The sequence below is a fragment of the Pinus tabuliformis genome, chromosome 9, assembly GCF_031772625.1.
Source record: "Pinus tabuliformis cultivar Carrire ecotype Pingquan chromosome 9, CPIR1, whole genome shotgun sequence".
Lineage (NCBI taxonomy): Eukaryota > Viridiplantae > Streptophyta > Pinopsida > Pinales > Pinaceae > Pinus > Pinus tabuliformis.
Genome location: NC_142307.1, coordinates 997,821,150 through 997,965,328, shown reverse-complemented (window position 1 = coordinate 997,965,328; position 144,179 = coordinate 997,821,150). Strand labels below are relative to the sequence as shown.

Genomic DNA, 144,179 nt, shown 5'->3' with positions numbered 1-144,179 from the left:
AAACAAATTTACAGTCCTGAATCAAAAAGGTTTGCCAAGTCCTGTGGGAGATAATGATTGTCTGATGAAGCACAAGGACTATATACACAAATTAAATGCATTTTATGTTAATCAAGCTAGTGCATCTTCAAGTACTTCAACAGAAAAAGCACTTCCATCTAGCCAGTCCCTTTATGACAGCCTGGAAAATATTTTTTACATAGAGCATGAGGTGAAGCATCTGTTCACCATCCCACCTAATTTCTTTAGGTACACTGAGACTGACGAGACTTTAAGGAAGCTGCAGAGACACAAAATACCAGGGCCAGAGTGGTGGCAAAGCATGTTATAAATCTTGTGAATTTATCTTTGGTTAAATGCAAAATTGTGCACCATCTGTTATAATGCGCAGAACAGCAATAAATCGCAGTCACGCAGGTCAAAGCGCATCATATCAGAGTTAAGGAAGTCAGGCCAAAGCAGAAAGATCAACACAGAGGATCTGTAGAAAAACAACTAGGAATTGGCTTACAGCACCTACCTCTAGTACTTCTCATAAAGACGGATAAACCAGCACAGCACGAATTCATTACATCTATTTATTGTCTCCCTGTTTTCGAGACTGTCTGTCTCTATCTATATAAAAGAAATATTTATTGTCACTAGATATTTATTTCTATCAGATATTTTTCATAATATCTTGACATTTTTGTATAAATACCCCCCCAGACGAAGTATTTGGGGTTGGTTAATGGTGGATGTTCATAGCTTTGACTGTAATATTGAACCATTTTTGCAATAAAAGGCTATTGGAACCATTTGTCTTGCTCACTGGATGAAGAATTTATGCTAAGGACCATGTTGCAGAATTCTTGAATCATTTCATGGATCAATAAGTCCCTTCTAACTCGTGTTTTATAGTTTTTGTGTTTATTAAATCATCTATGTTTCATGATCTAAATAATAGAGAAAAAGAATAACTCAGAATTTGCTTGTTTGCACTCTGCGTTCAATCTCTGTTATTATTAATGTTTTCTTCAAAATTAGCATAAACATTGAATTCTTAATTGCTCCTGTTTCCCCTGATTCTTTCATTTTGAATATTAGCTGAGGAATTCTTAATTGCTCCTTGGCAATAATCATTCATTTTCCCTCTGTCAAACATGATGAAGGATTCTTAATTTCCCTTCACCCATTGACTCCATTCCATAAGATTTCAGCCTAAAGATTGTTCCATATTTGAGTAACTTGCTCTGTGATAAATCCTCCAATAAGAAACCTAACCCAGGAAGCCATCCTTCTTTGACTCCATCATGCCCAATGGACTGAAATGCTTTAGCTTTACCTCACTGTCCTATTGACTCCCCATCCTTCCAACCAAAACTCAAAACAAACCTTTGCACTTCATAACTAGCCTAATATACATCAAAACAAAGTGAAATCATAAAGAGAGAACCCTCTCTAGATGCAGATTGGCTAGAATCTGTATCTAAGAGATTGGTCTGTGGTTACCTAGGCCGTATTCCCTTTCTTACAACTTTTGGGAACAACCTAAGTGATAACATCATTGGCGAGTCCACTGGGGACCGAATAACTGTTTGCTACTCTTGTTTATTTTTTAAAGCTACAGATGGAGCCTGAAGTTAGCCAGGTAGCCTTTGAAACTGCTTTTTCTATGCAATTACAGGAGTAAATAAAAGCTGCTTCAGTCTATCTCCAGTCTAGTTTTAGGCTTTGAACAATTGTCTCAAATACTTGATCAGTTCCCTGTTTCAATAGATCTTTAGGAAAATTCAAAACTCCCATATTTTAAAAACTTCCTAGAAAGATACTATCAAAAGTTGTATCCTTCAAATATTTCAAGAAAAACCAAAAAATATTCAGAAGCTGGCTCCAAAGAAGAAAATTCGTTACACCAGATCAAATCCAGATCCAAATCCTCCACCTATGTTTCAAAATCCTAATCTGATTCCTAAGAACCTTAGAAGCCAACAGAACCTTATCCAATCTGAGCTTACTCCTGGAAAAGCACCAGTCCTTTCTGCCATTACTGTTGCTTCTCCTAGTTCACCATCAGCACTTCAAACCATCTTTTCCACTCCCCCATCCATAGCACATATCTCAACTGGAATCCCTGCTCTTCCAGCTGTTACATTTATCTCTGCAAATATGGCAAACCGATATGCTCCCCTGCAATTACCTACAAATCCAGGGGCTATGCCTCAATATTATCAAAGCAAAATCACCTATTTTGATGGTACTAGCACTTACACAGCTCAACAACACACCAAGAAAAAGATGGATTATTTTGAAAACTATGAGATTGATGATGATGATGTAAGAATGAAAGTTTTTGTCCAAAGCTTAACTGGAGATGTTAGATCCTGGTTTAGAGCACTCCCTGCAAACACTATCAATGATCCTGAAGCTCTTTATCAGACTTTCATGAACATATGGGAAAAGAGAAAAGATCCTCTACACATTTTATTAGAATATGAAAACTTAAAGAGAGGTCAACAAGAAATTGTTCAAGATTACTGCACCAGATTTAACAATGTTTACAATGCTATCCCTCAGAATCTTAAGCCTCCACCAGACTTGGCCTTGATCAAATTTCCTGATGCATTTTACTCTGATATGGCATGCCAGCTTAGGGAAAGAGCTCCTCGAAGCCTAGAAGACATGCAAAGTATATCTGTCAATGTTGAGGCCAACCTGATTTCCAAACGAGCTCGGGCCAGAGCTAAAAGGAGGATACCCATCAAGGAAGAACCTTCTGCATTTGAACAAAAATTAGATGCTATCATTAAAGGCATGGACAGACTTGGTGATAGAGTAGAAACAATTGAGAGGAAGTCCCCTTGGGATGGTCAACCGAACAACACTGCAAGGAACCCAAATTTCAGAAAAAATCAGAATCCCAATACTCGGAAGGCTGGCCCTAATCAAAACATTAGACCTCCATTCCAATAAAACTATGCTGAAGCTTCAACTTCTAGTGAACCAACAGAAGACACTCAAATTAACTTAATGGGGCTCAGTAGTGAACAACAAATTTTCTTAACCCAAGAAGACCAAGAAGCTCATACTCTTAATCAGTTCCAAATCCAATCAGGGGAATCATTTGATTTTAGGGAAGGATATGACACAACCATCTATGAAGTCCACAAGTAATATAATCTGAGAAGCAGGAGAATAGATGTCCCTGATGACAATAAATAGAAAGAAACTAAACAATCTAGCAGACCTAAAATCAAGAACCCTCCTATACAAACTCCTCCTAAAGTAACTCCCAACCCAAACAATCCAACAGTCGAAGATGTTTCAGATAATCAACAACCTAATAAACAGTCTTCAACTTCTATTCCTTCCAAAGAAATTGCAGGAGAACCTACAAAAATTGACATACAAGCAACCTCAGCCCATAACACTACTCCTGATAAAGGGAAAAGCATTGAAAAAACAGCAGAAGAAGAAAACATCACTGCCCGAAATGAAAAAATTCAAGTAGAAAAACCTTTCAACCTTGAGACTAAAATAGGCAAGTTAAAAATAGTAATTCCATTATCGGAATTGGCTAAGCATGATATCTATAGAGAACAAATCAGCAGATCACTTCGAATTTCAGAAAACAGAGATGCAGTGAATGTCCTTGATGACCAACCAGAATTAATTTTTGGTCCTGAAGTAAACGGTAAATCAGTAGATGGAGGGGTTCCTCCTTTCTATGTAAGTCTGAATATTCATGACAAAATACTGCACAATGCAATGTTTGATTCTGGAGCTTCCCATAAATTAATGCCCAAATATGTAATGGAAAAGTTGGACCTAGATATCACCAGGCAATACAAAGACTTGTTCTCTTTTGATTCAAGCCAGGTCAAATGTGTAGGATTGATCAAAGATTTATGTGTATCACTAGTTCAATTCCCTGCCAAGACAATTTTAATGGATGTAGTGGTAGTTGATATTCCACCAAAGTATGGCATGTTGTTGTCCAGATCTTGGGGTGCAAAGCTCCAGGGATCTTTACAATTGGACATGTCCTATGCCACCATTTCAGTATTTGGCCAGCCAAAGAGATTGTACCGAGAAACCTTGATGAAATACATGGTCAGCAGCCAAGAGAAACCCCAGAATTTTCCCATCTATTCCATGCATTCTGATATGGACTCCTTCATCCTATACAATGCTGAAATTTACCCTCCAACTGATGACAAGGCTTTAGCATTAACACAAGAAGAAATCACAAATGTAAAATCTAGTGGTCAGATTCAGGAAATTTCTGTGATTAATGATATAATAGACATACAAGGGAAACCACATGAAACTGAAAATCCAAATCTCCCTAGTAAGCAAATTTCTAAGACCCCTGATACTAGTTGTAATCAAGAAACCCTATGGTATTTAGAATTTGATGGATCTGTCAATAAACTGGGGGTCGGAGCAGGAATTTGGATACATAATATGGAAAATGATCATGCTGAAGGACATGCATACAGGTTGAATTTTAGATGCACTAATAACATGGCTGAATATGAAGCCCTCTTGCTAGGACTTAAACTGATCAAAAGTCTAGGGGCAGTTAGGGTATCAATTTTGGGAGACTCTGATTTAGTTATTCAACAAATGAAAGGAAACTTCCTCACAAATGATCTCAGATTAAGGTCTTATAGAGGGGCAGCAATTGAAATACTCAATACCTTTCTAGAAACACAGCTTGCCAAAATTCCAAGGAAACACAATTTGCATGCTCACAGTTTGGCAACATTTGCCAGCACTTGTAAACTGCCATTTGAGCCTAATCATCATTTTACAGCTGAAATTAAACACAGGCCAACTGTACCTGACAATGTAAAAAACTGGCAAGTGTTTGACAATGACACTCAGATTAATAATTTCCTGACCTTAAAAGAAGAATTTTCCAGCACTAATATAGACACAGGCACCGTTTGTGAAGTTGATCAAATAGACAAAGTTGAAACATGCATTTCAGCTGAAACAGCAACTCAAATACTACATCCAACAAAATTTACCAGCAAAGAGTTGCAAGAGCTCAAGGAAATAGACATTGATGAAACTACTGGAAGAGAATCTGAAGTTATTGATTTAAAGGACAATTACTTACCCACAGGCTTAAGTCCTCTGGAAGACATTTTTTATTCTAATGATATCCCAAGGAAACCAAAAATGCAGCCTTTAAATGCAGAAATTGAGAACTGTAACATAGGGACCGAAGAGAATCCTAAAATGATAAAATTGTCCAAAACTTTGCCTCCTAACCAAAAGCTGAAATTTATTGAACTGTTCAAGGAATTCCAGGACGTTTTTGCATGGAGCTATGAAGACCTCCAATCCTATGACACCTCTGTGATTCAGCATACAATACCCCTCAAAGAAAATCAAAAACCTTTCAAGCAAAAACTCAGAAGGGTCAACCCTATACTCCTCCCTTTAATTGAAAAAGAAGTCAAAAGAATGTATGAAGCTGGGATAATTGCACCTATTAGATTCTCATAATTGGTCTCCAATTTAGTGCCCACTAGAAAGAAAACAGGCGAAATCAGACTGTGTGTTGATTTAAGAAATCTGAATAAAGTTTCTTTGAAAGACCATTACCCCTTACCTAAGATGGACCACATTTTACAAAGGGTAGTAGGTGCCTCTAGAATTTCACTGCTAGATGGGTTTTCAGGCTTCAACCAGATTTTAGTTCACCCTGATGATCAAGAAAAAACTGCTTTTACAACTCCATGGGGAACTTTCAAATATGTGAAAATGCCATTTGGACTCAAGAATGCAAGGGCAACCTTCCAACGTGAAATGGACAAAGCTTTTGCCAAAGAAATTCATGATTTTCTAGTCATATACCTAGATGATCTTACTGTGTTTTCCAAATCAGATCAGCAGCACCTAGATCATCTGAGACAAGTGTTTTTAACCTGCAGAAAATATGGTATATCACTGAATCCAAAGAAGTCATTATTTGGCCTAGAAGAGGGCAAACTGTTGGGTCACATAATCTCAAGAGATGGCATCAAAATTGACCCTGACAGAATACAAGCCATCTTACAAATACCTCATCCCAGAAATGTCAAAGAACTCCAAGCTTTCCTAGGGAAAATCAATTTTCTAAGAAGATTCATACCCAACTTGGCTGAACTAATAAGATTGTTGAATAATATGCTGAAGAAAGATTCCAAAGTCAAATGGACATTAGAAGCCAAATAGGCATTTGAAGAAATGAAGATAGCTTTAACCAAAACACGAGTCCTTACAAGCCCAAAATTTTATAGAGACTTCATTATATTTTCATTTGCATCTGAACAAATTATTGTTGTTGTTTTTCTACAGAAACATGACCAAGGATGTGAAAAACCCATAGCCTTCTTTAGGAAAGCACTGAGGGATGCACCTCTGAAATACCCAATCATGGAAAAACAGGCTTATGCACTTGTGAAAGCCATCAAAGATTTCAGAGTCTATGTACTATAATCTCATATAATAGCTTATGTGCCAAGCACTATTGTCAAAGATATCCTAACCCAAGAGGGGATTGAAGGCAAGAGAGGTAAATGGATTGCTACAATATTAGAGTATGATATTGAGATAAAACCTACAAATCTCATAAAAGGACAGGGATTGGCTAAACTCTTGACTGAAACCAATTGCCAGGCCCTAGATATCAATGAACTGGATAACAAACAGGAGATGGCGACTCCACAAATCAGCCAGGCCTTCCTAGAATCACCTTGGTATGCTAATATCTGTTATGTATTATTAAACCAGCAGGCTCCTCCCGGGTTATCCAGAACAAAGAAAAGGTTTATAAAAATGAAAGCTTTAAAGTTTTGTATTTTTGATGGTGCTCTCTTTTGGAAAAAATCATAAAGGTGTTCTATTAAATTGTCTGATAAAAGATGAAATTGACAAGGTGCTCAAAGAATTTCATGCAGGGGACTGTGGTGGACATTTGTACTGGAAATCAACTGCTGATAAAATCCTAAGGGCTAGACTTTACTGGCCCACTTTGTTTGTTGATTTCAAAAAGTTTGTTACCACTTGTCATAAATGTCAAATCTTTGAGGGCAAGAGGAAACTGTTGCCTCTACCCCTTAGACCAATTTCCGCTGAAAGACCATTTCAACAATGGGGTTTAGATTTCCATTTCAACAATGGGGTTTAGATTTCATTGGGGAGATTCACCCTCCCTCTTTTGGCCAGCATAAATGGATTTTGACTGCTACAGATTATTCCACCAAGTGGATAGAGGCCATCCCTTGTAGACAGGCCAATGACTCAGTGATCATGCAATTTTTAGAAACCAACATCCTCTCTAGATTTGGTTGTCCTGAAAAAATTATAACAGACAATGCTACTGCTTTTAAATCCAAGAGAATGATTAATTTCTGTCACAAATACCACATTACCTTATGCCACTCCACAACCTATTACCCCCAAGGTAATGGTCTAGTTGAGTCATCCAATAAAAGCCTAATGAATATCATTAAGAAAGTATTGGAAGAAAACAAGAAAAATTGGCATAAGAAGCTTATAAATGCATTATGGGCAGACAGATTAACTACCAAGAGATCCATTGGAACTAGACCATATGAGCTTGTATATGGTATAGAGGTTGTATTTCCTTCCTCCTTAGGAATACCTGTAATGAAATTATTGCAAGAAGTCCAATTTCAGCCCAATGACATCCAGAGAAGAATAAATCACACTATACATTTGCAGTAGACTAGAGAAGAGGTATATCAAAGATCTCAAGTGCTACAAGAAAAACTCAAGAAGACATTTGATAACCGGACTAAGGCAGAGGATTTTTTCATAGGAGACAAAGTACTGAAATGGGATTCCAGAAGAGAAGATAAAGGAAAACATGGGAAGATTGACTTCCTATGGAAGGGACCTTTTGTTATTCATGCCTCACGAGGAAACAATACCTACTTTTTGAAAATCCTGGATGGTATAAAAGCAGGAGATGGACCAGTTAATGGTCGGATGCTGAAACACTATTTTGTTCCAGTTTGTTGATATGGCAGGTCTCTAAATTGTACATAACGGTGCTTAGTTTCTGTAGTTTATTACAGCAATAAAAATTAAAAGGAATATGTAGGAAATTTTGAGAAACAGTCAAGGAACTTTACCACCTTTTTGTATTACCTTTTTTGGTTTAAACAAAAGCTGAAGAAGAAGACTTGGGAGTTGAAAACATAAGAACACGCATTCAAACAAAGTATCCAAAACAGAGGTGTAATTGTTTGGATGAGATCATGAAAGATGGGTCTATTTTACATGGTCCTCTGTACAGCTTGTCTACTTACAGCAAAGGAAGATTCAGAATGCAGTAAGAATTGTACATAAGGCCATCTGACTTGCTGTTCTTGACTTTTCACCAAGAAAAGCCATCCCAAAGTGGAGCCAGTGTTATGCTCCTATACCAATAGGTGTCATATTTCATGATTGACTGGTAAAATCCCAAATATGTTCATCCTTTCCGTGCTGCAAAGGTTCCATATTTTGAAAAAATCAAAAAATTAAAAAATAAAAAGAGGGTATGCCCTAAAAGAAAGATCAAAGGGCAAAAGCAATGAAATGGTCAAGAGAAAAAAGCAAAGAAATGAACCCCAAAAAAGAAGACCAGGAAAGTGTGCTAGTCCAAAATGCCACTACTATTCTATTTTTGCAAAGAATCTTATTATGTGCAATTGGTCGACTCTTGCCACAGTTGATGGATGGCCAAACAACGTAATCTTGGCTAATTCATGTTTAAATTTCTTGTTTTAGAGATAGAGAATAAAATCTGTCCAAACAGTTCAATCTTAACAGATAGGTAGCTAGGTAGAGAAGCAAAGGTGCTCAACAGTTAAACCTGAGCCCTTGGAAGAAATAAGGGCAGACTTAGATAGGATTCCCATGAAAAGAAAAGAAAATTTGTAAGGGTTTTCTAGTCCAAGTGCACCCATGCAAGAAGAAGAAAAATGTTAAGTATAATAGTCTGGGTAGGTAGTTTTTGGTGCTGCAGAAGCATGCTTATGATTAATTTATGTCTCTCTAAGATGCTCACCTTATTGATATCATAAGTACAATGGAAACTGCTTGGTTACAAATCAAGTGATGCATGTCTAACTTCCCCTCACACTTATCCCAAAAGCACTTACTAACCTCCCCCCCCAAGGATATTGAGATCTGCTCAATACTCCTAAATTACCCCGTTTCATGAAAAACGTCTGAGTAAAATAACATTCTTGCCTTAGGCAAAGAAACCACATTTCTTGTGTAAAACCTCTGTTTTCTCCTAAGCCTAAGTTGTTGAACTTTATAACTTGGCGCTCACCCTTCATAGATCCATTGTGACCATTAACATTACTATATAAATCCCTATATTCCTCCCCCCCCCCCTCGTATTATGTAAACATATGAAAAACCCAAAAAAATTTAATATCCCGCCCCTGGTTAATATATAACCATAACACTATATAAACGAGGGTTTAATGGTTCAGCTGGAATGCATTAAAAACCTCCGTCGTGCAAATATTCAAAAGTTAATTAACACCTGGTTAATTAACAGTTTAATCCCCCGACAGCCAATAGCAATCGCCCCGATATATTTTAAAAACATTGTTTATTACATGGGTCCCGCGCCATAGCCCTGACCCATCTCCGACATACCGCCAACCGTTGGATCCGGTCCTGTTGATCGGACGGCTCCAGATCATATCGCGCACTCCCCATCATCCGTAGTTTACCGCCCGGGGAGCCGGCGGTATTCCCACTGTACTTGGGACACGCGGCGCCCTCCCAGCATGCTTGTGGCCCCTCCACCCGAAACCACCTTAGCACATAAGCGGTGCGGGTCGATACCGTTTACCTCCCTCCCGCTGACCCCGCCCACTGACGTCATCGCCACGTCACCTCCAAGTCAGCATCCGTACCCGCATCATGACAAAATGTCACATCCCGATGATGTCATCCAACCGAAAAGCACCAAAAAACCCTGCAAAGCCAATTTTTGTTAAAAAACCCGTAAAATTGTCATTTTCTTTCATTTTCATTCAATGTTTTCGCGAGACTGTTACATGCAAATTAACGTCCAAGCAGCTGTGCAAGCTCCAGTCTACCACCTGGCCAAACAAAGACCAGCATTCTGCTCTGCAGCTCATCAGTCAACCTGTCAATTTCACTCGTTCGCCTCCAAAAACACAGGTATTTACCCCGTATCACCTCCCAAACCTGTGTTTTTGGTTTTCCTCTGCAAAATTGTACCTATAAGAGGCAAATTCAAGCCGAAACAATCCATAAATGCCATACCAGCCCATTTAGAACTGCTTTTTTGTCATTTTTTCCACAGAAATTCAGCCTCCAGTTCAAAAACACAGAGAATTGAACAATGGAAGCCCCTGTAGCCCTCAATGTCGCACCTCTCAATGCACCTCATACAGGCCAGCATCATTTACCCTTGGCCGACAAAGATTGCCAAATAAAAGACCCAATTGGTTTCCAAAATAATCTTCATACTTTCTACTTAATCAGAAATAGTCATTTGGACAATTCTGATATCTATGGAATATGGGAATCCAATCTCCCCAGGTATTACCTTCCCTCAGTCAATATATTCCCAGATATTATTCGCCACTGCTGTGCCAATTATGACCCTGTCAGTAAAGCAGTTATGACTCCATCACAAACTGTGCTCTTTTACATAACTGCTGAGTCTATCAATGAAATGTTGCACTTCCTTCCAGCTCAGCCTCTTGCTCCTCTTTCCATGGGATATTTGCTGGAGCAAGGCTCTCAATTGTCCAGTGCAGAAATAGCCTGGATTGCTAAGTTATTCATGAGACCAGATTGCCAGCCCCAAGGCCCACCTCCTTATTTATATGTCTCCTTCAATGAGACTGGAAGAATTATTCTTGACATGATATCAATGATCTTGGGATTTAGGTCCAGTGAATTTGTGGATGAAATTGTCCTACTTCTGTTATCCACCTTTACTCCAGGACAGCCCCCTGCTATTAAGTATGACTATGCCTCTTTCATTGCTAACAAAATCCATGCTCAATTCATCAATCTAGAAAGAGGAGTGTTTAAATACATAACTTTCATATACCACATGTTGTTGTATTACCACCGAGACATTTTTATATTTCCCATCAGAAAATTGGATTCCAAAGGAGAGAGGAGGTGTGTGATCTTTTGGACCTCGGTCTTCCACAGAATTATTGAATCCCCTTATACCTACTATGAATTCATTGACCTGTTTATACATCTAGCCTCCACTCTATTGATAGGAGCTCCTCCTCCTAGGCTCTCTGGTGACATAAGGAAGATTTTACAGCTCTCCAAGAACTACAGGATAGGTGACTGGTATTTCTACCAGGATCACACTGAAATCAGGATATATGGCTGTGAGTTGTGCCCTTATAAGCTACCCAAATATGTGCCCATGATACTATTTGTACTGGAGTATTTCAGGAAACTTATTAATGTAGATTTAACTCACTTTTGCAATGTGAATAAAAAAGCTCATGTGAGGATAAGAAACCAATTAGGCCCCTTTATCATTAACAAAAGGGAAGCATGGGAAGATGCTGATAAAATATTAGGGGAAGACCTTAAATTGAAGAAAAGCTTCTGGTGGGTACCATATGACCCAAATGGCTTTATAAGTGAAAGGAAAGTAAAAAACTGGTTGTCAGCTTACACACATCATAGGATTCCGGAAGTAGAACAATATGCTAATCAGGATGAGTGGATAGAGGGTACATTAGTAGAAGAACTTAGTAAGAAAAAATGGAACAAGCTATGAAAGATTTAGAAAAGACCCTTGACCTGGACTCTTTTGGACAGGTATCTTTCAAGCTGCCTCAGCAAGCCGGAGTGGGTACATCTTCTGCTGGGACTTCACAGCAACCTATACAAGGGGCTAGCACACCAGTTTCAGGTTCTTCAAAGGGCAAGGAAGTGGCAAGCACAGAACAACAAGAAATGACTGATCAGCAGGAGCAAATTCCTCCAGTACAGACCAAAGCACCAGAGATACCAGCACTACAGACTCCTCTAAATGAGGAAAAAGGCAAGAAAAGGGACAGAGAAGAGGCCACACCCATCAGTGGACCTACAGAACAGCCAGGTGCAAAAAGGCAAAGACTGAATCCTCTATCTGAAGAGGAAATCATTGAAGAGACAATAGAAAGCCTAAGAGGTGAGAGGGAAACTAGCCCATAGACATCCCCAGTAATAGACACATCAACCAGCTCACACAAGCAGGAGCTAGAAAGGCAGCATAGTGTGGAAGTTTCATCCACAAGGCCACCAAGCAAGCAGACCTCTGATGTCAAAAGAACATTCACAGAGATAAAGGCTAGAAATGATCCATTGAGGCTGCAAATTTATGACCAATATCTTAAGATGGCCCCCACAAAAAAGCAAAGACTAATGTCAGCATATGACATTAAAGAAGGGAAAATGATCATGAGCTATTTCAAGCCCAAGGTGTAGCAACCACAATCGGCAGCTGATTATATCTGGACAAATCTGGAAGTCTTGGCCAAAGACATTCATCCAATAGACCAGATTGAGCTGCACAAACGGACTGGAGAAATGGTGTATTCCACGCTAGCTGATAAAGCAATGTTGGCTCATAAATTTCAAAACTCATTGGAGAACACCTCTACTCAGCTAGATTTAGAGAAAGCTTCTTCTCTGGCAAAGGACAACAGGATAAAGTCTTTGGAGGATATTATCATTGAACTAGGACATGATCCCAAAGATGTCAAAGGCATAAAAGCACTAATGATAAAAAAGGAAGAGGACATTGCTGCCCTCAGAAAACAACTCAAAATGCCTCCTTCTATGCATCCACAAACAGCAGATGTTGTATAGCAGAAGTCCAAAGAAGACATGATGGACCTGCTCATGAGGTTGAATGAAAGATTGAGTGAGACGGAGCAGGCATTGGAGAAAGCATTACAAGAAAAGTAGGGAGAGTCAGCCTCCCAGCCACCTGAAGTAGCTCCAACAGTCACAACTGCCCCTCCCACAGTTATAACAGCAGTGCCTTCCATTGTCCCAGCATCAACAGCAACAGCACCAGGCAGCAGCACTACTATGACCACAAAGCAATTAATTAAAGCCATGGAGGAGTTGAAACTCCAAGTATCTGAATTGAAGCAAGTCAAAGAAAAACTAGCAAAGATTGAGCAAAGCTATGATAAATCTAAAATGAATGTGGCAGAGAAAACAAGGGAAGTCAAAGCATTGGAAAATAAGGTAAGAGCCTTAGAAAAAGATCTCTCTCTGCATAAGCCTCTAGTAGAAATCAGAGGAATTTTGTGGACCAACATCATTCAATCACTTAGTGGTGTATGGAGGTCTATTCAGACCATTTATGAACAGATTGATTTGATAAAAGTAGCCCAAGTAGAAATTCAAAAAACAAGAGCCGTATTGGGGCAAATGCCTGAGCAAGCTAACAGGCTAATCCATTTTTTGAATACCAAGACCAGTGAAGAACTAGAAGCACTGGACATTAGAGACAGAACAGGTACCATTTTGGACATCAAGAGAGTTCTAACCATGAGAACTCTAATGCAAAACTTGGACAGAAGATGCCAGGACATGCAGGTGGAAATTGATTCTTTCACAGACAAATTTACAGTCCTGAATCAAAAAGGTTTACCAAGTCCTATGGGAGATAATGATCATCTGATGAAGCACAAGGACTATATACACAAATTAAATACATTTTCTGTCAATCAAGCTAGTGCATCTTCAAGTACTTCAATAGAAAAAGCACTTCCATCTAGCCAATCCCTTTATGACAGCCTGGAAAATCTTTTTTACATAGAGCATGAGGTGAAGCATCTGTTCACCATCCCACCTAATTTCTTCAGTTACACAGAGACTGAAGAGACTTTAAGGAAGCTGCAGAGACATAAAATACCAGGGCCAGAGTGGTGGAAAAGCATGTTAGAAATCTTGTGAATTTATCTTTGGTTAAATGCAAAATTGTGCACCATCTGTTATAATGTGCAGAATAGCAATAAATCGCAGTCACGCGGGTCAGAGAGCATCATATCAGAGTTAAGGGAGTCAGACCAAAGCAAAAAAATCAGCACAGAGGATCTATAGAAAAACAGCTGGGAACTGACTTACAGCACCTACCTCTAGTACTTCTCATAAAGACGGATAAACCAACACAGCACGAATTCATTACATCTACTTATTGTCTCCCTGTTTTCAAGACTGTCTGTCTCTATCTATGTAAAAGAAACATTAATTGTCAGCAGATATTTATTTCTATCAGATATTTTGCATAATATATTGACATTTTTGTATAAATACCCCCCCCCCAGATGAAGTATTTGGGGTTGGTTAATGGTGGATGTTCATAGCTTTGGTTGTAATATTGAACCATTTTTGGAATAAAAGGTTGTTGGAACCATTTGTCTTGCTCACTGGATGAAGAATTTATGCTAAGGACCATGTTGCAGAATTCTTGAATCATTTCATGGATCAATAAGTCCCTTCTAACTCGTGTTTACAGTTTCTGTGTTTATTAAATCATCTATGTTTCATGATCTAAATAATAGAGAAAAAGAATAACTCAGAATTTGCTTGTTTGCACTCTGCGTTCAATCTCTGTTATTATTAATGTTTTCTTCAAAATTAGCATAAACAGTGAATTCTTAATTGCTCATGTTTCCCCTGGTTCTTTCATCTTGAATATTAGCTGAGGAATTCTTAATTTCTCCTTGGCAGTAATCATTCATTTTCCCTCTATCAAACATGATGAAGGATTCTTAATTTCCCTTCACCCATTGACTCCATTCCATAAGATTTCAGCCTATAGATTGTTCCATATTTGAGTACCTTGCTCTCTGATAAATCCTTCGATAAGAAACCTAACCCAGGAATCCATCCTTCTTTGACTCCATCATGCCCAATGGACTGAAATGCTTCAACTTTACCTCACTGTCCTATTGATTCCCCGTCCTTCCAACCAAAACTCAAAACCAACCTTTGCACTTCATAACTAGCCCAATATACATCAACAAAGCTAAATCATAAAGAGAGAGCCCTCTCTAGATGCAGATTGACTAGAATCTGTATCTAAAAGATTGGTTTGTGGTTACCTCGGTCGTATTCCCTTTCTTACATCTTTTGGGAACAACCTGAGTGATAACATCTTACACTCTTTGTGGTTGCATGTCTATGAAGAATTTCATATGGTACAACTGATAGATATTGGAGGAAGAATTGGCACATTGAAAGGGGTAACGAATATCGCTTGGTGTTAAGATATTTATGAATCATTATATTTATTTTCTTTATATTAATCATATTTGTAAAAAAATTTACTGTTATAATATTTATTTTGCAAACTAATTTCACGTGATCGTTTGTAATTATTACAAGGTCAAGGTGGCCCCCTAGGTACTGAGATACAAATGCACCAAGTAGTAGTACTAGAAATGATTTGTTATACAAGTTGAGGAACATGGAGCGAATATTGAAGATCAAAATAATGATACTATGGAAGAAGATGGAAATAATAACATAGTTCAAAATGATGGAACAATTCAACTGATCCAAGACTTGTTCAACAATGAGAGCAATGATAATATTTATGATGGACCTGTGCTATAGAAGGCAGGGAACCACTTTATGAAGGCTCAAGAGGAAATATTCTGTCTAGTACATTATTATTGGTGAACTTAAAAGTGTTGAATGGGTTTTCAAACATTTGTATGACATTGATCCTAAGGTATAATGTAATATGTTTCATCGCATGAAAGGTTGAATTTTTTTTCCTTTTTTTAGTGTTGATTAACATGGAAAATAAGAATGCAATATTTATGAGTAATATTCTTTACACTAGCTAGTGATTTTTTATGTTGTAATAGATTGTTAGGTGAATTTTTGTTACCATATTCAAATAATTTACCTCACACATACTGATATTTATATGTTGTTACGAAAGAAATTAGAATGGAGTACAAATCTATAGATGCATGTCCTAATGATTATATTATATATTATGGACAACATGCAGCAAAAAAATAATCCTTACAATGTAAGAGTAGTATATATCGAAGAAATCAACTAACAAAAAGAGTGCCTCAAAAGGTTCTTTGCCATATTCCCATAATTCCACATTTGCAGCGATTGTTCAAGTGTGAAAGAATAGCATATGTTATTTATTACCATGCACATAAGAGAAGTGGAGATGGTTTTCTTCAAATTACTGTGGATGGTTATGCATTTAGGCAAATTGAGGAAAAATGGACACATTTTAAAGATGAACCTCCTAATGTTAGGGTTTCATTGGTAGCAGACGGTGTTAATCCATTTGGAGAGTTGTGGCCAATTTTTGCTATCAACAATAACTTCCCTCCTTGGATGTAAATAAAGAGGGAGAACATTATGATGAAAATTATTGTTCCAGGTATTTGTTTACATTAATTGTTTAAATATTGTAACATTTGTGTTTGTCTTGTTTGTTGCATAATGTGTTATATTTATTTATTTACTTATATGTACATATCATAGTAGTAATTATGTGTAATTTCAAACAATTAGGTAAGTACCAAGTTAAAGATATGAATATATATATATATATATATCCTCTTGTCGATGAGTTAATGAAGTTATGGGCCTACATTACTATGTATAACATTTGTAAACCAATACAATAGAAGAAATTGTGATTCCACGAAATACTTGTATGGACAATTCATGATGCCATGAGACTAACACAATTTGTGGTATGTAACATTCCATTGCACTATAATAGTATATAATTATTTCAATTATATCATATCATACATTTTTTTTTTAAATTCGTTCCTTTATAATTGACATTATCCATCTCGTATATGCCTTCAAATAAAGGGTAAATTTGCATGTCCAGTTTATGGTCCTAAGATGAAATCTTGTCATTCAATAAGTTTAGGAAAGGAGGTTTTTGATGAGTATAGGAACTTCCTCTCTAAGAACCATAGGTATTGTGCTACTGAAAAACATATTTTCAATGGGAAAGAAGAGACTGAATTAAAAGCATCAAGAATGACACCTCACATATGCAAGTTGGAATATAACAAAAATCGTCGTGAAGGACATGATGGGCTTCCACGTGGAATTGAAATTTATCCTTCTCAATTCATGAGGTTTCCATAATATGAGCACCTAAGAATATCTGATTTGTTTGATACAATGCATATCAGGAAGAATGTGATAGAAACTTTTTGGTGGATCATAAATGGTAGGAGTGATAAAGAAAAAAATCCTCAAAATTTGTAATGGAATTGTGGAAGTCAATCATGTGATGGAGACCAAAATAACCTTCCATGGTTATTCACAGAGAAGCAAAGTGATGATCTAAAAGATATCATTCAAATAATTAAATTTCCCATAGGATTTTCTTCAAACATTAATAATATCTTTAGAAAGAAAGGTGAATTTGGTGGGGTAGAAACACATGATTGGCATACCTTCATTAAGGTAATTATTTTGGTATATATGTTTATATTGGTATATATATATAGTTATTGTTTCTCTTTGTCTACATTAGATAAAAAAAAAAAATAATAACAATTCATTTTTATTGTTACAGTATGTTTTACCTCTATCTCTCCCAGACGACTTCGACAACAACATCAAACAAGTTATATATGATCTTAGCAAATACATGAGGTAAGTAGTGGTTTATATGCCGAGTGTTTTTTCAATTATTTGTTCAACTTAATGACATGTTTTACTTGTAATATAATATATTATGTTTTGATAAAAATGTTATTTTCTTGCATCATTTGTAGATGGTTTTCAGTGAAATAAATACATAAAGATGATATAAAGAAATTGAAGAGAGAAATTCCTTGGCTAATGTGTAAAATTAAAAATGATCTACCTCCAGCATTTTTCAATGCACAAGAATGCTACCTCATAGAACACCAAGCTGAGGAGATCGAATTTTGTGGACCTATACACACAAGGTCGATGTGGATAGTGGAGAGGCACTTGAAATCATTGAAGGCTTTGGTTAGAAAAAGAGCAGGTCCTGAGGGTTCTATGGTGGAGGGATGTATGGAATATCAATCCATCATGTATATTAGCCAATGTATTCCTATATTAGCATTAAATATGTGTGTGGACCGCACTTAAGATGTGAAATTCATCAAAACATTTAAAGGGGAGCACCTAATGGGGAAAGGTAGAATGACGAAAGTGAGAGGTAACTAAATAATATATATAATATATATATATATATATTATATATATGGCTTTTCATTTTTGTGTATATCATACTTATTTATTTTTTATTCCTTCATCAATTATTAATGTTGACCATCGTAACTAATATTTATTCATGAATTATGACTTTCTAATAGAGTTTCTCAAGAGTGGGATGCACTACATTTATGCATTACAAACAATCTTGGTTGGATAAAGCCATGGATTGAAATATGTGAACAATGTTATCGTACATTATCATGTGGAGGGGTGTCTGAAGTGGTTATAGAAGCTCATTGTTTCCGAGATGCCAATCTTACGCGGATGGAAATTGATTTAGCAATTAATAGTTTGAAAGATAAGCAAGTAAGCATGCTGCATTTTCACCGTGCAATATTTTATGAAGTTTGATAAATATATTATTAATGTACTACTAAATGTAGGTGTTTTTTTTTCAGATACTTTCCAAGTCATATGAATATGTTTATTAATTGATAATGTCTTTTTCACGTGTTTGGCATATTACAGTTGAAACACCACAATGTTATGTGGTACAATGGTTGTAAATTTCACATCAAAAAGTTGGATGAAAAGAGGAAAACTTCTAATTATGGGATAACTATAGGGTGAATGCATGAATATGGGTTACACTTTTGGGCCAAATGTCGCGATGAAATTTCAAGTTTTTCCTCTTTTATCAAATTGAAGCCCTCAAAATTCATATAAGCATTGTGAATTTTGATTTGGAGCAAAAAATAAATTGTGTAGAATTATGTTGTTATCGTAATGATATTTTTTGCAAAGAAATTTAGTATCATATAATGTGTCAATTTTCCATTAAATGATATGCTTTTCCTTGCAAATTTTCACACATATTAAGAGGTATGTGTGTGTCTATATATCATAAACGTATTCTAAAATATATATATATATATATATATATATATATATATATATATTATATATATATATATATATATATATATATAAGCATGATATACACAGAGAAAGCGAAGTTTTCATATTAAAAAGCATTTTTTCATGCAAAATTATATTTTTTATTATTTTTCGAAGTTGGAAAAGTAATATTTCAATTGCATTTTGCAGACACATTTGTTTGCTTAAGGTTTCTTCCAAATATTTAAATAAATTGAAAAACCATGAGTATTCCTTTTAAGAGGACTCGTAAACGAAAATAGTGGTATTTTTTTAAAAATTTTCGTTGTGTACATTTTACGATATTGATTTTTTATTCAACCTCTTTAAAATTATGCAAAACAATTCCAAGCATTATGTTTCAATGAAATTAGATGAAAAATATCATATGAATTCGAAAATGTCAAACTCGTATGCCATTGGATAGAGGATTCCTTCATGAATACAAGATGATCAACTCCACCACTTAAGGACAAATTTTTCCCTAAGTCCACTAGGGTACAAATGGTGTTGTAAGAAATTTTCTAAAAGGGGTGCTGAAATTGTCGATTTTACGACTTCAGAGGATCGATTAAGTGCTTAAAGTGCTCGATCGAGCGTTTAAATTTAAAATCCAAATAGATCTATCGATGGTTTTGTAAACCCTCAAGTGAGCCATTTACGTGGTTAGCAGGGGCTCGATTGAGCTATTATGCTCAATTGGGCCCTTTTATATATATATATATATATAAATTTATATATAAATGAATCCATAATTTAGATTTTAGAATCAATAAATATCTAAAACAAGTTTTTACCATTTTTAAAATTCAAATTTAATTATAATTTTTGTTATCATGTCATTTAGAAACCTTATTTAATTTAATATTATAATATTAATATTAAATTATTATTAAATTAAATTATGAAATACGATATTAATATAAAAAGATTAAAATTAATATATTTCAATGTTAATACTAAATTTATTAATTTTGGACTAATATAATTTTATTAACTTAATATATATATATATATATATATATATATATACTAGCACAACCACATTAATAAATGTGTTTGATATACGTCATAGAATCAGCAAAAGTGTCATTAACACAAAAAGAGTCATACAAGCTTACTCAATATGTTAATTTTATTTAACCTATTTTTTTTATAAATCTAACATAATAAAATATATAATATTTTTAAAATTCTTGAAGTAATCATAACCTAAAGCTACCTAAAGAAATAAAACCTAAACAGTTTCAATTGGAAGACATGAAGTGCTCTATGTATCTCTGATGGAGGTAGCTGGAACATTAATATTTTGGAAAATTTTAGATAATATTTCCATGGAAAATTATCATTTTCCCTCCATGTGAATGTAAAACACATATTTGAAATCTTGCATTTTAAATTTGTATTATATAAAAAATTTAAATTTTTGTACGACATAAAAAAAAATAAATAAATATATATATATATATTTAAACATAATATTTTAATTGTCAACGAATTTTATTTTTTTTCAATATACAGGAGAGAGAGTGGGAAAGAATGGAAAGATAGAGAGGGGGACACAAATATGGAGAGAGGGAGAGGAGGAGAGAGTCTATGAGAAAGAGAGGGAGAGGAGGAGAGAGTCTATGAGAAAGAGAGGGAGCTCGAGAGATGGAGTTGGAGGAAAAGATGGGGAAGGAAGAAGTCCAAGACATATAGAGAGAGAAAGTTGGAGAGAGAGAGAGAGAGATGGAGTGAAAAGGGAGAGATTGAGAGAGAGTGTGTATGTTTGGGGGTAAGATAGAAATACAAAGAAGTAGAGATGGAGAGAATGGGGAGAGAGAATGAGAGAGGGAGGGAAATAATCAACAGAGTTGTAGGATGAAGCTTGAGAGAGCGAGAGAGTGAGTGAGTGACACGGGGGAGATACAGAGGGAGGTGGGAGAGAGAGGAATTGAGAGGGGGAGAGAGAGGGATGTAAGAAGAAATACATAGAGAGAGAGAGAGAAGGGAGATGGAGAGAGAGGAGAGTAGGAGGGAAGAGATATAGAAGGGGAGACAGAGGGACAGAAGGGGAAGAGGGAGAGACAGGGAGAGGGAGAGGGAGGGAGAAATAAATATATATGGAGAAATAATTTGTATGTTTGTGGGGTGATATAGAGAGATGAAGAAGGAGAGACATAGGGAGATATAGATATAGATGGAAGGGGGAGAGGGGGAAGAAGAGAGAGATAGAGGGAGGGAGTGATAGATAGATATGAAGAGAGAGAGTATGTGTGTGTGTGTCTTGGGGGGTGAGATAAAGAGACAAAGAAGGAGAGATGGAGGGAGATATCGATATAGATTGAGGGGGGATAGAAATGGAAGAAAATTGTTTGCACTAGATGCGTTGATTTCAGTGTACAAATGCTGATTTCTAATCCTATTTTATTTCTTGCATTATATGCATTGATTTAAGTGTAGATGTTGATTCCTAATCATATTTTATTGCTAGCACTAGATGCATTGATTTCAGTGTAGATGTTAATTTCTAATCCTATTTTATTGCTTGCAACATCAGATGCATTGATTTCAATGTAGATGTTGATTTATAATCCTATTTGATTGTTTGCATTAGATGTATTGATTTTATTGTAGATGTTGATTTCTCATCCCATTTGATTGTTTGCAGTAGATGCATTGATTTTAGTGAAGATGTTGATTTTTTATTTGATGTAACTAGATATATGGTGTGCACTAATTTCAAGGTAATTAGTTTAACATTATGCATTGATTTCAGTTTAAGCACAAAAAAATTATTGACAACATGCATTATGACTAAGCTTTTGTAGATAAACTCAGACAAAATACAATTGAGTAAAACTTGTATTCATAACTTTTACATCTCCACATCCTTTAAAATTGAATATAACTTCTCTCAATCATTATTGAGTTTTTTTAAATTAAATAAAACTTATTTCACTCATATGGAATTTATTGAAATACTTGGATAACTACTTGTAAATTTAAGAAAGTTGATAACATTATATAAAATTATAGAAATCTTGTCATATATTGTTTTTTTACTATATATTAAATTTCAATACAATGGACTTATATCATGTTATGACTAAGTTCTTGTAGATAATCTCAAAAGAAATGATCTTGAATAAAACCTACTTGTTGTTTGAATGACATATTTAAAATTGAATAAAATGTATTTCAATCCTATTTGTATTTTTTAATTGAACCTTGAGATAAGAAATTCATTGAGATACTTAAAAATGTTGTTCATGCAATGGTATATGGGTGGGTCACAAAAATTTTCATATATATATATATATATTATGGATGACTTTATAATTCAAATAATTTATTTTTAATATTTAATTGTAATAACATACATGTTGATTGCACTAAAAGACACTTTCTCCAAGCCAATATGATCCATGAATGCAATTATTTCCATGTTCAATATTAAATTGATACATTATATGTTTTAGTTCATTTTAAGTATCGAAGTGACTTGGATCATAAATTAAGATTGTACTTTCATGTTATATTTTACTAATAAAAGTTATAGTATATAAAAAAAATAAATAAAATAAAAAATAAAAATTAGCGAAATGATTTTAACAGATCCATAAACTTCAAAAATTAATGAGCATCCATAAACAGGATTAATACAAACCCATAAAATGAAATAGTGAATCCGTGTATCAATAAACTATCCATATGAAAATATATACAAATTACAAATATCACATGAAAATCTATAAACCGAAATAATAAGCATCCATAAACTAAAATAATGTCCATGTACATCCATAAACTGTCCATGAATGAAAATATACAAAGTTTGTATCACATGTAAATGTTCCCTATGAAATGAGCCTGAAAATATACAAACTATCCTCTCTAAGTACCGCTAGAACTCCTATGTGAGTTCTGCCGTGAAAAGTAAGTGTCCATAAGTTGGTACTGCAATATAACACATTTAAATTCAAACTAGTTAGATAATTATTTGTAAAAAACTAAAAACATGGAAATAAATGATTTTGAACCATGTTTTTAATTACATATACATGAATCTACTAACCTCAGTCGAGTCTAAATGAAAGTTAGATAGGATGGGGGTTTGATGAATCTCAGTTTGGTGTTGCCCTGCATATGGATTAATGATTGGGGCATGCATCGATGGACCTGCATCATCAATGCCTATAAACTCGGTATCCCACTCATGTGTCCACATAACAGTGACATCAACGACACTTTTCATATGCGTCTATGCACACAATGGCAAGGAAAAACTATATGTAGTCTACAAATTAATTAGCATATATGTGTAACTTAAAAAAAAAAATGTTGAAATCTTAGGAGTATAAAAGTTTACCTCAACTGTTGGTCCATGTGGTTGTACATGGTGACTCTCCTCCACATTAATTAAATATGAGGTGAAGGTGGAGGAGAATCCATGGAAACATGCTCTAGTCGAGTATGGCTTGGCCATCAAGTGCTCCCTCAGATGACCTCATAAGCTCATCCACGTAGTTGGGTTATGTCTACATATTATCATGAACTTATTAATATAAATGCAATCTAATACGAACTAGAAATTAATATAAATAATTTTGCATAATTTGACAATAAGAGTCAAAGTTTCACATATATATATACCTAGTTTATGTCACACGGTCCATGCACCCTCTAAGTCTCATGAATGACATCATGATATATACATGTATATGTCAAAATATGGTCAATGTGTAAACTTGTGAGAAATTCATCATCATATAAGGGCACTAGCAGGTCACAAGGAAATGGTGGTGGTCTCCTAATCTCTCTATCCAATGCAACATGTGCATTGGCCAATGACATTTGTATGGCATCTATAATAGTATCCCTGGTCTCACCACCGAGCTACAACAAATCCCCTAGCTCTGTTAGTAATACCAAGTTCCGAGACAGTAGTGGCAAGAATCTCGGAGGTGAGGTGATTGTACATGGCCAAGGTCCCTATGAGCCCCCTCATGCTCATAGATATGTCCCAAGTTGAGTCCATAATAATGAGATTCGATATCAGTGTAATCTGTCTTCATACGTAACATGAACTCTACATATAAATGCTAGGAAAAATAAATATAGCGCATAAATATGTAAATATATATGTAAAAAATTGAAATAAACCTATTTACAAAACTAATAAAATTTCATGCCAACCAAATACTCCAATAGACTTTAAGTTCTTAATGTTTGACTTTGACACATGACATGTACTAGGTGCAAGCACATGAAGATAGTGTTTCTTCTACAACATACTACATAATGAAACAATATGGTACAAATTAGAAAAGAGGCTAAATGTTTTTATTCACTGGACCAAATGCACTTTTCATGATGGATTTAATGTATCTATCAATGATGACTTTGTTGAAACATGAACTTATATATATATAATAGTTAAATATATATAGTTATAGTTATAATTATATAGTTATATAAGTATGTTATGAACTATAGTTATGGTTATGTTCTAACATACTATATATATATATATATATATATATATATATATATATATACATACATATATGTTTTTTGTTTGGATTTGGCTTTTGGAATAATCACATCAATATTCGTGGTTGACTTTTCGAACCCTCTAATGTGGTTCATCGTCAGGACCAAGATGAACCACATTAGAGGGCTTGAACCTCGACAACAAATATTGATGATGTGATTATTCTGAAAGTCAATTCCAAAGAAACAATATGGATCACAAAAGTATGAGATCAAATTTTTTATGTTATGTGAAATAGTTATAAAACTATGTTATGATATATTTTATATATAGAACTATAATATATAGCTATGTGATGTTATAGTCAAATTATATGTGTGTGTGTGGTGTGTGTGTGTGTGTGTGTGTGCGTGTTATGTTATAAGTATATATCGTTAAATATTATATATAACTAAGACAAATGTATTGTTACATATAGTGACACACACACACACATATATATAATATTTTATTTTAAAACTAAAATCATATTATATTTATTATTTAAAATATAAATTAATTTAAATTTAAAATAAATAAATAAATAAGTTTTCTTATTTTATAAATAAAGGTTCATCATGAGTAACCATATTCATCATTTCAATTTCAAGCTCCTAATTTATTTATTTATTGGTTTTAGTTTTGAAGTTTTGAAGTTTTGAAGTTTTTTTAAGTATATTTTCGGTCAAATTTGTTAGAAATTTAAAATTCATTTTCAATAATAAAAAAATTAAAATTAAAAAAGAATGAAAATTTATTTCATAAAATTCCTAAATAAAAACTTTAAAACCTAAAATAATTAGAAAAAAAAAATGTTTTTTCCATTAAAAATCAAGAAAATATGCATTTAATAAAAAAAATATTGCATGTAAGAAAAAAATTTAAAACCTAAAGTATAGTTTCTTTTTGGTTTCAAAGTGTTTTCTAGGTTGTTTTGAATGGTTGTTTTTTTATAGTTTTCTAGGTTGGTTTTGTGTTTTTCTAAGTTGTTTTGAAGGGTTTTTTTATGGTTTTTGTTGTTTTCTTGGGTGGTTTTGTGATTTTCTAAGTTCTTTTGAAGGGTTTTTGTGGTTTTGATTGTTTTTGTATGGTTGTTTTTTTTTAAATTAATTTGTTTAATTTTGCAAAATAAATAAATAAAAAAGACAAAAACGATAGAGTACCTACCTTTGTTTGAGCCTTTAATATGTTGGCTAGGTCGTTAGCGAGATTGATTTAAATTCTCGATGTTTTAATTGCTCAATCGAGCTCCAATACTCTCATTTGATCTACCTAAACACTCTCAGTTGAGCTCTCAATTTTATTGCGGTCTATGCAAATGATGCGCACAAACTACCGATGGGGTATTTAATAAAAAAAATGGCTCGATCGAGCCATAATACTTGATCGAGTGTTATATCTCGATCGAGCCATAATGTTATATCGAGGGTTTTTTTTCAACCCTCAATCGAGCTACTTTTTTAGTTCGTGAGGAGCTTGATGGGGCACTTAAATGAATCAATCAAGCCATCTTTCTTTCCACCTAAACACGCCTTCTCTGCCAAAAAGTGTAACCCGTATCCATGCTTCACCCTACAGTTTTCCAGGTCACTAATGTTTCCTCTAGAAGTGACATGCATGCACAAGTCTCTAAAAATCGATATTATGGGTTTTTGGATGACATACTTAAGTGGGACTTTGATTCCTTAAAATTGTTTCTATTCCGAGTGAAATGGTATAGGATACAAATGAATGAAAATGATACTAATAGAACTATTATTCAGGATGTTAATGGATTTACCATGGTTAATACAAGGTTATTTGAGCTAGGATTTGATTGATATGTTCTTCCAAGCCAATGCAAACAAGTCTTTTACTCAAAGGTTCCAGGTAGAGTAGGTTGGTCATATGTTGTTATATATGATCCAAGAGGAAGGCCAGTAGAGTATAATGTAGCGGAAGAAGATGATAATGTTGAATAGGATGATAATGTATAGGAGTAGTTAGTTGATCATCTCTCAGATCATGAAGATGTCAAATAAGTTCAAGCAGATGTTTAAGACAATGTTCTCGATGAAGATGGTATTGATTATGTACTATTAGATGAAGAACTTGAACAAGTTGAACCAAATGATGACATTGATGATGATTTCGAAATGCTTGATCGTTTCAACATCATTTTTGAAGTGGACGACATAATTGTTGAGTTGGATGAAGAAGAATATTAATGATATCAAAATGTTGAAATCTATGAGGTGTGCGTTTATATGTTTTCAATTGATTTGTTCTCTTTCATTTAACTTAATTTTTTTTCTTAGTAATTTCTATATACAGTTGATTCTTACTATGTTTCTTTCTAATAGTTTATAGTAGATCAATCAGGTATTGGGAATATTGAGAGTTATGTGGGGGGGGAGGGGCCATATGAGCTTCCACCTTCATGTGGTTGGCCTTTTTCGATTACATAATATTTATTTTTTCTTGAAACCAAGTGAAGCCCATTGTTTGCATTGATCTCAAGCTTGTCGTCATGTCCAATACATGACATAATTTATTATATCTCTCTTACGCTCCTACTTCCAATATCAAAAATATATGTGTTCCCATGAATGCAAGAATAATGGCTAGGATTATTATTTTTAGTACCTATCTCAAACTTATTTTTACCAATGGCCTACCGCAACTAAGGACCAATCCACTGCTTAAAATTTACTACTAATTAGTGGTCGAAATGATGCTCTAATTAATTGACCCTACACATAATGACCTATGAATGGGGTCAACTTTAAAAAAAATCTATTTGTGCTCGTATACATTTAAATTTGACATAGCCATAGGCCCATTTAAATGGTTAAGTAGTGTTAAGTATATCTCACCCTTAATCCTATTAATTTCTAATGGAAGGTGGAAGTCATGTGTAACCCCCCCACTCCACATTTACCCACTTTTAAAATATCTCTAGGGTAAACATGAGATGAGTGCTACTATGATATGACCTAACCTCCAAGTTTTAGTTATGGAAGTGAGGCCCACAAAATGAAATCTTATTTTCAACCCTGAGGGACTACAAATCACTCAGGGGCCTGACAACCACCCCAGGTGATCAATCCCCAAGGTGGAACTCTTTTTCACTAACCTAACTCCACAACTCCACCCTTAACACCTCATGCATGTGGTTATAAGGCGCCAACCACACTCATAAGCCTGTCTACCAGTGGTTATGACCCACAATCCCTTGTTCTATGCATGCAGTCACGAGATCTACACCAATTTTTCAAGAAAGCCTCCATGCTACTGCCCATAAATACCTGTAAGTTTCCACAAACATAAATAATGTGATAACAAGGCTAAACATTCAAAATTTGAATAAAATATTGACTAGAACATTCCTAGTACATGATAGACATTTCGCCAAACATATGATAAACATATAAGTTACAAGTCATGAATGCATACCTGATCATAAACTTTGGAACTTCATCTAAGAATCACCAATAAGGCTTAATTCCCTCTCAAGCTAGCTACAACAACACTTGTTAGCCCATTCATTCATTAGCTATTCAATAACTTATCAAATCATGATAAAGAGCCATAGTTAGAGCACATCAAAAAACCATGCATATAACCAACATATATCTAGAATAGAAACTATGAAAAATTAGTCATAAGATCACCATAATAATCAGTATAAGTGCTCATAGATCACAATAGGAAAATAACTCATATTAACATATGAAAATTCCAACCAAGTTAGGGATTTCCATGTACAAGTTGACCATAGATTGGGTTGAACCAAATATCTCCTTAAGCCAATCACCCACATGCCATATTCCAAGCACGAATGTGGGATCCCATGGAATAAACCAAGATATAATCAAACATGGAATTTAGAGGTTAAACCACCCCCACCCTCAAGCTACCGTGATCTCACCTAAACCAGTCCCAAGATCACAAAATCAAAACCAAGCTTGGATGCCTTAGAATTCCCTCACCATACCTTGAGGAATTTTCCTATCTCCACCCACCTGTCGAGGGCTTTTTGGATAAAACCATCTCCACCCCCAACACTTGAGATTTTCCTGAGACCACCTCATCCGGTTTGTGCCTGGCTCCAAAATCTTCCAAAAATATATGCTCAACCAAGAATGAATCCCATCACACCATGACTATCTAGGAAATGGCAAGGAAAGGATAAAACCACACAAAAACCATGCCAATGATAAAAAATCAACCAAATAAACAAATGTATGTACCATGCATTCACATCCCAACAAGGAAATCAGACATGCAACTTGTTGGCTGCAAAATCCTTCTGCTGAAGTTGTTGATCCAACCTTCTCTTGCATTCCCTTGCTTGCCTTTTCTTTCCTTTTCTTTCTTTGTTTTCCCTTTTCCAATCCAAGTGAATACTATAGTGCTCTAAGTGTGCAAGAGTGAACGAGAGCCAAAACTAAACTGACAAAAAGCTGTAAATTGTTTCTCTGATGCCTTTTTATCATTGATTTCCCATTTTATTTCATTTTCATTCATTTTTCCTCTAATTTCCCTTGCATGAAAATTTATGTCGTTTCACCTTCCTTTTCTCCTATTTTCCTTTGTTTTCTTGATTAAATACCATTTTCTTCCTCTTTTCCTTTACCAATGCCTTTCCTAATTTTCATAGCCATTAATAAACCACAAATGATGCCCACTATAGTGTCTTCCCAAAATTAAGCTTGGAATACATGTCCCATGACCTTGGTCTTATCATTTACATGAGACTTTAACCCGAGGTTGTTACAAACCCCTCCCCTCAGGCAAACACTGTCCTCGATGTTCTATGACACCTATGACCAACAAACCACAAAAAACAAAAAATACCTCCTATGGATCTTTATATCATAGCTCGATGTAGTATTTACAATGAGATCCTATTGAAAAACAAATAAACATACAAATTATTGGATTTTTATAACATATACCATTGTGGTGTTTACAATAACCACCATATATGCATTTATACCAAAAAATAATTTTCTTCCACCAATAAATAATGAAGGATACACAGTATACATTTGATCAGCCATCTCCCATGTAGCTTCATCGGGCCCAAAGTGCTTCCAATGCACTTTAACTTGATCTATTGCTCGGTTATGGAGCATGAGCTATTTCTACTACAAAATGCACTGAGTTATTTCCGCTGGAACTCTCCCTCTAGTTATGGCTAGAAATTTCCCTCTACTTATACCTGCAATACATATAAATCAATCACATGATCAACATCCTCCACATACCTTTTAAGCAATAGAACATGGAAAACATCATTGACTTTCACTGTTGGCGGCAGTGCGAGTTTGTAGGCCACTGCTCCAATCCTCTTAAGGATATTGAAAGGTCCATAATACTGAGGTGCCAACTTAGCATATGACCCAATCCTCAAGGATATTTTTTTGGGCTTGATATGTAAGTACACATTCTCCCTAACCTAAAATTCCTTAAATTTTCTATGTTGATCTGCATAACTCTTCATCTTGTCCCGTATTTCCTTTAAATTCCTCTTAATATTATGCATCTCCTGCTCCATCTCAGCCAACATATTTAGTCCAATCAACACCTTGTTCATTGGATCACTCCTACTGATGAGAATATTACAACTCCACCCGTAGAGAGCCTTAAATGACCTCATCCTCAAGGATTCCTGATACCCATTATTATATGAAAACTCTACCAGTGGAAGATACTCCTACCATTTCCTATGTTGATGCATTACATACATCCTCAACATGTCCTCAACAGTCCTATTAACCCTCTCTGTATGCCCATCATTCTGCAGATGATAAGTTGTACTAAAAGCTAACTTTGTCCCCAAGCATGCAAACAACTCCTTCCAAAACCTAGAAGTAAACTTGGCATTTCTTTATGATATAATCTTCTTGGGAGCACCATGCATCCTCACTGTCTCCTTGATGAATATATGAGCTACCTATCTAGCTGAATTCATAGACTTCACTCCAAGTGAGCTACCTTACTCAACATGTCAACCACAACCATGATGGAATCATATTGCTTCGATTTCCTCGGAAAATCTGTAGTTAATTCCATGCAAATGACCTCCCCTTTCAATTTTGGAGTCAGAATAAGCTACAATAGACTAGTTGGGTGCTTACACTCATCTTTCACCTGCTGACAGTCCAAATATCTAGCAACAAACTCAACGACCTCTTTCTTCAAGTTAACCAATAATATAATTTCTTAACAGTTGTCAAAGTCTTCTAGCATCCTAGGTGGCCTAGATATGGCTTGACATGAAACTCCCTCAAGAAGCTTCTTCAAGTCACTGTTATCTGACACATAAATCATGTTCCTAAATCTTACCAAGCCATATATTATGAGGTGAAACTCCTCATCTCTATCACCTTCACCCTTTTGTTGCAACCTCTACTTCAGCGGTTGATACCTGTCATCATGTTGCCCTGCATGCAAAATATGCTCTTGTATATCTATCCCATAATAGCTCATAGCTCAAATATGATTCACCTACACTCTCCTACTAAGAGAATCTACCACCCGATTCTCCTTGCCCTTAATGTGTTTGATCTCAAAGTCAAACTCACTAAGGATAGCCAACCATATATCTTTCTTGGCATTCATATTAGGTTGGTAAAAGAAGTACCTCATTCCACTATGATTACTCATCAAAATAAGCCTCCTGCTAAGAAGATAATGCCCACACATCTTCAAGGCATGAATGATAGATGCCAACTCAATATCATGAGTCACATAGTTTTTCTCATGCTCATTAAACTTCCTTGACTCATAACATACCATATGTCCTTCTTGCATCAAGACTCCACCAATTCCTTTCTTGCAAGCATATGTACAAACCATAAACACATTATCAGGATATACAATCTTCAATACTAGAGAATTTGTAAGCAAATTCTTCAATTTCTCAAAACTAGCCGCACACTACTTATTCCATTCCAACTTATTTACCTTTCTTTGCAAAGATGTGATAGGGTAACCAATCCTTGAGAAGTTCCTAAAGAACCACTTGTAATACCTTGCTAGTCCCATGAATGATTTGACCTCATCCACATTCCTGGGAGTGGGCCACTCCATGATAGCTCTAATATTTTATGGGTCAACTGCTATCCCCTCCTTGGAAAAAACATGTCCCAAGTAATGAACCTAAGATTGAAATAAACTACGTTACTACACTTGCTACGCTTGGCATACAATTGATGCTCTCTCAACAATCCCAACACTACTGCCAGGTTCTTTGTGTGCTCCTCCTCATTCTTGTGGTATATCAATATATCATCAATTAACAATATCACAAAGTTGTCTAGGTAAGGAGGAAACACGCTATCCATCAAGCACATAAAGGTGGTTGGATCATCAGTAAGGCCAAAAGAAACCACCACAAACTCATAATGCCCATAGCTGTTAGGAGATATGGTCTTGTAGATATCTTCTTCTTTGATTCACACCTAATGATATCTTGATCTCAAATCAATATTTGAAACCATTGTTTGTCCCTTCATATAATTAAACAAATCATGAATCTTAAGCAAATGATACATGTTCTTGATCATCACCTTGTTCAAGAACCTGTTCTTGATCTTCTTTCCCTGCAAGTTTCTCTTTTCCCCGTCATCATCTAGGCACTCAATTGCATTCTCATAAAAATCTTCCTTGGTCCTATGAGTAAAAAGCCAATCCATGCCCAAAATCATGCTATATGATCCCAAACGAATCACATTTAGATGTTCTGATGTAAGCATACCATTCAGCTCAAGTGCACAAGCTCTCACCCAATAATGAACTCTTCTCTTGGTCCCTGTAGCTAGCTATACCAACCACGATTATGCATGCACTTTTCTATTCAAACGACATTGATCCACAAGGTCAGGACTAACATAGCTATAATTAGATCCAAGATCAATCAAAATGGAAACAACTTGATCACAAATCTTACCTTCCATCTCAATAATAGATGCTTGATGATATGCCTACCTATTATCAAGTGTTGCATAGATATGAGGAATTCTCTAACCAACATCCCCAACTATGTGCACCTCCTGGGCACTATAGATCTGAGGACTGCGACCCTAGTACAATAGACAATCCTACTTTTGATGATCCTTGCCACAAATCCAACACTACAATGGTCCCCTACCATTACCCTTATTTTTTTGCTCTTAAAATTGAGATCCATGTCCTTTCTCAACTACATTAAACTTCTTATAAGGAGCCACATTTTCTTTCTCAACTGCATCATGGGATCTTCCCCTCTTCTAAGGCCATTTTCCCTTAGTCTTCTCATTCCCTTTCTAGTCATGTTTTTTTTAAGGTTTGTGCTTTGACTGCTCATAACAATTCTTCAAATTCCATATGGCTTCCTCCAATGACTGAGGCTCATCAAATTCAATCTGGTCTCTGTGATGACCCCAAATATCTCTACAAGAATGTTGAGACTCTCAAAGCTACCATCTTTAATTATCAACCTGGGGTTCGTAAGAACTTAGAGGTGATAGTTCTATATGTAGAATAGCGCAATCGCTACTCATGTCACCTTTAGTCAATGAATCATATCAGGGCATACAGATACCACTCCTTTTACTAGCTTTCAAAAATAACTTGCATGAAAAGACAACAACCTACTCTAATTGCAGGAAGTAAACATTATCCTATTTCGAGAAATGAAAGTGCCATTCATCAAATGTAAAGACTAACTACAATTACAAGAAGATAAAATATTGTACTAATTTTAGAAATGGAATATGCTAGTCTACTTCCAAATGCAAAACAAGATTCTCCTTGTGGAATGTAAATCATTACTCTACTTGCATAATGTAAAAAAAAGTGCTTGAAAAAGGAAACTTGATCTGAAGTGTATGACTAGAAAATCTCAGAACATAACTTCAAGAACTAGGTCTAATCTACTTGCATTGAAGAGTTTCCCTTCTTGTCATTGAGTTCAAGATAATTTAGCTTTAGTAACGGAATCCTTACACATTGTATAAGAGAGAAATTTTTGTGATTCAAATTTGGAAGTTTGTCTACTAATTCTAATTGTTGTTTTGTACTTGCAGTGAAGGAAGGACATATCTAAAGTCATCCTTGGTCCTCCCAACAATGGATTCATAGTCTGGAGGTGATTATTCAATCCCAATATACAAATACAAAGCTCTTAAAGATAATCTAGTAAAGTTTAGACAATGCTACAAGGTGCTACAGGACTGCTACAGGATTGCTACAAGATGCTATAGGATTTCCCTGTTTTGCTATAGGATTGGTTCTGAGAACATCCCGAGGGTAGGAAAGGTGCTCTCAAGCTGGGATAAGGTATATGGGGGTGTATGAAGGATATTTGAGGCATTTTCCCAAGCTTAACACCTGTTAGAGACCCATATTGCACGAAAGTACATTCTCACGGTGTCCCCTAATGACCTTGAAAAGATGATATCAGTGGTAGAATTTGAGAGTAATATGATGTGTCAAGGAGGAGGATGGTGATGAAAAAATAGATGTAGGATGAGTGTGCCAATCCCTACAATTCACTGGTAGTACTTGTAGACTAACAATCAACCCCGTCTTACTCTTGGAAAGAACATAAATCTACTGATCAAATTGCAGCAAAACAAAACAAGATGGAAAGGATGAGTTGATCTTTATTTCATCAAGAACTAATATATCTTACAACATGCATCTAATCCACATGAAAATGCATGATATTAACTTCTAGGATGGAGCAATAGAGTATGCAAGAGAACTACAAACAAAATCCTATCAACTTTCAAAGGAAAACAAACACATATTTTTGGCTTGTTGTTGTAGACTCCTCAACCACACTTCCCACAAGAGAGGTGGTAATCAGGCCTACAACCACAATGCTTGCAATATAACGTTTTTTCTAAACAAGGAAAGAAATACCACTACTCAAGAAATGATAAATAAAATACATAAGAGATACTAGAGCATCTGGCTTAGGCCCTAACCCAAGGGTATCATCCCTACAAAGTTAACTCAGATGTAGAACAATAGTGAACCTTTCATTAATAGGAAATGGAGTTCAAATGCATCACATCAAAATGGAAATAACAGTCTCAAGCACTTGGATCTCAATAGCTCTTCCTATTTCTAAAATTTTTAATCCTAGTGATCTCCTTGACTCATTTAATTATGCAAAATATGATTGAGGGGAAAATCCCTTGGATGGAGGATTACTTTCCTCCAAAACCTTGAAAATAGTGAATCTAGCTCCTTTAGATGCTCGCATTCACTTGAGTTCATCAGTTTTCAGTGGACCTCAAGCTATTGATGAGTGATTCTAGGAATCAAGTCATGTTGTACGAGAGTAAATGTAGTGGACAAACCTCCTAAATCTCCTCTAGATGCCTCCAATGTGCATCTGCATAATAAATGTACTAAAAAATGTTCTTTTTCCTACACATTAACCACATTAAGCCACAAAGTATGACAAGTGACCTTTAGTCTTCCTACTAAGCACATTATAGCCAAAAAATGTAAATAAATGTGAGGAAATAAGATTTTATAGGCTGGAGGAGAGAAAAATGTGCCTTAAAATATACCTATTAATGGGACCCATCATCATGCCCATGTTGAAAGTGTTTCTCATCCTCTGAGCAACTTACTCACTAATGTCTAGTTCATACATGGCCCTCGTGGCCTCTCGGACATCCCAAGCCATCTCAAATGTTGTGCCCTCCTATGGATAGAATATTTCATTTACCTTTATTGCTGCCCACTCCCTTTGTTCCTCTACTTGATCTCTTCTCTCTTATAGGCCCAATAACAATGGAGGACTGATTTTTATCCCTATCTAGTTTATTTTCAACCTTTGAATGATTCTTTTGTAGATTGGGTTCATTTATAAGGTATTCCTCAACCTTTTTTGGGGGGGGGGTGATATTCTCTAATTTGTAGATTGTGGGCTAGAGCATTCCATCTCCTTTGGCAAGCCTAAAATCTCTCAGTCCCCAACAACCTAAAGGTATCCTAATAATGGAGGATAACTTGTTCTTTTGTTTCCATGTAGCGAGGATCCAATTAGGGATCAACATAGATGATGTTTTGGTTAGTGATTACATCCTTGGGGCTTATTAACTCTACCTTAATGTATAAGGGCTCACTTGATTCTTTGGCCATGACTTTCTTTACTTCCTCAACCCTTTTTTCTTAATGTGTTAGCCAAGAGGCTAGTGCCATCAGTTGTGCATCCCCCAGTCTTGAATTGGGGTCCCGGAAATTCATGTATGTGAGGATCATGTTATGCATATAAAACTCAACTAATTTAGCCCTATCTCCAGTTCTTACCCACTAGCAGAAGTCAATGAACCTCAGATAGTCTTGAAAGGGTAGGGATCCATATTGTGCCAAAGTCTTAATTTTAAAATGCAACCATTGGTCTTTGAGGAAGATGGCATATAATTTGGATGGCTTCCTACATTGGATGGCTTTTATGGATAGGTTTTCCACAGTGCCAAGTTGTGCCTCACTTTCCTGTAGTTTCTCATTTAGTCTATAGCTCTCTAATTGCAGTTTCTCCCTCATGAGGGATTCCTTGAGCCTCAAGTTAGCCATTTCCTTCCCCATTTGTTTCATCTGCTCCTCCATGAAGCCTACATTCTCCAATTTCTTGGACTTGGAAATCTGCATCCATCAGTGAGTTCTTGTTCTCCCCCTTTCTAACTCAAACAAGAGGGGAACTACAATAATTTCAGGTATGATCCTCCCTACTTTAAAAAATTTGTAATAGGACCTAATATCAGGTTGTGGATCAATATCTTGGAGTCCTTGTGGGTATTCTCCTTCCTTCGGGGATGATGTTGTCCCTTCCTGTAGCACTTTTTGTTGTTCTTGTAGAAAATTTGTCCCTTCCTATAACAACTTGGTTTGTGCCTTGAGTTGCTTTCTTGTGATTTCGCTAATGGTTGGTCTTCTCATGGGTGTCAAAGGTTATTTACCTTTGGTTTTAGGGGAGGTGGCTTCCTCAATTTTCCTTTTCCCTCATCATAATCTTTCTTCTTGATGTCCAACTGATTCATCAATTGTGATTAGGACTGTTAAGGGAGGTTGAGGCTTCCATTGTTTGATTCTAGTGCTCTTTCTTCCTTTAAAATTTAAGGGACCTTGCTTGGTTTTCCTTATATTGGGTTTGAAAGGTGTGCTAAGGGTTTCTATAGTAGCAGCACCACCTCTTGTTCTGTATTCCCCTCTAAGAGGCTTATTTTTTTCCTTTTTTTTCCTTTCTTCGAAGATATAGAGGCTCTCTAAGGGTCTCTTCTTCTGCATTTTGTTCCCCTCCTCATTCCTTCTCCTCTTCTTCATCTTCTCCTTCAACCTTTTCTACATTCTCATCAGCCTCTTCATTTTTTTCTTCAGCCTATCCTTCTTCATATTTCTTACCCCCAACATTGGATTTTGTGGTCTCTTCATGTTGTGTTAGAGTTTGGGCTTGTGTCTCAATGAATGCCTCCATATCCATGTACACAAAGTCAGTCCACAACACAGGGCTTCTAAGATGGCTTAAGGAATCCATAATAATGAGCTTTATGAGGCCATTATGAGCAATGTACTGATGCTTCCCTTGCCTCACCCTCTAGCTCATTTCAATTATGGACTGAAGGAGAAAATGTGGAACCTTGAGCCTACTTGGAATGGGAAATTCTATTTGGAACCTTAGCTCATAGAGGAACCTAAATTGATAGGCATATATAACACTTAACCTTCCTTCACAAGAGATGTATTTAATGATGTTGTAGGCCACTTCATTCCATGGGTATGGGACGCTTTCCCTTCTTACTCCATTTTTTTCTTCAATAGGATTCTCTTGAGGGAGGAAGAAGTTTTTCGTTTTTGTGATGGCCTCTATTATATCTTCCTTTCCCCATCAAAAGCATAAAGGTATGGTGGTTACTCTACTAATGAGTTATATTTCTAGATGTATGGAAATCCCCCTAACAATAGTGGTGGCACTTTCTTCTCCTTGAGAGTGAAGGGCCATGGAAAATTCATGAGTTACCTCATCATCATATCATTTCAATTTTTCAAAGAACCAAATCCAATAGTGGTTTAGGAGAATGTCTCTGAAAGGAGGATTTTGATGGATTCTATTGATTTATGTGGGTTATATTTTATTTAAACCTGCCCCCATTGCTCCTATTGTTTCCTCTTGAAATTATTTTTAAAATAATTTTGGTGAAGTATTGTGCTTTGAGTAGTCTAGGGTGTCACGGTAAGGTAAGTATGTTGGCGTTTCTTTTCTAGTTTGAAGGAGGATAATTACATTCCAAGCTCCAAGAGAACTAACTCTAATCCACCTTGCCTTCCTCATGTAAAAAAAACAAATTTCAAAATAAATCCAACTTTGCAAGGGTTGTCTATAGGATGCCTATAGCAGGCTGAATTTTACTCAACAATTGCATGGGGAGTGAGGAGAAAATATGTCACTTACCCCTGTGGGGATGATTTCTTTATTATTTTGGGGGTTTGGAGGAAGGTTCTCATTGACTTAATCCCTCTTTCACCTCTCAACCCGATCCTGTAGCACCTCCTCTGCAATCTTGGAGCAATTCTAATAAACTTGTAGAAATTGTGCTCATGTAGCACCTGCAAATCAACTTTATAGATCCTCTATAGCTCCTTAGGGAACCCATGGTAGCACCTAGCTTGACCTTCGATGCCTTAATGAGCCTCTCTACCTATTTTGGGAATGAGCATCAGTGCAACTGGAGTTGGGCCTTGTCCTTTTATTTCCTCTTGTGGTAGTGGGCTCGACGCGCTTGGTGAGATGGCTCCTACATGTATTTCATTTTTTAACCATTAGCTCCACTCCTCATATTTATCTCCCTCTTGCTCTGACTTTTCCACGTTGCATGGAAGGATCAGTAAAATACAATTTTACTAGTCGAGGATGGCCAAGTTTACTGGCCACCTCCAACCCATAAAAACTCTATCATCGCTCATTAAAAACATTTGTTTAAGAACTATGTGCATAAGGAAGAGGAGATGGGTGTCATACCCGAGCCTACCTATGAATTTTGAGTTTTTGTAGATGCATGCATGTTGCTACTAAACTAGTAATTGATCAACTACTCTCTGAAGGTGTTATCTTCCATACTTTTGTCTCATACATATGTCATCATTTTAATAGAACAATTTGATGGTGCTTTTTTATAGATGTTTGACTGATGAAGTCTCTCTTTCATGTAGGTTCTTCCAGTGTTCGATCTATTATTATTTTCTTTTGGTTCTGTAGGGTCTGTGTAGGATGCTACATGATTAGTTTCTTTCCTGTACTAGTCACACAGCCCCTCTGAAAACCACAACTATCTTCATGAAATGTACCAATTGCTTGGATAATTCATGGTGAGCTTATAGAAAGGTATTTGGAAATTCTGATGATGGTGAAATATTGTGATGAAGGGGTGAAAATGTGGTCTTTTTATGAACAAAGGTGGAGTTCTATAAGCGAATGTGGTTAAATGGTGTGGGTGAGAGGTGAAGGAAGTGTGGTGAACCTCTCCTATCATTTTTTAAAGGAAAATATGACTTTTGATCCCTTTCCCTAGGTTGATCTCAATCCTATAGAAATTCTGGTCAATCATGTAGCAGTTCAGACCAATCTTATAGCAATGTAGGATTGAGGCAGAATTTAGTGTAGTTGCTTGCTTAATGATGGATGAGTGTAGGGAGATGGGTGGAATGATGGAGGAAATTCAGGAGGCTAGTTTGGGAGATGGATAAATGGAATGTGTACCCCTTTCTTTTGACTATTGTCCCCTCTATTGTGGTTGGAACCCTGTAAAAGAAAATTGCTAGCAAAACTCATGTAAGAGGTACCCTACCTCAGGGTGCTTCCTCCTTTTGTTTCATTTTTCTTTTTTTATCTCTCTTTTTTTAGACATGCAAACTACCTCTGAAGATTTTTTCAATCTATAGGCCTACCTCAAGCACCTTAGAGGAGTTTTTCACCTGGGGATCTTTTCATATTATTTTTCTTTTTTTTCCTCTTGGGCTACCTCATGGAGGTTTACAACCCTATATTTTACCTTAGATGCCTCATGGAGGTTTGCACCTAGATCCTTTATTTCCTTTTTTTACTTTCTATTCTTCTTTTGTTGCTCAGAGGTTGGATGAACTGGGGGTTGTGAGACCCCCAATTACATTCATCTCCTTTCTTATTGAACTAGTAAACTCATCATTTGACAAAGGCCTTTTGTAAACTTTAATCGGTAACCATTAACCAACAAGGGAATGCCTTCCTCGTCAATTTTTCTTAGTTGAACATATCCATTCTCAGAACATTTTTGCACTAGATAGGGGCCCAAAAACCTTGTCATTAACTTCCCTTTAAAATCCTTGAACCTTGAATCATACAAGAGGGCCCATTCACCCTCTTGAAAAGTTCCCTCCCTAATGTGTTTATCACGCAATATATTACTTTGTAGCTATACTGCCTTGGTGTGTAGGAGAGCATGAAATATCCAAGCCATTGAACTAAAGTAGCCTTTCTTGTTGTGTTGTGGTGAGGTCTAAATCCAACTGGGTTTCCATCCTCAAGGTATTGTACTCGAATTCAATGGATAGCAAGGTTTTCTTTCCATAGACCAAGTCGAATGGGGTGAATCTAGTAGTGGTTTTCCGGGTGGTATTGTAGGACCAAGTGGCCTCTACAAATAGGTCTACCCAATCCCTTCTGTTACTATTGACAACCTTCATAAAAATGTTTTCTAAGGCTATATTTGTCACCTCCACTTGGCCATTTTTCTAAGGGTGATAGCTAGTGGATTTCATGTGCTTGATATGGTGCTACTCCATGATATCTTCAATCAAATTTGAGGGGAACTATGCCCCTTTATCAGTGATCAACTCCCTTGGAAAATAAAACTTGTAGAAGACGTTCTCCCTCAGAAATTCAGCCACTTTGTGCTCATTTTTTCCCTTCACTGCCTTTTCTTCACCCTATTTAGTCAAGTAATAAGCACACACAATGATGTACTCCTTCTACCTTGATGGGGGATTATGTTGAAATGTGGCAACAAGAATATTCCAATTTTAATTTGTCCTTGAATTAAAATCGAATTTAGTCTCACCAGTTGCTTGGAAATAGTTAATTAATTCATTATGGATTAATTAGTTGGAGAAATTCAAGTTAGAAGTCTTTCTGAAGTCATGCAAGAGTTATCCCTTAAATTAAGGATATTATCCCTTAATTAAGGAGATAAGATTGAGTTATATTTGAGTTGTAATTAGTTAGCTCAGTTTACTGAGTTAAGTCTAGTTAAATTAGTTCCAAACTGTTTGAGGAACTAATTGTGAGTTATCACTCAGTTGATGCATGCATGCACTCAACTAGTGTACTCCAGATAATTGAGGATTCCCTCATCAGAAACTCATGCATGTCTATTCTAAGAAAGGCCCATTTGAGATTAAAGACAAGGACAGTGTACTATCAGTTGCATGTGTTTTCCTATAAAGGAAACTCATGCATGCAGCCAAGGAAAGGTTCCTTGAGGATTGCACAGTTCTGATAGTGTATTAGAGCAGTGTGTGAGAGCAGTGTTCCACTGGGTGAAGGAGATCATCCCAGAGGAACTGCGCAAGGAAATAGGAGCTTGGAGGGCAGAGAGGAAAGCTTCTGAGAAGCCAAGTTTTCCTGTGAGCATCTAGGAGGATTGTACTGAGAGCTGGCTAGCTGTGAGAGCTAAGGCTTTGTATAATTCTGATGTATTTCCACCTTGTATGATAATACAGATAGTGGGGTTTTTAGCTGAGGCTTTCCCCTGAGTATTTTCATGTGTATTGTGCATTGATTCTTCTTCTTCTGGTTATATGTGTTCAGCTCGATCTTGCTCAATCTTTAAGCTTCCGCAAATTGATGGTAGAAGTAGATTATAGTATTTTGATTTGGTATATTGCATTATCAAGTTAATATACAGTCAGATTTTCTACATGGTCTTAGACGTAGATTTGTAGAGAATTTGCAGAATTTCTACAGATTAATAGTCTCAATGAATTCCATGCCCCATTTCTCAAATGGCTCTAGATCCACTCTAGGTTGTAGGGGCATTTCATCCTTGGGTGTAGGATTTCCTCTCCTTTGGCACTCATCACATATGGCAGTGTACCTCTTTGCATCTTAATGTAGAATAGCACAGTACTAGCTAGCGTGTAAAACCTTCAAGGTTTTCCTTCTAGAAGCAAAATTCCTCACACAAGGTTCATCATGGCAAGGCAAGTGAATATCAAAGACCTCCTCCTCTCTTACATGTGTCCTCAAAATCTGGTCTACCGCAAATTGAAGAGATTTCCCCCAATCCAGGTGAAAAGGGCATTATTCCTCATGATCTTGCTCTTCTCCTTGGAGGATAGATTAGGAGGGAATCTCCGAGCAACCAAGTAGTTGGCTATATCATCAAACCAAGGATTTGGAGGATAGATTAGGAGGGAATCTTCAAGCAACCAAGTAGTTGGCTATATCATCAAACCAAGGAGATAGCACCGAGATGACAAAGAGATGTTCATTTGGAAGTTGATCATCTACCATCTCCTCATCCACAAGCAAGATTAGTCTTGACAAAAAAATTGCAACCACATTCTCTTTCCTCTGTTTGTCAACAATAGTTAAAATCAAATTGTTGCAATAGTAACAACCATATAATGATTCTAACATTGACATCAAGTTTATTCACTGAATACTTAATGGTTGCATGATTAGTGTGAATAAAAGTTTGATATCTAGTGATATAGTGCCTAAACTTATTCAAAGAGTGCACCACAACGAGGAGTTATTTATCAGTGACTATGTAGTTAAGTTCAACCTTATAAAGGTTCTTACCGATGAAATATATAGCATAGGTGTTATGAAACCAGCTCAAGAAAAGATAGATCAACGCCTTAGAATTCAGCCTCTTCGAGGGGGCAACCTCCTTTACATTACATAAATGAACAATTCTTGGATGATTCAAATGACAAAACCTCCTTTCTATATATAGGAGTCTAAGGAGTCACAATAATAATATAAAGCCACAAAAATAACAATAGAGGGATTCTATGAGGCACAGTAATAACAATATGGGGGCAATAGGGGCACAACAATATTAATAAGGGGTATAACTACAATAGTAATGGGGTAATCACTAGTATTATAGGGACCCAACATGCCCCTCTCCTTCAAAAAAGTGTTGTCCTCAACGCTTGAGTATTTCTGGATACTTCTGCATAAAATTCTCATCCTCCCATGTGGAATCTTCAGCGGATAAGTTCTTCCACTTGATAAGATACTCTGAAATTGATCGATTTCGTAGCTGTCGAGTTCTTGTTTCTATGACTGCTTTCGGTTCCAATATAATTTTTCCTTCCTCGTCAAGTTCTGGCAATATTGTTTGAACTGGGAGCTTGTCACCTATAACCTTCTTTAAACATGAAACATGGAAAATTGGGTGCAATCAAGAAGCTGCAGGAAGCTCCAATTTGTATGCCATAATACCAATCTTTTGCAACACCTTGCACAGACCATAATACTTTGGTGATAATTTATTATCCTTCTTAGCTTGCTTGAGGGACATTTACTTATATGGTTGTAGCCGAAGGAATACCCAATCACCTACATCAAAACTTCTTTCACTGCGATGTTGATCCGTCTGTTGTTTCATTCTATTCTGTGCCAACACGAGGTTATCCTTTAAGAGTTGGAGGACTTGTTTTTGATGTTCGATGTGATGTTCCACTACCTGAACCTTAGAATTTTCTCTTAAATATGATGTGATGGATGGTTGTTGATACCCATAAAGTGCCATAAATGGGGTCATTTTTGTTGTTGTATGGAAGGAAGTGTTATTACACCATTCAGCCAGAGGCAACCATTTGACCCATTGTGTCTGTTTATCAGATACAAAGCAACGAAGATATCCTTCTAAAAATTTGTTTACTATCTCAGTTTTCCCATCAGATTGAGGATCTAAGATGAGCTATGAGCTAACTGAGTACCAAGGCAAGAAAATAATTCTGTCCAAAAATTTCCAGTGAAAATGGGATCTCTGTCACTTACAATAATCTTTGGGTTTCCATGTAGCTTTTGAATTGTTTCCATAAATGCAATAGAAACTGTATTGACTTTAAATGGATGTGATAATGCACAAAAGTGTGCATACTTGGTAAGCCTGTCAACTACCACCATGATGACACTTTTTCCCTCGGACATGGGTAAACCTGTTATAAAATCCATTGAAACCTCCTCCCAACGTTGGCTTGGAATGGATAAAGGTTGTAATAAACCCGGTGTCTTAATTGTTTCAACTTTATTTTGTTGGCAAACCAAACATTCCGCCACAAACTTTTGAATATCTGATTTAAGGCCATCCCAAAAAAAATCCTTCTTAACCCTGTGGTAAGTTTTTAAAAATCCTGAGTGCCCTCCTAAGGGAGAAGTGTGCAATTCCATAAGAATCTTTTGTTTTTGCTGGGAATTCTTACATAGGTATAAGAGATCTTTGTACCATAACGAATCATTTTGCTAGCTAAATGTATCAGACGTACTGGAATCTTGTTGTAACTTTCGAATAAGTACCCACACTTCTTCGTCATTCTTCCATTCCTCCCTTGCTTCGTTTATCCAATCTGGTTGGATAATAGAAATGGCGCACAACAATGCTTCCACATCCTCATCCTTTCTTGAGAGTGCATCTGCCACCACATTTTGCTTCCCTTTTTTGTAGATGATTTCAAAGTCATAACCCAACATATTTGTGACCCAATTTTGTTGCTCTTCAGAGGATAATCTTTGTTCTAAAAAGTATTTAAGGCTATCATGATCCGTTTTTACCTTGAAGTGTCTTCCCATTAGGTAGGGTCGACATTACTTAAGTGCATGGAGTATTGCCAACATTTCCTTCTCATAAATAGCTTTGCCTAAAAAACTTTCCCTTGATTGGACGACTTTCAAAAGCAATGGGTCTTTCATCTTGCATTAGAACAGCACCAATTCCATTTCCTGAAGCATCACATTCCACAATAAAGGTTTTGTGAAGTCTGGTGTAGCTAAGACTGGTGCTTGGCACATTGCCTCTTTAAGATGTTCAAAGGCCTTTGTTGCTTCTAGAGTCCATGAAAATGCATCTTTCTTCAATAATGTTGTTAGAGGCGTTGCTATTCTCCCATAATTCTTAACAAACTTGCGATAATACCCTCTCAACCTGAGAAATCCTTGCAGATGCTTTATGGATGTGGGGATTTTCCATTCCTTAATGGCTTTAATTTTTCTAGGGTCTACCTTAACTCCTTCATGAGATACAATATGACCCAGATATTCCACCTCCTGGACTCCAAAGAAACATTTGGATCTTTTTGCATATAATTGTTTCTCCTCCAATAGTTGTAGCACCCTGTCAAAATGTTCAACATGATCCTTCCAAGACTTGTTGTAGATTAGTATATCATCAAAAAATACTAACACAAATTTTCTAAGGAATGTTTTGAAAATTGAATTCATCAAACCTTGAAATTTTGAAGGTGCATTAGTAAGGCCAAAAGGCATGACCAAAAATTCATAATGACCCTCATGAGTTCTAAATGATGTTTTCGAAATGTCTTCAGTCTTCATTCTGATTTGATGATATCCTGAACGAAGATCCAACTTGGTGAAGTAAATTGATCCATGCAATTCATCCAGTAATTCATCAATGACAGGAATGGGGAACTTATCTTTATTAGTGAGCTTGTTGAGCTCCCTATAATCCGGACACATGCGCCATGATCCATCCTTCTTGTGCATCAATACTACTGGAGCAGAGAAAGAACTTTGACTCGGTTGAATTATACCAACCTCTAGCATTTCCGCAACCATACATTCAATTTCACTCTTTTGGACATAGGGATATCTGTACGGCCTGATGTTTGGAGGAACACTTCCTGGAATCAGATGAATAGCATGATCATGATCACGCATAGGTGGGAGACCTTTGGGAGTCTCAAAATACCTTGAATCCAGGACTTTTTGGAGATCTGGAGAAATAGATGATTCCGATGTGAAAAATAACAACATAAACACAATTGTACAATTACACCTCTTTGCTCCTTTTTTAGAAGCTTTGTCATACCATTAGAGCTGATTATCTTTCCCGGTTTCCCTGCAATACCCCTTAATTCAACTTCCTTTCCTTCCGTAGACAATTTGATGAAAAGTTCTTGAAAATTAAAAGCTATTGTACCCAAGGATTGTAGCCATTGGACTCCTAGTACAACATCAGCACCTCCCATTGGAATGGAAAGCATTGGGCTAGTCAATACATATTCTCCCAAGGATAGCTTGATATTATGGCACTTTCCAGAGCAATTTATTGTTCCTCCATTTGCAATCATCACTTGACACTCTGGTGCTGGATATAGGAAGCAATTCAATTCTTTTGCTACCTTACAATGAATAAAATTGTGGGTGCTTCCTGAATCAATTAACACTATTACCTTTTTCTTCTTGATTTGTCCTTCTCTCTTGATGGTTTGAGGAGTGGTAATTCCCGCCAATGCATTACAAGATATGGTCGGATTTATTTGTTCTTCATCTAGGCTTTGTTCCTGGAGTATATCCTCTTCTTTTGACCTTTCTTGCTCCTTTTCTTCTTCCTCTTCACAATCTATGTAGAATAATTTCTTCTCAGCACACTTATGACCTTTAGTGTATTTTCTATCACAACTGTAACAAAGCCCTTTTGCTCTTTTTTCTTCCAATTGTTGTGGTGTCAACCTTATAGGTTGTGAAAGACTAGGGGAAACAACACTTCCGTCTTTATAGTTGTGAGTGGTATGCTTTCTGGTTGCCATAATTTTGCTTTCCATTTTTCTTGCTAACTTGAATGCCTTCTCTAATGAATCAGGTTCCCAAAGGCGAACATCATGTTGGATATTATCCTTTAAAGACCCTATGAACACATCAATCATATGCTCCTCTAGAATATCTTTTACCCTTATGTTCAATTTTTGGAACTCCTCAATGTGCTCCATTATTGAACCCTTTGTTTGAGACTTATCAATTGGCTAAAAAAAGTGTTGCTTTTTGTATCCTCATAATGTGCTATCAATTCTTCCATAAAAATTGCCCAAGTGATAAATTGTTTACGAGATCAAAGCCATTGATACCATACAAACTGATTTGGTTCCAAATATAAAGTTTCCATACGTACCTTTTGTGTGTTTTGCACATTATTGAGATCAAAGAATTGCTCCATCTGTAATATCCATGTGGCGGGATCCTTGCCATCAAACTTCCTCATATCGATTTTTGGAATATGGTAAGTCTTCGATCCAACATTAGAGTCTATGGAATCATGATTAACATTTCTTTTGTTCTCATCATGAGTTTCCTTTAGTACCCTTTCACCCTTAGTGACCATTTCTTGTAGCAACTTATTCATATTTATCTTCAATTCTTCCATCTTATCATCCACGCCATCAATTTTAGTGTCCATGCCATTCACCTTAGCTTCCATGCCATCCATCTTAGCTTCTACGCCTTTCTTTAAGCAATCCATCTTAGCTTCTACACCTTTCTTTAAACCATCCATCTTAGCTTCTACATCTTTCCTTAAACCATCCATCTTAGATTCTGTTGCTTTTTGTGCAAGTGACACTTGTTGCACTTGTTCTTGTAATTTTGATATATCATATAACATTTCTTCTTCTTCTTCATGAGTCATGCTAGAGCTTTCAGGTTCCTTACTAGGTGTTTGCATTTTCTTTCCTCAAGGCATCAGTTACCGATAATAATGCTCTATTATTCCCTTTGAATTCCTTCAAAATAAATTTTCAAACCAAGCTTAAGCAAAAATTTAAGAAAATCTACACAACGTTTTTCACTTTGTAAGAGCTCAATATTGCCTCTAATGTATCTCTATACTTTCTGATCATCTAGTTCTGAATTTGTGATTTGCAGTAGCCCTTTGTGTCCTCTTTCTAATGCCACAAGTCTGATCCAAATTGGATTCTCCAAGGAAGAGTTATGAGAAATCTCCCACAGTGACTTGATTATAGACTAGTTCAGTAGATCAAACTTGTACGACGTGCCACGAGTCACTGTTTCGACCTTTGGATCTAAAAAATGCATACAAGAAACTACAGTCCGTCCTCTTTCTGTACCTTTTTATGAAATTTCAATCCGATCCCCAGAGAGAAAGTTATGACGATTTTCCCCAGGTCACTTGTTTGGAATGTAATTCAGGATTCTGCAAAAAGACCAACTTCCTCAGATCATATCTCCCCAAATATAGCGCGAAAATCTCTGGAATTCAGACCCGAGGTTCAGCGTGATTTATTCTCAAATGGGTTTTTTTTTCAACTTCTGAAACGTCGCAGACAAAAGGTTATAGTGAAAATGCCACGATGACCTGTTTGGAGCAGCGAAACCCTAGAATCCAAAGCTCTGATACCAAATGTTATGAAACCAGCTCAAGAAAAGATAGAAAAGATAGATCAACGCCTTAGAATTCAGCCTCTTTGAGGGGGCAACCTCCTTTACATTACATAAATGAACAATTCTTGGATGATTCAAATGACAAAACCTCCTTTCTATATATAGGAGTCTAAAGAGTCACAATATAATCCAGCCGACCTAACAATAATAATATAAAGCCACAAAAATAACAATAGAGGGATTCTATGGGGCACAGTAATAACAATATGGGGCAATAGGGGCACAACAATATTAATAAGGGGTATAACTACAATAGTAATGGGGTAATCACTAGTATTATAGGGACCCAACAATAGGGCAGTTTGTCTTCCACTTGTGCTAAGGCTTCTCCTACAACTTTATGTAATGCATCTATGGCAATATGGAAAGGAAATGCCCAATTGGGACCCCAAAGGATGGGTACAGTGGTCAAATTCTCCTTAAATACTTCAAAGGCTCCTTGAAATTTGTCTTTCCAATATAATTTTGAGTCTTTAACTAGTAATCTAAACAAGGGTGAAGCCAGTTTACTAAAGTCCTTAATGAACCTTTTATAATACCTAGCCAATCCAAGGAAGCTTCTAACATCCCTTTGTTTTTTTTAGGGGTAAGGACACTTTTAATGATATCAAATTTTATGGGGTAAACCTGTATCCCTTCCTTATATATGTAATGGCCTAAGATAGACTTTGCATTCATCAAAAACTCACATTTCTTGAGACTTAATGAAACATTCATCTCAATGCTTTTCTTTAGGAATTTACATAGATTAAAAAGAGCTTCCTAGAAGTCACATCCATAAGGAGTTAAGGCATCCATGTATATCTCAACAATGTCATGAATAAGGTCAACAAAGATACTCAGAACTACCCTCTATAAGGTAGCAAGAGAATTACACAAACTAAATAGAAGGAATATATAGGCAAAGGTGCCTAAGGACATGTGAATGTGGACTTGTCTTGTTCCTCAAGGTTAATATGTATTTGGTTGTACCCACTAAATTCATCTAGGAAGGAAAATAATATCTTCCCTAGAAGGTCATCATCAATATAAAATGATTAATTAGTTACTAAAAAATGACGAGATTTTTCATATAAACGACCATTTTTCAGTTGGTGATTAATAGTGGCTAATTTACAGTATCTTATAACACAACCAAATTTTAGTCGTATTTATCTTAATCATTAATTTGTTGTCTCAATTTTATTGTCTAGTAGTATATTTAGTCATTAATTGCCACAATTAATGACCAAATACACAACAAAATATACTACTACATGATCACCTGAGAAAACCAATTAATGACCAAAGAAATATTACCAAAATGTTGGTCGTGTTATAATATACTATAGATTAGCGACTAATAGTCACATTTATGCAAATTTTAGTCATCGTTTGAAAACATTTAATGACCAAAGAAATATGACTAAATTTTGGTCGTGTTATAAGATACTATAAATTAGCTACTAATAGTAGTATATATGTAAGATTTAGTCGTCATTTGTAATCATAAATTTATCATTTGCAATAGTCATTTTTTTTGTAGTTTCATATTCATTATATAAACGAGTCATTTAATAGATATATTTATTTTATTTACCTTAATAAATAATCATTATAAATAACCAATTTAATCATTGTATATTCATTTTATTTGTGTTCGTCATTAATCAATATAAACTACTAATTTAGTTTTTTTAGATTGATTTTATGTGTTCACTATTAATCAACATAAATTAATTAGTATGATTTTGGGACTAAAAAAAAATGTCATACAATATGCATGTGCATTTAATATGAAAACTTAAAGTTACATCTGTTAAATTAAAACACTAAATAATATCAAGTACAAGTATAAATAATTGCAACCACATATTATATTATATGATATTTGAAGTATTACAATATCAGTTTTGAACTAAAACTTGGTTGAACTACAATTTACACATAAATATTGTTTCTTCACTTCAAAACATTATCATTTTGTTGCCAAGGCATTGCAGGGGAATTCACCAACACTAAGGACTTGACCAAAAATCTGTATGTGTGGGTCTCATGTAGGATACTGGATTTAAGGGTATCACTATACCAGTTATCTTCTCTCTCTCTTTCTGCATTTCTCGCTCCAATGTTATTGTTCTCCTCTTTCTTCAATTATTGCTTCTTGCCAACAATATTGAATTCGTCTTCTAAAAATGAAACAAGATACAATGCAAAGTATACGACATAAAAAACGATGAACATTAGAATATAAACTAAAGTAGACTATAAAGGATTTATGCGACATATACCTCAACATCAATAATTTCAATGTTGTTTTTCCCCAAAAAATATAGAAACTCGAACAAGTTTTCTTCTATTGGGCGATAGTAGCTACTATGTGGCCAAATGACCTATATAAATAAAACAAATAAAACATCAACATAGAAAAAACACCTTCGGAACATAGTATTCAACCTTCAGGAAAATATCAGGCACAATCATGCCAACTAAGTTACATGCTAAAAATCTCAATTTATATATAACTTATGATATAATAAATAATGTATCACAGCTGGCTGGCAAATTGCATAATTAGTTCCTGCAACATAGATACTAAAATATATTACTAACATAAACAAATTTTACCAATAGGTAATATTCATTGCATAGATAATAAAATCTAGAAGAAAGTGAGCATCATATGTTATACATGGTAATATGTCTGGTTGTAACCTCACTGATACATGTAATTATATATAATTACCATTATATTGTAGTATTTATATCACTATGTACATTACATAGGGAAAGAAAAAATAGAGTGGATGGGAATCAATAGATTTCTCAACTCTCAAGTGACCCAATAATTTAGAAACAATCATAGAAACTGACAAAATTAGATAGAATCCAAGAGCAATCAATTTTTTATAGTCTCAACTTTCCATACTAAGCATTAAAAGTATAAATAAAATGGTCTCCTACTTCCAAAATAAAGAAAATGTAGAGGGGAACGTTAGAATGATCACCTCGTGAGGAGAGACATAGAAAGGATTTTCATATAATGTCTAACCAGTAAAATTGCCACCAAAAATTTTAATCAAATTCAAGCAAAATCTCTGACCAACCTGTGAATAAAAGACACTTTATTTGATGCATATGGGTTTACATTTCAACAACACAATAAAATAAAATAACATTTGCATTTTAAAATTATTAGATATATTTGTTATTGGTGATATACTTAAGAGAATAGTATGCAACCAAAAAAATAGCAGGAGAAGTTTTTTAAGGGATAATGAATAATAAGAAAACCAACCTCAACGAGAGTCATTTTTTCCAAACCACCTCTATCAGTTTTCTCAGTTCCATGGTGTTTTAATTGTAATAAAAATCAAAGAACACATGAAAGATAAAATATAACAATAAACTATAGTGAAACCAATTAAATTAGTCTTGGCACAAAAATGAAACAGAGCTAATCAACACTCCAGATAGGACTAACTCAGTGAAACAACCTTGTAGGCTTTGTTGACATGTCATATCTTTGTTGCATATGTGTGAACACATTTAATTCTACCCATATTTTATAGAATAAAGATATATAAAAGATGTAGGTAATAGTAAAAAGCAAGATATTAGCATAACTACATAAGTACAACATCACAACAAATTGCGAGTTTAATTTAGATTGGACCGAAAATCAAAAAAAAAAACCAAGTGAATTTTGGGGTTGACCAACATCAACTCAATTAATGCAAGTTTGGCTCATGATTAATCACAAGTCAAACTCTGCTCTCTATTTATACCCCATTTGTCCCTGATTCGAGTTTTTGTAATTGTGTATTTATTTATATTTTTGTATACATATTTCTTTATATTTTGTACTAAAAAATTTTCTTGAGATTTGTCCAAATGTTTCCCAATCCAATTCAAATTTTTGGTCTTTCTGCCTTGCTAATTATTTCCCAATTTTGACCCTGATAACTTTGATGAGCACACATAAATTTCAAATTAGTCATGCTTCATTTAGCATTGCGAAAATTCATAGTTCATGATTCTGAACAATTGGAAGGTAAAAAAACTATCCAATTTACAAACTAGTAAATACCATGTTCACAACATACATGTTTGCATTTTTTTCCCATAAGCATAGCATTAATACTACCTTCTGTATCAAATTTTAAGTGAAGGATTTAAACCATTGTAACACCTGTTTGAAAGTTTCAGTTGTAATATTTTCTAAATATAAAAGTTAATCATACATATCCAAACATTAAACAAAATGCAATTATACATATTTCATTAAGAAATAATACATAGCACAATATTGCCATTAGATATCTCAGTACATATACAATTATTTTGCAAATTACAATACTAACCTCGTAATTGTGAAACGAGATGTGATTGTCTACAATAGAAAAAACGAATACATGATCAAAAAAGGGTTTTGTCTTCTTGTGATCCTTTGGCATACAAAATATATGCATAGTTAGAATGTAGATGTGAGCTTTGAAAATTGACCACAAATGTTGAAGCCATAGTCATCATTGCAAGAACTGGTAATATATATGGAAGGCAGTGAAATTCATCAAACAAACTTTTAAAGGGGAATATTTTTAGTAATTAATCCTATAGAATTTTAATATTAGGCAGATAAGTTGGTCACTCCATCCCCAATACAAAAATAAAGATGAATCCCACATCTATCTCCACTATACCTTGTTAGTAAAAAATTAAATCTTTCAAATTATCTATCTACCTATTCAAGGGTTTGTCTTTTGAATGGCATAGTCAAAATGATGCATGGTTCTCATTGCACTCACTAGTCACAACAACCTCTAGTTCCAAATTTCTTTCAAGGAACTCCTTAGTACCCTTAACCTCTTTTATGGTTTAGGTTTTTTAATGGTTGACATTTTTAAAACTTTTTTGAAACCTTGCATCTAGAATATGTGGATGACAATTCACATTTCAATGGTTTAGCAGCAAAGAATCAATAAATTCAAACTTATGATAACCTACTTGAGTCATATTCTCCTTCAAGAACTACCAATGAGGTTGTAAATCAAAATTTGATGAAAATGTGAGAATATGCCATGACCCTTTGAGATGGTTCCCAGTTAGCTTGAGCTCTTCCATTGTGTGGACTATATAATAAAGTGAAAATGTCATAAGCTTAAATGTTGGAATTGGCATAGACTAAAAATATCTATGCATCAAAAGATAACAAATTCTTCACCTGGAAATATGAGACAACAATAATAACCTCGAATGGTTTTAGCAGTTCACAAATGACAATTATCTTTGCAGCGCATCAAAGCTTATGGCAAATGAAAAATGGAATTTGCATCTTTTCATGATTGATAAATGATGCTGAATTGATAGACATTGTTGCATCATTCAATTACATATAGAAAGTCAACAAGTGAATATTGATTGGGCACTCACTACTTAACCACTTAGATGATGATTGAACTTACCAGTGTTAACTAGGAATTTAACTAAAGGTCCACTCAACCACTTTGCCATCCATAAATAGAGATCTTTTGTAATTTTTTTTTCTTTCCATTCTCAATGAAAATAAAGTGATATTCAATTAATTGGTCAACAATCTACCATTAAAAGTGACAATTCCATCATTTTTCATCAAATGTATCCATGCAACCTTTTATTGCTTGCCTCGACAAAGAAACTCTCGCATTATTATATCAGAGAGCATGTTGCATGTGCCATAGAAAACATGAATTGCAAGATATTATGAGTATTATAGAAAAAACTAGAGCTAATATCACTACAAATGTATAATAAAGCAGAAGTGGTGGACACCATAAAAAACATGTAAAGTTGAGCTATGAACTTCTTTAATTGCTTCACTCTTCTAGCATAGGTCAACAAAATCCTTGTAAACAATTCTTTCGTTCTAAGCCCAACTTGCAAGGGCTTGATTGGATGGATAAACAAGAGCCACATAGTGATTGTGGAATGGATCTGCATGTAACATTATTTGTCCAAATAATGGCACACTGCCAGAGCTACTTCCACCTGCACAAAGGAAACATCTTGGGATGTGTCACTTGAAAAAATATTGCAGGACTTACAGAGTTGAAATATTTTGGTAAGAATCATCAATACATTTCCCAAAATACATATTCACCATATTGAAGCTTAATTATGTCCTTTTTACGGTGAATAATCTCAAGGCATCCATGAGAATGAAATCTCCCCATGTCACCATTATAGAACCATTGCATTCCTCTCGTCCCTCCAGTAGAAAATTGTTAGGATATTCCGACACATAGGAAATAGTTAAGTACAACTTGGTCTAGTATAGAGTTAGGTAAAGTGTGTTTCTTTACTATGTACATTTTGTAACTTACAATCCGACGGTCACGATATGTAGTGATCTGACGGTTCATTCTCTCCTTGGTATTACCGACACTTGATCTGTGGCTTAACACCCAATTGGTCCATGATCTCTATTTAAAGAGCATGGAGGGCCATTTGTAGGTTAACCATTCATGAGAGAAGCTTATGTAAATTTTCATTCTTTTATTAATATTTTGCCTAAAGTGGCCACGTTGGCTCAAGCCGTGCACTGTTTCCCTCTTTGAGGGTTTTAACCACGTCAAAAGTACTGGTGTATTGATCTGCGATCTGTTTGTGAGCGGTGTCCTTTGGTGTTCTGTCTGAGGAACTTACCCAGTAAATTCTTACATGGTATCAGAGCTATTTGAGGGCCGCGTCCGTTGGTGATCCAAATCTGAAGCCGGTAGAACTGCATCCGACTACCGTTTCCTAGATCTACTATTTCTGACTGCTTTCGGGCCGAGAGGACTGCTCTGTTGTGTTGGGAGCATCTGTTCTAGTGAGGAACCCCTTTCGTTTCACGCGAAATGGTTTCTGGTAGCCCTAACTACGTCATTTTTAAGATCTGGAGGTATATAGTGTTTATTTGCAGTTTACAGTGATTTTCTCTCTGTTTATTTCAGTTTTCGGTTTATTTAGCTTTTTTTTTATTACCGGATCTATACCTTTCATTTCTGTGTATGCGCTTTGCCCTGCGACTCTATGCGATCTAGGCAAATCAGAAACAGAAAGGAAAGATTTTTCTCATGCATATGCTCTTTTCCGCTGCGCCTTAGTGTGATCTCGAAAAATCAGAAACATTGAGGAAAATATTTAGTTTCCGGCTAAAGCTAACTTCAAGCCGCAAGGTTCGTTTTTGAAAATATTTAGGTTCTGGCTAAAGCTAACTTCAAGCCGTAAAGTTCATTTTTTTTGTATGTCTGTCTTGGGTTTTGTGTTTTTTGTTTTGTGGGGGCGGATTTTTCATTTCCGCACATTCCCGCACTTCATCGGCGACTTCATCAAATTTTCTTCAAAAAGCCATAACTTCTTCATCTGGAAGTCGTTTTCAGAACCGTTTTTTTTTAAATAGCCTAATTTTTCGAGATCTTTCCATTGAAACACTTAGTTTCAGCATCTATAGCTTCAGTTTTTTAAAATGGAAAGTCCATGCCAAATTATTCTTGACAGCACCAACTACTTCCAATGGTGGTCCTACATTGTGGATTTACTTAGAAGTAAAGGTCTTTACAGAATAGCCACAGGCCAAGAGACCAAACTGAAAGATGAATACAAGGCAGCTAAATGGGAAAATAGACAAGACCAAGCACGTGGGTTGATAGGGATGTCTATTTCTCCAGATCTTAGATTCCATATTGCAGAACTTGATACTCCTGATGAAGCAATGAAACAGATTACTAAAGTCTTTGGAATTAAAAATGAACTTAAAGCCCATCAACTTGAAAATGAATTGCTTACATTGGACCCCAATAATTTTTCTTGCATTGAAGATTTTTTGTCCAAGTTCAAGACCCTTAGACTTCTCTTGGAAGGTGTTAAGGTTAAGAAAAAGATAGTAGCCTTATCTACTCCATTCTTACTAAGTTGGGACCAACCTATTCTGTGTTTGTTTCCACCTTCCATTCTACAAGAGAAACCTTCATTTCTCAAGGACAAGCCTACAAGTCCCCTTCCTTTGATTCCTTTTGTGATTCTTTAATAAGAGAACAAGAAAAACTCTTACACCTTGGTCTTCTTCATCTTGGAAACTCTTCTAAGAAAGCGTTAGCCGCCCAGCAACAACCAAATTCAAAGAATCCTAAGAAGTCGTATCTTAAAAGGAATGGTCCTAAACCAAACAAGGGTCCTAAGCAATTTCCGCCTCAAAATGAAAAATCATTTCAACAAAATGATAAGACAAATAAAAACAAATGGAAGAAGACTGATAGACATTGCAACTTTTGTAATCAAGATGGCCACTTAGAATCCAAATGCTTTAAGAAGATGGAAGCCTTGGAAGCAGCAATGAAGAAGCATAACATCCATTTGGAGCAATCTTCAACTTCAACTTCATCTTCAGGAATGGCACTTTCTGCATGTGGTTGTCAAGCATCTTGGTCTGGCTATGCACTAAATGTATCTTCTTCTTCTCATTCTCATGAGTGGCTCATTGATTCTGGAGCTTCTTATCACATGGCCAAAAACAAAGCCATGTTTTCTTCTTTAAATGATCATAACACCAAAAATATATATGTTGGTGATGATAGATCTCTTAGTGTTGTAGGGACTGGAACTGTTCATCTAGACAATGGTCAGTTTAATGATGTATTATGTGTTCCAACCTTATCCTGCAACCTTCTATCTGTATATCAGATAACCCATTCAAGTGAAGGTAAAATCGTTGAATTTTCACCTCACGATGTTGTAATTAAGGACCTAAGAGATCCTAGACAGATTTTAGCTACTTGCATTGCTGATGATTCTACAAGGTTGTATAAGTTTCACAACTTTGGGTCATCAAATCTTCCCTCAGTATTTGTTGTTCATAATGATGAAGTGAGCAAACTTTGGCATGAGCGATTTGGTCACTTAAACTATCGCTCTCTTAAGAATCTATGTAAAGAAAATATGGTGACAGGTCTTCCAATGGTATCTTGCAGAGATGGTGTTTGTTTCGGATGTGTACTCGGAAAACATCATTGGGAATTTTGAAAAACATGCCTCTTGGCACGCCTCAGCCCCTTTACAGCTCGTGCATAGTGATTTATGTGGTCCACTTCCAGTTGCTTCATTCTCTGGCTACAAGTATTTCTTAACTTTCATTGATAATTTCTCCAGACGCACTTGGGTATACTTCTTAAAACTCAAGAGTGAAGTATTTAACATGTTCTTGGCCTTTAAGGCCTTTGTTGAAAAACAATCTGGACATCAAATTCTTAAGCTAAGATTTGATAATGGCGGAGAATATGTTAAAAACACATTCATCAACTTTTGCACTGAGAATGGAATTCAAATGCAACATATTGTTCCATATACTCCACAACAAAATGGTGTAGCTGAAAGGAAGAATCGCACCTTAAAGGAAATGGCTAATTGTATGCTTCAATCTAAAGGACTTAGTCTTAATTATTGGGCAGAAGCAATTAACTGTGCAAATTACATAATAAATCGCAGTCCTACTAAGGTTTTAAAGAATATCACTCCAGAAGAAGCATGGAGCTCAATCAAACCAGATGTAAGTCACTTTCGTGTTTTTGGAAGTGAAGCATGGGCCCATATTCCAGATGAGAAACATAAAGCTTTAGAACCTAAGAGTGAAAAATGTATTTTTGTTGGATATTCTGAAGATGTCAAAGGATATAGACTTATTCCACTTAAGTCCAAAAATGTTATCATTAGAAGAGATGTAAAGTTTGCTGAAAATATATCGGCCTCCGAGCCTAGTTCGGCAGATGTGCCACCTCTCCCTATCTCTTCTACTTTTGAAAATATTTCTTCTTCAGATGATGAAAGCGAGGATGAAAATCCTCCCCCACCTTCTCAGGATCCTCCTTCAGCTCCCCAGCTTCCAAAATGGGTCCGTGCTACTCGGGATGCAGCAGGTGATCTTGCCGGTGATCCTACAGATCAGCGACGTACACGTTCTCAGTTCGAGAGAGCCTCTTCTTTACTGGCTCAAGCTTCAGTGAATTATGATCCTAACACCTTTGCAGAAGCTTCAAGCCATCCAGATTGGGAAGCAGCTATGAATGAAGAATATCATTCATTATTGGCAAATGATACATGGGATCTTGTTCCTCTACCAAAGGGACGAAAACTTGTTAGATGCAAATGGGTTTGCAGAACCAAGTATGGACCAGATGGGAAAGTTGATAAACATAAAGCTCGTATTGTTGCTAAGGGTTTTTCACAAGTTGAAGGCATTGACTATACTGAAACCTTCTCCCCTGTTGCCAAAATGAACTCTATCCACCTTGTTCTTTCCCTTGCTGCCTCTTTCAAATGGGAAGTCCATCAGATGGATGTTAAATCCACCTTCTTGCATGGGGACTTGCATGAAGAAATCTATATGGAACAACCTATTGGCTTTATACAAACAGACTCTAGCCTTGTATGTCGGCTTAAGAAATCCCTTTATGGTCTCAAGCAAGCTCCTAGAGCTTGGTATGCCAAAATGGATAACTTTCTTTTAGAAAATGGCTTTTCTAGGTGTCATTCTGACAATACTGTCTACACCAAGAAAGTGGGCAAGTCTCTTATCATTCTTGTTCTTTACGTTGATGATCTTATCCTGACTGGTAGTGATCCCAACCTTATAAACCATGTGAAGTCTAGCCTTAAAAGGAAGTTTGAAATGACAGACTTAGGACACTTACATTATTTTCTTGGTCTTCAAGTCTTGCAATCCAAGGAAGGTATTTCCCTTTCCCAATCCAAGTATGCCTGTGATATTCTACGCCATTTTCACATGGAAGACTGTAAGCCAGCCCCTTCTCCCTTTCAATTTGGAGTCAAACTTTCAGTCACTTGTATTTCTCCTGAAGTTGATGCTACCTTATACCGTCAACTTGTAGGAAAACTTTTGTATCTAACCCATACTCGTCCTGACCTTTCCTTTGTTGTTGGCCTTGTTGCTCGGTTTATGCAAAACCCACATGAAAGTCATTGGAAAGCAGCTAAAAGAATACTTCGTTATGTTCGAGGTACAGTTCAGTTTGGGATTCATTACAGTGCCGAAGCATCTTCTCTATTGGTTGGTTTCACTGATTCCGATTGGGCTGGTGACCCTGATGATCGGAAGTCTACTGCAGGTTATGTGTTCACTCTTGGTTCAGGACCTATTACATGGGCTTGCAAGAAACAAGGTGCCATTTCTCTTTCTTCAGCAGAAGCAGAGTATCGTGGTGTCGTAGAAGCTAGTAAGGAAGCCTTGTGGCTTCGTCAGATCCTGTCAGAGTTTGGCTTTCAGCAGCAGCATCCGACTACACTTTGGTGTGATAATCAAAGTGCCATTCAACTATGCAAAGATCCAGTCCAACATCAGCACAACAAACACATTGAACTGCACATGCACTTCATCAGAAAGCTCATTCATGACCATGTTCTTGAAGTGCAATATTGTTCAACAGATGATCAAGTTGCAGACATCTTTACAAAGGCTCTCACAGAGGCGAAGTTCACTAAACTTCAACTTATGGTTGGAGTTCAGGAAATTGTCACTAAGGGGGGATAGGCTCTAGTGCCTCCTTCCTTCTCCTATTGTGTCATATTTGTAAATCCTTCAATCCTATCCCAAGTTGTTCTTAAGGGGGGATGTTAGGATATTCCGACAAATAGGAAATAGTTAAGTACAACTTGGTCTAGTATAGAGTTAGGTATAGAGTTAGGTAAAGTGTGTTTCTTTACTATGTACATTTTGTAACTTACAATCCGACGGTCACGATATGTAGTGATCCGACGGTTCATTCTCTCCTCGGTATTACCGACACTTGATCCGTGGCTTAACACCCGATTGGTCCATGATCTCTATTTAGAGAGCATGGAGGGTCATTTGTAGGTTAACCGTTCATGAGAGAAGCTTATGTAAATTTTCATTCTTTTATGAATAAATTGCCTGAAGTGGCCGCGTTGGCTCAGGCCGTGGACTGTTTCCCTCTTTAAGGGTTTTAACCACGTCAAAAGTATTGGTGTATTGATCTGCGATCTGTTTGTGAGCGGTGTCCTTTGAATGTAGGAGTGTAAACCATCGATATAATTATAGTTATTTTAAAATAAGTTAAGCCCCAATGTTCAATAAACTTGTAGGGCCCCCCGGATGCGGGTGTTTAAGTTTGCCTTAAATTCGATAGGACTAGAGTGGGCTGAGAAAGGCCGCCACCTGCCAGCCCTGTATAGCGAAGCCATTTCCATGTGGCCAGATGATCATAAGCAGGTGGGTTTCACTCTGTTTAAAGGAATTTGTGCAGGCGACTTTGATTTACCTTTCACCTCCGCACGCTCTGTCATGTTTTGGCTCTCGGCTCCCATGAATGCCACAGTAATGGCGGGAGCGTCTCGAGGCAGGGGAATGGGCATTAAAACCAACCTCTACCATGGGTTTCTTCAGGTGTCCCTTATGTTATGTTGGTTGGGCTCTGGCGCTGTTAGCTCGGAGAAGCTGCCTCTGTCAATTTCCCTGACTCCCACTGAAGCTTTGGGCTCCCGTCCGATTGTTTGATTGTTTGGCCTGAGTCTTACCTCTGCAATGGTTCGTTCTGGTATCCACAAGGGTGTTGTCGCTGTAGTCATGCCTCGTCCCCGCCAAAGAATGTTAAGCCGCAGAGGCACCTTCTCGCCCTTCTTCCCTCTCTCCCTCCAGTGAATTCACTTCTAGCCAGTACCCTCGCACTCGCAGCGGGAGAGGGCGCTTTCTGTGGCCCAGTCAATTCCTTGAGCCCAGCTCTCCAGGTTCCTCGTCCTCGCCCTCCTTCGGTTCTGCAATCTTCACTTTCAATTGCACCCTGAACCGTCCTCGGATTACAGCCCATGTCTCGGTGCTCTTTCTCGAGGAAGCCCAAGAAGAGGGCGAGTCCAGTGTTCTTCAGGAGGACCCAGGCTTAGTTTCTGTGCCGAATTCTGGCTCCCCGCGAGCCATGGAGACTCCGGCAAGCAATGTTAATGACACAGTGATGGAGCCAACGGCCCCGGGTTCGTCTGTGAACGAGGATGCTCAAGCTCAGGATCTGGCTGATGGTGGTTGGTGCAGGATCGTGGAGGAGCCTCCTGGCGCCTAATTCAAGCTCTGCAGCTTCGTCTCAGGTTATGCGGCCCAGTATTGAGGGCTTTTTGCCACTGTTGATAATTTTTGTAACTGTTGTTGCATCGAGGTTAAATATGCATGTTTTTTGTAATGCTTGTAAGCTCAGCAAGGCCAAGATGGGTAACTCTGGCTCCCCTGTGTGGGACTGCATAACTTGGCCTAGTCCAAACTCTCTGTTCTGGACAATTTTCTGTTTCAAGCTGCCTTTCCTTCTAGGCAGTTGTTTCTTATGCTAGTCATGCTGTAACTGTATACCTTTAATGTGAATAATAGAATAGTCTTATTTAGAGAAGAAAAAAAAAAAAAGCCTTGTAGGGCCTCATCGATTTTCTCTTTCTTCTTGAAATAGCCCAGAGTTACATCGGGACCACCAATAACTATCTCTCCTCTTGACATTAGTGAATTTGACGTCAAATACCCACCTCCTTCCCAATCAATCAGCTCAAATATAAGCAAGACTATTCATGACAAAATCAACTTAGAATAATAAATGGTTCTAAGATAATTGGAACCGTCATAAGAAAGTCAATTTTAAGACAACTATGAGCTTCATAAAGAAAAGGAACAAGAAAAATAGGCAAGAAAAGTTAGAAGCAATGTATTATGAATAAGTATTGTACCCATATGGGACCTAGAAATGGTCCTCTTTCTATAAGGCTATTGTGATTAGACTATTTCAATTTTTATTATATTGTTTAATTAACATATTTTCCTAATATAGCAAAAAAAGGATAATCAATTCTATTAACAAGTGCCATATAGTGATTAATATTATAACACAAACTAATTTATATAACTTAATTACATAAAAGTTAAGTTATGGGAAAATTAGTTATGGAATAAGATGTATTATTATTCAATTGAAACATCTAAATATGAAGTTATATAATGATATGATATGTAACGGTAAAAGATGGCTACCTATTTATGTCACTTATTTGAATTACCTATTTTCTTTAGGATAATAAGACAATTAAAGTAGAACCAATAATTGTTTAAACTATTATTAAAAATGAAAGAAAGGAAGATTAATATTATTTAGGTAATGGAGACACATAATTCTAATATCCATCTAAATTTAGATCATCCAAAATTAAGTCGTTATAACATAATCCAGAGGACTAGGGATTTCTATCTCAAATGTTTGCGATGAGAACCTACAAAAAAAAACACCTGCAAACCTATAGGCACAAGCACCTGCAAATGGATTTTACAAGAAGGAAAATGAAATAATCAAATCATACACATTAAACACATGACTGCAAACCTATAGGCACAAACACCTACAAATGGATTTTACAAGAAGGAAAATGAAATAACCAAATCATACATATTAAACACATGACCATCTGCATCAATGATGTATAGATTCATTAATATTGGTACATATATTCCTCTGATATCACAAAAAAATAATAAAGTCTTGCAAACAATAATGTAACAATTAAAACAGTTGAATCAATTTGTGCTAAATCCACACAGGAAAAACAACAATGACGCAGTGCATGTGTTGTTTCTTGTGCTTTTCCTTGAGAATTGTTATGATGGATATTGAGGGGTTATTGCCTTCCCTAGACCCTACTATTAGAAAATGGAAATGGTTTATATTTTTCAAAATAGACTTAATGATTTCCTTCTTACCTGTTATAAAGTTGCAATTAGGAGAAAGGTTCTCTCACCAAGTTACCATGCTCATGGCATTTCAAAAAGTGAAAAAGACACATGCTCATTCTTAAAAAGTTATTCAACATTTTGCAAAATTGATGTGATTGATTATGAAATAACCAGAGATAGATTCATGTAAATAAGAATATACACAAACTTTTTGTGACTCCCAAGATCTCTACAAAGTGGACAATCTCCTCCAATAGTGTGTGCTTCCCCTTTGCAATTCCTTCATAAACAGGTATGTTTCCAGGTTTTTATGTTTGTATGTTCTCATCGCTAGATTACCTACATTACAATTGGAATTAGTAAGCTTTTTCAAATGAAACATTTGAGACATAATTGGATTTCAAGGATAATTTCATTTACAAGACATGCATTCAAGCTTCCCAACAAACGTTTTTGAGTAGTCCAGCTATTTTCCCTTGTCCCGACCACCAAAAAAAACAGTTAAAATCCCTAGAAACATATTTTGTGCTTTCAATTACGACAATCCCTCTAAATTTTGAATTTTATAAAATTTATAGACTAGATGTCACATTGGAGATTGCATACAATGATGTCAGCTATGACGCGAGGCTATCGAATTGGATTGAGTACCTGGATGGGACCTATTGAATATAGATCCCATTTTTCAAATCACCCATTGAAAAAATAACATCCAAATCAGAAAGACATGCCAAATCCTATAATTTCCTTTGTTGGTTTTACAGATAATGAGAGATCATTATACTTGTTATTCAAATGTGCATGTGGCTAGGTGGGGAACTGGGCTAAACCCAACTCGTTTAAAACCAAACGAAAAAATTACAAATGCAGTGAGATCCTCGGTTATTTTTTTGTCTCTCTCTGTTGCTGACTTTGGCTATTCCCCTTCCTGCTTTCCTGTCATACATATGCAAATAAACAGTGCATTTAGAGGATAGAGGAAGTATAAAATTTGATAAAACATTATTCCAATGCATAGCAATGTAGGGAAGAGATTACCATATCCAAACCATATATTACATTTGGTTTGCACATTATTTCCTGATCCCTGGGAAATCTGGAGTAGCGAGATATTGTGGTAACACTCTTTGAATACTATATGCAATAGCCTAAAAATGATATGACTTTTGAGTTCCATAGAAGTAAAACGTGTAAAAGTTCTCAACATTTCATAATTTGATCATTGAACACTTTCTGTGTATTTGATACCAAAGTCGGATGTTAATTTACCTAGGAAGTCAACTTGGTCCAGGCTAAATCCAAGGGATAGGTAAACAGAACTGATGTTCCTCCTGCAACTGATCCAGCTAGCAGATCCACAGCAGGACCTGTTCCCATGGCAGGGAAGTTATTTAAAATCCAGCAGCGGTATTTTCATATGTCATAAAATGCAATTCTGCATAAGGTACAATTATAAGGACACTCGCTACATTTCCTAAGGAAAGGTAAATAAAAATCAGAGATTCAGAATATGCCACAAAAGTACAAATAAGAAGGGAATTATTCTGATAGATTAAAATAATATTTACAAATATGCAGATATAAACCTTGTCACCAGATGACACATTACTTGTAAAATCAAAGTATTCCTTCATTTTGCAAGATCTACCCATGGATCTCCACACTCCCAGGGACCGAAAATATCCACGCCTTATTTAAATAGACAGATTACTAATTTTGGTCTTTTTGAAGCCTTGGTATCAAACATTTCATATGATTACCATTTCAACTAAAAAAATACAAGTCAAGATAAATAGTCCATGATTCATGTTTGGATCTCTCAAAGGAATATCAACTCCAATAGTTTGTATTCCTGATAAGTCGTTGGAAGTGGAGGTTGGATCCACACATAATCACCACACTGTATGATGTAGCCACAACCTCCTTTTAATACATATGATAACCATTTCAACTAAAAAAATACAAGTCAAGATAAATAGTCCATGATTCATGTTTGGATCTCTCAAAGGAATATCAACTCCAATAGTTTGTATTCCTGATAAGTCGTTGGAAGTGGAGGTTGGATCCACACATAATGGCCACATGGTGCCTTCATATCCAGTGCTTAAGTTGATTTGGGCTGCTAGGATTGAGAACAAATTTTTATTTGGGAATTGAAGTGGGTCAACATGGATTCAGGGTCTGAATCCCTGATTCATGTTTGCTGCAGAAGGATTATATGTAAGTAAAACTGCCAACCAACACTGTAAACTAATAAATAACATCGAAGGTGTTTTGTCTGAAGGAGGATTCTATCAAATTCAAATTGCCAACCATCATTTGAAGCTCATGTGTAACATCAAAGGTGACTTATTTAACTATCGAATTCCTTCTTAACGTTCCAAAGTTTTCCATAGTTTTAATAGTTCCTAAAGTATAGTTTGCTATAAATTCGAAAGGAAACATGTCTTTCTGGCTTTTGGCCCTCACGTCTGTGCATAGAGATTGCATTTCAAAGAATGTATATGAATGAAATAAAGCTTGTGTTGTGTAGTGTCATTATGACATTTGTATTGTTTAAATTTATGTTGTGTGTAAATAACTGATTTTCTTCAGAATTTTTGTGCACTGACTATTGCGGCCTATATATGCACCATTAAACAAGCCACAACAAATACAAAGCAGAAAAGGTTTTTGTGTTTACACAGTTGTTGTGTAAACATGTAACCATACAAAAAAAATTCATGATATGATCGGTATGTGAGAGTGCACACTCTCAGAGGTGCTATTCTAACAATCTCGTGGCCTTGTCATCATAGACAAGTCTGTTCACAATATAGTATACGATTGAAAAAAGGTACAAGATGGCCACATATCACAGATATGGGATAGCATGTCCATATATATTTTCCCCATTACAGGTAGAAGTTCGAACACTTCCACCGAAACAAAATGTTCAATAGTTTCAACATATCAAATCTTTCCTAGTCTCCTCCCCTGCAATCTGCAACACTACTCCCATTTGTCCCATAGTCCAACGAATGTATTCATCACCGACCAGGGACAACATATATTTTCTTGTATCATAAGCCAAATAGACAAAACCCCATGACAGGAAAACTAAAAATATTTTCTATGTTTGGACAGCCTATAAAATAGTCTGGACAAACTCAGGAAAACGCAAAAATGTTGCAAATTAACATAAATAAGCAACATCTCTATTTGTTAGCTACAACAAGATTTATAGACATATTTCTGTCGAGAAAGAACATACTAGACATGAATATGGTTAAAATAAAATACTCTAGATAGTCGAACACATTTTTTCCTGAGTCTCTATGCTATTTAATTCTATACTTGAACCCCAGAGGCTAGGTCTTATGCAGTGCAAGAGCATTATCGGGATATATGGAAACCTAAAATGGCAAAGATGAAGGTTCAAGAAGCTTCAATCATGCTAGTTTTTTAACTTAATTAATAGGAATATATGGAAGTCGATGCTAAACTTAATTAATTTTGAACACACTAGTAGAAACTCAACTCAGGTAATCTTGGTAACATATCTTTTTGAATCCAATTTTTTTTGTCACATATCAGCCTCTCAAAATCTAGTTCTCAATCGTAAATGTATAAAATTCAAAAGAATAAAAATGGGGGACTTTTAGCAATAAGGATCAAAATTAATTGAAAAAATTGTTCACGGAAACAATTTAATATAATTCTCTTTTAATCGGTAAAGATGGATCATAAAGAATATTCAATTCAAGTTTGATCTCAACTTTAGGTCATTGTTGAACAAGTATGCCTCTTCTTTTTACCCTCTTCAATAGTCACAAAACATACATCTAGAAGCAGTTTGATCTGCTACAACCACATATTTTTGAAGAGCCACTGGTACTGCATATTGTTGTGGTGTTAATCCTGCTTTAGAAAGAACTCGTCAAAATTTAGAATATTTTATAAAAGGTTAATATCATTTTCATCTACTAAAAAACCCACTGATTTGAATTTTTTTTAAACAATTGACATAAAACTAGGAGTAGAATATACCCAAAGACTGACCAGGGTTTTGTGCTGATGTCACACCCCTATACTTTGATGAAGCATTTTTTTTTGGTACCAATCCTGCATTGCTATACTGAACAATACGTGGACCCCACATATATCTTGGTGAGGCAGGATAGCCAGATGCACTGTGTTACTTGTGCACAAGCATACACTGTTGTTGTTGGACCAACATATAGTTGTGGAAACTGGGGAGCTTCATATGAATTGTAATATCCTTGCAACAAAGCAGGTAGACATAGACATATAAGACACGAACAAGTGAATTTAGATAAGGAATCTTCTCTCCCACCCCTTATTACAACCTAAAAGTTGGCATATAAAATATGGCTTTTAGTGTATAGTATCTTTGTTTGATTGAAAAGGGAACAATGACCTCCAAATATGTAAAATCTAAAGTGAACTCATTAGTATTGAATGCATAATGTAAACCAAAACCATAAATAATAAAAGACAAAAGTACATTCACAAAAACACAAAGTGGTTTTTATTATTGATAATACCTGTGCAAAATTGAAATCTGAAGGATATGTTGGAAACCTGCAAATACACACTATTATGAGAATATATATATATATATATATATATATATATATAATCACGTATATACATATATATAATCACGTTAGGTAAGAAAATAATCTCATTGAAAATTTTCTTATGAGGATTGTCATTCCACAAGCTATCATATCCAAAAACAATATAACATGAATACACTATATTTTATGCTTTTGTGAATATCATCTTCGCTATAAGGTTTCCATGGGTCCCCTAGAGTAACCCATTGATTCCTAAACCTTGCAGCTCTCGGTCCTCAATTTTTCTCGTTTAGGACATCAAGATTTTCATTATTGTTCACCATTGCATCATTACCTCACCCTCTTGGTCTCCCCTTGTCAAAAACATTCTAACTCCATTCATTTCCTTTAGATTCAAACCCATGTGCCCCAAAAGCAATAATTTAACTACCAGCTGTATTTTTGTGAGGATAGAGTATGTTAGATGGGTACCTCTGTTCATGAAGAAGCTTACACCTGAAATAATCCTAAATATATCAAAACACAAATAAAAAATGATAAATAGAAATTGTGAGTAGCATACCGTTATAGGAGGTAAAGGCTACATATTTTTCCCAAGTGGACTAAGAGATGTAGTCTGTGAAACCAATGATGACAATGGATTACTTTTGGGAGGCCTATATTGACCATCTGAAACTACTAGCCCATTAAGCGAAGAATAAACAATCATGATACCATCGTGGTTTGCAGGAAAAATATCCCTGCCATATCCACCATTATATGGAAATAAAGGCATTGGATAGCTAGGTCTTGGACATAAGGGAACACCATTAGTGTTCCCATTATTAACATTTCCATTTGTGTTGTCTATTAATGCCTGATTGGAAGTTGTGGATGTTGACACTTCTCCCGGGGCGGGGGGAAGGACGAACATACTGTGCATTTTCTCTAGAGCGTATTCAAAAGTATGAGGTAGTAACTTGCTGCGAAACAGTAGTATTTTAATAAGAGAATGAAAATTATCCCTCATCAAAACCCCATGAATAGTAATCATCCAATCATTTTGACCAAGGAGTTGCTGGAACATGACATAGCAGAGGAGTGGGGCAATCCAGAAGAAGACAACCCAATTGTTGAAGTGGATATGTTTATGTGTTCAAATTGCGGCATTGACATAGATTGAATGTTTTTTGAGAAGCCCATGGCTACGTTTAGACCATCGACAACACATATGTCAAAAACATGGTATATAATGATATATCTTTCTATGGTTTGACAGATGAAGAATATGGCACAAATATGATTTTCTGTGGTGATGTAGACCCCATTGTTTTACATGACAAAATAACAAGCTTGGAGGATAAGAACTATGTTCCTAACTTCTTTGAAAATGAAGGGCATACCAACACATCCGTTAATGAAGAGTGTAATGTAGGTTTGGACATCCTCAATCTCGAAGATGAAGAATGTATGCCAGAACATCCACAACGACCGACACCGAATTTTGTTATGCTAAGAAGACAATCAACGAACAAAGACGAATGTCATGGTTTCCTCAATATCCTTGAAGTTGATTTTGATGATTTAAAATGGTATTCAGAAGCTAGGAAATTAAATGTTGACCCTTGTGATCCTTCTAGTGAGGAAAACATCAATGTACGAGTCAACAGTCAGATCTTACATTGTAGATTTGATGACCCTTCTATGTATGATTATGAAGATCGTTGCAATGAGGAAGAGTATCTAGACAACCTGTACTTAACTTGCATGCTTCAGTTGATGAAGAGGAATTGAGGGCATAGAATTATAATCTAATATTGGTATTTATCATCAAATTGACTACAACAACTACTATATGGTAATACTCAAATTTGAACAATTTCCTAACAAGCCAAATACTACAATACATAAGCCAAGTAGCAGGCTTTTTCATATGTTCGACAAGCTCTTGGTGTTATCAGAAGGATGACCTATTTTCTCAGGTGAAGCAAGAGATGCTATGGGATATTTTGATAGTTAAAAAAAATATATTTGTTAAAAAACTTGCATGAAACCATTCTAACAAAGCTCGTCCAGGCTAAATCTAAAGCCATAGAATAAAACCTTTACTGCATTTCTCTTACATTTACAATTGATCAATAGAACAACATTACAAAATCCTTGAAAATGGAACAAATCTTTTCCATGGGAAATACATTTTACAATAATTTAGAGTATCATTTCCAATCATACAAAAATTTATTCATCAAAATTCAAATCATTATCAAGGAGAAACATAGCACTCTTGAAATTTCTTACAATATCAACCCATTGTAGGGAAAGATCCTTTAGTTTCCAAATACAAGACTACCGTAAAGACATCTAATACACTAAAACACAGTGGGCAGCTTCAATTTTACAATTTAATTACTGGTATTTAATAAAGATAACTCAATACAACTGACTGAACCAAAGGGTTGCATATAGAATAAAATAAAACATGTAGACAAGACTTTAACAAGATACCCTTCTGAAGAAATCAAAATCCCCTAAAGCACGGACTTGAGAGCTCCCGCAGCAGTTTCCATAATGCACATTATGAATCCATACAAATGAAAACTGAGCTCACCCTTCAAAATCTAGAAAACAAAATAACCCGAATTAATGTAATGTCTTCTTAGCATTGTCAATTGCCCAAAAGCATAAGACAAAATCTAGAAAACCCAAAGAACTAATATGGGTACTTTATAAACAACTAACGTAGGTATGTCACCATGCAATATCCCTACCAATAATATATATATTTATTTTTTCAAAAAATGCATCTTATATTTCATTCATGAACAAAAGAGAGTACATCATACAATTTACATCATCGGGCCAAAAATTTAGCTTGCAAATTTCCTCTCCCAACATAGCCATGAATTTCCAGCCAACAACCAAAAATCACATAGCATACCCCTACTAACAATTGTGTATATAGGCATATATATAAATGATATACTCCTTGGAGTGTCAATCCACTTCTGCATGTAGGTATTTCTTATCATCCAGGGGGTATCTAGCTCAATGGTAGAGCAGCCTGCCAGTCACGGGCAGGTCCTATTTTTGATTCCTTGCTTGTTAAGTTTTTCTCATGGCATTGGAACTATGGTCATGCCTAGAAATTCCCTAAGCTTGTATGCATAAAGATATGTATAAATGATATACTTCTGGGTGTGTCAATCTACTCTTGAATGTAGATCTTACCTGTCATCAAGAGGACATATAGCTCAATGGTAGAGTATCCTGCCAGCTAGGGACAGGTCATGCCTTTGATTCCTTGCTTGTTTATCTTTTTCAACATGGTATCAAAGCTATGGTTGTGCCCATGAATTCCCTATCCTTGGATATGAATGGCTTACATGGAAGCAGAGTGGGTATTATAATTAAAGTATCAGTCCAAACCTGAACATGGACATTCCTGTCATCAAAAGGTTGTGTATCTTAGTGATTAGATAAATAAAGTGGTCAAGAGAAAGGATTGGGTTCAATACCTGATCTATCTACTTTTTCGATTCTTAGACTATTTAGTTTCTCCACGTAGCATCTAGGTAATGGTTGTGACTAGGATTTCCCTATCCCAAGATCTGAAATTTCAATGTGGATTGAAGGGGAATGTTGGAGCGTCAATGCACACCTGAACATGTATGATATTCATCATCAAATGTGTATATAGTTCAGTATCAGAGAAAAATGGAGCAAGGGTCAAGTCCTAGGTTTGATTCCTAAGTTGTTCTAATTTCTAATATGTTATTAAAGCCATGCTTGTAGCTAGGAATACCCTATCCCTAGGTCTAAATGTTTGTTTTCAATTAACAGGGGTGAAATCAACAAGAGGACATGTGGCTCAGTGGCAGAGCAGCCCTTCGGTTGGGTGCAAGTCCTAGATTGTATGGGCATATAGGCTCAATAGCAGAGAAAAACACCAGCAAGGGTCAAGTCCTTGGTTTGATTCCTAAGTTGTTATACTTTCCAATATGTTATTAAAACCATGCTTGTAGCTAGGAATACCCTATACCTATGTCTAAATGTTTGATATCAATTAACATGGGGTGACATCAATAAGAAGGAATGTGGCTCAATGGCAGAGCAACCCTTCAGCTCGGTGCAAGTCCTGGACTATATGCCTAACCTGTCTAGTTTTTCAACATGGTATGAAAGCCATGGTTGTGACTAGGAATTCCTTATCCCTAGGTCTGAATTACTTATATGGATTTCTAGGGTGTGTTGAAGTATTAATCATAGTTTTAAAAACTGAAAATGATAACCAAACCAGTACACCTATCAAACCAGTTTTTAAAATAGAACTGGAAAAATTGGACTATCAGATCTCAATGATCCTGTCTTTAAAAAATTACATGAAATAATTCATTGATAGTGTTGAACCTTGCGAGGACCTCTTCTATGCACCTAGATCTGTGTTGAGGTTGACCTGGAGAAAGGTCTTTCTGCAACCATCAATATAGAAATGTACAACTATACGCACATTCAAGAAGTAGATTACGACCAACTTCCATTTAAGTGAAAAATTTGTTATGATTATGAACATTTTGCCAGGAATTGTCCCAAAATATAGGAGGAGCAAGCTAAGCCAGGACAAGAAGGTGAAAAATGGAAAACAACCAAAAAAAGAAAAGGAAATAACAAGCAACAAATCCACAACAATTTTCACAGAGGGGGATATTCTAGTCAACCTCCTATCCCTCTCTCTCCGAAGTGGAAATCTTAGGGAAATGGGGAAGGAACAAGTAATACAGCCAATCCTGGCAGCAAATCTGGTAATGACAACAACAAATTCGAAGTTTTATCAGCCGAGGTGGAAGAAGGGGAAATCCCATCTCACAAACCCCAAATCCCCTATCTTCTTGGAAAACAATACTCTTCTATGCAACATCAACTCTCAGCACATGTTTCCCATTATGCGGTATGAATAGAGACCAACATCGAAGGTTTATCAAAGAATGAAGAGGATTTATTATCACCCAAAAAGGAAAGTGTTTTTGGAACTACAACCAGCTAGGAGAATGAAAAAAATGAGGAAGAAAAAACAAAAGAGATAGAAAGGAAGATTCGTTGCTCAAGATGAAAATCAAATAGAGAACTCCAGATTGAGAAAACCGAAAGGGAGAAAGAATTGGGACATCAATCCATCCTCCACAGCCCCCATTTAGGAGAAAACACAAGCAAAGGAAGTAAAAAAGGAGTTGGGTCTGACCCCTCTAAAGGGGCCTCTTCTTCTAAAATAAAATGATGATCATATTATCATAGAATTGTAGAGGGTTAGGCTCAGAAAAAAGAAAATCAGAAGTCAAATCCCTAATCTAAAAAGAAAAACCAACAATAGTACTTCTTCAGAAGACTAAATTAGAGGAATCACATATTATAGCACAGCAAAATAAGGTCTAGAGTTGCAGTAATATGCTAGCAATCAATGCTCGTGGTGCTTCTGGGGGTATCAGCACTTTATGGGACCCTAGCCAAGTCCTCCCTCTAAACCATAAAAAATCATTCCATTGACTGCCTACTTCTTTCAAGGACCTATCTTCCAACTAGGTATTATTTATCATAAACATCCATATGCTTATCCACTTTCGAGAGAAGCAAGAGCGTTGGACCTCATTGTCTAGCATTCGAGATTCAAAGTTTCGAACCTTTAGAATATATGGGGGAAAATTTAGCACCACTATGTATGGATGGGAGAAGAAAGAAGGTTCGAGTGTAAGAGACCCCTTTCAGGAATATATGGAGGATCTAGTGAGTCATTCCAAGCCCATAGGCATTCTCCCTTTGGGATTTCGCTTCACCTGGGGCAACACAAGAATAGTGGCCAACCACGTCACATCTAGAGTTGACTGATTCTCAATAGCAGATGAGTTTTTAGATGGTAACCTTAGCATTAAATCTTCTATTCTTCCTTGGAGTGGATCAGATCATTGTCCTATAAAGCCTGATCTGTTGCCCCCTTCAAATTTTGGTCCTATTCCCTTTCAGTTCAACCCAATCTGGATTGGCCATCCTGACTTCCATGAGTTGGTCTCCTAGTCTTGGTCTGCTTGGGTGAAAGACAATCCTATAAAGATCTGGGAAGAGAAGCTTAGAAGATTGAAAGCTTGTAACAAACATTGGGCCACAAACTTTCACTGCTTGGAAACAATACATCCAAGCCTTGAAAAAATAAATGACTCGAATACAATCATCTTTGGATTCTGAATCGGTCACTCTGGATTTGCTACTTCAAGAAAAAAAAAATCCAGGAATATCAACCTCTGTTTAGAGTAGAGGAAAAAGAATCGAGGATAAAATCCCGCGGTATCAAATACTAAATTCTTCCATGGTTAGAAATCGAGAAAGAAGTAACACAATAAAGGAAATCTCAGCAAATGGGAGAAATATTAAATATTTTCACCATATAAAAGAAGCAGTTATGGCTCATTTCTAATATATCTACTCTCAGCAAGATGGTCCAATAGAGAAAGGAGAAGATTACATGTTAGAGCACCTTCGATAAGTCATTAGAGTGGAAATGAACCAACTTCTCACAAGTATGCCCAATGAAGAGGAGATTCATAGAACTTTGTTCTCCCTCCATCCAGACAAGGCCCTGGCCTTGACGGATTTCTGCTCATTTTTATCAGCACTTCTGGGAATTGATCAAAAGGGACCTTTGCAAAATGATCGGGTATTCTATGAAATAGGGGAGTATTATACGAGGTACAAATTCTTCCTTCTCGCTCTGGTGTCAAAAGGGCATAACGCATCCTCTTTTAATTGGTTCTGGCCTATATCTTTGTGCATTGTATTGTATAAACTTATATGTAAACTCTTGGCCGAGAGACATAAAAAATGTCTTCCTTCAATTATTTCAGAAAATCAAGGCAGGTTTGTCCCTAGCAGACAAATATTTGACAATGTAATCATTGTTCAAGAAGATTGCAACTACTCCAGACAAGACAGAGGTATGGCAATTAAATTAAATATGGCCAACACCTTTGACAAATCTAGGCACAACTTTCTCATAAAAGTGCTAAACAAAATGGGTTTCGACCCAAGATATATTCACTGGATAGATATGTGCATTAGCTCCCCCTGGATTTCTCCTCTAGTCAATGGAAGAATTTCCAGATTTTTTAAAGCCTCATGGGGTTTAAGGCAAGGTTTCCCTTTATCCCCATTTCTATACATCCTGGTGGCTAAAACGTTGATCAGATGCTTGGAATATGAACACAGAAATGGAAACCTTCCTGGTCTCAGGTTCTCACCAGAGGTTAAAATCAGACCATTCACAGTTTGTTGATGACATAATTTTTCTTAGAGGATCTGCAATAACAATTGAAAGGTGTTTCAAGCACGTTTTGGACTGCTTCCTAATGGCTTTAGGTGGGCAATCCAAATCAGCCAAATCGTTGATATTTACTTGGAATATTTCCACTCTTAAAAGAAATTAAATAAGGGAAGTTTTATTTTTCAACATCATGGAGGACTAGAAAGAATTGAAATATCGGGGTATCCCAATATGCTTAAAATCTCAGTCCCATCAAGTTCTACAAAATGTGATGTCGAAGATAAAAAATAAAAATGGATTCCTGGGGGGCCAGGTGGCTTAACTTAGTTGGTCTCCTTGTTCTAATTCGATCTATGCTCACTGCTATCCATTTGTATCAGTTCTCGACCATACTCTCTCCCCAGTATGTATAGCAAACTCTAGGAAGATTTATTAGGAGAGTTTTGTGGGAAGGAAATAAACCCACCACAAAAAGCTTCATTTGGTTAATTGGGCCACTGTCTAGGCTCCCATGTCCCATGGTGGCTTGGGAATCTGGGATCCAACTTTGATGAATAAGCCTATGGTGCCAAACTAGCTTGGAAAATGAAAACTCAACTAGATGCATGGTGGGCGATGATTCTTCAAGTTAATTATGGTCAGCCCTCAGGTGATCCTCTTCTGCATTTCGGTTGTCAAAATTCTCTAGTTTGGAAGCTAATTTCCTCCTCTTGTAATTTGATTAAAGACCATGTAAGCTGGACCCTGGGTAATGGTAGGAACATCTTACTGTGGCAAGACTCCATTCTAAACAGACCCCCCTCGCAGTAAATGATGACCTCTCTACTATAAAGATGCTTTTGATGAATAAAAACTCTCTCACCTGGTCAATTGAGACCAGTCTGGCAGATGGAATGGTTGGTTTCCTGACAATATTCCCCCTAATCTCCAGCGACAGGGCAGCCTTTTGCAAGCCAAGATGGCAGGATGTGTGCCATTGAATCAATTCATTGTAGATGAAATAAGCTGGAAATATCACATCTACACAGTCAAAATTGGGTACAAAAACCTCCTCTTCCAAGATCAAATACCTCCTAAATCTCTTAAAAGAAACTTTTATGGCTTCTCACTCACAAGAAAATATTTACTGCTGAAAACTTAAGAAAAGGATGGATCCAGGGTCCTTCAAGATGTCCCTTATGTAACCTTCATGAAGAATTTAGCCCTCGCACTTTCTTATCATGCTCTTATACTTGCCAGGTCTGGTCACTAGTTCTTGGCCCTATGCAAGACAGAATCTGCTGGCCCTTGGATATTTCATCTTATACTTCAAAATAGAACATTCACTACAAAGGGTCTTGGGCAAGTAAGCCTTGTCTAAAATGGCTATGGAGCTCTATTCCAAAATATGTCTGTTGGAAAATATAGTTGTTGTCTAAAATGGCTATGGATCTCTATTCCTAAATATGTCTGTTGGAAAATATAGTTGTCCCGTAACAATTCTATCTTCAAAATAAAAATATTCTCGCTAAAGCTATTGCCCTCACAACATTATCTTCGTACCTCGAATCTAACAGGGGTAAGCTTATTTCTATGGATCCCAATCTGGACCATTTGGAGCTACATTGGGTGTCTTCACTCTTGGATCCTGTTATCTCTCTTCCTATCCTCCCTCAGGTGAATCACTCTTTAGAGAATACTGGAAATTATGTTTCTCCAATCAGGAATTTGCTAAATGGAAATATTCTCAAGACGGTTGGATATTATGTTTTGATGGAGCTGCAAAGAGGAATGTAGGAGTCGCAGGGTGCAGAGAGATATTTGTTCACCTTGGAGAATAATAGGGAATAAAGTATAGTTGGGGCTGAGGATTGAGGACAAACAATAAGGTTGTGTTATATGGACTCTTGTTGGGCCTTCATATCACCAAGGAACAAAGCATAAACAAGGTAACTACTAAGAAACCATATTCCTCCAAACCCCTTGTCGTGTCCTGAAACCCACGAATCGAACACGGTTCGCTGGGACATGTTTCCCGTGAGTGTGCATGGCATGTCCTGGAGAGTGGGATTCGAGGGACATGCAAATCTCGACAGCTTTCCCAGTGTGTCCTGATTTCAGGACACATGTCCCATAAAAAAAAGTGTTTTGTGCTACCAATAAATCCTATTTTAGGCTCATTTGGCACTTATTCTTGAGTGTGTGGGAGCTTGTACTAAAGGGTTTGGGAGAATTTTGGAGGTGGTTCAAGCAATAGGTAAGTGTATTTTGGTTCTATTTTTTTTATATTTTTGTTATATCAGTTTGCATGTGTATTTTTTCTTTATTTTTTTACAACATTCAGGGCTCAATCAAAGGGAAGCAGGGAAGGGTCAAAGGAAGGGGAAGAATTTCCCCATTTGTGATGCCCCTCCTGTTCCAATTTCATCAGGGTTTGTAAGTCTTCCCTATATTAGAAGTGGGGCTACAACGACAAATTCAAATGTTGAGGGCAGAATGAATAGTGGAGTTGCTCGAGCCTATCACTTTTGATGATGGTGATACTATTGAGGGGTCATCCTCCACACTAGTAGATGTAAAGATGAAATTGGACACAGAGGAGGAGGATGTAGGAGAGGAGAGAAGTGGTGACAATGACAATGATTTTGATTTTGATGATGATGATTGATGACTCATGAGTCATGAGCTACCTACTACCTTGAGGCTTGTAGTTGTTATGTATTTTCTATTTATATTTTCCATTGGCATTGCTACTACCTATGTAACACATTTTAATTTTGATGAATTAATGAGAAAAATGCAATTTCTTGTCTTTCTCTGATTGGATCATTGATGAATTTGTCACAATTTTATTTGTATGTGTAATGTTACTTTGTAAAAGTTACAAATCTTAAATTTACAATGTAGAATCTAGATTTATGTCTGAATGTATATCATGAATGAGAATTTGTGTAAGAAATATCTATTTAGTATATATATATATATATATATATATATATATAATGTGTCCTATTCTAGGGGTCAACGTGCCCGTGTTGGACATTCAATTTTTTGTGTCCTGCGTGTCCCATGTCCCCTTGTCAAGTGACTTAGGTTAACTATGATTCACTTTTATCAATTCAGTTCCTAATCAAAATATCCAACCCCAGCGACAACTTTTTTAATCTTTTTCTAAAAAGGATTCTCAGATATCTGGATCATTTCCCTCATTTATTTTCTTCGATGTGTTAAGAGCCTAAAATGTTGAATCCGATGCCGAAGCAAATAGGGGGTGCCAACTATGTTGGAAATTGACAACTAATTATGTAAATTTGGGTAAAATGTATTAGTTATTAACAAGTTAGTTTTATACCGAAACATCAGATATGTAACTAAGGAGGCTCATATAAAACTGATGAATACCCGCACTGTTGTAAGGAGAATCATTTATTGATTGAATAGAGATTCCAATCCCTTGCCCCGTGGAAGTTTCCTTGACACTCTGTCAGGGTTTTACCACGTAAATCCTGAGTTATTACTTGTGTTGTTATATTCAGTTTCCAATTTGTTTCTTGTTTTATTCACTGCTCGAACCTACAAATGGTATCAGAGCTAGTTAGTTGAGTTGAAGGTCTTGGAGAAATTGGAGCTCGAGAGAGAAATCTGTTGCGTGCGTGTTAAAGATCAGAAATCTGCTACGTGCGTGTTAAAGACCAGAAATCTGCTGCGTGTTAAAGACCTCATCGCTGCGTGGAGGCTCATTAATCTGTTGCGTGCATGTTAAAAGCTGTGAGTGTTGCGTGTTAAAAGACTGTGTGTTAAAAGCAGTGAGTGTTGCATGTTAAAAAGACCTGTGTGTTAAAAGCTACCAGAACTACTAAAGGCTGAGGAGGAGGAGCATGGAAGCGTGGAACGAGGAACGGTATGCAAGGAATCTGCGTGGACCAGAGCGTGTGAAGACCTGAGCCATCTGCGTGGACCAGATCAATCTGCATGGACCAGAGCCATCAAGCACTGGAAGAGGATGACCATGTGTGCCTCTGCGTATCCCGTACCAGAACCACTACCTGCCAAGAAGGTCGCCTGCGTGTGAAGAAGGTTTTGCCTCTGTGGAAGATCCGGGTAAAATAATTTGAAAGCAATTTCTTTTCCCAGGAAATTTTTCCAGAAATTCATTAAAATTTGAAGGAAAGAAAAAAGGGTTTTTTCATTAAAATTTGAAAGAAAGGAAAACAAATGGTATTTTGAAGGAAAGAAAAACAAAGGGTTTTTCATTAATTTGAAGGAACAAGAAGATTAGTTTTTTTGTTAAAAAAAAAAAAAAAAATCCTAGTTGAAGACAGAAATCAGGGTTTTAAAAAAGGGACAACAAAATTAGTTTTTGTTGAAAAGAAAGAAACCCTAGTTGCTAGTAGATTGTGGTGAAATTTAACACTAGAAGTATAGTCTAGAACAAATTAGAAAGAAATGGCCAAAATGTCGAATGCAAAGTTCGAGGTGGAGAAATTCACCGACAAGAGCAACTTTGCTCTTTGGAAACTGAAAGTTAGGGATTTGCTGGTGCAACAAGGGTTGCACAAGGCATTGGATGGGGCAAATAAGAAACCTGCAACCATGACTGATTCGGACTAGGAGGACTTGGATGCCCAAGCTCTCAGTACCATCAGGTTATGCCTGGCGGATGAAGTTCTCTTCAACATTGTTGAAGAGAGTATAGCTTCAGGTTTATGGGAAAAACTGGAAAAACTATATATGACAAAGTCGTTAACCAATATAATTTATTTGAAAAGACAACTGTACAGTGTTCGAATGAAGGAGGGTTCAAAAGTTGCAGAACATTTGAATGTTTTTAATACACTTATATGCCAATTAAGAGATATAGATATTAAAATTCAGGAAGAAGACAAAGCTATAACCTTCTTGTGTTCTCTGCTCGAATCATGGGATCACTTCGTAACTTCAATCAGTTTGAGCACCACTGATTCTTTGAAATTTGAATCAGTTGTGGGAGCTCTCTTGTCTGAAGAAGTACGAAGGAAATCTAGTAATGAAACAGCTGCATCAGAAGCCATGATAGCTAGAGGATGGTCAAAGGAAAGAGGAGAAAAAACAAGGGGGTCTTCCAGATCTAAATCAAAGGGAAATAAGTGTAAGGCAAAATGTTGGCACTGCAATAAAATTGGACACCTGAAGAAAGACTATTGGAAACGACAAGAGTCTGATAACTCGAAGAAGGAAGCAAATCAGGTTGATTCAGGTATGATAGACGAAGTTTTATTTGCTGAAGAATTATGTATGATAGATGAAACTTCATGTAATGTCTCTTAGGGTGTTGAAAGCTAGCTGTTAGACTCTGGTGCTTCTCATCACATGTGTCCACACAGAAATTGGTTTACTTCATATGAAAATGTAAATGGTAGTTCTGTGTTTATGGGTAATAATGTATCATGTTAGACTGTTGGGATGGGAAATATCAGGATTAAAATGTATGATAACACAGTTAGAACATTAACTAGTGTTAGACATGTACTTGATTTGAAGAAAATTTTGATTTCTTTGGGATTGTTGGATTCGGATGGTTATATGTTTACAGGTCAGAATGACGTTCTGAAAGCCTTTAAAGGCGCCCTAGTTGTTATGAAAGCAGAAAAGGTCAGAAATCTTTACAGACTCAAAGGAAGTACTCAGATTAGTGAAGCAACGATTGTGTCAGAAAAAGAAGAAGAAGGTACTCGCCTATGGCATCAACGATTGGGTCACATGAGCGAGAAAGGTCTTCAGGTACTGATGAAACGTAAATCACTTCCTGATTTGAAATCCTTGAAGTTGGATTTCTGTAAACATTGTGTGTATGGAAAACAGTGTAAATAGAGATTTAAAACTGGGAATCATAATAGTAAAGATATTTTAGACTATATTCATTATGATCTGTGGGGACCATCTCCTGTTGTATCATATGGAGGTGCTCTATATTTTTTAATGTTTATTGATGATTTCTCCCGTAAAGTTTGGGTCTTTATGCTAAAAAAGAAAGCTGATGTATTCAATGTCTTTAAACAATTTAAAGCAATGGTAGAGAAAAGAACATGCAAATCAATTAAATGTTTAAGAACTGACAATGGTGGTGAATTCACTTCAATAGAATTTGAACAATACTGTAAGGATGAAGGAATTGTTAGACACAAAACTGTTGTTTATACTCCTCAGCAAAATGGTGTTGTTGAACGTATGAATCAGACTCTTATGGAAAGAGCCAGAAGCATGATCAGCAATGCTAACTTGCAAAAGGAGTTGTGGGCAAAAGCAGTATCCACTGCTTGTTATTTAGTTAACAGATCACCTTCAGTAGCAATTAATTGTAAAATTCCTGAAGAAGTTTGGACAAGTCAGTCTTGTGATTATTCACATTTAAGGATATTTGGTTGTGATGCTTATTCTCTTATTCCTAAAAATCAGCGTTCAAAATTAGATCCAAAATCGAAATGTTATGTCTTTGTTGGGTATGACTATGCAGTGAAAGGATACAGGTTGTGGGATCCTACATCGCAGAAGATAGTCATTAGTAGAGATGTAACATTTGATGAATCTTCTCTTTTAAATTCAATTGTTGAAAGAATTGAACAGGAACTGGTATCGCCAAATCAACAAGTTCAATTGGAGGCTCGATTTTTGGGTGATAGTCAAAAGGAAGAAGAAGCTTCTGGAGAAAAAGGTGTTGAAGATACAAAGGAAACTGTTGAAGTTTCTGAACCAGTTCAGCAACCAGTCACTCTAAGAAGGTCTACAAGGGAAAGAAAAACTCCCAAAAGGTATGAAGATTCTGCTTCATCTTTTTCTTTGATTACTGAAGATGGGGAACCTTCTTGTTATCAGGAAGCAGTAGATGATACGGATAGCAAAAAATGGAAAATGGCTATGGAAGAAGAAATGGATTCCTTAGTGTTACACAAAATATTGTCACCATGACTATTTGCAATCAGTATGGGTCTATCATCATTCATACTGTCCTCCTTAGCAAGTCTCAAACCTCAGCTCTTCATGTCAAGCTTTGAAAATGAGAGAAAGTCCTTAAAAAATCAATAAAGCTCTGGTTCCGCACTTTCTCTTACTGTTACCTGCGTCCCGCACCCCATGGTCTATTACCTGCGGACCTGCCCGCTCTGTCTCTAAAGGAGTGGGTGCGGACCCCTGTGAAAGTCAAAAAGGCGCAAGTTTATTCTTAAAAACTCACTTGTGGTTAATTCTGGATGATTCTAGAAGGAATCTTGACGTGGATGGTTCGCTCCTAGGTGGTTCATGCATCCCAAAACTAAAGGAGCTAATCCCTTGATGAGAGGAGCTTATCCCTTTGAAGGAGGGCTTTATCTCTTTGAAGGTGGACCTAGTAACTTCCCTCCATTGCACTATAAATTAAGGCATTGGGCTGGTTGCTAGGGAGGTTAGAAGCTGAACATTTTTTAGGGTAAATGCTGTTGGAATTGAGACTTTCTAGTTAAGCTTGAGAAGAGAGATTACATACCTTTTGGCTTCATTAGGAAGAGAGTGAAACTTGTCAAAGTAGAGGAGATTCTTGCTGGACCCTGGGAGGAGCTTGTACAGCATCAAGGCACTAAGGTTGTAAAGTTCTTCTTTGATTAAAGTTAATACAATCAAATTCATTTTTCTCAACAAATTGTCTTATGTGATTTGTTTCATGAATTCCTTGATCATCATGATAAGTATGCTTTATTATATTGGCTTTTCAGGTGCTATTTAATGTGTGTGCTTGTTTGTGTTTGCAGATTCTTTACAAGGAAGCTCATTTGGATCAACGGAGCGTGGCTTCTACAAACTTGCACTGGACCCAAGGTAGGCCTAAAACACTTGTTTGCCTTTATCTATAAATTGCATATTTAGAGAAAGATAGAATTTGTTTGGTTTGCTTGTCGCTAGATATCATTAGATACTAGGGAGGTCGGTCTTGTCCACAAGAACGACTTATCCGGCCGACAAAATGGCGACTCCGCTGGGGACTCGAATTTTTTATTTTTCCTTTGCTTTTACTTTGACTTGAGAAACTGTGTCTTTGTTTCTGTTTTGGCTTGATGTGTGTGGGATTGGGTAGGTTTAGTAGATCTTGAATTGCTGACACCTAATCCTCTGCGATTGGGTGAATTTGGAATGTGAACAGTCATCAGAAGATGAACTGAGCAGTCACATTCTTTGTATATAACAATAGCTACCTAATGAAATAAATCGTATCAGTTTTCTGCCAAACTGGAGTTACTCCTGGCCTGACATGGTATCAGAGCCAACCCTTTTTTTAGTTGTTGTAACTCCTTGTCTGCTCTCCATATAGCTGAGCAGCTCCTCCATAAAATTAGCTGCTCCTGACATGGTAGCTGCCCCACTGCCCTCCACTATTCAGCGCTGTCCATCCTGTCTGACTATCCAAACGTTTCAAAGAAAAGAAAAAAAGGGTGTTGTCCTGACAAGCACTGTCCTGTGCGTTAAGTTTTTTTGAAATACCCTGAAATGCCCTGACTTGCGCCTGCTGCCTCCATTGCATGAATTGATTCCCTATTCTGATACCTGGAGCAGCGTTAGCCTTAGGTCCTGCGCTGGAGTGTCAGGCCCGTTTTGCTTTGCAATTCAGAGCTGTAAACCTGACGTGACACACATGGGCAGCGAGAAGACTATCTTGTCGGTGTTTGCTAGACGCTGTCACATGAATTGCTTCACCTGATTACTCTGTCCTCCATTACTGGTTCTCATATTGCTTTCGGCGTCCACGCTTTCAGCCTTCTATCCAACCCTGTGTCGATTTCTTTTCTTCAGTGTGCTCCAAGGCGACTGGATCTTCCTTTATCTGTTGAGTCGGTTAGATTTCCAGGTTCTGTTGATAGAACCTACAACGAGCGGGAGATGTCTTGTTCTTGCGGACCCTGGTGACCGCTTCTACCTTGAACGCGGACTTCTGCTATGAAAATCCGCTGCGATCCTTCAGAGTCGAGCATTATTTGAATGCTTTCCTGACGTGTATGATAAATATACCTTCGGCGCCGTTGGATTTAGATAAGGTGCGAAAGTTTTTACGGATAAATTTTGCGGGGAGGCGCGGAAACAAGAATCAAGAATCCCTGGCCTGACATTCATCACAGGACGAGGTTGGAAAGGCAGCGTTGAAGGTTTATAGCACGAGGCACTCTGGATGCCCTGCCTCCATCGAGAAGACCATTAAACAGATCAAGGATGCCCCCGTCCATGTTATTCCCTGCATGGCACAAGTAGTCCTCAATATATAGAAATGCCCCGAGTTCGATTCACTGCAAGGAAGAGGCACACAGCGATTCAGTCCATCGGAGGTTATAGCGATTCGAAGGCCTAAAAGCTCCTGTCAGAGAACTATTGGCACCGCCCGGACGAGTACATTTGAATGGTGTTAAAATTTAAAACAGTATATGCGTGTTAACCTTTTTTTTCACATTGACTTTTATATGATGGACATGGCATATAATGGATTAAAAAAAAAAGTTATATGCGGTGAAGTTTTTTTTATGACAATGGTAGCATGAGTATCAGCATTCCTTTCAATGGTCAATGATATAAATGACGTAGCAGAATTCTATTCCTGCTCAGATTTTGGATGGTTTTGAATACACTTTCATATCAGAATCATTTTTTTAGCAACAGAAGCTTTTTTTTCCACAAAACCACATTTTTTTTTGCCAGCAGAAGTATTATTCTATCAGCAGAAGTATTTTTTCTATCAGCAGAAGTATTTTTTTACAGAATGCATTCAATCATCTCTATGGTAGGAATAGTTCTCACTGGCAAGGAGAACTATCCTGAATGGTCCCGGATGATAAAACACACCCTCATCTTCAATGAGTTGTGGAAAGGAGTGTGTGTCGGAGAAGGAGACAATGACCCAGTACAGCCTACATCAGACAAAGAGGTCGTCATTTGGGAAAACAAGAACAGCAAAGCCTATGCAGTAATCGCAGCATCTGTAAATGAAGAGGTGAGTCGCCATATTTCATCATATTCAACTGCCTTTGAAGCTTTACAAAAGTTGAAAGAACTCTATGACTCACATTCTGCACTTGAAGTTGTTCAGCTCATGATTAAACTCTTGACTCTTGAACTGAAAATAATGATCCTCTTGCTCTTGCATCTGAAGTAAAGTCTATAATGCATGATATCAAATCCACTAAGGTTGAGCTGGATATCCCTCTTATTGCTTTTCTCAAGGCACTCTATCCTACTTACTCCAATTATCTTGAGTCTTTACAAGCAAATGGAAATCTTAAAGATATAACCTTTGACTCTCTTGTGAAAAAGTTTGCTGAAAGAGAGAAAGCCTTTGGAAAGAAGACAGCCCCTGAATCTTCTCAAGAGACTGTGTGCCTTGCTCATAAAGAAAAGCATCCTGCTCAAGATCCTACAAGAGGAAGAGGTGGAAGAAGAGGAAGAGGAAGATATTTCAGAGGTAGGGGGGGCAGACATTCTCAAGGAGAAAAGGCAGACTTACACTGCATTTGCGGCAAAAGAAATGGATCACATGATGCCTCTACATGCAAGCTACCATGGGACAAAATTGAGCAGAAAAGAAACCAACAGAAAGGTAAAACTGATGATACAGACAAAGGTAAAGCACCTGAATCCGCTCACTATATTGAGGCACAATGTAACATTGGAGTAAATGAAGATTTGTTTAATGCTTCACTTGCTTCTTCGAAAAATGATTGGTTGCTTGATTCAGGAGCAACCTGTCACATGACTCATAGAAAATATTTTTTTGAAGATTTCACTGACAATGTTGATGGAGCAGTATACTTTGCAGATCAGTCAAAAATCAAGCCATCAGGGCTTGGCACAATCAGGCTTAAACTGCCTGGTCTTCCAGACTTTCTTCTGGATCATGTTCTATATCTCCCACAACTCAAAAGAAACTTGCTTTCCTTGGTCCACATCCGCCAGCAAGGTCACTCCATTCATATGTTTAATGGCAAGCTTGAGGTAAGAAAAGCATCTGACCACTCACTTGTCATGAGAGGAATAGAAGAAGAAAGGCTTCCTAAACTGCAAGGAACCTCTGCTCATGCACAACATTTCTCATATATTTTTCATCATGAAGAAGGTACACTTCCATCAAGTTTATTATGGCATGCTAGATTTGGACATTTAAACTATGACAATCTCCGCTTATTGAAGAAAAATGGTGTTGCTTGTTTGCCTACAATTCCTAGGAAACATAAGCAATGTGATGCTTGCATTGTAGGAAAGCATAGCAAACAGTGTTTTCGTGATTCACATTCAAGAGCACATAGGAAGCTTGAACTCATTCATTCAGATTTATGTGGTCCAATGCCTGTTCCTTCTGCAAATGGAAATAAATATATCATGACATTTATTGATGATTACACCAGAATGTGTTGGGTTTATTTATTGAAGAACAAATCTGATGCTTTTCAAACATTCAAGAATTTTCATAAATGGATTGAAAATGATGCACAATCTCATATTGGGTCTATTCGCACTGATAATGGAAAAGAATATACATCAAATGAATTTGAAAACTATCTTCGCCAACATGGGATCAAACATCAAACAACTATGCCTTATAATCCCCAACAGAATGGTGTATCTAAAAGAATGAATAGAACAATCTTGAATATGGTATGATCCATGCTCTTCTTCAAAAATGTAAAAATAATGTTTTGGGCTGATGCTGTTCTATGTGTTGCATATATAAAGAATAGATGTCCATCTAATGCTATAAGAAACAAGACTCCTTATGAATTGTGGTATGGAAATGTTCCTTCGGTAAAACATCTCAGGATCTTTGGTTCCAGCTGTTATGCTTTGATACCAAAGGTACATAGAAACAAACTTGGTGCTAGAAGTCGTAAGTGTATCTTCCTGGGGTATTCAACAACCTCCAAAGCGTACCACCTCTATGATGAAGTAAATAAAAAGTTTGTTGTATCTAGAGATGTAATTTTTCTTCAATCATCCAAATCTGACAATGTTGTTGAGCGGCAACTTGATCGCTTGGATAGATTCGCAAAAACGAAATCATTTCAAGAATTTGATAATCAGATTCCACATCTTGAAGGGGGGATTCCTATACTAGATCAACATGTGGAATCTTCTTCTGAAGAACACTCTCCCCCGGATGAAACTCCAACAACAGATGATGCTTTAAGTGATGTAATTGATAGAATTGGGAGACTCAATCTTGATTCAGTCCCAACTCAATCAACAGAGCAACCTGGACCATCTCAGAAAGGTCCCCCAAAGTGGCTGACAAAGACACTTGAAAGTGTTCATCCTGATGAAATTGGAAAAACAAGAACCAGAAATTCAAACCGACAAAATGGAGGTGATGTAGATGACTCTAATTCACCTGTTGATATGGATGTTTCTTATGATTGTGAATTGAACTTGTCTACAGATTTTGAACCAACTTCCTTCAAAGAAACTGCTTCTCATGATGAATGGAAAGAAGCGATGCAAAAGGAGTATGATGCCCTCATAAAGAACGGCACTTGGAAGCTGGTTGATCCTCCATTTGGAACCAAACCAATTGGCTACAAGTGGGTCTACAAGAACAAGTACAAAGCTGACGGCTCACTTGACAAGCACAAAGCTAGGCTTGTGGCAAAAGGTTTTGCACAGAAGGAAGGGGTCGATTATGAGAAAACTTTTTCCCCCACAGCAAAATGGGCCACCATCCGGACACTCTTTGCACTAGCAGCTCAGAACGGTTGGAAAGTCCATCAAATGGATGTAAAAACTGCCTTCTTGAATGGAGATCTAAAAGAGAATGTTTTTATGTCCCAGCCTGAAGGATTTGTTGTGAAAGGACATGAACAAAAAGTATGCAAACTTGTGAAGTCCTTGTATGGCCTCAAACAAGCATCGCGAGCCTGGTATGAAAAACTAACTGAGCATCTTCTGAAACTAAACTTCAGTCATTTTGATCTTGATGATGCAACTTTATTTGTCAAGAAAGTTGGCAAAACAGTTGTATATCTTGTGGTATATGTAGATGATCTTTTAATGACAGGGAACAATGAAAGTTACATTGCATCCATAAAGAAGGAATTGGGGAAAAGTTTTGAAATGACTGATTTGGGCTATGTTCATTACTATCTTGGCATTGAAGTAACCCAACATCCAAAATCCATATTTCTTTCTCAAAAGAAATACATTGGAGATTTGTTAAACAGATTTGGCATGACAGAGTGCAATCCTCTTTCTACTCCAATGGAACAAAACTTAAAGCTAACATCTATTGAAGGAAAGGAATTTGAGGATGCAACAAAGTATAGACAGCTTGTAGGAAGTCTCATCTACCTCACTACTACCAGACCAGACATTTAATTTGTTGTTGGAATCCTCTCCAGGTTTATGCAAAAGCCTTGTGAGGGATATTGGTCTGCTGCAAAAAGAGTTCTAAGGTACTTGAAGGGAACTCAAGACCTTGGAATCAAGTATACACAGGTGGACGACTTCAGCTTGATTGGATACTCTGATTCAGACTTCGATAGAGACAAAGAAACTGGGGTATCTACTTCAAGATATGCTATGAGTCTTGGATCAGGAGTTGTCTCTTGGAGATCATGCAAACAATCAGTTCCAGCAGATTCCACAACAGAAGAAGAATACGTGGCAGCAACTGAAGCAACGAAAGAAATTGTGTGGCTCAGGAAAATTCTTGAAGATTTGCAGGTAAAACAAGTACAATCAACTCCACTCATGATTGACAACACCTCTGCAATAAAGTTGGCCAAGAACCCAAAGTTCTATGATCGTACAAAGCACATCAATACCAAATATCATCTGATCCGACATCATGTTGAGGCCAAAACAATCCATCTCCGTCATTGTTCCACAAACGAGCAAATTGCAGACATCTTCACCAAAGCGTTTGGAAGAGAAAAGCTTGAAAGATTCAGAACGATGCTTGGACTCACCAACATCCCTTCAGATTAAGGGGAGGAATGTTGACACCTAATCCTCTGTGATTGGGTGAATTTGGAATGTGAACAGTCATCAGAAGATGAACTGAGCAGTCACATTCTTTGTATATAACAATAGCTACCTAATGAAATAAATCGTATCAGTTTTCTGCCAAATTGGAGTTACTCCTGGCCTGACAGAATTATTTTTTGTTTTTCATACTTTTGGGAGAAGACCGCACCCTCTGCTTGTAACACAGTGCGCACATACCCGCACTTTTGCTTTACACATAGAGTGGTACTGCACCTGGGTAAACCGGGGGCTTGCGGACCCTGTCAAAATTTTGATAAACTTAAGATTTTCTCTTTCAGTCAGCTTAGGATTTGTTTAGGTGTTTTTAGCCTCTGCCCAGATCTGCACATGACTTGTCAGGAACTTTTCTTAGGTTAATTCCATTGGCATTAGGGTTTTAGGTGAAATTCCTAGAAGTTTTGTGTGTCGGGCTTGATTTTCATTTTGGTCTTGTAGTAACTCAGAGCTTAGAAGCCTTAGAAACCTCAGATCACCTTGGTTTTTGCTGGCCTTCTTATGAGTCTGACCGTTTGCAAAATCTGCCTTTGTTGAGGAATCCATCTTGTTTTTCTCTTTGTGAAACTTCGAAAGGACTTGTGTTGAAAGTTTTGGATTTCATTTTTAGAAAAGAAAACAAAAAATGGTTGTTTTTTGACTGATTTGTGATTCTGGACAAATTAGTCCTTAGTTTGCTTATAGCTAAGTAAAACATCCTTGAAAAGAAATCTTGTAAGCTTTTACTTCAATTAGCTTTTTAGAATTTTTAGATCTCAAGATTAGATTTTTCCATAGTTTTGAGTGTTTTAAAAAAAATCTCTTTTGAAAAAGTTTGTTTTAGTAGTATTTGAGTGTTTGAAAAGAAAGGGAAATTTTCGTGAGCATAACTAGTTGTCTCGTTTTTTAGTGTATTGGAAAAGACAAAAAGCTCTTCTTTTGATTTGATTGTTAAGGAAAGATTTGTTTTTACAAGAATTTGCATTCTCAACTCTTTCTTAGCTAGAAATTCATTGAAGGAAAAGGATTGTTTTTCATCTTAAGTGCATTTTTTAGTGACTTGGAGTCGAGTCTTCACACCATAAGTTTCATCTCCGCACCTTTTGACTTAAGAAAAAACCAATAAAAATAACGCTTAAAGTAAAATCTATCTAGTAATCTTTTTATTTCTAGGGCTCTTTATCACCAACATAGCTTAGGCTAGTATCTTGGAGTAGGGAGTAATTAACTCTCCAAGATAGTAAAACAAACAAGTAGCTGTATCTTGCGGTAGGAGATAAATTCCAATTGTTACATCTATGCTCTGGGAAAGCTCCTCTTAAAGGAGAAGCACGAGATCATATCTGAACCAGTGTGGGAATCAATCCTTCCTCATTGGGAACGATAGAAGATATTCACGTATTAAAAACGGTAAACCTCGGATTGACCATTGTCGACGAGCCTGGGGTCACTTGTTGATAAACCTTGGATTATGTCAAGGAGTCTTCAAGGGGATTGAGCTTGTTACTCTGCCCTTGCGTGCATATCGGATCGTAGACTGTTCCCCCAGGTATATTTGTTTCCATTGGTGACCATAGTGACCATATTCTATAGGATTCTTTCCTAAGGTGACGGTGGAGGGAAGATCCCACTGTACCTGGAGTAGACGTCGGCTAGACTCACTTGGATTTTCTGGGGGGTTCTTTTCACTCGAGACGGTTTAGTGGAGAAACTTGTGCCAGTCTATTCATTAAGCAGGTTGTCGGGGTATTGAATTCTGCGACGTTGGATTTCATCACCAACTAGTGTTTTCGATACGGAAAATTACTGTTTGTGTGTGGTTTGACCTCCTAGATTCTTTAGGCGTGTGATTCAAAATTGTTTGGTTTTTTAGAGACTTTAGGTGGTTTTCATTGAGATTTTTCTTTGTTTGCGTGTGAATTAGTTAAAATATTTAATCGTGGCTGAATTACCGAGGAAGTCCCGTAGACTTCGAGGCCAAACTCCTGAGTTTTCACCGAGCCAGCTTGAAGGGCTATGAGACCTTGTCACTTCTGGTGACAGTAGAGTTTGGTCACTTGAAGAAGGAGAGTCTTCATTGGTTGTACATTCTGATTATCAAGCTCTAGTAGCAGATTATAATCCACAATCTATTTCATTTTCCGAAGTTACTGGTAGTTTTTCTTCTACTAGTGATTTAGCTGAGGAAGCTAAAATATCTGAACCTGAAACTGAACCTGCTGCTACTCCAACATCAGGACTTACCTCTCCAACTTCTAGTGGTCCTGGTTCACCCAGGGTAGAAAGAGTCATTACCCAAAATCTTCCTTTTGGACTTATTGTTATTGAAGAACTTGTTACTCCGGAAGAAAGTATCCCTATCCCTGAAAATCAACCAGTTATAGAACTTAGGGAGCGTGAATCGATCTTTTACAGTCCACCTAGGAGGGACGCTTGGTATCTTTCATTGACCAATTTTTTGGAAACCCCGGGACTAAGTTTTTCACCACCTCGCATTCCTTTTCACCCAACACCTAGGGGTTATTATCCTCCGTTAAATATGTCAAGACAGTCGTCCATGTTTTCTCAATCTCCAGAAACCTTTTTATACGGCGGTCCTTCTGTTCCCTCTGGGTATCAGTCACTTACTGGTACTTTTTCGAGAGCATCTCCTCAACCTATTGAACAAGGGTTATTAACTGGTAATAACGGAACTAAGCCATTGAGTGTAGAAGATATTCTTATGATGTCAGGTACTATTCCTAATCCGCAACCTCAAGGTGGCCAGTTACCGCCTGGGGGGCAGCCTCAAGGTCCTCAATTATCGCCTAGGGGGGCAACCTCAAGGTACCCAATTACCGCCTGGGGGGCAACCTCAAGGACAGTACATTCCTCAAGGTCAATCCCAGACTCAGTGTATACCTCAAGGTCAACCCCAGTATCAATATGTACCTCAAGGTCAACCCCAGTATCAGTACGTGCCTCAAGGTTATCAACCTCAAGGTCAGTACCCAACCCAAGGTTTCCAACCACCTTTCGGTCAATCATTTGTCCAAGGAGCTGGAAATGTACCTTTGAATTATCAACCCTACCCTCAACCGGTTATGGTCCTCAATATTCTCAACCTGCTATGGGTGTACCCCGGAATGAACTTAGTGTGGGATCCATCTCAATCTCAACAGATCTTGCAACCGAATGTGCAGTTGTCATCTCAATCTGGACAACCCTTGGTTTCTGGTTCAACCCAGCAACCTGTCCAGTCTACTATTCAAACTTCTGCACCTTCTGTAGTTTCTCAGCCTGGGCCTAGTACGCCTCGTACTCTGCCTCAAACGACTGCTGCAACATCTGTTCAATCTACCCCACCTACTTCTGGAGTATCGACAGCTCCGGTTTCTACTGTTCCTGTATCAACTCCTCAAGCATCTTTACCTCAGTCTGGATCCACAATTCAGACTTCGGTTCAAATGCCTGTAGGACAACCTGGTCCAAGTACGGTTGTCACAAGTCAACCTCAATTTACTTATCAACCGTACCAGGGACAGTACCAATTCGGTCCTGCTGTGCAGCAGCCAGTCTATCAGTATCAACCGTACCCTGGATATACATATCAACAACCTCAACAACCCCAGTACGGTCGGTTAATCCTGGTTTTCCGGGAGGATATAATATCCCAAATGCAATTCCAATTCCTAGTTATCCTGGATATCCTCCTCCTGGGGCTGGTCTCATGACCCAGGGTTTCAGGGACCCTAATCGTCAGTTACTGTTCATTGCAACTTTGGACTTGCCTGACTTGTCGCGCCTTACGAACGATCCAATTAACTATCTTTTGTTTTGGCCGCCAATGCCGAATAAGTTGCCTAGTGATATTCCTAAGTTTGAAGGAAAATCAGGAGAGGACCCGTCGAACCATGTGATGACTTATCACCTTTGGTGTGCGTCTAACTCCATTTCAGATGATTCAATCCGTTTAAGGCTTTTCCAACGCACTCTAATTGGTCTTGCGGCCAAGTGGTACATTGAGTTACTGCGAGCCACTTTTTATAACTTTAGTCAGTTAGCTACTTCGTTTTTAACTCATTTTCAGTTGCCAGTTAGATATGACAATGGCATGGAATTATTAACTTCATTAAAACAGTCAACGTCCACTTACATTTCAGATCACATTCATGAATGGAGACGTCGACGACATTTAGTGAAAGTTTTTATTCCGGATCAAATCTTAGCAGAATGGTTTGTCAAATCTTTATTACCGAAAATCACTGAGGATGTAGCTAAGGCAGGAGTCGTTACTGAAGAGCAAGTAATTGCTCAAGCTCAGTACCTTGACTTAGTTTATACGCAGTCAGGTACGTTACACGAGAAAATCCCTGACCTTCCTAAACAAAATCAAATAACTACAGCTCCTTCAGGGTCTCATGCCGTTGATGGTATGATTGGTACAGTTAATACCAAAAGTAAGAAGAAATCTTCCAAGAATTCTTCTCCTATCATAACTTTACCAGATTCCCCGACAGGAGATTCTTCCGCGGAAATTTCTGCCGATATTCATGTTGTAGAGTCATCTACGGCCAAATCAAAATCCGGTGGTAAAAAGAAAGGGAAGAAGAAAAATAAAACAGATAAAAATTCGAAAGAGAAACCAGAAAAAACGGAATCTACTGATGAGAAACACAAACCTCGTTATCCTTGTCTCATTTGTGACGAAGAGCATTTTACAAGAGACTGCCCTCATCGCGCTGAGGTTGCGAAAATCGTCAAAGGTTCCCAAACGCCTGCTGTTTTGAAGGATCCTTTTCCTAGTCAAGACAGTAAGATGATAGGTTCTTCCTCAAATGCCTCAGAAGAACCCATAATGATGATGTCCCATGTTAGGATTGCGACTCGATCGCAAGATTATGGAAGTAAAAGTCCTGTTGGTGGTAAGGAAGCAGAATCTTCTAATTCAAACCCATCAACTTCAACTCTCGGTTCCGATCCACTACAGATCGAGAAACCTAACCCAGAATTAGTAATCAAACCGCCCGCCAAGGGTATACTTCGAAAGTCAGCTTTCAATCCACATGCGAGAGCGGCTCAGAACTATAACATTGTTGAAGATTTGGCTATTTCACCTTCAGCAATGTCGGCTTTGGAGGTGCTGCAATCATGTCCAGCACAGCGTAAATTGCTATTGTCGGCTATAGGAGCTGTTGACATTCAGGACTCGAACCTTATAATTTTCGATCTAGAAAATAGTACACCTCGCTTACCTCATCAAATGGCTTTCCAGATTCCAGTGTTAGTAAAAAACAGACCTTGTTATAGGACTGTGATTGATGAGGGAGCCTCAACGTGTATTATGTCGATCCAGTGTTGGAGATCGCTTGGTTCTCCTACACTTAATCAATCCCCGACGATTCTAAAGGCCTTTGATGGCCATGGGTTCCATCCTTTTGGCATTCTACAGGATTTACCTATAGGGGTTGAAGGCAAAACTGTTAATCTAGATGTGGAGGTGGTTGATGCCCCTCTAGATTACAACCTTCTCTTGGGTCGTAGTTGGTCTTACGCTATGACAGTTGTTGTTTCATCGGTCTTTCGGCTTATAAATTTCCCTCATAATGGAAAGATCGTAACTATAGACCAGCTAACTTACTTTTCATCCGACCCAGCCTCTTCTGAAAGTATTCAGCATGTCGGCAAAACAACTATCCCGTATAAGGATGTTGGAGTAGGACTAGTTAAAGATTTTGGTTTACTAGGAACTTTTCCTTTTCCTCCTATCAACGCATCATCTTCTACTGCAACCATTCATATGATTTCGTCAGACACTATTGTTTATGATGATCCTTGGATCATACCTTCCGAATCTGAGATAGATTCATTTGGTGATGTTATGCCTTTGAGTCCATATGAAATTGCGTATCAGGCCGTGCAGTTATTTTCCGACCCTTCTTCAACCAAAATTGACTTAATGAATGTGGTCCATGAAGAATCACTTTCAACATCAAACTCAAATTCAACAACGTTTTCCAAACTTGTTCACACTGATGAGAAAATTCGTGAAATCCTGTGTGTTGATGATTTACCATGGGAAGATCTTCATCATAGATCTTCGTTTTTACCTGAGATTGATCGCTTTGAAAATGATTTTTCATCTATTTTTACGACTGAATATGTCAAGGAACCTCAGAATCCAATGAAAAATCCTGATTCTGAGTTAAATTTGGGAAACATTTCTCGAACTATTCCTATTGATATTTCGGTTAAGCCTGGAATTGTTGAAAACATTCATATAGGTGCCTCTTGTACGGAAAATGAAATTCAAATATATAAGGTCCTATTTCAAGAATTCCGCGACGTGTTTGCCTGGTCATATGAGGAAATGCCAGGAATTGACCTAGCAATTGTTGTTCATGAAATCAAAACTTACCCGGATGCTAAACCCGTCCGGCAACGTTTGCGTCAGATCCACCCGCGAAAAGCTGCTGCTATTAAAGCAGAAGTTGAAAAATTACTTAAAGCAGGTTTCATTTATCCAATTCTGTTAACGGATTGGGTATTGAATATTGTTCTCGTTAACAAAAAGCAAGGAAATAAGAATATGTATCGATTATAGGGATATTAATCGAGCCTGTCCAAAAGACAATTACCTAACTCCCTATATCGATCAAATCATTGATGATTGTGCCGGCAGTGAAATATTCTCCTTCATGGATGGTTTTTCCGGATACAATCAAATAAATATTCTACCTGCTGATCAACCAAAAACGACTTTCATTTGTCCATGGGGGACATTTGCTTATTGCAAATTACCTTTTGGGCTCAAGAACGCCGGGGCAACTTTTCAAAGAGCCATGTCTTACGCGTTTCATGACATCAAGCACATTGTGCAACCCTATCTCGATGATTTACCTGCTCATTCATTACATCGAGCTGATCATCTCATCCATTTACGAGCAATCTTTATGAGGTGTAGGCATTATCGAATTAGGTTGAATCCACACAAGTGTGTTTTCTGTATAGAAACGGGTCGGTTACTGGGGTTTGTTGTTTCGAAAGCCGGCATTCGCGTCGATCCCTCGAAGGTTGAAGCTATTGTCAAATTGCCTCCTCCTTTGAGTCTTCGCCAACTCCAAAGTTTGCAAGGGAAAGCAAACTTTTTACGTCGATTCATTCCTAACTACGTCGAGATCACAAAGGGTTTTACCCGGTTGTTGAAACAGAATACTCCATTCTTTTGGGATGAGATAGCTGAAAAATATTTTGATGCACTAAAACACGCGTTGACCCATGCACCGTTATTGCATCCTCCCAACTACAACCAGGACTACTTCTTATATCTCGCCGCCTCGCATTCCACCATTGGAATGGTGTTAGTTCAGGAAGATGAATTCAGTACTGAACATGTGATATATTACCTTAGTCGAACTTTAAATCCAACTGAGCTAAAATATTCACATGTGGAGAAATTGGCATTGGCAGTTGTTCAAGCTGTCCAACGTTTTCGTCATTACATTTTACTATGCAAAACTACAGTAATTTCCAATTGCAACCCTATGATCTATATTTTGACCAAACAATTGCTAGGGGGCAAGTACTCAAAATGGATTGTGATCCTGCAGGAGTTCGACTTGGAATTTGAAAAGTCTAAGTCAAAGAAATCTTTAGTTTTTGCGGAGTTGATGTGTGACTTCCCGCATGCTGACATGGAAACTGTGGTGGAGGAGCCCATTGCGGACGAATCCTTGTTTCTAATCAGCACTTTAGATCCATGGTATGGGGATATCATAGTTTATCTCCAAACCCAATCCTTTCGGCCAGAAATTTCAAGATCAGAACGTCAAAAAATACGATTCCAGTCCCAACAATTCAAAATTATTGGAGATACACTTTATCGTCGTGGGGCGGACTCTGTTTTCTGACGTTGTTTAACTCATGAGGAAGCTGAAAGGGTTCTAAATGACTGTCACTCTGGAGCGTGTGGCAGTCATATGTCTGGGTTTGCCACAACCCAAAAGATATTGCGCGCTGGCTATTTCTGGCCGTCTTTGTTTAAAGATTGTATTAACGCGGTCCGAAAATGCCACAACTGCCAAATTTTTGATCGAAAGATGCGCGCTCCACCTACTCCTCTCCACCCTATAATTGCCGTTGGTCCTTTTGCGAAATGGGGTATCGATTTTATTACATGTAACCCTCACTCGGCCGAGGGGCATGCGTATATCATCCTTGCGGTAGATTATTTTACCAAGTGGGCCGAGGCGATGCCTACATTTGAGGCAGACGGCAAAACTGCTGCGATTTTCGTGTTCAATCATATAATTGCTAGGTTTGGTGTTCCACAAGTGATTATCACTGATCATGGGCGTCATTTTCGAAATATTATGATGACTGAACTTACAGACCAACTTGGCTTGCGTCACGATAGTTCAACTCCATATTATCCACAGGCTAATGGTCTGGTTGAAGCCATCAACAAAGTTCTAGTCATCATGATCCGACGAATCATTGGGATTCATAGGTCGAATTGGCATAACATGCTATTTTCAGCGCTTTGGGCGTATCGAACCTCAGTAAAAACGTCAACCGGTTTCACTCCTTTCCAACTAGTTTATGGTTTGGAAGCTGTGTTACCCATTGAATGCGAAATCCCGTCATTGCAAATGGCCATCGAATTACTTCCAGCCACTTCCGAAGAGGAAAAACGTTTGTTGTACTTGGCTCAGCTAGATGAGAATCGACGTGATGCTGCATTAGCAATCGAAACTCATGCCAAACATATTAAAGCTCAGTATGATCGAAATGTTACCCCTCGTAATTTTTCGGAAGGAGACCTAGTCTTATTGTACGATCAAGCAAATGATAAATTAGGCGTTGGAAAATTCGTACCCATGTGGCATGGTCCTTATGTTGTTAAGCAAAAGCTGGCAAAAGGGGCCTATGAATTGGTAGACTTTGACGGGGTCTCTTTAGGTAAACCCAGAAATGGTCTTTACCTGAAGAGGTATTATGCTTAAATCTGGGTGTGGAGATTTTTAGTTAGGTTAGTTTTCTTTCTAGCTGGTGTGTTTTAGATTAAAAAGTGTGCTTAGCTTAGAGAGTGTTTTTTTTCATTATTCCTGCTTATCTTGATTTTACTCTTGATATTGCAGATGTCGACGTCTCTCCAAACATACATTGGTTTTGTTGATGGTGCTTGTCGTAATACACAGAACATTTCTTCCGCAGCTTTGGTTATCTATTCGCCCTCTAACAAGTTGGTATCTATGCATGGGGTAAGCCTCGATCAAACAACGAACAACATTGCCGAATATAGTGCAGTGATTGAGTTATTATCTGAATCTATCTCATTTGGGATTCGGAGTTTGATAGTGAGGTTAGATTCTGAACTCGTTGTATTACAGCTTAATAGAGTATATGCCATTAGAAATCCAGTGTTATTGAGATTATTTTTTAGAGTTCGTCTCTTGGAACGTGAATTTGACTATATTGAATATCAACATATTCCAAGATATTTAAATACATTAGCAGATGCAATTGCTTCTCGAATGTTAAGTAGACATTTGCAATAATCATACAAGTAAATTTAAAAACATTCCATAACATGTTTTACAAGATAAGCCGGTAATAGTGATATGTAGAAGTGTGTCAAATATACATCGTCTTCGATCATAGGTTGAAAAACACCTTATGATCGGCAAAAATGATAGTACAAAAGAAAAAAATGTCATATGAATCTACAACAGGCGATCATCCTATCACTGGTGATGATCATGATAAGAAACCACTGTACGGGCTACCCTACAAAGGAACCTCCTGAAAGGTCCTGGGACCCCAATCACATAGCACTGTAGCCTAAGAGGAATGTCATCTATGCTGGTCTCCGGAATGTCTGTTGTCAAACACTCTAGATGACTCTCCAATTCGACCAAGGTCTCTGTAGATTCGTCCTGTGGGGCTGGTGGTGCTGCAGTTGGCTGTTTCCTCTCATAGGGTCGGAGAGTGGCTGGTCGTCGTGAACCTACATCTGCATTTGAAACTTTTACTATCAATTTTGGGACGAAAAAAAATAAATTAAAATGTTGAAAATGATTTTACCTGAGTCATCCCATTGCTCTCCTGGTGGAAGAGCCATGTTTGGGTCACCACGATAATCTACCCCAGCATAAGGAAAGTCCTGAATAGCAAAAACTTGGTTCTCCAACCAATGAAAATACTCAGGAGTGAATCGAACGACTTCTGTTCCCTCCTCAGGATGACGGGCCATAACTGCAACCCAACGCATCAGTTTGGGCTCTCAGGAAGTCCAGCTCCAACAGTAAGATGTTGTGGGACCAACATTGGGACCCTCTCCAGACCAAAGCTCACAACTAAAGCACCATATCCAAAGGTCTTCAGTTGTCCGTTCTTTTCTCTAGTCAGTTGGCCTTTTATATTAGCCAACACAGCCTCGCACCAGTTGAAGATGGTGCCTCGAAAGCAGTCTACTGCCATCCACATTTGGGATCTAGTGGCTATATGTAGTGTTGCGCTTCCGCAGAGCCTGGTAACAGTAAACGCAATCACTTTCAGTTCAGGAAGGGATATGGTTTTGATATCTATCCCTTTGTCTCTAGTTTGGTCGTTGCAAAACTCTAGCCGGAGGCTATCGACAGACTGGCCACCTGGCCTAGTCCCGAATAGAGTCAAATGTTCACCTCTCTTAGGCAAACCAGTCAAAAAGTAAATTTCTTCCGGCTCCATTTCGAGCTGGTGGCCACCAATAAAGAAACACTGGTCCTGTATGTTCCACCTGTCTACTAGCCACTGCAAAAAGTCCACCTAGGCCCTCATGCCAGGTATGGCCCAGAATTTGTATAAACCGCATGCCTTCAATGCATCAATTGAAGGTTGATGATTAATCGCGGTGAGATCCACATCCTCGTGCTCCCATTCCCGCCAATCAAGCATGATGTATACCCTACATTCAATAAAAAGGTGGATTAGAATATCTAAAATCAAAAATTTTGGGTGAAATTTGAAAAATTTAGGTTTAAAAACCTTTGCTGCGGGGACCACACCCTCTCTGTTAGAGACAGTGCGTGGGTCTGCACTTTACCTTTACGACATGTGCGGACCCCTGACTTTTTTCCTTTTACGAAAAAGTCGGGGTTCACAGGTTTCCTATGCTATGCCTGCGAACCCCCGCGCGCGGGTTTTTAACCTAGAAATTTCCTAAAAAACAAAATAAAGCCCTAAAAACAATTTTCAAACAGATGAAATGAAAGAGTATGATGATGTGGATTACCTGGAGGAGACGGTGTTCGATTCCAACGGACGGATTTTCCGCAATCTTCACGGGAAGTTTCTGACCAAAAGCTCTCTTTTCTCACTCTGAAGTCAAACGGTAAAAATGAATTTACAAAAGCCCTTTTTATAAGTTTTTTTGAATAAATGAGTTTTTAATTTGTTTATTTTTCACTTTAAAGAGGTAACTTTTGAAGCGTTTTTATCCATTTTAAACAGGTATGAGTAATGTTTGAGTTTTTGTGTAGGATAACGGATTTTTCAAGCAAAGTTGGTCATTTTTTACGAAAAAACATTAGAGTCACCTTTAAGCTCTTTTCTGACTCCTAAAACATGAAAAGATTGCCGAGTTTTTCTTTTTAAACTCGTTAAAACGGAACTAAAAAGACGGTCCACTTACAACCCTTTTCCAACCGTAAAAACATGAAAAGATTACCGGATTTTTGTCGTTTCAAATTCGATATTGGTTATAAAACAAAATGTCATTGATCGCTTTTTTACTTTTTCGGATCAGAGGCACTAATTATGAAAAATAATCCTTGGTCGTAATGATCAAGCGGTTCTCTCAAGTATTATTTTATACTTTTTCGGGCTTGGGAGACACAAATTTACGAAAAATGACAACCATGGAGTTTTCTTAAGTTTTTTCAGACTCTCTAAAATTGAAAAACGCCGAGTTTCTCCTATACTGGACTCGTTAAAATTTAACAGTAAAAGATCTGTTCAATTACAAACAGGAATGGACCACTCCTTCTTAGGGTTCGAATTTAAACTAAGTTGGACTCATTCGAAGGATGAGCTTATAATCAAGCAAATGTTATCCTCCTCAAGCTTGTCAAAAATAAAGAGGTACTTGCCAGAAATGGTGGGGGAAAAGAGAGGAATATGAGCCTGTTTGTCATACTTTGTAACCACTCTTGAACACGACACTTTTTATTCACCTGGGTTAGGAAATCCTTTTCCTAACAATTGATCAAACCATATTGAAAGTCTTCAGCCAGTTTCTGGGTATTAACTTTGGGTCAATTGTCATCGAACCATCTGTTGTGTCGTTATGTGTTCAAGAGGTTAGTGCAAATAAACCATTCATCTGCAAAATATCTGTCATCCATCTTGACCATCCCTGAGTCAGTCCTTGCAACTATATTTCTTCAGACTTGATCTATGATTTCGTGTTGTGGGCTTACCTACGACGGATCGATTTCTATCGACTTCAGCTCATTATCTAGAAAGATGATCTAGAAATCGTCAGTACCTTGGGATTTGCATGCCTCAATGGCAGGTTTCTCGCCTTTGACGATAGGTTGCATCATTGACCTTCAATCAAAGGATTCCGTGACATGTTCGACATCAGCACATCTATTCACATCTCATGGATTGTACTGAGTACTTTGAGAGCCATTGACATTACTGGTGGTTTCTCTCACACTTGTTAACAATTTACATCATTGACTAGTAATCAAGTGGTTTCTACCATGTTTGACTTCGACACATTCATTCACATGGATAGCATCATACTATTTCGAGATGTAGAAATCAAGACCCTAGATCTAGTTTCCACCATCCAAGCTACGAGGAATTTTGTATTCATTATACAGTGGACTATTCATAAACAGATGGTTGCGTCCATACTGTGTCTACATATGTCTATACTTGTGATGTATTACAAGATCATTCCTATATCAGAGCAATAGTTAGTTTTCTAGTCAATTTTGATCTGAGTATGGGAATGCCTACCTCAACGATGATATGATCTCATATTTATATTTTGCATTGAATGTTTTTACAGGTTCCAACCGAGCTCTCCACAAGATGATCCTCGAAATGATAAAGTACTTCACTCTTCTTAAGATGATAAATGAAATCCTCATCTACTACAGACTTCGCACTTTAGGGGGCAATCTGTTACACAAAATATTGTCACCATGACTATTTGCAGTCAGTATGGGTCTATCATCATTCATTCACCATGACTATTTGCAAGTCTCAAACCTCAGCTCTTCATGTCAAGCTTTGAAAATGAGAGAAAGTCCTTAAAAAATCAATAAAGCTCTGGTTCCGCACTTTCTCTTACTGTTACCTGCGGTCCCGCACCCCATGGTCATGTTACCTGCGGACCTGCCCACTCTGTCTCTAAAGGAGTGGGTGCGGACCCCTGTGAAAGTCAAAAAGGCGCAATTTTATTCTTAAAAACTCACTTGTGGTTAATTCTGGATGATTCTAGAAGGAATCTTGACGTGGATGGTTCGCTCCTAGGTGGTTCATGCATCCCAAAACTAAAGGAGCTAATCCCTTGATGAGAGGAGCTTATCCCTTTGAAGGAGGGCTTTATCCCTTTGAAGGTGGACCTAGTAACTTCCCTCCATTGCACTATAAATTAAGGCATTGGGCTGGTTGCTAGGGAGGTTAGAAGCTGAACATTTTTTAGGGTAAATGCTGTTGGAATTGAGACTTCCTAGTTAAGCTTGAGAGGAGACATTACATACCTTTTGGCTTCAATGGGAAGAGAGTGAAACTTGTCAAAGTAGAGGAGATTCTTGCTGGACCCTGGGAGGAGCTTGTACAGCATCAAGGCACTAAAGTTGTAAAATTCTTCTTTGATTAAAGTTAATACAATCAAATTCATTTTTCTCAACAAATTGTCTTATGTGATTTGTTTCATGAATTCCTTGATCATCATGATAAGTATGCTTTATTATATTGGCTTTTCAGGTGCTATTTAATGTGTGTGCTTGTTTGTGTTTGCAGATTCTTTACAAGGAAGCTCATTTGGATCAACGGAGTGTGGCTTCTACAAACTTTCACTGGACCCAAGGTAGGCCTAAAACACTTGTTCGCCTTTATCTATAAATTGCATATTTAGAGAAAGATAGAATTTGTTTGGTTTGCTTGTCGCTAGATATCATTAGATACTAAGGAGGTCAATCTTGTCCACAAGAACGACTTATCTGGACGACACTTAGCCAAAAACAATACCTGGGATCTTCTAGAACTTCTTGAAGGGAGAAGTGTTGTTGGATGCAAATGGGTCTTCAAACTGAAACAAAAAGTTGATGGAAGTATCGAAAGGTATAAGGCGAGACTGGTAGCAAAAGGGTATTCTCAGGTTGAAGGTATCGACTTTCATGAGATTTTTTCACCAGTTGTAAAACTTGTTTCTATTCATACTGTGTTGGCACTAACTGCATTACTTAACCTTGAGTTAGAACAGTTAGATGTTAAAACAACTTTTCTACATGGTGATTTGAATGAAGAGTTATATATGGAACAACCAGAAGGTTTTGTACAAGGTCGCAGTAGAAGATTAGTTTGCAAGCTCAGGAAATCATTGTATGGTCTGAGGCAGTCTCCCAGAAAATGGTACAAGAAGTTTGACTCCTTCATGGTGAGCCAGAAATTTATAAGTGAGTATGATCATTGTGTATACTTCAAGAGTTTCAATGGCATATTCATTATCTTAGCTTTGTATGTTGACGATATGCTTATTGCAAACAAAAGAATGGAAGAGATCAACAGGTTAAAGGCTCATCTTTCTAGGACATTTGATATGAAGGATCTTGGAGCAACAAAACATATCTTGGGCATGGAGATACACAGAGACAGGAAAAATGGTAAGCTTTGGTTATCACAGCAGAAGTATGTGGAGAAAGTACTTGAAAGTTCTATATGAACAATGTGAAACCTATTAATGTTCCATTAGCTTCCCATTTTAAGCTTTGATTGGTTTTGAGTCCTAGAACTGATGAAGAAAAGCAGTATATGTCTCATGTACCATATGCAAATGTTGTAGGCAACTTAATGTATGCGATGGTATCTACAAGACCTGACATTTCACATGCAGTTGGAGTTGTCAGTAGGTTCATGGCAAATACAGGTGAAGAACATTGGCGAGCAGTGAAATGGGTGCTTCGATATCTAAGAGGCACAAGTGACCATTGCATCATCTTTAATGGTAGTAAAGGATCAGTCTGCGAATATGTAGATGCTAATTATGCAGGTGATTTGGACAAAACAAGATCTACTACAGGTTATGTCTTTCCTCTTGCAGGTGGAGCAATTAGTTGGATGTCAAAGCTTCAAGAAACAATTGCATTATCCACTACTGAAGCAGAACATATAGCTGCTTCAAATGCCAATAAAGAAGTAATCTGGTTAAAGGGTCTACTTGATGAGATTGGAAGGATGCAGGAGAAAGTGAATGTACTTTGTGACAGTCAAAGTGCTATTCACTTGGCTACAAATCCTGCTTATCATAGCAGAACCAAGCACATTGATGTAAGGTATCATTTTCTGAGACATGTGATCGATGGCGGAAAAGTAGCTCTTCAAAAGGTCCATACACGAGAGAATTGTGCAGACATATTCACAAAGCCAGTTACAGTAGAGAAGCTGCGATGGTGTTTAGCTTCTCTTGGCTTGCAGAAAAGATGATGAATGGGCATGGGCAAGGGATTAGGAAAATTGTTGTCAAGGTGGAGTTTGTTGGAAATTGACAACTAATTATGTAAATTTGGGTAAAATGTATTAGTTATTAACAAGTTAGTTTTATATCGAAACATCGGTTATGTAACTGAGGAGGCTCATATAAAACTGATGAATGCCCGAACTATTGTAAGGAGAATCATTTATTGATTGAATAGAGATTCCAATCCCTTGCCCCATGGATGTTTCCTTGACACTCTGTTAGGGTTTTACCATGTAAATCCTGAATTATTACCTATGTTGTTATATTCAGTTTCCAATTTGTTTCTTGTTTTATTAACTACTCAAACCTCTCATCAACGATGTTATGGGATAGAAGACTACAAAATATGGATAAAGAAGACTACAAGCTATATAAGACAAGCCTTAGTTTTTAAGGGGGTTTGTCATTTGCAAGGTCTTTCCTCGTATCTGTCTCTGCTAGAGATCATATTTTGGCTTTTGGATTCTACTCGCTTTTTTCTCAGTCCCTCAAAAGTGATGAAATCCTAGAGCTCCAAACTCAACATACATAGTGTCCCCTCTAGGAAATTTCAATCTCAGCAATGGATTCTTTTCTCTGTCAGGCGAAATTTTTCCACAAACCAAAAGGATCTCACTAGTGCCTATAATTTCAAGAAATCAATCACTGATCCTGACTCCAGACCCTCACTTTCCTTACAGTCTTTCCTATGGACTATCCATACCCAAGATGGCGCATCCTTGACTCTAGCCGTTGAAGGTCAAACAATGAAGAAGAAAATGGGCAAGCGAAATAAGAGTGGGAAGGCTTTACGTTGTAAGTTTGCAGACTCTCAAACCAACAGTCAGATGAATGACTTGGCGAGTAGCATGGCTAGAGGAAACCATTTCCATCTCATAATTCATGAATTAAGAATACCTCTATGCCTATCCATTCTAAAAATCTTGAATGAGCCTGTTTTTTAAAGTGAAATTATTTTCTCGGCAGTTTTGCAAAATCTATAGCAATAGTGGCAAAACGGGGATGCACTCCTCTAAAGGTTTGTCTGACCAAATCTTAGTATGTAAGGAAGGAATTAATTTGTATCTTCCAGTAGATGTGAGTCCTATGGAATATTTGTAATCATCTCCCAGTTTTATGGCCACTTTCCGGGAGTGGATTTAATACATCCCCTACTCGTCTTTATTAAAAAGAAAGAAATTATTAAGTACAAGGGTCTAGAGCGAGAAGTGATTAACAAGTGATGACCACCTAACTAGGTTTAATTAGGATATTTTGTTACATTAAATTTCCACCCATATCTTCGTGAAAGTTACGATGTTGAGCTCTGTCAAAACACTATGGGATTGTTTTCTCACTGAATTGAAAAATTTCAATAGAAAAATCTGTTGAGTTAATTTTTTGATCTAGAAGAATTTGGGCCAGGTTGCTAATACAACTTTGGCATTTCTAGGAAAGGATAGCTCATCCCATATGCAAATTTGTCTTCCATAGGCTTGAAAATACATCTTAGCTAAGATGGTATAGTGCATTTGTATGCAAATCAATCTGTTGAATGCCATGCCCATAAGGGGTAGCCCTAGTGGTTGTGACTCACAGTGATAATGCCTAGGCCAAACTAATTTAAATCCTAGCTAGCATTGCTCAACATGTTTGTGGGGTATCATATCAGTTTCCTTGGTTGAAGCACAATGTGATCCTTAGTGGAAGCAATGATTATATGTTCTACTTATTGATTTTGCTCTTAATGCTTGGGAAAAAAAATATGTCGAATGAAAAATTATCAACATTCAAGTAGAGGATTTAACAATATGAATACTTTTTTTTGCTACTAAAGTCTTGATATTGTTGCCTTCTTACATCTAGGAGTGCCCCAGACACCATTGACACCCAGTCCCCCAAGAGAATCAAGCTCCTCCAACCACCAAACCCTAAGTAACAAACTGTTGGAAATAATACTGAGAGGGGGGGGGTGAATCAGTATTATCTAATTCTTTTGCAAATCGTCCTTATTTGTTCTTTGAATTATTTATGCATGTCAGTACCATAAAATAATGAGCATGAACAAAGAAAAACAGATAGTCACACCAAAGAACACAAGATGTAAGGTGGAAACCCAATGTGGGTGAAAACCACCTGCTGCAATATGTCTCTATCTTCTTTCAAATTAGAAACTTCTTTTACAATGGTTTTGTACTGGTGCAGTCCTTTACCAGTACGCAGGCTGCAACCTGCAGAGAGCTACAACTCTCTCTCGTTTTCCAATCTCTCCTGGAAGGGAGCTACAACCCCCTACTTCTTTTCATAAAGCATCAAATGATCACCAAGTACATATCAGTTACAGTCCACTACAGATATCAGATCAGCAATAACAGAACTAACCCAGAACACCTTATCAACAGAGAAATTCAATCAACAGAACATCTTAATACAGAGACGCAACTTTCCCTTCTGTGACCTGCGTCGAGACGCAGTTCACCTTCTGCTCTCCTGCGTCTACCCGCAGAGATCCTTCTGCTGTGCTGCATGCCCACGCACTGTTCCCTCAACTGTACTGCATCCTGTTGCTGTAGGGACGCACCCAAAAACACTATCGCGCCGCGTACTTCGCTGCAGGGACGCACCCAGAGATACTATCGCGCCGCGTCCTTTTACTGCAGGGACGCACCTGAACCTTATTCTGCTCTGCGTCTCCACGCAGTTCGCCTGTCACTGCACTGCGTCCCGGACGCACCTGAATCTTACTCTGCCCTGCGTCCCCACGCATGTCTCGTCCTACTGCACTGCGTCCCGGTGCACTGTTCCCTTCACTGTACCTGTGTACCTTCGGGTATGAGTGATCTCAAGACTTTAAGTGTAACCCAAACAGTCAGATCTACAGATCTGATCATGCGCCAAAGAGATCTCAGTCCTTCAGTAGATTCGCCTTCTTTAGATCTAGACCAGATCTAGCCCTCATAAGATATTCAACCAAAGACATACACAAACCAAATGATCTCCTTTGCTTTATATAGGCAAGCTCCTCCTCAAATCATGGAACAATACCACGAGCCGACACCATAATAACACAATACCGTTGGCTAGATACCAAGAGTAAAACACAAGAAACCCCCACGTGTGCTTTTCTCTGCCTTAAAATGTGTGCACTGGGTGGACGCACCTCCTGAATGTCTGGCCTGCGTCTCTGGACGCGGCTTCTGCATGGTGTACCTGCGGGTACGCATCTTCTGAACTGATTTCCTGCGTCCTTCTTTATTTTCAATAAAAAGAGAGCCTTGCCATGGGAGTTGCCATCAAGTACAACATCTGTAACATATATAGCCATTCCTGAAACATAATGCCAACACAAACAAGTAGAACAGATCCACCTACCCCTAGTTTGCAAAGTTCTCAAACACATTTTAACACAGGCACGCCAAATAGGCCACCATCACCTATGATGGATAGGGGATACAACATAGAAAGGAAAGGTGTCACTTAGTAAACTTAAGGCATTGAGAATATTTTCTCTTCCTCACAAACTCTAACCTTTAATTGATCTAGGATGCTAAAATAGTCAAATGGGGTGGATACCAATATGACAACAATACTAGGGTTGGTATGTATCTTTCACCCCCAAATTGAGCCTTCTTGGAGAATGTTTGGGATGTTTTAGATGCTAATAGAAAGGACATAGTCTATTGATTATGCCAATTTATTCATAGCTTAGACATAGTCTATATGTAAGAAGTGAAAGTGACAAGATTTTTTCTCAAGACTTCACTTAATTTCATTTTATCTAGTGCCAAGGCATATAGATCTGATCCTCGGAAGGGAAAAGTGCTTTAGCAATGTTGTTGTCAACCACACTTGCTACCTATGTTACATACTAGGGCACATATCCTATCTAAACATTGGCCAAGGTTTTGTTACAATTGGATGGACATATGTTAGGGGTTGCCAACATCTATGCTCCAAATGATGCATTGGAATGTGTAATTTTTTTCCATTGAATAATTGAAAACCTATCAGATTCCAACTGGCTGATTTGTGGGGACTTCAACGTGGTTGAGCCATAATTAAAGAAGGTCTTATTTCTTCCTCACTATTAGAGCCCTGAAGATTGGGAGGCCTAGTTCAGTCTGTGGTCCATCTTAGGTATATACAACCATAATGTCTATGGAAGGAATGATCTTAATTTTAGAAAAATAACATTAAAGAAGCTTAATTGGGGACATGCTCTAGAATCAAAACGTCTCCACAATTGACTGTCAAGGCTTCATGCATGTTCGACTATTAATAAAAATTACTTTGTTTGACCACTGACCTTTTTTTAGCATCTCTTAAGTGGGTTGTAAGCCATGCATGTCGCGGTCAAACTATCTTCTTAATGTGTCTCTCCTTGAGAACCTTAGTTGCCTACGATAGCATCCATATCCTTGTTTATCAAGCTTTCTCTGATATTTGATTTTGAATCCTTTAGGGAAATTAGTTTCAACCTCTTTGGAAAAATGACCTACCGTGACGATTGTTACCCTACCCTTTTTTAATTATGCTAGTTGTGTATATGTTATCAATAAAAATTCAAAGCATGTTTAACAACAACAAAAACAATAGACCTAAAATTTTGGCTGTTAAAGCCACAAACCCATAGAAATCACCAAAAATAAGACGAGTCAACCCATAATTTTTTAATAAAAATACCCAAATTATTGTTTTTTTAACATTTAATTTAGTGGAACTAAACATATCGTATCAATGCAAGCCATCCTAATTTTGTTGTAGCTTACATACATATGTCAATTAAGTCACAATGAATACATGGATTGAATTTCACAATTTAAGTAGTATGCTCTAACACCAAACTCCCCTCCACCTTCGAGGTTCTGGACACCCACCAGAGGTCATCAATTTGAACTATAAGAACAAAATAATTATGCAAAAATGGTTTTTATTCTTTGGTTAAATTCAAATTGGGGTTTCCACAGTGCCAACAGAGGTGATGGGCTCGAATCCCGAAGAAAAAGACTCAAGATTCAATCCCAAACCACAAAACTCAAAATAAAATTTGAATTTAAAGAAAAAAAATGGACAAAATAACGTACTCACACAAAATTTATATTCAGTTTCTTGTCAAAGACCACGACCTTGCCTCTTGAATTGTGCATCATCAGCATGCCCTCACCCTCATTCCTCCTATCGCTCTCCATAGAGGTAGTGGGCCAAACCTTTCTTGTGACTATAACCAAGGGCTCGGCTGTTATGGGTTGCAGGTTCAATTCTCACTATTGCTTCCATTGTCTTACGTAGGTGGGAGGAGTGACCTCAAGCCTGCTATTGGTGGGATGGGCATATGCGGTAAGCTTTGAAGGGATTTCAAATGAGACTAGAATTTGAACCATGTTCTTACAAGGATTACTACGAGGCCAATCCCCAACATAGCATCGTGCTCTGTGAGGACTATGCGAGTTATTTCCTGAGAGATTTCGTGGCCTTCGGATGCAAGCTCATTCTTATTTTTACAATGCTTTATAGCATACCCTCCATCAGAGTTTTGAATGTGAGATTGTTGCTCACAAGGAACATATTAGGGTGGAAGTTTTCAAGCTATCAAACTCTCTATGTAATGGGGATATGTAATGGGGAGGTTTAGTGTTCGCGGCTTTGGAGAAATAATGCTCACTCTCTCTATTTAACCTTTTTAACTACTAAAGAGGAAGAGGTTAGAGGAAGAGGTTAAATTTGGATTATATGTAAATGTACTGAATGTAAAATTAACAATTCATTTAAAACAAGTATTGCATGGAAGCTTAGTGCCTACCATTCAAGTTATAAATTATGCTCTCTAAAAAATTACATAAAATTTTAAAACATTATAACTTGTACTGATAAATGTTAAATTAACAATGGTTAATAGGAAAATCCAATCATATAGCCTTTTTTGGAATGGATTGAGACGTCTAGACTCTACACATTTACAATTTTTCTCCTACATAAATAATGGGGGGAAGTAACCTCTTGTAAGTATATTTCTTTATATCTTATTCCTGTCCTTTTTTTTATGCGACATCTTGACTTTTTAAGAAGATAACCACTTCTTTGAGTGAATTAGTGACTTCTTCCATTTTTTCTCTATCTTCATCTCCCATTTTAAATATTTCATTCCATTTCTCATTGAATTTCATAACTTTATTCCCATCGATATTTTTTTCCTAGACTCCCACTCAATGTTTGTGATCATATATTTATGCATGCCATTGTTCTTCATAATAACTTTACGTCTATCGAGAATTTTCTTGTGGTATCTAGTTCCAGGCATCCCATCCTTTTCTTTCTCTAAGAGTTATTCCATCCTAACATGCCATGATTATTATGTGTATGTTTATATATTTATATATATATATATATATATATATATATATATGTTATACAATCCCTATGACTCCAAAGTTTCTTGTTCTTGATAATTACTTGATGCCATTAAAGGCATATAGAACTTGGAGCTCCACAGTTACTCCTATTCTTGATTCATTTGTCATATAAATTGTGTGTTATAAAAGAATCAGAATGGAGAAGTGTAGTTTGTTAAGTGCATTCCTATTATTTTTGCAATTTTAGGTGGTCAATGCAAGAAAACCCACATTGAGGGTGACCCACTTTCAATCTGTGTGCACAGAAATAATCAAGGACAACTCTGGGCATTATCAACTGGAAAAGAAACATGTACCCCATTAGCTCAAACCAATGATTTGGCACGCTAGTTCAATAATGAAGACACTTTTTATTTTGAAATAAATGATTGGGTGCCCATAACATTTTTAGTATAAATAGTCAATGGCCTCATAAATTTGATCTGTAGTAAAATATTTGTCTTTTGGCATCATGGTTGGATTTGGTATGGAGCACTTTGTTCCAGAATACTAGTGAATTATGATGAGTGGTGTGTTTGAGGAATTTAAGAATGCATGGAGAAAGGCTTCTTCATCGGCTCTTGCAATTTTCCTTGTACCCCATGGAAAGAGGTATCTTGTGAAGCCCATCAAATTCTCTGGTCCCTACAAATCCACCTTGACTATGCAGGTGCACTCTTTTTTTGTATAGAGTTCTTAGATGGAATTTAAATTTTGATATGTGTCCAATTCATATTGTTTTCCTATGCAATTTGATTTCTCTAGGTGTCTGGAACAATCATTGCCCCTGTAGATCCCAGGGTTTGGGATGGATTAAATAGAAGGCAATGGCTTCATTTTAAGGAAGTAGATGACCTAACAGTAGAGGGTGAAGGGACATTTTATGGTGGTGGAGAGAAATGGTGAGAAAAATCTTGCAAAATCAAGAAAAAAATGTAAAGGATGCAACTCTCATCTTCATTAAATATCTGTTGCATTAATCCTTACTTTTGGCCTTACTTTTGCCCCTCTCATTTCTATCTTAATCTGTGGCAGAAAGAGTAATACAAAGTTAAGCTAGTTTGCATTAAATATATAAGTTCATGACAATTTTTTTTCTTCTATGTTGGAATTAGACTATGACAATGTTGTGTGGTAGTCTGAATGGACTTAGATTATGGAAAATTTGATTCTTTCAAGCAATCAGATTCAAATTATGGAACAATCTAAGAATATGGTGACCCTGATTATACATAATAGTCAACAAATGCATAAAAATTAAGAAAATGAGTTGGGGTAGAAGCAGACCATCTCAAGGTTCTTGCACATGTTTATAGTCCTAATAAATATGGCATTCATGCCAGTGCTTCCAAGACGTGGTGATTAGGAATGCCATTATTAGAAGAGGTATCTCCACAAGACCAACCACTTCTCTTTCCTTAGCTCTGCATAGGCTTCAAAATTCATTCAGTTTGTCGATATCTAAATATTGGGGCCTTCCAATTCCATTAGAGCAGGACCACTTACTTGACTAGTAGGTTTTGTTCTGTAGTTGGACCTCAAACTTTCAAGAGAACTTTGTCTTAGTGGTTGGATATGGGTCTTAATAGTTAGTTCCCATGACTCAATAATTTTCCTTTAGTTCTCTAAAGATTGTTTAAATTATGATGCAGGATATGATTGCATTCCCATTGTAAGTGATCCATTTAACATTTGTACTAAAAACATCACTTGTAGACCATGTCATGGGATCAAGTATTAGAAACTATTATTTCATTGAAAAACTTGTAATTACATGGGAAATCCTTGATATTAGTAGTATTGGAAGCCTGGGTGAGGGTAGCACAAAGGCACAGGTGGCTGGTGTGATGGTACATGGTGCCTTTCTCTAGAATACGACAAATGGGCTCAGAATCAAGACTTGACATGTAAATTATGTTTGTTCATTTTGTCCTTTGGAGATTGGTAATTCATCATTCTGAACCACCGCAAAGTGCTGAGAGCTATAGGATAATCATAGTTTCTTAGAGAAAAGATGATGATAACCCAGAGAACCTTAATGTGAAGTGTTTGAAATAGAAGGTGGTCTTTTAAGGATTCATTACCAAGTGTTTAATGTCTCTTGCTGAAATCCAAGTAAGTTTAATTTCAAGTTCTAAAGACGGATTTCAATATTAACAAAAATTAAAGGCAGAGGAGTGAGAATACCATGAAAAACTTGCTACCCTCATGGCCAAACTTGAGGATATACGCAACATGCTTGAGAGACGAGTTCCAAGATGGTAATGCCTATAAGGTATTACCCTTAGGCAGGGGATCCTTAATTTCCCTGATTCTTCAAACATGGGTGTCAATAATTCGATCCTTCTCACCAGATTAGTGTTGGTATTCAGATATGAATCATGCAATTCACCCAATTCCACATTAATTGTTAACCTAAGGCTCGATTGATTATTTACGAGCTATCATGCAGGCCACAGTTTCCCTACCCAACATTGAACATGTAATCATAACATAACGATGTGTAACATAAAGTTATAATTGTAACAACAATAAGAGTAACAACAAGTTAAGACTCACAACAACACATTGAAATCATAACATAACAAAGAGATAACATAGTAGAAAATAAACCTACGCACACATCTAATCCAACAGTGCCTGGTCAGGAGAGTGGGCCCAACTCCCTGATCAATTTTGAGGCAAGATCAAGATCTATAAAATACTCAAATGATCAGCAATTGTATTAATCAAAATATCATTATAGAAGTCTAATGTTATAGCTCAGAAATATCTCATATCTCCTAGTGGTGGCTTTCCCAACCCCGTAATCACTACTTATACATTTCACTAACAATTAGCAGTGCCTAAGATTACGACAGTTGTTTGCTTGCAAATACATAGTGATTCTTGAGGTATAACATAATACAAAGATAGCACTTGTGCTGGTCAATAGGTTGAACCACCATTGCACCTGATATCCAAAGATAAATTTTCCAGCTCAATATTCATCATACGCTGAATCATGCCTTTGATCATCATTCCTCTAAATATGCATGAAAACTTAAGCTAGAAAGTCACTTTAGGTACTAATCCCCTATGACTATGCTTCATTAATTAAGAATTCACAAATGCATGAAAATAGGTGTACCTTCACTATTTAGAATACAAATTGACCAACAAGGCATGAAATGAGTACAGGAAAGGGATAAAAAGGTGGGTAAAAAGTAGGCAAAATTAACAACCAACATTTGCATGTCCTCACGCAACTCGTCTCCTGCGTAGATCTTTGTCAGAGTCACTGTAGTCAACATGGAGTTGTGCAAGGTCATATTTCACAATCATTTATGTCTCGTGAACCTTGTATCCATCTATGTGAAGGAATTCCTTCCACCAATCCTTGTGTACCACGTAAGCTGGTGTGTACTACTTAGATGAAAACCAAATAAAGGGAAAACTCAGATCCATCCATTGGGTCCCACAGGTCTGAATATATGAGAAATATCATGGTATTCCGTCCAAAGCCCGAAAAGAATTAGGGGCCCAAAAAGGTTCGTGTATCCTTACTGCAGTTGATGAAAACACCCATCGTTTTTGATAGTTAGCCTGGGCATCCTCCTGACAAGTAAAAATTTGCATTGTACACATGTCAATGCACCACTTCTGCATTCCAACATCGAACCATTTCATCCTTCTATTCCCAAGAAGGTATGATGTTTATTAAAAATATTCATAGCCTAACAATGCTCTGCTCGAACTACAAGTGTCTTGTTCTCTTGGTTCTCTTCGAACGCGTCGAAGGCTTTCTTCCACTTAGCATGGTTAATCGTGAAGGAGGTGAAGGATCTCAACTAAATACCCCCCCACATATGGCACCAAATTGAGCGATTAATCGGTCCCCAAAAAATAATCATGCATGTAGAGTTTTCACAGCAAGTGTTGGTTCAGGATATTGTGACCCATCACGATCTGCGGAAAGTGTATCAGATCTTCGATTTCGTGGCTTATCTCCTGAAAATGTATGTTCATGGAAGAACAAAGCATAACTATGAGCAGGACGTCGACATGCCATTAATTGTTGCGCTAGAGAAAACATTTCATCTTTCTCAAGCTTCAGTAGTTGCACTTGTTCTTCTAGTTCCTCAATCCTTTTCTTCTTCTTTTCCTATTTCTACTTAGCTTTCTCCATCTAGGTCATGTAATCAGTCACTACTCTTGTGTCGTGTTCTCAAATTACTCTCACTCCTTCCTAGTGTGATTCCAAAGAGATAGACCCCCACTGAAGGCGAGATGTGGTAGCGTGCCATTTCTGAATTTCAGCGATGAACAAGAATTCTCGTGACTCAAACAAATGTAAAAATGGTTCGTTCTGTACTGTTGTTGATGTGTTTTCGACTCCAAGATTCACAACAACCTGACCAAAATTCCTCTTATGCTTACTAACCCATCTCCGTAAGTGTAACACATGCTTCCTTAACTTGATAATCTCCAATTTTAATTGCATATTTTCTTTAAATTGCAGCTGATACCTTTGTTGGATGGGGGCCCTTCTTTTTGTGCATTGTTCAATAAATTCTTACTTGATAATGACCTCCTACACTGGTCTCGTGGCCGGTGTTGGATTTGGTGGGTTGATGTCAGGAAACCCGTCAACTTGTTCCTGTTTCATCCTTATTTCCTCTTTCTTCTCCTCAACTCGTGGGGTGGCCCCAACATCTTCTTCCAAAGTTCTTGGAACCTCCACATCTTCCCTACATGACTCTAGAGCCTCTGCAGGCCCCTACAGAGTAACATTTTCAGCACCTTTTTCTGGTGGTTTCTCTGTCGCCTTATTATATTCCTCCATTTTCTCAAAAATTGGTTCTGACCATTGCGAGTTGACACCCATATCATCATTTTCTTCCAACAAGTTTTTGCGAACAACATCATCCATAGTTTCTTCAACTTGCCCCTCGGTTGACACTGGTTCTTGTGTAACAGTGTTGACCCCCAGTCCTTCAATTTATCCAAATTTTCCACCAATCAACATTGGTTCTTGTGTGATAGTGTCGACGATGGTGCCCTTAGCTGTCCCTACAAATTTTAGTATTGGGGGAGAGATATTTTCTTTCATCAAGTGTCTAGGGTTGCGAAATTTCCTTGACCCTCTTGGCAAGGAGGTGGAAAGCGGAGAACGAGGGATATTCTCCTCGATTTCCATCCTTTCTACATTTGTTGTTTCAATTCCCTCTCCTTCCCCTAGTTCTTATGCACTTTCTTTCTCCTTTTCTTCCTATGCCACTTGTTTTTCCATTTCGGCCGCTTGCTCAAAAGTTGACTTTGGTTCTTATGTAACAACGTCAACTATGACTTCCACTTCTTCCACTGGTATCTCCATTATTTTTGCAAGCGACGCTGGTTCTTGTGTAACAACATCGCCTACATTTTCTTCCACTGCTAGCAATTCTTCCATCATTTTCTTGGCTGATTTTGGTTCTTGTGTAACATCGTCACCTGTACCCCCTTCTACCTCCATTACTTCTTCTTCTAGGTCAGCGGTCAATGTTGGTTCCTGTGTAACATCATCGTATGTGGCCCCTTCCTCTATTGGTGATTCTGTTGCAACCTTCTCTGTCGTCGATTCTTCCAATTGTTCAACAATCAATGCTAGTTCTTGTGTAATAGAATCATCTATGACTTCTTCCTCTACCACTAATTCCTCTTCCCCTCTTTCCAGGATCATGGCCGCAAGTTCCTCTTCTGCTAATTCAGTGAATTGTGGCCAAGCCACGGAAGTCTGTGATAGGGCATGCACTAGCAGCAATCTCACAAGACCATGGTTTGTGAGGACTGCCAATGGTTCATGTGACCAATGAGCAAATCATGCCATTAACTCAAGGCTATTCCATAAGAAATATGGCATATCCATAGAATGCACACGACGGAACCGAAGGAAGGCAATGATTTTAAAATGGTATTTGAACAAGGTAGCAAGATGACCTTGACAAGTAATGCTTCGCACCACAAAGTACATGAAATTGGCCCATGGATGTGACAAGGATTTTCGATCCTATCCCCTTCCCCTTTGAACCATGGTTTCTTTTTCCTGCAAGAATAATTCTGGAAATTCTGGTTAGGGCGATTTCTGGGCGAACCATTTCTACCCACCTTGTGGCAACCTGCTAACAGTCGAGATAATTTCCTCCATGACAGGAATGTCCAACCCACGGACTCTAGAATAATTCTCGTCCAAGTTCAATTCGAATTCGACTGTAACAGCTTCATCGAATCCCTGTACCTCTCAAAATAGGTATGCCATTCCGCATCTTGAAAAACATGCCATACATCCAGATGGCATTGGACCTACGTTATGTATTCAAGTTCATGTTTAACAACTTGCCCACCCATTCTGCAAGTTGCACTGTAGTAGCACTCGGAGTAGCAACAAAATTGTTAAGGAGAGAATTAGTTGGTAAAGGTGCAATGACAAGGATTATGGTTGTAAAGGATACGATGAAAGGGAAATCCGAGTGGATATTATGGGAAAAATCCATGGTGGATTATGGTAAATAATGGTAATTATTACAACGCATTGTAAAGGACCATAATTCAATGCATTCGTACGTAGTTCAATTTCTAATGTGTATGGATAAATGTATAAGGTATGGTTGGGATCAGAATGATGATGTGGAATGTATGAGTTGGCGCGAGGTTCAACAGAAAAAACTGTGGATCATCATTGGTATTAAATACGACATGTCTAACATTAATACAATACCTCCCCCCAACTAAGGGATGACCATCCATGGTCATGTCTAGTTATGTCATAGGTGAAATGTCAATCAAATCCATGAAGTCAGTTGGGAACGTACCTGATGACTTACCTTGATGGAGTAACAACACTAGAGGAGTAATAACACTGGAGGAGTAACAACACCAGAGGAGTAACAACACCAGAGGAGTAACAACACCGTAGGAGTAACAACACTAGTGGACTTAGACAATCGCGATGAACGAAGTGACAACACTAGAGAAGTAACAACACCAGTGTACTTAGACAAAATCAGCATCTGTAGAGTAATAGCACCAGAGGGGTAACAACACCAGTGTACTTATAGACAAAATCAACATCTGTAGAGTAACAACACCAGAGGAGTAACATAACCATTGAAGTACTTAGACGAAATCAACATCCGTAGAGTAACAACAACAGAGGAGTAACAACACCAGCGGAGTAACAACACCAGTGAAGTACTTATACAAAATCAATATTCACAGAGTAACAACACCAGAGGAGTAACAACACTAGTGGAGTAACAACACCAGAGGAGTAAGAACACCGGAGGAGTAATAGCACCACTGAAGTACTTAGACGAAATCAACATCCGTAGAGTAACAACACCAGAGGAGTAACAACACTAGTGGAGTAACAACCCCAGCAAATTACCTGCAAGAAAAATAATGATAGAGTAGTAGCAACATTTTATTGTATATATATATTTAAACAAGAGGTGCAAAGGAAGAATTATTTGGACTAACAATTTCAAAACTAGAATTATTAGAGAGATGTTTAATAAAGCAGTCTTTGGAAACTGGACGGTGATACAATCTTAGGCGATGTCCATTTACAATCAGGGGAGTATGTGCCTCATCAATCGTTACAAGTCTTACAGTCTCGTTATCAAACATTGTGTCAACTTCATATGGTACCATCCATCTATAGAAGATTTTTCCTTTAAAATATATGAACTGAGAGTCATAGAGAAACACCCAATCTCCTCTTTGAAACACCTTTTTCTTGATAAATTTATCATTCCATTTAGTTCGTTGTTGTTGAATTGCAATAGTGTTATGGATAACTACCAAACAAATTTCATCCAACTCATTTAATTGTTCCAGTCAATGTTTCTGGGCTTTTAAAAGATCCAAACCTACTTCATGACTCTTCTGAGTGTCTTAATTTCGAATTCCACCAGAAACAAAGGGGATTTCCCATAGACAAGTTCATATACTGAAAATCTTATTGTGTTCTGCCATGTTGTTCTATACACCCAAAGTTCCTCAAGAAGATTTTTCAGCCTAGTTTCGGCGATGGTTTGCTACAATCTTCATAAAGATATTTCCCAACACTTTATTTGTACTCTTGACTTGACCATTCACCTGAGGATTATATGGATATGTCACCATGTGATTGATTCCATACTTCTTCATAAGTCCTACTATAAGATGTGATGTGAATTGCACCCCTCCATCTGAAACTATCTCTCTAGGATCTTTGTACCGAGTGAAAATTTCTTCGAATAAGAAGTCTCAGACAACTTGTTTTGTTGCTTTCACAATATCCTTGGCCTCTACCCACTTTGTCACATAATTCGTGGAGACGAGAATGTGGACTTTCTAATGTGAGGATGGATTGAATGGCCCAACGAAATCGATATCCCATTTCTCAAAGGGCTCAAGAACTAGTTGAGGCTGTAATGACATCTCATTCGACAGACCAGACTATTCCATCCACTGGAAACTATCGCACCCTCAGACATATTTTCTTGCATCACGAAAAATAGAGGGCCAATAATACCCCATCTGTAATGCCTTATGACTTGTCCTCTTATTTGCAAAATTCCCTCCACAGGGGCCATCATGAGCAGATTTCAGGACATCATAGATGTCATATTCACCTATGCAGTGTCGACTTTGTTGATCAGGTCATGTATAAAATAGGTATCCCTCTATCCACGAATAGCGAGCACTATGATGGATAATCCTTCACTGATCTATGTATGGTAAGTGTTGAGGTACTTTTCTTGTAGCAAGATAGTTAGAAAAATCCGCATATCACGGAGTGTGAGTAGAAATTGCAAAAATATGTCCATCGGGAAAACTATCCTCTACAGGTGCACCTTCATTACTAGTATCTAGCCTAGACAGGAAATCTACAACTACATTATCTTTCCCTGGCTTATCTACAATGGTAATATCAAATTCTTGAATTAATAATAACCATCTCATAGTACGACCAAGAGTTATCAGTTTATTCATCAGATACCTGATGATTGTATGATCAGTGTGGACGAATGTGGGACACCCTATAATGTAATGTTGAAACTTATTAATAGCATAAACAACAACCAAACACTCTTTTTCAATTAACGTATAGTTCAGTTCAACAGGAGTTAGATTCTTGCTGACATAATAAATCGTGTACGGTTTCTTGTCCTCCTATTGTCCCAAGACTGACCCTACTATTGTATGAGAAGCATCTGTAGAGACATGAAACAAGAGCTTCCAGTCAGGACCATGTAATATCAGAGCATTACAAACTAGTTCTTTGATTTTCACAAAGGTTGTTTCGCATTCATCTATCCACACAAACTCTACATCCTTAGGTAACAATTGAAAAAGTGGAAATTTTATTTTAGAAAAAAATTATATAAAACGTCTATAATAGTCGACATAACTGATGAAACTACACACCTGTATCGGTGTCTTAGGTGTAGGAAAATTTAATATTACCTCTACCTTGGCAGGATCAACCCAAATTCCTGCAACTGAAAGCAAATGTCCCAACACTTTTCCTTCTTTCATCATCATATGGAATTTTATTGTACTAAGAGAAACATGTGTTTTCTTACATCTTTTAATTACTTTCTCAAAGTTTTCTAGACCTTCTGTTAGAGTCGGTCTGGTCATCCCTCCATCAGAGATCAAACCTCTTTTTGCATTTCATTTTTAGGTGTCTCACTTGATTCACTCAGTTGCATTCCACTAGGAGCATGCCATAAATCTAATGGAAGGGCTTTGTCATTCATTTCCCTCATGTCTTGTACCTGCTGGCTTAGGTCTTTTCATCAAGGTTTATTAAAGTCCATGACAATCAATGTTTGATCTTTTAATGGGAAAAGAGTCATGTCAATCATAGGTCTAGGGTTTCACAAATTGAGTCGTTAAAGTGTCTAATAATGCCAACAGGCCAGAGGGAGGTTCTACATATGTTTTTTATTTCGCGAATTTCATCATCATATGGATGGATTATGACTGTTCTTCAAAACTCTGTTTTGAAGAAAAGTCAACATTTTTTCCTTTGTAATAATTTTTAAAAATTTTCAGTTGTTGAATTCTTCAGGCGCAGCCCTGTTCTCCTTTGCCAAATTCCATGTCAGCTATCCCTGCAAAAAATTGCCAAGAATTTCATTGTTTCAGTCAAAAAATCAAAAAGGAAATTTCAAAAACAGAGTGTATTAAAATGGAAAAAGTGCCAATTCCAAAACATTACAAAGTTGGGTTTTGAAGAGTCAAAAATTAAATCCATGTCTTTATAAAGACATTTTCATGAAGATCAATGTTATTTGCATGCCAAGACCAAGGAGAAAGCCACTCAAAGCAAATTGGTTGAGTTCGTGAGCGATTTGGGTGAAGTTGGAGGAAATTTGGCTGGCGCGGCGCACAGAGCAGGTGGCGCGGCACACTGGGAGAAAATTTCTAGTGTAAATCTGAATGGGCGCGGTGCACTGGCAGAGCGCGGCGCGTTGGGTATGCAGCACGGCGCACACACCTGAAAGCCCGAAAACGTTTCAAATTTCTTCAAATTTCCATTTATTTGCGTGGATTCGCCAGGTAGGGTCGACATCTCAATGTTTTATCTAGTTTTGTGATAAGGGATGGTGGTTTATGGATGTTAATGTTTGAAACAAAAATCCAAACCCTACTTCAAACGTGCCTCAAAGGAAAATTGTTGTGGGTGTCAAAATCAGTGTTTTGCTACCAAAGTTGTCACTTCTCCTTCCTATTCTTCCCTTGTATTTATCATTCCATAATTTCCTACCCCACGAAGCTCATCAATCCCTTCTCCTAAATGCTCTGTCCCAAATTCTCCAACCTCACACCTCAAACCCTATACAACAATTCCAAACCATAAACCCTATTCCCTCAAACCCTCTCCCATATTTCCCTAACAAATTTCTCCCAATAATTCCCATCCCTTGATATTATTTCCCCTTCCTAACAGTCCCTGTTTTATTTGTTTTCCCCTTTGGTGGCAGAGTTTGCATACATCACTAAAGAGCAGTCTAAACAGTTTTCATACAGCAGTATCTTTTTCTCCAAGGCAGTTTGAAAAACAGCAGTCATGGAATCTGAGCATTCATCGGACTATGAAGTGGAAACCCAAAGTGACTCACCTTTGGAAGAACCAATCACCCTTACAGAATTGCAAGCCTGCCCTCTTGCTATGTTTTGTTTCCAGCATCAATCATGCTATGAGTTTTGTCAAAAGGTGGGTAGTGTTCAATTTCATCATGAACTGGCTCGTCTATTCGTGCTGCACTTACATGGAGATCAAGCTACCTTAGCCGGTGTCACCTTCACACTTACACTAGAATCCGTCTCATTAGCAACCGGCATACCGAACATTGGAGAACCATGGCACAAGAAACAGAAGATTGATCGGCAACATTATGAGCCATACATTAAAACCGGTTTCTTGAGGCAGCTCAAGAGAGTGTTCCCATTCCGATATCTAAAAGATGAATATGCTCCACTAATGAAATTGATCATGAAATATTTCAGCTGTGAGGGGCGGTTCTCTCGTCTCTATGCTTATCACATCAGGTTGCTCATGCATTTCACCAGGGTACGGATGATGAACATTCCGTATTTCTTTTGCTGGAACATAGAGAGGATGACCACACTTGTGCAGCACAAAACTCCTCAACAGCAACTTAACAGTGTCTATCATTTTTCTCTTATAAAGATTTTGGTGGTTCATCAGCTTGGAGTACAGGGCATCACTTGGGATGATTTCATCTCTCGTGACTTCTTCAGAGCTTCACAGGGATTATCAGAGGTTAAGCATGAAGGTGTACCTTCTCATTAGTATGAGCACCATGAGACCGCTAGTGTGCTAGTATTCATCACATATCAGAGAGGCACTAGACATTTGTTTGCAGCAACAAAGCGAGTGTTATCTCCACCCGGGGTGGAAGTGGCCTCGCTTCCTCCATCAGCATCACAGGTACAGGACAAAGGCAAAAGGCCAATGCAGGATGAGGGGCCTTCAGGTGAAAGAGAGACCGACTTCATTCTCATTCATGATGATGATACAAATACGGGCCCACAAAGCGCCAAACTTAGGGAGATCATCTAGGAGCAGCAAACGGAGATCCAAGACTTATCCTTTGACTTGGAGAGAGCTAAGTGGACCATGAAGTATTTGGAGCAGAGGAACAAACAACTTGAAGTTCAGCAAATAATCATGGAGTTGCAAAACGTCCGCGAGAATCGCCAAGCTGCACAAAGGAGAAGAATTGAGCTGACGTCATTGGAGCAAGAGATTAATGAGGATCGGGAGTCTAATCTCGAGAGAGTTAACATGCACTTAGAGAGGCTTTTGGACAAGGCTGATAAGGACCATGCATTGCTAAGACACATGGCTTTCCACTACATGGCACGAAACAAGGTCTGCAAGGCACGAATCAGGAATTTAAAGGCAAAATTGAGGAAGGCAATAAGGAAGCAAAAGAGGCAAAGGGAGCTTGATCATCTTCAGATATTGCCCGAAGCCTTTTTAGCCCAACATAACACTTAATGAAGAAGCTCCAGCCTAAATTTCAAGGAATTTGGGGCATTTTTGGCATTTTGGCAAATTTTTGTACAAAAAATAGGGTTTTTCTCCCAGTGTGCCGCGCCATATGGCGCGCGCTTTTGCTAGGGAGCTCAAAATGGAAATTTTTTTATATTTTTGGATTTTTCATGAAAATTCATGACTACTGGTGCATGGCCAAGAAGTTTGGGCAAGTTTTGAGTCCCCAGGAGGTCAAAAACACTCAAAAAATGACCTCTCTGCCCCTATTTTGACACACATGAAGCAGTCTTGGGAGATTGAAGTTTTGGAGGGGAAAATGGGCACCAAATTTAGAAATTCCACTTGGGCCGGAAAGTAGACAAGTAGGTCTTTCCAACAAGCACACTTGGGCTCAATTTGGACTTCATTAAGTGCCTCAAACTTAGACTCAAAGTGGCGCGACGCACAGAGGATTTTTGCTCAATTTTTCACCTTCCAGCTCAGAAATTCGGCCAGTTTGACTAGTTTTGCTTTGTGATGTAATTTTGATCTATCTTGATGTAATTGGATAAACATGATGTAATTTTGGCACTTATTTACTTGTTCTATAGGATTCATTCACTAAAAAGTGAAAATTTAATGAATGAATCAGTTTCCTACCTTATAGAGGCAAGTTGTTTTGATTGCTTAGATTTTAGTGCTTTGTTTAGGATTGGTTGAAACAGCTCGTAGAAAGATGAGCTTGACCCCTAGAGGCAAGGGAATAGGTTTGGCTTGTCTATATTATGTAATTTCTAAGTCATTTTCAGGGTTGGACACTTGGGATTGCTTGGCATATCATTGTACATTCTATCTCTGCATTTTTGGCTAAGGAAAGACCAGGGTTTTGTAGCACTGTTTGGGATCCATGTGGCTTTATATTTTGATGGTGTGCTTATCTAAGTAATTGTAAGTTCATTAGTGTTATGTGTATCATTTTCTTCTCTTTTCTTCTGAATTTGAACAAATGATTGATTAAGGTGGAATCCATTAACTGTTATGCTCTGCCTTTGAATTTGTTTAAATTTCCATGTTTTCATATGTTTAAGGATAATTCTTGAGTTTCTCTTGCTCTCCTTAGCTCCTCACCAGTCTGATCTATTCATTCACTCAATTTAAAGCATCAAAACGATTGCCTTCCTTGCCCCAATCAGAACTCTGCAGAAATTGTGCCTCATCCCCGAGCCCAATTTGCCTTTCCCTGTTTCCAACACAAAACCCCCAAAAACACAAATCAAACCCTTATAATTTATACCTAGCCTAAAATTAGCTTTTATTTCAGTCATCTCAAGCCCCATCGCTTGAATTTTGCCGAGATCGACCCGGAGTGAGCCCTCTCCTGTCCTCGTAGGGCTAGCTACGAGGCTGAGCATGGTTTGATGTGGACCTAGAACCTTGTCTTTTCAGCCTGAGACAAATCTAGGCTCTAACACCTTCTTCAAAAGAATCTCCATATGGGGTGAAGTCATCCCTGTAGATTTCAACACTATCATTGACTAGATCAACAAAAAATCCCAACATTGCTCGTTGAAAGATAGCAGGTGCATTATAGGGACCAAATGGGAGGACTTGGTATGCAAAGTTTTCCCAAGGGAATGTGAAGGTAGTTTTATCTTGATTCTCAGAAGCTATTTGGATCTGGTTGTACCCACTAAATCTGTCCAGAAAGGAGAAGAACTTTTTTATGGCCAATGTATCAAGGATCTGGTCAATAAAAGGTAAGGGAAAATGATCCTTTTGAGTTTCTTTATTTAATTCCCTGTAATCAACACAAGTCCGCCACTTTCCATTCTTTTTTGGAATAATGACTAGTGAGAATACCCATTGACTGTCTGAGATTGGGTAAATAAATCCCACATCCAATAGTTTCTGTCATTCATGTTTGATAATGTTCTTTAAAGCATGATTCATTCTTCTCTATGTTTGCTTAACAAATTGACATTCTTATTTGATGTATATGTGATGAGTACATAAGTCAGTAGAGATTCCTTTCATGTATGTATATTCCCAAGTGAAGGATTCTTTCTGTTCCCGAAGGACTTTCAGTAACCATTCAGACTGGGAAGGTGAAAGGTTAGGATTAACGTTCAATGTCTTCCATGGTTCAATTTCTACAAGAATATTGTTACAGGGTACAATTACAGGAACGTTTTCAACTTCAGTCTTTGGTTCAATCACTTCTTGAACATTGCAACTCATAACATATTCTAATAGCTCGCGGGTTGAATCAAAAACAGAGTTGGGGTTGATGATAAAAGTACTAATGGCATCATCTTTCATTTCATCCTTAAAACAGAGGGCCTCACCAATAGTAAGAATTGGTCCAATTTCTTCGTTTACAGGTTCGAGCCCTTTTGCAGGTAGATATTTTTGTGTTAAGGTAAATCCTGGTTTATCTAATGAACTTGGTTCTACAGGGGGTAAAAGATAAGATTATTTGTAACTTCCCCACTGGATATTACCATATTTCTCGACCGACACCCAATGTAAGTTTTTGCGGTCGCAAGCCAAGGTCTTCCTAAAATCAAAGGATGCCCACCATCTGGGGATTGGTTATGTAATACCAAAAGATCAACAGAGTACTATAATGAGTCTACTGAAATAGTTATATCTTCCGACTTCCCTAACGATCTTATAGTAGATCGATCTGCCAATTCTAGGATGGTGGGAGTTGGTTTAAGGTTTCGCAGGCCCAAGGTAATCACAATTGCATAAGTTATGACATTAATTGTTTCCCCCAAGTCTACCGACATATTTGGGATATCAACCCCATTAATTTGTACTGTAAGAATCGGGTTCTCTATATCCCCATACCTAACAAGTATAGACTTCCCCAACATTATATCTGATAATTTTCCCATAATGCGAATAGTGAGTGGATCCTTTGGTTTTATTCCAGGTTTCTTAGAGAAATATTCTTTGATTGTTTTGGCATAAATTGACATGTCCATCATAGCCTGAAGTAATGGTATTTTGACAAATAATTTTTGCAATTCCCCTAAAAAGTCAAATTTAGGATGAGGACTCTGTTTTCTCAAGGATAGTCTCTCAGGATAAGGTGGACCAGTATGACATCCTCTAGTAACAATTGTTTGAGAAGGGGGTTGTTGTTCCATAGGAATTTGTGTTGACTCATCCCCAGTTGTTCCAACATAATTCCTAGGTTCTGGTTTTAAGACTTCATCATCAGTATGTTCAACAATTATTGGTGAAGTCTGAGTATTTACCACCTGACCGGACCAGAGATTTAATTCATTACATTTTGTGGTGGAAATATTGTATGCAGGAAGGTTGAGTGTCTCAACCTATTGAGACCCCCTATTGTTTGGATTTGGGTTGGATTGAACAAACAATTGTGGATGAAGAGGAGGATTGTCGGTGGAGGCATTAGAGGGAAAATTTAACTATTGTTGTGGCATAGGCTGGGAGAACTGTCCTGAAGGAGGAGGAGGTCCATGCAAATTCTAGGAACATGAAGGGTTGGACCATATTGAGGGAACCATTGTTTCTAGGGCATTGGATATTTACTTGACTGTGGCCATGAAGGTGAAAAAGGTATAGACTGAGGCCCAAAATTCAAATTATTAAAACACTGAGAAGGGTCTTGAGGCATACCTTGAGTCATGTTATGTGGTCATGGTTGCCATGGTTTCCTTGCTCCCATGAAGTACAGGTGATCTACTTCTTCATTTGCTCCCTGAAAAACTTCCTTCAGCCTATGAAGAGATGGAAAGATGCTAGTGGAATGGCTTTGTTCACATATCACATAGGTCTCGATAGTATTTAGTGGACATTACTTCAGTGAGTGCTTCTTCCTGCATTGAGGGAAGAAAATGGACATAGCCTTCTCTGCTTCCATTTTCTTCTATTTCGCCTGTAGAACATCTAGCTATGAGGATAGTGTGCTCAAGATATTAGTCCTCAAGTTGTTCTGCAAGTTTCCAATTTATGCTTTCATAACTCTACCATTCGATGTCTTGAGGGTTTGGATCCTATTGATGATGTTGGACCCGCCAACATGTAAGGGGATCTCCCTGGTAAGAAATCCCAATTAGACCTTAGACCATTTGTTGTAGGAGTCCCAACATTGGGTCGTACGGTAATGCCTTGACCGCGATTTCACACAGAGGCAAGTAAGATAACTTTGTTGGTAGCAAGGGTGTGACAGATGTAGTAAGACAAGGAAGGTGCATGAGAGGTTCTAACACACTGAGGATGAGGTGAGTGTGCCCCTTGGAAACCTGTGATAGCACTTGACTTGGAAGGGAACACACGAGCAAAGATACATCAAAACATGGAAGGTAAGTTAGTGAGAAATCCAAAGTGATGGTTAAACCAATAACACATTTCAGAAAGATTCATACATACTTATACAGAATAGTCTATACATGCATACCTAAGAAAGAAAATACATATATCTTAGAGTAAACCAGATAACATAGAATACAATACAACATATGCATGGAACTTGCTGGCTCTTGTTATATTAAGAAGTGTAAGTTCCAGTCATATAATGCATCCATGTCCAACTGCTAGTTCCAATAGTGGAACGTTACAACCACAATCGCCTGATCCTCCAAAGAGATGTACCAGCTCTGCGCAGTGGAGAAGCCAAGGCTCATTACAATACTGTCCAAGCTCTCTCCAAGATATTCTTATCGAAAGCTTGGTTGATAAAAAGCCTTTACAACAAGTTATGAGGTTATATTTATAGCAAAGGGTGGGGTGACCCTTGACATTCCCCTTTGTGATAGTTCATCTACCCTCATGAATCTTCATCTACTCTATGACTGTTACATCCAACTATTGACACTTGAACTTCCACTTGACACGACATTATGTTACAATGCACATGTGCTCATGTGAGAAAAAATGGCTTGAGAAAACCATACAAGACATCACTGACACTTGGTCCTAGTGAGCCAAACTCTTTGACATGCTTGTGATGGTGAAGGTGGTGAGATAATGCCAAGCTTGGTCATCCGTGATAGTGTGCATGCACCCCATGGTGACATCTTGGTGAAGCGAACTCTTGCCTCCATCACATTTGGGTGCATTTGGATCCTTCATCCAACTCGTCTACTAGCATGGGCATGGTCTTCTTGGTGCAACCAAACCGGCAACACACTGATGCCTAGTGTACATGCTGATCTCCCAGTGTGTGCTAGTGGTCATACGCATCAACTTCAACTACATGCTCAGCTCCAGTCGGACTTGCTTCTTTTCTTCGCCTTGGTGAGTGTGCTAAATGGGTTGGATTGCATGCGTGCACACAATGACATGCGTGTTGTTGCATCTCTTGCATGTGGTCAAAACACTACTCATCATGTATTCTGAGTGCCAACTACTGGGATGGATCTATAACTTGTACTGGCGCAGTTTCATCCGTGAGTACATGTTATGCCCCTTGTTGTTCTTGTTCCTACTGCAGCTCATTCGCTTGTCTATGCATCTCATGTTCTTCCTTGAGTTGCTACTTCAACACATACAACTACTTCTTTGTTCCATTCTCTGTCTTCACGCAATCACATCATCACCTCATAGCCCGAGTCTCCAAAGTTGCTTTCATCATCAATGGATCTACTTGAGCTTGCAAGTTTGTTCCACCTCCATGTTGCCAACAACCTTCCTCTTACATTTGTTGCATCCAGTATGCTACCTTCAACTGTTGCTCATCATGCTTCTCACTGTGATGTTGCTGCCATCATATCTTGATGTCCTTGTCTACGAACAAATTGATGTCTTCGTGAGTAGACAATCTCATAGACACTTCATCGATTACATCCCCAAGTGTGCTCTGAATGGTTTCTTCGACTCTACTCTCCTAGAAACCATTGTAATGGTGCCGTTGAGAGGCAGATGAACACTCGCGATACTTGGAGACAAGGCAACACTCATGGCAAGAAATCTGTCAGTCGAAAACCAAAATGAACCGAAGAACTGACTTGCAACATACCTGTGTGACTGATCATGAAGGTCACACAATTTTCGTCGGAAGGTCAGGAGACTGACTACCAAGACTGTGCAAGGCACAATCTAGGCTATTGGGAGGTTGAATGATTGCTGGAACTGCACAATGCACAATCCAATCTGGCTAATAACTGCTGGAATTGCATAATGTGCAATCTCAGCTGGAAATGGCTTCGAGCTCAGTGAATACATTGTGCAACTTTCTGGGCCTGTAGTCATTGTCCCTCAGAATTGCACAATGCAAGACTGAAGAACAACTCCTGGGTAGAAATGCACATTTGTGGAGAGGAAGTCAGAGCCTTCCCTCTCCGGATTGTGCAATGCAATCTCAGTGAGGCAGAGTCTGGGTCAAGACTGCCCAAACTCGCTGACAGGAAACTGAACACTAATGTGAAAGAGAATGCATGGAAATACTGAGTGTAAGCATAAGAGAATGATAATGCATGCAAACGATGAATGAAAGATTCAAAAAATGGAAAAACATGCATGTGGGTGCGGCAGAAAAATAGTTTCATGCATGTGACAACAATGAGATGTTAATGAAAAATGAAATGGTGCTAGCACAAGCTAGTATGTATCAAAATGATAGCAAGCACTCATTGAAATCAAGCAGACAACATTCATACGAAGCGAAACACAAAAAGCGCCAGAAATGCAACACAAGACATGGAAAGTGGGCTTACCCAAAAACAACTGAGTTGAATGTGTCGATAGCTCCTAGATGCGATGTGGGATGCCAAAGTTGCAAGGTTGATGTGAGGAATGAGCTTTGCAGCATCTGGTTGATGAGTTTTGATAAAATCGAGGTTGTGACATGCATGACACAAATCTAGGGAAAGTGACACTTGGTGGGAGGTTTCTAAAATGATCCTTGCATGTAACCTCCAAATGCCAAAATAGATCCCTAAAACAAGGGATGCCTTTGCATGTTGTCTTGGGAGAAGCATCCGATGCATGCAAGTCTTTTTTGCTAGGTCCCGGAGGAAACCGATAAACTCAGCTTCACATGCAAGAGGTTGCTCAATTGCTTGGAGAAAATGTGCATTTTTGGCTGGGAGTTGGGCTGGCTGCTCAGAATATTTGCACAATTTTTGGGTAGAGCAGCTAACTACTGCTCAGATTTGCGCAAATTCTAGGCTGAGCAGCCCAGCTGGGAAGGATTGCGTAATTTTATGGATGAAGCTTGCTCAGCAGAATTAAGCAATTCTAGGCCCCAACAGGCTACCAGTCAGGATTGCGCAATTTCTGGAGGGAAGGCTAGCTGCCCTCCAGATTTGTGCAAATTATTGAAGGAGCTACTAAGCTTGCTACTAGAACAAGTCCGGATGAACAACCTGTGAGGGGAATGCATCAAGGTTTGATTGACAGGCTGTCTTTCTGCAAGAAAATCACTAGAGCTTGTGTACTTGACGAAGCAAGACATGCTACTATGAAAGGTTGGTAGGGAGGCTCCAAAATGAAGCTAAGGAAAAATTTTGGAGGGTGGTTGTAGCCACTACAACAGATCCCCTTCCTATGCCTTGCAGCTCCACGTAAACACTTAATGCACAATTCACAGATGGTATCGAAATCTTCCTTTGATATATATCCATTTCCTACTACATTCAAAAGCTCCAAAGATTCCTCCCTTAGTGGCTGGAGAAAAACTATCTTCAAGATATCCTTATCCAGATCACTATGGCTTGATATCTGCAAACTGTATTTTGAATGTTCCAAAAATTCCTCCATGTTCTCATCCTCTTTTTGCATAATCTTAAATATTTCTTCCTTAACATCTTGGGATTTGCAGTAGTCTTGATACTTTTTAAGGAAAATCATCTTCGTATCATCCCATGTAGTAATATATTCCCCCCTTAAACACATGAACCATCTCAAAGTTGTTCCCTTCAAAGTGGTGGGGAATATATTCAATTTTTGAGCATCAAAAAGATAGTCATACCCCCAATAGACAACTTCGAATTCAAATAGGAATGTGTCCGAATATTCAGAAGAAAGAGCATGAAAGTTAGGTAATGTTGTCAAAGGAATAGGATTCATAGGCACATCACCCCTGATATCTACAATTGGGAACTTGATCGAAGAAGTTACAGGAGCCATGAATATATTCCAATATTCAATTAGAATCTCAATAGGTTATGGTTGTTCTATAATGCGTGGTTGAGTCTATTGAATAGAACTTCCTTGATCAAATGGTGTAGTGAATTCCCTAAATTCTTCTTCTTCTTCTGAACTCACAGTGTTCAGTTCTCTCGATCCTCTGCTTGTTACTTATTCTTCCTTGAATTTTTCTTCTGTTATTGGGGAGGTTCTGGTCGTGAAATTGACTGCCCTCTGGATCTCATATGAGATCTCACCCTAACAGCGACTCACAACGATGCTCCTGATTCATCTTTTGAAATGATTTCTTGGATATAGGTAATTCTAACTATATCTTTCCTTCCTCTTTTTGGGGGTCTTCCTCTGCCCCTTTTATTTGTATCTTTGTTCATGTAATTAGAAAATAGAAGGAAAACGTTCAAGCAAATTGAAAGCTCAGGACCTGGAGCAGGGGGAAAACTTTCCTCCCCAGGATGAAAGAGTGGCCCCTAAAAAGAAATAAAAAGAAGGAAAACAAAGCAAACACAAAATTCTAAGCTCAAGACCTGAAATAGGGTGAAAAACACTTCTCTTCTGAGGATGAGAGAGTGGTTCCTATGAAGGAAACAAATAATATAATTCTTAAGACCTGGAGCAGGGTGAAAAACTTCCCTCCCCAGGACAAGAGGATGGTCCTATGGTTAATATTGGTCGTACTTTCATGCCTTTGATAGCCTCCTTGACAATGATGCCAAGATGTTGGTTTTTAGATATGAATCATGAAATTCACCTAATTCCACATTAATTGTCAACCCAGGGCTCGACTGGTTATTTCAAGGTTATCATGCAAGGTATATGTAGGCCACAGTTTCCCTACCCAACAACGAACATTTAGTAATAACATAGCAATGTGTAACAACAAGTTATAACTTTAACAACAATAAGAGTAACAAAAAGTTAAGAATCACAGAAACACACTGAAATCATGACACAGAAAAGAGATAACACAACATAAAATAAACCTACGCACACATCTAATCCAACTTGCCGCTTGGTCAGGAGAGTGGGTCCAATTCTCTGATCAGGGTTGTGGCAAGATCGAGATCTATAAAATACTCAAAAGATCAACAATTGTATTAATCAAAATATCATTACAGAAGTCTGTTGTTACAACTCAGAAATATTGCATATCTCCTAGCGGTGGCTTTCCCAGCCCCATAATCACTACTTATACATTTCACTAACAAATGACAATGCCTAATATTATGGGAGTTGACTCCTTAAAAATACATAATGATTCTTGAGATATAACATAATACAAATATAGCACTTGTGTTGGTCAATAGGTTGAACCACCATTGTAGCTGACATCCAAAGATAGCATTGCCAGCTCAATATTCATCATACACTAAATCATGCCTTTGATCATCATTCCTCCAACTCTGCATGAAAATTTAAGTTAGCAAGTCACTTTAGGCAATAATCTGCTACAACTACACTTCATTGATTAAGAATTCACAAAGACATGACAATAGGTGTACCTTCACTGTTTAGAATACAAATCGACCAACAAGGCATGAAATGAGTATAGGAAAGGGATTAAAAGGCCGTAAAAAGTGGGCAAAATTAGCAACCAACGATTGACACCTTATTTCTTTAGAAGGGTTCTTGCATTCCCCAACACCTGCTATCTCATTCACCAATTCCATACATGATTCCACAACCACCATGAAATCCCCCTCTCCTCCTCCTCCTTCCACCAAATCCATCTCCAAATATGGAACCCCCTTCATTTCTCATGCCATCTCGAGCCAATGATCTATTGGAATCCAAATTCAAACCGGTGTTTGAGAAAACAAAAACATCGGAGAAATAACTGCTTCTTTCTTCCCATTGATCTTTCTTCATGCCAACTAGTTTCACTCACCTGTGACTTATTCAACTTTCATTGGACCTTAACCCACTGTTAGTCTGAGGTTCCCTTAGCTCCATTGTCAATGTTAGCTAACTCAAACCCTGGGTAGGCCACTTGCATCTACTGCGACTGTTGTTGACTTGATCAAGATCCATATGCTCATTTCTTGAGATGCATATATCGATAGATGATGGTGGTCAGTGGGAGAAATCTCTCTAATAAACACCTTCAATGTAAAAATATGGTTATCATTTATTGTTGAATTTCAAAAAATCTAAATGTGTATGTGACGTTTTGAGTGAATGCGGGAAAAATAAGACTCCATTCAACATCGGGAAGCATTTATGAGTGAATTCATGACACCAAGTGGTTATAATATTATATATCTATCTATATATATATATTATGGTTATGTGGGATTTTCAAATTAGTGCTGAATTTATATATATATATATATATATATATATATATATATATATATATACACATATATATATATATATATTATGGTTATGTGGGATTTTCAAATTAGTGCTGAATTTATATGGTGACCAAAATTTATGAATTATATGTGTACAAATCATAGAGTTTCCCTAGTACTTTGAGGTGGCCATACGATTTTCTTGGAGAAAGAGGTTAAATTTATAACCATATAAAGTTTTGGTATGTGCTTATGTTACAAATCCAGGGACACTTTTAAGTTTTCTTTTGAATTTTTGATATGTGTTTATTTTACAAACTCAATTACACTCTCAAGTTTTTTTGGGGAAAATAATATTGACTAGATTATGTTCACATGGATCTTCATCTACCATCTTGAAGTTTCCATGCACAATTAAAATGACTAACATAAAACACTGATTTCTTTTATTATAGTACTTGTTAGGTAGTCATATTTTTGTTTATGGACTAAGTTAGTCATTCACGCTCATCATTTTTAGTTGTATTAATTATTAGCTAGTTGTATATTTTAACCTAGTACTAAATTAGTTATTTCTGTTAGAAATGTTTTGTTTGGTCACTTAAGATCGCTCATATATTTTGGTATTCCACTTGGAAAAGCTACAATGACTAACTTTTTTAGTCACCTAGTCACTAATTTCTTATTTTCTACTAGTGCATCTAGGACTTGGTCAATGAAAGGAAGAGGGAAATGATCCTTCTTTGTAGCCTTGTTAAGCTCTCTATAATAAACACAAATCCTCCACTTCCCATTCTTCTTAGGGACTATGACAAGAGGGGACACCCACTCATTGTCTGAAATATGGTATATGAACCTTGCATCTAGTATTTATTGCAATTCTTCTTTTACAATGTCCTTAAGGGAGGGATTAATCCTCCTCTGGGGTTTGCACGTAGGTTTTCATCCTTCCTTGATGTAAATATGGTGAATACAAATTGAGGGAAGCACACCTTTCATTTCCTTGTAATCCCAAGAAACAAAATCAAGGTTTTGCCTCAACATAGTGCATAATTTCTCTTCTTCCTTGGCTCAGAGAGAGGGGCTGATCTTTATAGTTACGCATGGGATAATTTCCACAACCTTGGCAAGATCTAGATTAGGGTAAATAGACCACAAATAAGTCCATGGATTTCCATTGTATTGTTCAAACGATTCTTCCACGACTTCATTAATTGGTATGGCAGTGGGAAGTTGATTCTCTAAGATATGGTCAATAAGGTAATCTTCATTAGGTTTCCTACCTCCTATAGTAGTGTATAGTGTACAAAATTGGTAGATGGATGTCTGATAAAATTATTACTCTTCCTCGTCCTCCATCCACAAGGGGAATCCATTCTCAATAGAAAGTTTTGCAAGGGATACAATACGATCTACTTTGAGAGATTCCCATTCTTGATGGTCATGTTCCCAACACTGCAACTAATGTAGGAATCAACAGTGGCCAACCAAGGTATTCCAAGGATGAGAAGGTAACCAATAAACTTGTTTTCTGGCTAGAGGACAAGGAAATATGTATGATACTCCTAGGAGTCAATGGAGACCATCACATCCTCAACAACTCCTTCAGGGGATACTATGGACTTGTCTACAAGATGCAGTACCATGGTGTTTTTTCTCAAAGCTCCTTGGAGTTTGAGCATGAGCACGGTTTCTTTGGTCATAAAATTGATTATATCCCAATGGTAAATCAAGGTGTTAGGGATGATAATGTTATCAATGTGCACATCCACCACTGGGCTTCTAGCATCCAAGTACTTTGGGGAGATCACTCTCCCAAGCATTAGATTAGATAGCTACCCAAAAACATTGATAGTGGGGGCATCTATTCTTCTTCTCCTAGGCCTTTTAAAACATTATTCTTTGATATGCTTGTTATAAATGGGGACATATTTGATGGCCTAAAGAAGGGGTAATTTGACACACAAGTTCTTCAATTCTCCCCAAAGTTAAGCCTCTTTTGGGGTGTGTTGTTTAGGTTAGACCAACCTTTTAGGATAGGGAGGTGCATTGGATTGAGGGATACTATCTTCCTGCTCTTCTTTAGTTTATTCAGGTGGATAAGGTGGGTGATCATATAAAATTACCTTCTGAGACTGAAGGTTGATCTCTTGGATTTCCACAACATAAGAAGGATAGGATGTCTCCCCACTGTAAACCTGTTATATCTGCTTATTGTTCGGGTTTAGATTGGGTCACGAAGGAATTTGATGATTCTTAGGTGGGTTGTGGTGAGGGATTTATGGTTGAGGTTGAGGAGGAGGCATTAAGGCAGGAGTTTGGGTTGCATGAGGCCTCCATCCTTGTGAGAGGTTGCCCCATTAAGGAGGTTGAGATTGATATGGCTAGAAAATTAGGTTGACAAGATGATGGGGATATTGAGGAGCATAGGAACAAGGAGAGGGAATGGACCAATATGTATGATTTGGAGGGTGCCAAGGGTGGAAGGGTGCATTCTAGTTTGAATTTTAAGAAGGTCATTGTGCACCTAGCATGCCTAGGACCTTGGGGCCTTCTCTGGTTGATGAAACAGAGTTTCTCCAAGCCATTTTATGCCCCTTGATCTACAACTTTTTGGCCTAGTAGAGAGGAACAATTGTTTTTTACATAGTTTTCTTCATAGACAGAGATGACTTCTATAGTGTTCAGTGGGCATTCATTTATGGGATGCCTCTTAGTGCATCTAGGGAAAAATATAGCTAGTTTCCTTTCTGCTTCCTCTTACTTCCTTTTAATTTGCATAGTGTCCATCTATAAGGAAAAAGTATGCAACATTTCACTCTTAAAATCCTCCAACATGATCCCTATATCATGTTTTATGGTTGATGCTAAGTAAGAGGAGTTAATCAGGCTTTGGTTGGACCTTCCTTTTTTCATAGGGACCCTAGAATGGTTCTTGAACACTATCTTGATGTCATCATAGGTCAGCTGGTAAATGTCTCCTCCATATAGAATATTGAGGGTCTCCATTACATCCTATCGGATCCCTTGAAGAAGTACTAGCTTGAGTGACTCAGGGTTAAGGGTACAATTATCCCTCCTATAGTTGAGTTGGAATATTTCCTCATAGTCCTCTAAGGATTCATTTGATCCTAGGGTCATCCTAAACATTTCATCTTTTGTCTCTTTAGACCTATAGTAATCCATATACTTCTCATTAAAGGCTTGCCACATTTGTGCCCAGGTGGTGATGTTGCCTCCAGGTAGGCCCATAAACCAGCACAAGGCTGCATCTTTGAGTGTGGATGGAAATAACTTCAACTTCTATTCATCATAGGAATAGTCACAGGCCCTATAGACAACATCAAAATCAAACATGAACGTGTCAAGGTCCTCAAAGGTTAGGACATGGAAGTATGGAAGGGAAATAGGGCTGATATTCTTAATCTGGGCCTCCCTGTTAGTCTCTCGGATGGGAAAGAACTCATTTTGTCTATTTTTAGCCATGCCTAGGATACGTGATATAGACTCCTCCTCCCCTAGGGGTTTTCCAAAGATTTCAGCTTACTCACCCAAAGGATTGTCTAACTCCCTCGTGGTAAGAGAGGGAAGTTCACTGTCACTAAAGAAGAATGATGGTTGGTTTCTTGAAGGGGTGAGGGTTTTTGGTAGTAATTTCCCTTGATTTTCCCTACTCCTATGAGGCATGAAAGAACTAGCTCTGTTTTTATTTTTTATTTTTCTCCCATTATTTTTCAAGTTTTCACATCAATACTACTGATGCAAAACAAAAACAAAAAAGATAAGAAAATTCTAAGAAGAAACAACACCTACTTGGTCACCTCCCCTTCGATGACACCAAAAAGTGATGAGCCCCAATATATCAACAGGAATGTTGAGACTCCCATGGCTACCAAATTTAATTATCAACCTGGGGTTCACACAAAATTAGAAGTGACAGTGCTAGATGCACAATAGGTCAAGCTCTACTCATGTCACCTTCAATCAATGAATCAAAATATGGCATACAGAGACAACTCCTTTTACCAGCTTTCATAAATAACTTGCATGAAAAGATACGAGTCTACTCTAATTTCAAGAAGGTAAACATTATCCTATGTGCGGAAATGAAAATGCCATTCATCAAATGTAAAGACTAACTACAATTGTAGGAAGGTAAAATATTGTACTAATTGCAGAAATGAAATATGCTAGTCCACTTGTAGATGCAAATCAAGATTCTCCTTGCATAATGTAAATAATTACTCTACTTGCAAAATGTGAAAATTTGCTTGAAAAATGAAACTTGATCTAAAGCGCATGACTAGAAAATCTAATAACATAACTTCAAAAACTAGGTCTAATCTACTTCCATTGAAGAGCTTCCCTTCTTATCACTGAGTTCAAGATAATTCAGCTTTAGTAATAGAGTCCTTACACATTTCATAAGAGAACAACCCTTGTGATTCAAATGTGGAAGTTTGTCTACTAATTCTAATTGTTGTTTTGTAGTTGTAGTGAAGGAAGGATGGCTCTAAAGTGGTTCTTGGTCCTCCCCAACCATGGATTCAAAGTTTGGAGGTAATTATTCAATCCCAAGATACAAATATCAATCTCTTAAAGAAAATATAGTCAAGTTGAAATAGTATTACAGGATGCTACAGGGTTGCTACAAGATGCTACAGGATTGTATCCAAGAGCATCCTGATGGTAGGAAAGGTGCTCTAAAGGTGGGAGAAGGTAGATGGGGCTGTATGAAGGATATGTGAGGCCTTTTTCCAGGATTAGCACCCTTCAGAGGCCCATCTTGCACAAAATTACATTCTCACATTGTCCCCCAATGACCTTAAAAAGATGATATGGGTTGCAGAATTTGAGAGCATTATGAGGTGTCAAAGAGGAGGATGGTGATGAAAAAATGGATGTAGGATGAATTTTCCCATCCCTGAAAGTCATTGGTAGTACCTGTAGACTAACAATAAAACCCTTCTTACTCTTGGAAAGAACATAAATCTAGTGATCAAGTTGTAGCAAAACAAATCAAGTTGGAAAGGATGAGTTAATTTTTATTTCATCAAGAGCTACTCTATCCTACAACATGCATCTAATCCATATGCAAAGTCATGATCTTAACTTCTAGGATGTAGGAATAGAGTATTCAGGATAACTATAAACCAAAGCCTAGCAACTTTCAAAGGAAAACAAACACATATTTTTGGCTTGTTGTTGTAGACTCCTCAACCACACTTCCCACAAGAGAGGTGGTAATGAGTCCTACAACCACAATTTTTGCAGTCTAAATTATGCCTAAACAAGGAAATAAATAACACTACTCAAACAATGATAATATAAAATACATAAGAAATAATAGAGCCTCTGGGTTGGGACCTAACCCAAGGGCCTTGGCCCTCCAAACTTAACTAAGATGTAGACCAATAGTGAATCTTTCATTAAAGGGAAATTGAGTTCAAATACATCATATCAAAATGGAAATAATAGTCTCAAGCACTTGGCTCACAATATATCTTCCTAACTCAAAAAATTTGAATCCTAGTGAGCTCTTGGGCTTGTTTATTTATACAAAACATGAATGAGGGGAAACTCCGTTGGAAAGAGGCCTGATTCCCTCCAAAACCTTGAAAATAGTGGAGCTAGATCCCTTATATCCTCACATGCACCTGAGTTCATCAGCTGCCAATGAACTTCAAGTTGTTGATGAGTGATTCTAGGAATCAAGTCGAGTTGGAGGAGACTAAATACAATGGGCATGCCTCCTACATCTCCTCTAGATGCCTCCAACATGCCTCTTCATAATAAATGTACTCAAAAATTCTCTTTTGCCTGCACATTAATGACATTAGGCCATGAAGTATGACAAGCACCCTTTAGTCTTCCTACTAAGCACATTGTAGCCAAAAAAAGTAAATTAATGTGAGGAAAGAATATTTGTATGCTAGAGGATAGAGAAATGGGCCTTAAAATATACCTATTGATGGGACCCATCACTTTGAATGTTATTGGAAACCCACTAATGAACTTTTGAATCTTCTCCTTCTCATCCCTGAGGTAAGGTACATACCTTAACAGCTCTAGAAACCTCCTAGTATACACATCATATATCATGGAACCCATATTCATCTCATAGAACTCCTTGGCCCTCTCATCATAGTATCTCCTAGACAAGTATTTTTCCTTGAAAAGTCCCTCAAACTCATCCCAAATCAGCTCCTCTTCTCTAATGCCTATGACATTCTTCACATTTTCCAAAAAAATGTGTACTTTCCCTTTGAGACTGAAGGTAGATATCTTGGCTTCCATATTTTATGAATAGTCATGCAATCTGAAGAACTTCTTCATTCCAATTAGCCATGCTTCCACGTCCTCTAATATATTCATCTCTCCATCAAAAGTAGGAGGCTTGAATTTCTTAAACTCCTCTAGCAGATACTCACTCCTCCTATGGTGTTGGCGGTGATGACGATGATGTCTCCTGGAGGATGAACTAGAGTAAAACCCATACATAACAATGCTCATTGTTATAGGCCATTTCGTCACATTTGGTCAAAAGGCTTACACATTGGATCAATCCAAATCCATGAACATGTTATCACCATCCCTACACAAAGCCCTAAGCATGACCATTCCAAAATGTCCGAGTTTCTGGTTCTAACTACTCGAAATAAATATTTTAATACCCATCAAACCTTGCCCTTTAGAGACATGTGTTCAATGCTAGTTTCTTCCTTATGCACTAGCAATGGTTAGCAACAACTTGCTCCTTGTTGGGGGTGCCTTGATTCTATAAATTCAAGAAAATAAAAAAAAAAATCCGAAGCTTCCTCTTCTAGAAGTTTCCAGGGTTGTTTTAAGCATTTACATTGGATAAGAAACTTGAGTCTTATATGATCCTACCTTGGAGACTTCACCTCTTATCCCTTAAGCTCATCATCCCATCTTAAGTGGATCTCAAGATAATTATGGTAAATCCTAAACTACCATCCCTCTCTTATAAATTTACTTCCATCTACAACATCAGGGTTGGATTTTGGAGACTGATCATGCCCTCATGCTGTTGCCTTGAATCTAAGAGAGTCATCAATTTCATTCATTAGGCTGATATTGAGGTGTTATTTGTGACAAGGAAGGATAAGTCAACTTGGGGAGATATCTACAAGATTAGCTACTACTTTTAGTTGTAGACTCTCTCATATTTCTATTAATACAAGGATTATACCATTTTCCTATATGTGTTATGTTGCATTTACATTCATGTATTTCAATGCCTCGCTGGTTCATTGAATAGATTAATTGAAATAATCTACGAAGATGTTATGGATCCTTGTCTTGTTGTGTTTGTATGCACAGGTTATAATTATAGCAATGAGAGCTACAATTGGAGCTTTCAATCTGGGAGGAAATTAAAGCCTGCGACGAATTCCAAGTAAACCTCTTTCCATTCTTCAATTTATCTAAAGGAAACCCTATAATATTTTCTTTTTGTTGTTATAGACCAATCCACTAGGTCTAGGGAATTCACCTTTTTCTGAAATCATAAATTCTACATAACAAATTGGCAACTCCACTAGGGATCGGTTCTTTCCCTTAGTGGTTTCGTTGACGTTAGCACTTGTTTCACCTCTTGAGCAGACCTTCATTACCTCACTCATATCTGGATTGACCCCAGGAAGACCTTTCTCTAAGATTGAATTTATTTTTTGTGCCATAATTTGGCTAGATCTACAACATCACTCCCCTGATCTAGAGATAGAGCACTTCAACGCACCCTAACCTTCTTTTCACCTACGTTGTAGAGTTCAAGTGACCTTTTTGCACCAGCACTGGCCCCTGTTAGATGTAAAAAACTTCCCTTTCTGCCTTGCTCTTTGATTTTCTTGATCCTAGCTGGTTTTCCTTTTGTACCTAAGTGTGCCTTAGTCTCTGAAAATCCTTCACTTTTTTTTCTCTTGGTTTTTATAACTTTAATAAGAATTTGTTTGAATTTTGCTTTGTTCTTGTTAATTAGGTCATTAAAAAACTTTTGCTTGATCATTGATTTTTTGAAAGAATTGATATTATAGTAATCATTATGTATAGTTTCTTTTATCAGTTATTCAACAAGCATCTTATTTTTCATCTCATTTGAAAATTAAGTGAATCGAAAATAAAAATGTCATGCATTTTGCATTGCATTTAAGGTTTTGTGTGTGAAATTGGAAATTGGAATAGTTGCATTAGGGGAATTGACTTAGTTTTTTGTTTGTTTGTTTCATCTTGTATTCTGCATCAGTCTTTGTTTCTTCCCTCCCATACATATATTTTCATTGAAAATTTCATTTCATTTTGTCATGCTAGATTTCATCTTTAGGATATTCAGGTGAAATTTGCAGTGAGCCTTCAAAATTGAAACATAATTCAAGATAAAATTTAAAATTTATTGAATCAATCTTAAGGAGAAATTTAGACATTAATGCAAGCATATAAAGGTCTAGGCTAGAGACGTGTTTCAGTGTCTAAAAACATTGGAGATGTCGTTTTTTGTGAGCGTTGCATTCCAGGGGTGATATCTCGTTCCAAGTACGTAAGTGTATCAGACTGTTGTCCACATACCTTTGGGTATATCGGATGGCGCTCCACGCATGAAAAGTATATGGGAACACTCTCATCATATAGTTACACATTAGACAACACTAACATGTTCTACACTTCCATGTACCATCGAGTATATTTTGGAATTCCACGATAGGTTGTTATCCTCACCTTAGGTAACCCAGTTGGACGCCTTGTATACTATGATACACCAAACATATCATGCAGGGAAATTTCCTTCTTGTACATAAATCCTTGGTTCTCCAAGGTGGTATATTGTAGTTCAAAGTTGCTTGGTAAACCTTCATGCTTATATTTCCATTCTTGATTTATTTTTGTTGTTAATTTTTAAAATTTATTAAAACAACATGGACGAACAACATCCTACACTCTGTCATCGATGTAGAATGAAAAATAATCCTCCTCTTCCACCTGAGGTAACTCCTAGCCATCGTTAGAATAACAAAAATATGCAGACTACCAAATCTAGTACTTCGGGAGCTACTATTTCTGGTCCTCCACCTGAAATAGATCCACTAGAATCATCCTTTCCTTTGAGTATTGAACCTGAGATTACTTGTTCATTTGTTGGTGACTCTGACACAGTCAAAACAAAGGCACCTGAGATTATTGAACCTAACTATATTGAACCAGAGACAACACAAACTTAGGTTATACAACCTGAGGTAGCTCAATTATCCACACCTACTAGTTTAGGAACTTCTTCTTCTCTTCCTCTATCTCGGACCCAACCAAAACCTATGTATTTTGGACCTGAGAGTGAACCACTTCCACCTGGTATTGTTAGCATTGAAGATATTCCTCAAGAAGAACCTCAAACCTCCTCTCCTATTCATTTGGGAGGGATTCATTTTTATCATGCCCATAATTTTCCTTCTCCTCATACAACATCACAAGCTCCTTTGTCTAGTTCATTTCCTTTAAATTCACCCTTGAGTTTCCCTCGACAATCCGCTTTGGGACAGTTAACCACAACTGAATCTAGTATGGTTTCTCAATTTGTATATACTACTATGACCAATACAACCCATGTTGCAACTTCATCAACTTTTGTAACATCGTCAGAGACACATATGTATGGTGGCATGTCCATCCTGCTTGGTTACCACTCACGGTCTGGTACCTTTTCTGGTGCAACATCTAGTCCACGCACTTCTCCCATTTCATCCTCTTCTGGAATCCTATATGGTACTTATTTGATGAGAGCTACACATTTTTCTCTTTCTCCTCCATCTACACCTACAATTCAATAGTAGACTACTCCTTATGTTAATGGGTATGGACACCTATAACAACCCAATCCACTTCCTATTGGTAACCCTCATTTTTGGGGGTAGTTGCCTTAGTATTCCCATCCTCTTTCAGTAGGGGGGAACCTGTTGCAGGAATATTTCCATCTCCTCATCAAACATCACAAGTTAGTGTCCGACATGATTCATGTCCTACACATTTAGGTATGGTTGTCAATGTTTGGAAACCTACCTTTCCCATACAACTTGGTTTGGTTGTGGCTTCATCTTTAATCTCTCAACCTGTTCCATATGCATCTCATATTCCTACTTATTAGTCTATAACCCAACCTATTCAAGCTCAAGTTAATGTAATCCAACCTTCATAGGTTGCATATTTAACTTAACCTATTCTATCGGTATCTAGCGCCTCCCAAGCCCCATTTACCCAGCCTCTTTAAGGTAGCTTACAATCTTCACTGCTTGGTTAAGAAATTCCTCAAATTCAAGGGGGTCAGAATGCATATGGTATGGCACAGGCACAACCTAAGAAACCTTATGTTGGATGCAAAATCCCATAGGGCAACAATATCAACTATATCAAGGTATACCTCAAATACCTTACCATGGTCAACAAATCCAAACTGAGTC

At 37.5% G+C, this 144,179-nt stretch overlaps 1 protein-coding gene across 12 annotated transcripts; it reads right to left on the bottom strand.

Moving 5' to 3' along the window:
* Window positions 1-63,400: 63,400 nt before the first annotated feature.
* On the bottom strand, window positions 63,401-110,019 carry LOC149152081 (mitochondrial carrier protein CoAc2-like). Of its 12 annotated transcripts, XR_016262878.1 has the most exons (7): window positions 73,921-74,440; window positions 69,918-70,030; window positions 66,892-67,111; window positions 66,673-66,750; window positions 64,120-64,217; window positions 63,889-63,998; window positions 63,401-63,786 (listed from the first exon to the last, which is right to left on the bottom strand). XR_016262878.1 is itself a non-coding variant. In XM_089440725.1 (6 exons), exons 3-5 carry the CDS (start codon window positions 66,989-66,991, stop codon window positions 64,120-64,122), a joined length of 276 nt encoding a protein of 91 aa, XP_089296851.1. In that variant the 5' UTR covers window positions 66,992-67,111; window positions 69,918-70,030; window positions 109,471-110,019; the 3' UTR covers window positions 63,401-63,786. The 12 variants fall into 12 exon arrangements, 5 of the variants coding, with proteins under 5 accessions (XP_089296851.1, XP_089296850.1, XP_089296849.1 ...); XM_089440725.1 differs by lacking the exons at window positions 63,889-63,998; window positions 73,921-74,440 and adding an exon at window positions 109,471-110,019; XM_089440724.1 differs by lacking the exons at window positions 63,889-63,998; window positions 73,921-74,440 and adding an exon at window positions 109,475-110,019.
* Between the last annotated feature and the right edge of the window lie 34,160 nt (window positions 110,020-144,179).

What these genes read in the sequence shown, in the direction of transcription:
- LOC149152081 (XM_089440725.1), bottom strand. Translation starts at nt 66,991, where the DNA reads ATGTGGGGTCCACGTATTGTTCAGTATAGCAATGCAGGATTGGTACCA. An exon ending in GACATCAGCACAAAACCCTG is followed by an intron (nt 66,751 to 66,891) that starts GTCAGTCTTTGG and finishes TTTCTAAAGCAG; the next exon opens with GATTAACACCACAACAATAT. An exon ending in AGATCAAACTGCTTCTAGAT is followed by an intron (nt 64,218 to 66,672) that starts GTATGTTTTGTG and finishes CCATGGGAACAG; the next exon opens with GTCCTGCTGTGGATCTGCTA.